The sequence below is a fragment of the Saccopteryx leptura genome, chromosome 12, assembly GCF_036850995.1.
Source record: "Saccopteryx leptura isolate mSacLep1 chromosome 12, mSacLep1_pri_phased_curated, whole genome shotgun sequence".
In the NCBI taxonomy this organism is placed as follows: Eukaryota; Metazoa; Chordata; class Mammalia; order Chiroptera; family Emballonuridae; genus Saccopteryx; species Saccopteryx leptura.
In genome coordinates, this window is record NC_089514.1 from 18,046,653 (window position 1) to 18,190,831 (window position 144,179).

General features: G+C 41.8%; 1 protein-coding gene and 1 non-coding gene across 3 annotated transcripts; one reads left to right on the forward strand and one right to left on the reverse strand.

Moving 5' to 3' along the window:
* Positions 1-13,919: 13,919 nt before the first annotated feature.
* Positions 13,920-90,325, reverse strand: SP4 (Sp4 transcription factor). Of its 2 annotated transcripts, none has more exons than XM_066353822.1 (6): positions 89,609-90,325; positions 89,077-89,181; positions 87,024-88,578; positions 44,480-44,708; positions 32,992-33,191; positions 13,920-17,328 (listed from the first exon to the last, which is right to left on the reverse strand). In XM_066353822.1, exons 2-6 carry the CDS (start codon positions 89,146-89,148, stop codon positions 17,081-17,083), a joined length of 2,304 nt encoding a protein of 767 aa, XP_066209919.1. In that variant the 5' UTR covers positions 89,149-89,181; positions 89,609-90,325; the 3' UTR covers positions 13,920-17,080. The 2 variants fall into 2 exon arrangements, with proteins under 2 accessions (XP_066209919.1, XP_066209918.1); XM_066353821.1 differs by having other exon boundaries at positions 89,077-89,186.
* TRNAS-GGA (transfer RNA serine (anticodon GGA)) lies at positions 71,962-72,038 on the forward strand. Its single transcript has one exon. It is a non-coding gene; the product is annotated as a tRNA-Ser (tRNA).
* Positions 90,326-144,179: the final 53,854 nt, after the last annotated feature.

Here is a 144,179-nt window from a genome sequence, read left to right on the forward strand (position 1 = left end):
TGCCTTGACCAGGCAAGCCCAGGGTTTCAAACCGGCGACCTCAGCATTTCCAGGTCGACACTTTATCCACTGCACCACCACAGGTCAGGCCTCAATTATTTTTTAAGAAAAAAAAATACCCCACAAAAATAAATTCATCAACACCCCTTCCCTCCAAAAGATGGAGCCTAGAGCCCTTGAAGGTAAGGGTGGGTTCAGCGACTCTCCTAATGAACAACAGAATGTGGCAGAAGTGACATGAGTGACCATGTCATGAAGGACACAACAGCTGCCTTCTCTCCCTCTTGGATCACTCACAATGGAGAGGCCCTCCTTCCAGCAGCCAAGTGAATGATCCATTGTGGAAGCAATTCCTACTGCCCCAGTCAAACCTTCAGAGGACAGTCAGTCCCCGCCAAAATCCTAACTGCAATCACCCAAATGACCCTGAGCCGGAACCACCCACGAAGCAGCTCCAAAATTACTGACCCCCGTGAACTGTGACATAATGTTTGCTGCCTTAAACCACAGAGACAGGGCTTTAGAATAATTTGTAATGCAGATTTTGGTCCCTAAAAGCAGGGTGTTGCCATAACAAATACCTAAAAGGTGGGAGTGGGAAGACGCTGCAAAGTCTTTCAGGAATGCGTTGGTACAATCCTGATTAACCTGCAGGAACTGCTGTAGAAGACTTTGAGGAGGCTGTGGGTGGGGACTGAAAAGCGAGGAGAACCTTCCTGGAAACTGAAGGAAGGAGATTCTGGCTCTGTAATAGCAAATCCTGGCACAGCACTGTCACCTGAAGTCCTAGGAAGTAGAGAACATTCCTTGTGAACTATCCGGCTGAGAGTGGGCGCCCTGGGGCAGTGCTGGTTAAAGGATACAAACCCCCAGATAGAAGGCAAGTCCTGGGGATCTCATGTAGAGCGCGGTGACTGTGTTATCAATAATGCATTCTCGACTTGACAGTTGCTTAGAGAGCTGATCTTAAATGTCATCACCACACCAAACACAAACAAGGCAATTATGTGAGGTCATGGAGGTGATAACTAATCTTATTATGTTAATCATTTCATCTGACCAGGCGGTGGCGCAGTGGATAGAGCGTCAGACTGGGATGCAGAGGACCCAGGTTCGAGACCCCAATGTCGCCAGCTTGAGCGTGGGCTCATCTGGTTTGAACAAAGCTCACCAGCTTGGACCCAAGGTCACTGGCTCGAGCAAGGGATTATTCGGTCTGCTGTAGCCCCCCGGTCAAGGCACATATGAGAAAGCAATCAATAAACATAATGGATATATATATATATATCCATTATGATCTATATGAATCATTTCATCGTATATATGTGTATCCTATCATTACATTGTACATCTTTTTTTTTTTTTCTTTTTTTCTTTTACAACGACAGAGAGAGAGAGTCAGAGAGAGGGATAGACAGGCAGGAACGGAGAGATGAGAAGCATCAATCATTAGTTTTTCATTGCGCGTTGCAACACCTTAGTTGTTCATTGATTGCTTTCTCATATGTGCCTTGACCGCGGGCCTTCAGCAGACCGAGTAACCCCTTGCTTGAGCCAGCGACCTTGGGCTCAAGCTGGTGAGCTTTTTTGCTCAAACCAGATGAGCCCGCGCTCAAGCTGGCGACCTCAGGGTCTAGAACCTGGGTCTTCCTCATCCCAGTCCGACGCTTTACCCACTGTGCCACCGCCTGGTCAGGCTACATTGTACATCTTAAGTTTATACAATGTTACACATCAATATCTCCATAAAGCTGGAAAACATATTTTTCGGTGGTATTTATCCTGGGTAAGAAGATGAGCATGGGAGGGGGTTAAGGGGCAGTAGAACGGTGACAGAATCCATGGATTCTGACGCTGAGAGGCTAACTAACCTGCCTACAGTGAGGCAGACATTCAGCCTCTCCCCCGGGGAAAGCTGGACCCCTGCTGCGTCCCCCCGACGACAGGAGGGATTCAGACCCCGCCTTCAGGACCAACCCCAGCAGTCAGAGCAGGAGGTCACTTCCAGTCCCCATGAAGTTTCCTCCATGGTTTGCTAGGCCTAAGATCCCTCAGCCTTCTCCTCCACCAATCACACAATTACTCGGGGAGGGTAAAGGATCCAATCTCACAACTCTTTTCAAATTTAATGGGCAGAGTATTTATTTATTTATTTTTTTAACAGAGACAGAGAGAGTCAGAGAGAGGGATAGACAGGGACAGACAGACAGGAACGGAGAGAGATGAGAAGCATCAATTATTAGTTTTTCATTGCACATTGCGACACCTTAGTTGTTCATTGATTGCTTTCTCATATGTGCCTTGACCGTGGGCCTTCAGCAGACCGAGTAACCCCTTGCTCGAGCCAGCGACCTTGGGTCCAAGTTGGTGAGCTTTTTGCTCAAACCAGATGAGCCCATGTTCAAGCTGGCGACCTTGGGGTCTCGAACCTGGGTCTTTGGCATCCCAGTCCGACGCTCTATCCACTGCGCCACCGCCTGGTCAGGCTATGGGAGGTCCCCGACAATAAAGGAGAAAAGAGTGCCCTGAGGAGTCAAGGGCCACAGCAGAGGAGGCAGAAACACTGTGTGAACAGAAAACCCAACCAGTCGAAGCATATACTGAAGACACTGATAATCTCACCGACAAGTCTGGTTGTAGTGAAGACGTGGGTTGGTTAATTCAATGACTCAGGGATGAGATCTGTTCTTTTCTGTGCTCTCCGACAGTTCAGTGATTCTTTTATTCATGGTTACTAAGTGGCAGTTATGCTCGCTAGCACACCGGGTAGGTGACAATGTTCAAAGGCAAGAAAAAGGATCATCTTCATTTTTGAATGAAGAAAGCTTTCCAAAAACGTCCAGAAAGATTTCCCCTTACATCTGACCGGCTAGAATTACATCTCAGGCCCAAGCCTCAACCTTGTATGAGCAAGGGAAACGAGATCTCCTAGGTTAGCCTCATTTACCAAGACCCAGCTCCAGTTTTCCCTTAAGGGTACGGCCACTAGGGGGAGCCTGAGCAAAATCCGCTTTCTGATAGTGAGGGAAACCGGGGGAAAGTGTCCATTTAAAGGCATTGAAGGTGTTTTTTCCTCAGATAACCCCAATACATATAACATGATGGGAAATATCCCCTTAAACTAACATGCTTCCCCATGAATTATAAGACGTTACTACTTTTTTAAAAACACGTTTATTTCATTGATTTTAGAGAGAGGAAAGCAGAGATCAGGAAAGACAGGAACATCTGTTCTTGTATGTGCCCTGACCAGGGATCGAACCAGCAACCTCTGCACTTCGAAATGATGCTCTAACCAACTGAGCCATCCAGCCAGAGCCAAGACGTTACTACCTTTTTTTTTTTTTTTTTTTTAAGTGTGGCTAAATATTCAAGGGGCTTTATTCTTTGAGAAGCCCTTGACTAAGGTCAACCTAAGTTTCTTCCTTTTTTTTTTTCTTTTCAACCTAAGTTTCTTAAAGGAGAAAAAGGGAAACATAGCAGAGCTGAGAAAAACATTGATTTGGGGAATTTTAATATCTGGATTTTCGGAGATAGCAAGACACAGAAACACGTGGTTGAAGGGCAACTGTAACGGAGCTGCAGTTTAGGTCACCAATCTGTAACAAGGGTGGGCAGAGAAGGGGGACACGCAGGTGAGGACATTATGCAAATCACAGGAAGGAAGGTAAACTCATCCGGCCAAGACCATTCTAAGCAAACATAAAACCGTTAAGTTGTATTTCCTTTCCTCTGTTAGTTTGGATTTCTTTTTCTTTTCAAAACAATGGACCTAAAGCATCTTTGCAGAGAATAAATATGAATTGAAGAATTAAAGGGGGAAACGCAGTAGGAAAACCGATGGGTTTGCAGAAAAGCATATTCCTAGGGCAAAAGCAGGTTTCCAGTTGTGAGTACCTGCAACCCAATTTATTCTTGTATTATAATCACTGTGCTATTTTTCCTGCATTTAGGGAACAAATACTGACGTGCGCTGCAAATTACTGACAAAAGCAAGCCAGCCACCAAACAGCAACCACAAGACTCTCTGGAGAGGAAACCCTCACCGTCCTGATGTCATCTCTTCCTGTACAAGCAGAATGCATACTACTTCACTTTATAGTTATTTATGCAGCTTTCTTACTTTGCCTTAGTTATAACTAAGCTCTTTGAAGGCGGGCACTGTAATAGACCATGCCATTTAAAAAAATTTTTTTTTGCCCTGGCCTGTTGGCTCAGTGGTAGAGAGTCAGCCTGGCGTGTGGAAGTCCCAGGTTTGATTCCTGGTCAGGGCTCACAAGAGAAGCGCCCATCTACTTCTCCACCATTCTCCTTCTCTTTTCTCTCTGTCTCTCTCTTCCTCTCTCACAGCCAAGGCTCCATCAGAGCAAAGTTGGCCTGGGCGCTGGGGATGGCTCCATGGCCTCTGCCTCAGGTGCTAGAATGGCTCTGGTCACAATGGAGCAACACCCTAGATGGGCAGAGCATTGCCCCCTGGTGGGCTTGCTGGGTGTATCCCGGTTGGGCGCATCTGGGAGTCTGTCTGTCTGCCTCTCTGCTTCTAATTTTGGAAAAATACCAAAAAAAATAAATTCTTTTTTAAATTTTATTTATTGCCCTGACCAGATAGCTCAGTTGGTTAGAGCATCTCCTGAAGCACAGAGGTTGCCGGTTCGATCCCCGGTCAGGGCACATACAGGAACAGACTGATGTTCCTGTCTCTCTCTCTCTCTTCCTCTCTCCCTTCCTCTAAAATCAATAAAAAACTAACCTTAAAAAAAAAAAGATTTCATTTATTGATTTCTAGAGAGAGAGAAAGGTGGGTGGAGGGGGTGGTGAGGAACAGGAGGCATCAACTCCTGTTGCTTCTCACATGCGCCTGGGGCCTTGGTCCGGCAACCTCAGCATTCCAGGTTGAAGCTTTATTCACTGGGTCAGGTGCCATTTTATTTCTAATCCCCTGTGGCATCTAGCATAAACCTCTAGCAATGTTTTTGTTCAAATATTTGTTGAATTAAAAAAAAAAAAGCCCTTCTGATGGAAGGAGGTGGACTTGGAGTGGAAGAATGTACACTCCAGTCAGTATACAGATGTTATAGAATTGTGCACCTAAAACCTATATAATTTCATTAACCAATGTCGCCCCAATAAATTCAATTAAAAAAGGAAAAGAAAAACGCCCTTTTAGAAAAAAATGCCAGGAAGGGAAGGGCTTCCGTGTCCCAAAAAGTTTTAGTCAGAGAAAGCCCGGAGCCTCTGAGGGGATAAGGGAAAAAATAAATCTGTGAAACAAGACTAATGAAGTTACAGGAGATGAGAGCAAGCAGCTTTATTCTAGGAGTACTGGCTCCAGAGAAGAAAACTCAAGAGATTAAAGTCATTGGGAGACTGAAAGGGAGCTAAACTGTAGAGCAGGGGTCCCCAAACTTTTTACACAGGGGGCCAGTTCACTGTCCCTCAGACCGTTGGAGGGCCGGACTATAAAAAAAACTATGAACAAATCCCTATGCACACTGAACATATCTTATTTTAAAGTAAAAAAACAAAACGGGAACAAATACAATATTTAAAATAAAGAACAAGTAAATTTAAATGAACAAACTGACCAGTATTTCAATGGGAACTATGGGCCTGCTTTTGGCTAATGAGATGGTCAATGTCCGGTTCCATATTTGCCACTGCTAGCCCTAACAAGTGATATGACGCACTTCCGGAGCCGTGACGCGCGCATCCCCGCGTCACCGGAAGTAGTACTGTACCTGAGCGAGGCTGCACTTTGTGGCGCCACCACATACAGTGCTCCTCTCACTGACCACCAATGAAAGAGGTGCCCCTTCTGGAAGTGCGGCAGAGGCCGGATAAATGGCCTCAAGGGGCTGCATGCGGCCCACAGGCCATAGTTTGGGGACCCCTGTTGTAGAGGGTAAAAGCACAATCATTTCCGAATCATCCCCAAACCGTATTAAACCTTATTATTTCTATTCCTGTTCGTTAAACCTTTCCTGAATCAGAAGTGAGGAGCCAGCCCAGAGCAAGTGCTCGAAGTCGGGCGCAGGTGGAAACAAAGTGAGGATCAGCGGTCCCTCTCGGATGAAGGCATCGCCCAATGGAATCAAGCCTGACACCTGTCTGGTGCTCAACAGTAGAAAAGCCCTTTCCACGTGATAGCTTATATAGTGGAGAAAGAGACTTGAAGAGGAGCATGATGTACTTAAGCCACATAAATCTCCCCTTTTCTCTTTATATTTACATTGTTATATCTTTTAAAAAAAAAAAGATTTTATTTATTCATTTTAGAGAGGATAGAGAGAGAGAAGGGGTGAGGAGCAAGAATCCCACCTGTGCCTTGACCAAGGTTTCGAACCAGCAACCTCAGTGTTTCAGATGTTATATCTTTTATAGTTACATTATGACCCATTGTAGCATCACAAAAGTTTCTTCCTAAACCAGTAAGCACTATTTGCATTCTTGCTTTTCTTTCAAAATATGTATTTAGGATATATTTCTACTATGCTGGTAGTGAATTGTTCCAGGATATCAAATGTCACAGATAACTGGAATATCTCCAAGGATTAGCATGTCCTCTTTAATGCCCCAATCTGGCCAGCCCCAAGGGGCCCCCACGACTTTCGCAGCCCCGTAGAGAGAGGGCACGCCTCTCTGTGACACACTAAGGGGTGCCTGGGGCAGACAGCTCAGGGTCAATAAAACATTCCTTCCGATCACACTATCGGTCTTTTCCTACAGCCACTGAGCCCTTCACTGCCCCCCTCCCCCCCCCCCCCCCAGGATGCAAATATAGTAATCCCCTGTGAAAGTCCGGAGTTTTGTCCTGAAATGGTCAACAAAACTGCAACTGGCAAGATCAAGGTCTTAGTGAAGAAAGGGGCTGATGCAAGCAGAAGGGAAATATATAGTAAAGATAGCTGAGGTTGTGTTTCAAGTCTACACTGCATGTTTTCACATCTGTGAAACGGGGGTGTATCTTACGTCTGTGGTCTGCTGAAAGGCATGTCTGTTGTAGTTATCACTGCCCACATATCTGCAGCAAAACTTGGAGAACAGAATGTCACCAGCATGCAGGAGGAGGTAACAGTGGAGAATTCACTTAAGAAATGCTGCATCATTTACGCTTTTAATGGCACAGATGACACTGGTTGAAAATTGATGACTCTTGGTGTATTAGTCATCTCTTGCTGCATAACAAATAACTCCCAAAAGGTAGCAGCTTGAAACAACAAACACTTGTTAGCTCACAGAGTTCCTGTTGGTCAAAAATGTGGCAGGGGCTGAGCTGGATGCTCTGGCTCAGGGTCTCTCATGGGGTTGAAGTTACAACAGGGTCTGGGACTGGTCACCTGAACACTTGACTGGGCTGGAAGATCCACTTCAACCTCACTTAGGTGGGGGCTGTCCAGTGGTCTCAGTTCCTTACGACGTGGGCCTCTCCAGAGGGCTGCTCACAAGATGGCAGCTGATGTCTCCTGAAGCGAATAACCCAAGAGAACTAAGAGGGAAGCCTCAGAGACTTTTTGTGTCCTAGTCTCTGAAGCCACACTGTCACAACCACTCCACTTGATTCCACTCATTAGACGCAAGTCACTAAGTCCACACACGAGGGGAAGGGAGGCTACTCTGACTGAAGGGAGGAATATCAAAGAATTTATGGACAAAGTTTTAAAACCACCGCTCTTGGGCAGAAACATGATTGAAGAGTTAGTCACTGAATAGGAAGAAACTATTTCATTTACATTTCTAATGTACCATATGTACAAAAGTGAAACATGAGAAAATATCTAAGTCTAATAGAGCTGTATCATAAGTGGAAAACAAAACTTTTAAGTGATATTAAAGCTTTGCATATAGTGTAACTGGCAGAGCTTTTTGTTTGTTTTTTTTTTAGCGGCACATACATTTATATAAAAGAATTGCTCACGTCTTAGATTTGATAAATACAGTTACGAGGTTTTAAAAAAATCACTGAAAATGAATTTTAGAAAGCAATCACCTCTGTTGGTGTAGCAAACCAGCTGTAACAGCTAACCCTTTCTCTGACACACCTGGCACGGGAGGGACAGGGAGGGACTTGGGACCTTGCTCCATCCCTATGTCTAGCGTCCCTTCTGATTGATAGATGCTGTGCTGTGTTCATTATTAAATACTTTGTCACCCCTGTATCTATGAGAGAATCAATAATTACTTTAAAATTCTTTTGTTTAAGGGGAATGAACTGAACATGGACTAGATTAATGAACTCTTCCTTTGAAATCTGCCTAAACTTTGGTCATAGAACAAAGCAATGTCCTCTGGATTCACAAGCTGGATGTGTTTTAGGCCAAGTTATAGCTCAGCTAGAAAAAAAATTAAAGCAGGAGAGTTGATATTTTAAATATCATACTTATTTTGGAAGTAATCTAAACAATGCTAGCATTAAAAGACATCATACATTTTTCTTAGCAAGAGACATAAATACTTAAATCATAAATATGACCATTAATTTTCTTTTTAACATTTATTTATTGAGAGAGAGAGAGATCCTGACCAGGCAGTGGCACAGTGGATAGTGTGTCAGACTGGGATGTGGAGGACCCAGGTTCGAAACCCAAGGTCACCGGCTTGAGCGCGGACTCACCAGCTTGAGTATGGGGGTGCTGGCTTGAGCGTGGGCTCACCAGCTTGAGCACAGGCGTGCTGGCTTGAGCATGGGATCATAGACATGACCCCATGGTCGCTGGCTTGAGCCCAAAGGTCGCTGGTTTGAAGCCCAAGGTCGCTGGCTTGAGCCCAAGGTCACTGGCTTGAGCCCAAGGTCACTGGCTTGAGCAAGGGGTCACTCATTCTGCTGGAGTCCCTCAGTCAAGGCACATGTGAAAAAGCAATCAATAAACAACTAAGGTGCTGCAACAAAGAATTAGTGCTTCTCATCTCTCCCTTCCTGCTCGTCTGTCCCTATCTGTCTGTCTCTCTGTTCTTCTGTCTCTATCACAAAAAAATAAAAAATAAGAGAGAGAAAGAGAGAGGAACATTGATCTGTTCCTGTATGTGCCCTGAGTAGGGATTGAATCAGCAACCTCTGTGCTTCGAGATGATGCTCTAAGTCTAACCAACTAACCAAAACTGAAGACAAATATTTTATTTGAATATATTCTCTGATATTATCACCTTTTCTCATAGCATGAATTCTTTAGAGAATTTGTCAAGATCATAAACTCAAAGATATTGAAAAGAAAATTAATATTTTTAAAACCTTTTGTTTAACAAGGTAATACTTTTCCTGAAAATACAGAATATATTTTACATCTGCAAAGTGATCAATTTAATGAAATTCTTTCGGTATGTTCGCCCTTTTTTTTCATGTGAAGATCTATGTTTACAATTGGACACAAGAATAAAAGTACTCCCAGTTACTCAGGAAATTGGTGGACATACTTACACAAAAAAATTAGCATCCTCAGTATTCTGAAAAACAAAACAAACAAGAAAACAAATGAAGAACTGAGACTTTTTCCAAAGGACCCCAAACCCTGCTAATAGTCATGATTTATTCCATAAAAACGATAATTAAAATAAGATTACATATTATCATCAGAATAGGGCTTAATTTTCTAACAGTTATCTTTATATCCACATAATTATAGAAAGTGAGAGGAGGCAACTACAATACAAACCAGAGTAAGTTATAAATTTAATTCTGACTTATGAATTAGAAATGACATTTCACCAAACACATACCACCCATTTTTCACATACACATATATGAATTTCACAAATAAGTTAAAACAGAACATAAAGCTTCAAAGACATAAGTTAAAAGTTGTAATCATTTGCTATATTCCTGAATTGAGCTGGAATCTTTTTTTTTTTTTTTCCATGAGCTTATTGTTTGCCTTCAGATCATTTTCCTCACAGTTTTCAAAGTAGTCAGGTTGACCAACACCTGGAGATCATGCTGGCCTTTATATAGTACCATGAATTACTGGTGTATTTATTCCAACATAAAGTCATACAAGCTAGGAATGATTTTACCAGCAGAAAATATAACTTTATTATGGCTTCCACATCTCAAAAATAATACTACTATCAATAAAATATTTATTAAACCATATCTCATAGCAGGATAATATATATTACAATTTGAGCCAAGCCAACCGGCTAGAAAGGCATGATTCAAAGCCTAATGGGTGTTTGCAACAACTGCTCAAGTTTAATTTCCTCCTCTTCCCTGTAATTTATTTTTGTCTGATCTTCATTCACTCCCAGGGTCTGACTTCTTGGCTCTCTGACTCGGACTTGAAATCTCTTCATGAAATCTGTTCATCTCGACTGGGCCCAACACAATCCGAGCCGTGGCTCTTCCCTGTCGAAAGGCGCACAATGCACCCCCACCTCTGCAAGCACTGGCCAGTCCCAGAGTGGGGCCAGGGGATCTATCTCCAAGCGCTCTAGAAATCCAGGGAGGCAAGGAGGCAGGGTGAGTGCAGAAAAGAGGAGAAGCATCCCTTGTGCCAGAATCTGGCACACACAGGTGCTCAATAAATGTACGGACTGACTGACAACCAGGATCCTCAAAGGTAAGCCTGGGAACGCAAGGGGCCAGACTAAGAGGATCTGAAACCATGGAAGACACACGGCCAGGAAGGCTGGACGCGGAGAGCTAGATCTAGCCAGAGGTGCCTCCGAGTCTGGCAGGGCACTAAGCCAGACTGGCTGACTTGTTTGTTTATATCCCGGCTTCTTCCACAAAGACTCTTAAAAGCTAAGTACAAGTAGCTTGGAGCTCATAAATGTAGAGCATCCTAACCCTATTCTTCTTTTCTGAACCATGTCTAAGAGGAAGTTGTAGGATAAGAAAAACTTCGGACACCAAATTGGGCATTTTCTTTTTGTGGCCGCAATCTGGTAGGAAGTTGAAAACATAAGAGTATTTTTTGCCCTGTAACCTCAGGTCCATTTATATAATAACCATCTCTCTACACAGAAGGGGCGATTTTTAATTTAGAAAATTGTACATGTACACATCCGTAAATATGTTACTGAACACACAAGCAACTGTTTTCCACAAACTGATTTGCTTTGTTCACACGTTCGCTTGTCTGCTATCACTATGACATAGGCAAGTAGTAGCTGGAATCAACATTTCAAAATTAGACAATGAGATTTGAAATGTGAATTTTGCTTAGTGTTAGGAAAAGATAGCCATCATAGAGTTTTGAGATAGAGCACATACCAGTTCATAGACGGGCAGATAGTTTGAGAAAAACACAGCTGAATTAATAAATGCCCACTGAAATTTCTCCCTTCCTCCTTTATGCGATATTGAGAACTAACTTTTCAATGTATTCTTGCCTGTTTTCAAAGCATTTCAACATTGGGCCAGCTGGGAAATGTCCTATGCCCTCCATCTTTTGGGTTAACTTCTAATTAACAATAACTTCTATTAACTTTATTGTCAGGGGCTTGATAGAGTTATCTTATTTGATCCTCTTACAAGACCTATGAGGTATAATCCCCATTTTGCAAGTAGAAAAAGAGGTTGCAGAAAGCTTTATTTGCTCCAGGTTGTGTGACTAGCAAGTGACCAAACCACATTCCTCTTCCTCCCAGTTGGTGAGGTCACAGGGCTTTGCTATTCCCACTCTGCATTGTGAGTCAGCCTCGGCAACCCAACGGCAGGGCTTACTGGTCTACCAGATGCTGCCGAACCACCTCGCCTCACCTCTCTCCTGCTGACCGCCCTTCTGGCCTCTCTAGACTGTTGCCTTGCAGCCATGGTCCAACCTGGGGCTCAGCCCTTTTCCCGGATTCCTCCTCCCCCAGCTGGCCCTTGGGTACTGATCTGCCATGCTTGCTCCTCGCTTCAAGTTTTGCTCAGGTCTAGTATGCATGAACTCTATGACGGCAGGAATAGGGATGTTTGTCCTATTCCTGGTCTATCTCTGACATCTGGTTCAAAGTACACACTTAGTATTTGTTCAGCGGGTGGAGACTCAAACTACCAACCTACTAATCATTGTTATCATTAAGTTCTGTAACAAATTAATGCCCAGAAATAGGAGAGCATAAAAATGGAGCTTTATGGAGACTATTGACGCAAATCTTTATACAGAATTTATTATAGGCCGTGTGTGCACATTTACGCCTACCTGGAACTGCCTGTGGTTTTCTGTCAGCGGCCCTAAAACAAACGTTTTATTTTGAAGTCTGAACTTCCTAATCCAACCCAAATATTCTATTGATATAGATCTAAAATGTTACACATAGCATACATATTATCTTTATAAAAGTATTATACTTAACTCTATTAAAATATAGGCAAGAAAAAACCCTGTTATGTTGCCATTGAACAAAGTTAAACAGCATCTCAGTTACTGTTAATGGGGGGAACACAGCTGTTTTCCTTGAAAAAAAAAATAATTGTGGTAAAATATTTTGTTTCCATGTAACATTTCAAATATAAATTCATGTGAAAATTTTGTCACCCAGTTTTTCTGGTTGACTTCAACTGGGGAATGTACAATATTTTTTTTCTTTTTACACAAGAAAATTTGGAGTATTTATTAATATTCTGTAATCTAGTTAACCCTATTAATTGGAACACTTTTTATTCCAGGAAAAATTATCCTAACATTTGATAAACTATTACTTTAGACAAAAATAAGGTTTTACAAGGCTTCTCTCCTTATCTCCCTCTTTCTTTCTTAGACTCCTTGGCACCTAAGATTACTCTCAGGTGTCCAAAAGCAAATGATTTCACTGCCAATTGCTACTAAGAGGAACATAGCCTAAAGCCTATGCTAACTAGCAAATATTAAAAGAACAGAAATACACGCCTTAAACTCGTACACCATTAGTGTTGCTTTTAGCATGGATTCAACTTTCCTACACCGATGGTTTTATTATCAATAATCTATGATAAAACAAAAAAACATGACTTTTATGGTGTTCTCTCATTGAGTCAGTCTTCTTCATCGTTATGTGCTACCTAGAATTCCAAGATCAAAACTGGTTTTACTATATTAAAAACCAGTAACAAATTAACTTTCTATAATTACATTATCCCATTATCCCCTCCCCAATTTATGTATCATCCTGATGCTTCCAAGCACATTTTTAAAGTAACTGAAATACACATCTTTAGTTTTCACACATCTTTTGAAAAACTTACTCCTTCTTGGTCTTGACAGAGTAACAATGAACTGTTTCTTGAAGTCACAGTCATCTATGAATGCATAGTATTACACCAAGTTGTGACAACCATGTCTTTACCTTCCGGCTTTGCTGTGCAAAGCGACCCGCCCACACACTACGCAGCCCCTGATTACTACCAATTTAAACACTGGTGTGGGCCAGTGTACATCCCCTGCTGCCTGACACTCCCTACCCCTCACTTGGCTGTATCTAATCTGGCCCTGGGATTGCAAATCTGATTTAACCGAAGTTGTTACAATAATGTAGTTATTATGTCTGTAAGGTTCTTCAGGAGATCTGCAGGGCTCTCCCAAGAGGTAAAGACGACAGCTTTTGCTTACATAGACTTGTAGAATCTCTGTGGCATACCTTGCTTCTCAGTGTTTCTGTCATCTTAAATTATATTTTAATTAGTTTTCATTTTTAGCTCTTCCTACAACTTCCTAACATTTATTGCTTTAAAATATTTAAGTAAAAAAAAAAAAGTGCCTAAATCTTATTTTAATTTCCATAACTGCCTAGACAATGGCTACATATTAACATGAAATTTGGATTGGTGTTCTTTGGCAGTGTGTTCAGAGAAATGGTGACCAGATCTTAACACCAGGAATTAGGTCGAGTTGCCAATAAATTTTCTAATGAGAAGCATTTACTTTCCAGTGTTTGTCATGATAAGAAGGTTGATAGTTCAAACAATTTATTGCTGCTTTGTAGTATACATAATTAAATGAAGAAACATGTTAAACTCAAGGGAATTTTTATAGGTTACTTGCAATTGTTATTGCAGGCAACAACTTGTACATGATTTTATTTCCAAATCCACAAAAAACAAATTTTATACAAATCAGCACTGTAAAAATGTCAGTTACAGCCCCAGAGGCTTTGCTGGCAGAATAAGTGTCTAAATTCTAGGATATGGGAAACAGGATTTTTTTCTGAATTCTTTTTTTTTTCCATTTTCTTTTTTTTACAAAAAAAATTTACAAGTGAAATGTTACTACAAAACTTTTTATAAGGAATTTTTGCAAAACATTTACATTTTACCATCAACTATATCTGTTTTAAAATCATTACGTAGATTTAATACCCTATGCTGCACATCAATTTATGTGGGATGACAACTTAGTGACATGCATAAAAAAACACCACAAGGCATTAAAATGAAGACTTAAATACAAATATTGTTGCAATAAAACAGTTATAAAATTGAAAAACAGGACCTAAACATCATGCTTATCTAAGTTTGACAAATTAACTTTTTCTCCTAGATTACACACTTTTATTACTGCTCTCATGAGAGTGTGATAAATAATGACTTAACATCAAGTTCTAATGTAATCAGCAACACATACACAAACCTAACAAAAGAAAGGATACTGTAAGGAAAGACTAGCCTAACACTGGAGTTCTACCATGATAAATACATAGCTTCGCACTGATAATCACAATTAAAAAAATTTTTATAACAGTGGAAAGGGAATGAAAAGAGAAATGCCATTAAACCAGACTCTACTGCACATCTGTGCCCTATTACTTATAACAGCTATATCCCACTGAGTCAAACGAAGGGCACTGAAATTTACGATTCTTATAAGACAGAAAAGTGGCTTCAGAATGGTATGCAGAACAGACTGTCAAAAATATTTCTAATTTCAGTGGTGAAATGTGTACCTGCTAACACAAATTAATATATTTTATATGCTATCAAGCTACCCAGGTTCAATTTGTTAAATTTATAATAGGCCTCATTGTTGCTTAAAAATTAACTTCCATTTCTGAAGAGCATACATACATGGGTATGCATTAAAAGTGGATCATGGAATAATGGTGCAGAGAGCTCATACTTGGTATTATCAACAAAAAGTGTCACTCTGAGAAAACATGATTCAAACATTAAGAAAGTTTCTTTGCATAAAAAAATTTATAGCACTGATTGTGTAGCATAATGATAGATAAAATATATATTTGATGTTTCAGCTCCTATATAATAAAATTAAAATTAACACTACCAAATGCTCCTCTGTACCAAACAAAACAAACTGATTCTGATGTTTTAAAGCCAGATACATCAGTTGTTAAGAGTACATTAAATAAAATATACAAAACAATTTACAAAATCCAACTAAAATTTAAAGACTTTGTTACAAGTCTACAAAAGCTTTAAGAAACTTGAAATTTATAACCACAGTGTAAAAATTTTTTCCTTTAATCTCAAAGCTTTTTTATACAAACTGAAAGCACAAAAGACCTTCAGTTTTATATAACGCTACAAAGGGCTGGCCTAAAGTGTACATAGTGTAAACAGTGATCATTACAGTATTTCTCCTTCATCAAAAATACAAGAAATATCACAATTTTGGAAGAGAATTCGCATGAGTAGTACTTTTCCTGAAATAATAGAGAACGCACGAGAAAACATGTCAAAACAGTTCCCAAACTAATGATGTTAATAAATCAAGAAGTTAAAAACTTCAGTTTCCAAATGGTCAATTCCAATTCCGTTATGATTCTGTGTAAATACATTTTTAAAATAGGAAATATCTTACTAATAATATTTAAGCTACTGATATAGTCCAAACATTTTTCATATGAAACTTTTGGCCATCTTTCCTATAAGACCCTTGCATAAACAATGAAATAAATTTTTTTTAGTCATTTATTTAACTAACATTATTCTGATTTTTTAAAAAATAACTTTTGCTTCATAATATCATACCTGTTACATATCTGTTAGGCTGTCTTTTTAGGGGAAATTCAGTAACTAACATAACATAAAGACATTACTGTGTCATAAATTCTCATTAGCCTTCTAACACAGTACTAAATATAAAATGGGATTGACTAATTTTTATTAGAGAGGAAAATGGAAATTATAATGTACTTACAAGATAATTTTCTGCTGGCCTTAAATAAAGTGTGATAATTCTTTCTTTGGCTACCAAGTCAAAGCATAAAGAATTTTGCACATTGTCAACATAACTCATATTTACAGAATATGAAACTACAGATTGATTTATACTCTATGCAAACATTTCCAATATAAAACCTTAAAATGAATTTTGTGGTACAACCTAGGGTTAGGAATATCATCAATCCTAACTTCAAAACTTAACATATAAGTTAAGTTGTCTCGCTTAATTTTTCTGAAGCTATTATGAGTTTTGTTTTAACCATTTCCCCCACCCAGTATTTTCCTAAGGTTTCAATCTAAAATTTAACCTAAGGTTTAGCTCTAAGTTCCTCTTGTCTCTCCAAATGGAGAAAGTAATTAAACTTCACTGATTGTCTGCATACACACTACTATAATGTAGTGGTAATAAAGATCTGAGATGCATCTCAGATTACTTTTTTGGAACTTACCTAATTCAACTGTTGAAGAATGTCTAACATTTAGAAAAGACGGCCAAAACTATTTTCAGTTGATTTTCCAAAAATCAAGCTAAGGAAATAAAATATCATCCCTATCATCAGTTAACTATCTTGTTTTCTGTGCTATAGAAAAAGAAATCCATAAATTATTACTGACTGAATTTAAAACAAAGTATTTCAACGACAACAAGTCCAATTAAGGTCCAGCCTGCAAACTACTGAGTCTGTCTTTCTAAACATGCTAACACATGGCGGGAAGAGAGGGGAAGGTTCAGTTTCAACATTATATGACAATTTCCAAAAAACTACAACTTAGAGTATGGAGGAAATACTTTTCTATCTGTTTCTAGTATATCAATTTGCTTTTTGTATTTTTAAAAATTAAACACTTTACATGTTGACCCAAAATCTTGGAATACGTAAAGAAGCCAAGAATGAAAACATGATTTCCTACTCTGTAATCCACTTGACCAGCCCACTTCCAGATTTTCAAAGGTGTGTAAACTTAAGTGCAGCACTAGAGGTCTCTTTTATAAATAACTTTTCAGAATTCTTCCATGTTGGCTGAAACATTGGGAGTTGCTGGGTTTGAATCTTGAGAAATGGCCGCAACTGTGACGATTCTGGGGGAGCCAAGCACCTCTGTGACAGACGAGTCCAGTTCTCCCGAGGTAACAATGGCAAGAGCTGTCCCACCACCTTTCTTATTCTGGTGCGTTTTGACGTGTTTGGAGAGATGGTCACTCCGCATAAACCTTTTAGAACATTCTGGGCATTCAAATCTCTTTTCACCTAAACAGAAAAATAGTAAACAATAGTAATTCATTCCATTTGAACAAAATTATTTTAAATAATTTCTCTTCTGGTCATACTACACTTTTAACTTTTGACTAGGTGCAAACTACTTTGTTTTTATTTTTAAATGCTATCAAACAAACAGTGCAATGCAGGAGACACAACAGCACGTGACTGGGAATAAAAGACGCACGTTAAAGTCTTGGTTTTGCTAAGAACCAAGTAAAAGCTGAAGCAAGTAAAATAACCCTTCTGGGCTTCCGTTTTCCCATCTCCAGAATAAGAGGGTTTCCAACAGATGACCCTTACAGCCTCTCGCAGGTGTACTAATACACAGTGTGGGAGGCTCACACACTCTGCCTTGAGAACTGCTGTCTGGGTTTTTGTTATAATGCCTAAAGGCATAAAAGTATCTTAGAACAATTTCAAATAAAATCAGTTAATAATTTAGTAGTGTATTGAGTCCTCACAAGGCAAAAATGAGAATCGGGCAAACACTGCATTTCAACTAACAGAGTTGTTAGGTCTCAAGGAATAAAGCTGTCAGGTTCTGGTATAAAGTGACCTTATCTATGGTCTCTTTAACACAGAAGAAGTTCTACTGAAACTCTCCACTTCTACATTCTGGAATAAAAACTAACTAACTGGTAACAAAAGAAAAAGGCCATTTCAATTTTGTGTATAACAGATTGAGCAGGTAAAAAAATATTGGTTAAGTGGTATATTGTGACATCCACGATGGAACAGCTGGTATCTTCAGTCCTTGCTTCTGAGACTGGAACTTAAGGGAAGGAAAGGTCTTCTCAGCCTGACAGGAGGACTTGGATAATAAAGTTCATTCAGTTCAGCTGACTTCTTTGCTTGGCCTACTTTACTTTGACTTACCAATAGAAAATCTATCTGTTCAAGTTTGTCCATGTCAGATATTTTCCCCTCTTCTTTATGTGTTTGCTTTTATTTTTTTTTAATTGTATTTGCAGTATCTCATTGAACTTTTCTTTCTCTTTCAGTCTTGAAAAATTAAAGGATAAATAAATGGTTTATACAAAATTCTCAAAGACATTAAAAATAAAAGCAGCTAAGGTTTAAGATAAAAGTGATTTGCATTTATGAATGCTAATACCTAGACAAGGATGAAAAATAATTAAATGAGGGTTTAATTTTAGGACCAATTTTGAAGTACAAATTTAGGACCAATTTGAAGGACCAAATTTGAAATGGGACCAAGTTTCCCATTTGCTTTCAAAAGAAAAATTCTCTTTACGTATTTTAAACCTGAAAAATATCTTAAAGATCTTATTTTACATTCTCACTGTATCCATGTGTAAGTTGAGGCTCCAGAAACTAATGTGCTTGAGAATCACACAACTTATTAATAGCAAAGCAGAATTCAAGGCACCCAGTTTCAGTGTGGGCTCTTTATGCTGCATCACCAGAGTGCAACCAGAGACCGCTGTTCTTCGGCAGTAACGCGGCAAGGACACCCAGACAGAACTCAGGAGGCGCCGGCCTGACAACACGGTATGGTCCAGGAAGCGCTGGACCAACTGGGTGCTCAGCCTACACAGTGGCTGTTCAACGAGCACTTGTCAGCTGGGGTGTTCATGAACTCAGTCACTTTTCAACAAATATTTGTAGAACGCTTGCAATGTGCCAGGCACCAGCAATACAAAAGTGAACAAGTGAGAATCTCTGACTTGAAGAAACTTTCATGATCTTGAGACCTTATTAGCAACCACGTGGGGCTCTGGTTAAGCTTCAGTAAGAAAGAAATCCCTGCCTGCCGCATGGAAAATGCAAGATAAATGGGAAATGATGTGACACGGTTTGTTTGCGGTCTACCAAGTCTGTCTCCTGATAAGAAGTGTGGCTGTTCAACTGATTTCAAGAAATATGGCCAGAATCTCAAAATAATTATGTTGTACAATTAAACTATCATTAGGGAAATGATACTTCAGTTTATTATCCTTTTCCACAGAAGTGTGTGTTCTGTGATGTCAGAATTTCTAAATCTCTTACTCTTAGCACACATTATCTCCAGGAGGAACGGAATTCTTGTACTAATTACACATGCTATATTTTAAATTAGTTTATAGTTATTCTTAGTAGGGTAATACTTTTGGTAATTAGTACAATTACTTATCAAAATGGTTAATATTAGTTTATTGACAGTAGGCAGAATGGCTCCCCCCAAATACATCCATTCCCTTAATCCCTAGAACTTGTGAATATGTTTTACTACATGGCAAAAGAAATGTTAGCTACAGTTACAGGTAATACAGGGAGACTATTTAGACATGTCTAAGTGGGCCTAACCCTAGCACAGGAGTCTCCGGAGCAGAGAGCTCTCTGTAGCTGCAGGCAGAGATGGAGCAGGGAAATCAGGTCAGAAGTTGAGAGGGACCTGACCTGCTGCTGGAGGAGGGCCACAGGGGAAGAGGGAGAAAAAACATCAGCAGCCTCCAAAGCAAAAACACCAGCCCCAGCTGACAGCCAGCAAGGACACAGAGGCTCCCGTCCTACAACAAATAAAGGCTGAATTTGGTTGCCAGAGTCAAAGATGTAGGAAGCAAATTCTTGGGCAAGGAGCACAGCCCCAGCTGACACCGATTTAGACTACAAAATGTTAAGCAGACCGAGGCTGAGCTTCCTCAAATGCGGACTAAAGAAACTGTGATATAATAAATGCATGTGGTTTAGGCTGCTCAATTTGCGGTGGTTTATTATGACAGCAATAGAAAACAGTTACATAAGATACACCCTTAAAAAAATTAAAGCCTAGTAAGAAAATAAATTATAGCTGTTATACTGTATAGTTCAAGATCTGTGAAATACCTTCATTACAAGTACCCAAAGCATGTCAAGGACAAATTCAAAATTTTTCTGTAAGACAGGTATTTTCAAATGGTGTGCCTTGAGAATTTTAAAACATGCAATACTGTTGTAAGGTAACTAAATCTACAAATCCGCAGGTGTTAGTAGTGAGGAGCCCTGAGGAGCCGCTGCGCCACCTCACCCGCAGGTGTTGTAAAGTACCAAAAGCTACAGAATCGATATTAATATTTTAAGAGGCTTAAAGAACATTTTATTAATTTGGGTTAAGGTGTGCAGAGAAATTTTGTGAATAATCTCTGTACTGTGTGACTGGCATACAAGCAGGATGGCCCTTGGCATTGCATTGTAAATGCAAAGGGGAGGAAAACATGGATTCCCTGACAATCCACCACACCTGTGGGGAAAGGGGTGAATGGCTAGCCAGGTGCAGGAAGAGAAAAGCCAAAATAAACCTTTTCTTATAGTAATGAGCCATTTGCGGGCATTTGCCCCCACGGAAACTACCTCTCCCATATGAATGCATATAGTTAATGTGTGTGACTCTGGACAAAGAGATAGCGGATAAACATTAGAAAATATACGAATGTCTCTTAATACGTAAAGAAACATCTTTCTATCATTGTATTGACTTGTAAATTTTGTTTTCTCCAAAATGATGTATGGCTTGCAAATTGAACATGGTCCTATCATGTTAAAGGACATATGACTATAACCAATAGTGGTAAGGGGCTCCTAATTGCAATTTTTGCTTCTATACTTCCTGCTTGCAAAACTATAAAAACTAGGTAGAACAAAGGGCCGGTGCGCTCTCCCTCAGATTTCTGTCCGAGTTGCCGCCGCTTAACCAAGCTAGACAATAAAGCTTTGGTGTATAATCGATGGATTTTGTTTGTGTCTTCAGTGTTTCGAGTCCCTCCGGATTAGGCTTAACAGTAGAGGCCTATAAATCCAAATAAGTTTTTGTAAAGTTTTATTTTTAATTTTTTTTTTTTTGTATTTTTCTGAAGCTGGAAATGGGGAGAAACAGTCAGACAGATTCCCGCATGCACCTAACCGGGATCCACCCGGCACGCCCACCAGGGGCGAAGCTCTGCTGCGACCAGAGCCACTCTAGCGCCTGGGGCAGAGGCCAAGGAGCCATCCCCAGCGCCCGGGCCATATTTGCTCCAATGGAGCCTTGGCTGCGGGAGGGGAAGAGAGAGACATGGAGGAAGGGGGAGGTGAAGAAGCAAATGGGTGCTTCTCCTATGTGCCCTGGCCGGGAATCAAACCCAGGTCCCCCGCACGCCAGGCCGATGCTCTACCGCTGAGCCAACTGGCCAGGGCCTGTAAAGTTTTATTAAAGGAGGAAATTTATTAAATATGCCGGCCGCATATGGCTGACACAGGGCAACTGACCCAAATTGTGCAGCCCCCCAAAACAGTTCAGGGGCTGTTTATATACTCCTAATTATACATGGGAGGGGAGAAAACCTGACATCACGGCATAAGTTTATACCTTTTGTTTAGAGATACATACATTAATTTCATGATTTCAGAGGGGAGGGGTGGTTTCCATGGGAACAAAATGCCTGCAAACGATCCATCAGCCTAAGAAAAGATTTAATTCCTTTCTCCCTACACCTGGCGAGCATTGACCCTTCCCCCATAGGAATGGGGGAAGGTCAGGGAATCCAAACCTCCTTTCTCTTCCTGCATTTACAACACAATGCCATCTTGGTCTTATGCTAATCACACAAGCATAGAAATCACACTCACAAAATCTTTCTGCATGCCTAGCCCAAATTGAAAAAATGTTCTTTAAATTTCCTAAAATATTAATATTAATTCTGTAGCTTTTGGCATTTTACAACAATACCTGACTATTTAGTCAGGGGCACTGACCTCTTTTTTCCTTAGACTGTCAAATATTTTAAAAAACACAACAGTAACTGTCCAGTGTAAATGAGTCAAAATTATTCTTATTTTTTGTGTCAGATCAGGAAAAAATAGTTTTTGGTGTGCCACAGAATTTTAGGTTTAGGTGTGCTATGAGCTGAAAAAGATTGAAAATGGCTGCTCTAGGCCTGACCTGTGGTGGCGCAGTGGGATAAAGCGTTGACTTGGAAATGCTGGGGTCGCCGGTTCAAAACCCTGGGCTTGCCTGGTCAAGGCACATATGGGAGTTGATGCTTCCAGCTCCTCCCCCCTTCTCTCTCTCTCTCTCTCTCTCTCTCTCTCTCTCTCTCCCTCTCTCCTCTCTAAAAAAATAAAAAATAAAAAAATAAAAAAATAAAAATAAAAAAAAAAGAAAATGGCTGCTCTAAGGAAATCCCAATAACATAACTCAATTCTGGCTTAATAAATTGACTATGGAAAAAATTTTTTTGCTTCTTTGCCTAGATTACTAAGAAAACGCCATGCTGTACTACATGGCTATTAACATACAGTAGACTCTTTTCAAATAACTGAAGTAGAAAATTCATATTTAGAAACATTGGATGACTTCCTACCATGATATTCTCTTTTTTTTTTGTATTTTTCCAAAGTGAGAAGCAGAGGGGAGGCAGGCAGACAGACTCCTGCATGCATCCGACCAGGAGCCACTCGGCATGCCCACCAGGGGGCGATGCTCGGCCCCTCTGGAGCATTGCTCCATTGCAACCAGAGCCATTCTAGCGCCTGAGGCAGAGGCCATGGAGGCATCCTCAGTGCCCAGGCCAACCTTGCTCCAATGGACCGTTGGCTGCGGGAGGGTTGGTCAAATAATTTGTAAGTATGATGTATATTAGGGGTCCCCAAACTACGGCCCACGGGCCACATGCGGCCCCCTGAGGCCATTTATCCGGCCCCCGCCGCACTTCTGGAAGGGGCACCTCTTTCATTGGTGGTCAGTGAGAGGAGCATAGTTCCCATTGAAATACTGGTCAGTTTGTTGATTTAAATTTACTTGTTCTTTATTTTAAATATTGTATTTGTTCCCGTTTTGTTTTTTTACTTTAAAATAAGATATCTGCAGTGTGCATAGGAATTTGTTCATAGCTTTTTTTTATAGTCTGGCCCTCCAACGGTCTGAAGGACAGTGAACTGGCCCCCTGTGTAAAAAGTTTGGGGACCCCTGATGTATATGTTTGCTTGCTTATAGTTTGCATTGGGTGTGGGAGACAGGCTGTAAACCAGCAAAGTCATTATAGCCTAAGGCCTAGTGTTTTTTTTTGTTTTGTTTTGTTTTTGTATTTTTCTGAAGCTGGAAACGGGGAGAGACAGTCAGACAGACTCCCGCATGCGCCCAACCGGGATCCACCCGGCAAGCCCACCAGGGGGCAATGCTCTGCCCACCAGGGGGCAATGCTCTGCCCCTCCAGGGCGTCGCTCTGTTGCGACCAGAGCCACTCCAGCGCCTGGGGCAGAGGCCAAGGAGCCATCCCCAGCGCCCGGGCCATCTTTGCTCCAATGGAGCCTTGCTGCGGGAGGGGAAGAGAGAGACAGAGAGGAAGGAGAGGGGGAGGGGTGGAGAAGCAGATGGGCGCTTCTCCTATGTGCCCTGGCTGGGAATCGAACTCGGGACTTCTGCACGCCAGGCCGACGCTCTACCACTGAGCCAACCGGCCAGGGCTAAGGCCTAGTTTTAAGACTAAGCCTTTCCCGTCTTTTAAATTACTAAGATCTTCTCAAAACTAAGCTTCTCCCTACAATCTTGACTGTTGCATGATGTGGGTTGGTGCACTTTTATGAGGAATCCCATTTATGCCTCAGATAAGGGACTCTGTATCAGAGACTCCCTTGGATTCTATGTATGTATTTTGTGTGACCCTGGGCTTATCTGTAGGGCAGTGTTCCCACCAGGGGCTCTGGAGAATCCTTCACTGGCCCATTCTCGCCTTCTGATAACTTCTGGGACCCCTTGGCACTCACTGACTTGAAGCTGCATCTCTCTAATCTCTACCTCTAACTTCACATTGCCTTTTCCCCTGTGTTTTTCCCTTTTTTAAATGGTCGTCTTCATTGGATTTAGGGCCCACTAGAAAACCTGGCATAGTATGCCCCATTTTACTTCATCTAATATGCAAAGAACAGGTTTCTGAATAAGGTTTCGTTCACAGATACCAGGGATTAGAATTTGAACATATTTTTCTGGGAGACACAATTCAACCCATTATCTGGGAACTTTTTAATGTCTGGAATTTATAATAGACAAGTGAAAGCACACTATTTGCTCAATAATTAACTTTCATCAAATGTCAGTATGTGGCATATATATAATTTCTCAGTAAAAATAACCAGACTTTTATATATAACTCACAGAAATCATTTTGTGATTTTTTCCCTAAGAAATCTAGCTATTCACACTTAGAGCCCAGCAGTCCGTGGGTCCCTCCACTGCTCCCCCTTAAGTCCTCAGCCCTCATTCCCTAATGGGCACTCTCACCTACCCAGCCTAAGCACATCTTTCCACAAGTACACTCAATTCTCCTCTGTCCTTACCTGTGGGGAAAAGTAAAAGGGGAAGGGATGATAATTTGAGGGAAGTAATATGGCTTCAATTTTCTTGAAGTGAAAGATTAGGAGTAGATGAGGCTCAGTGGAAGTCACAAGGAAAATAAGACTTAAAAAGGTTTGTGTAATTATGAAAGTACTTAGAAAGCTGACACCACAGAAAAGGACTGATAGACTCTTCTGAGAGACTGGCTGAGATACGAGTCCATGAATTTACAGGGACATCAGTTTGCACGAGTAGTTTTTTGTTTCCTCCTTCAGAATTTAGTCAAATATAGAAGCCCTTTGGTCATTTCACTATAAATGCATTCTTAAAAAAGCTATTTTAGCCTGACCAGGCAGTGGCGCAGTGGATAAAGCGTCGGACTGGGATGTGGAAGGACCCAGGTTCGAGACCCCGAGGTCGCCAGTTTGAGTGCGGGCTCATCTGGCTGAGCAAAAAGCTCACCAGCTCGGACCCAAGGTCGCTGGCTTGAGCAAGGGGTTACTCAGTCTGCTGAAAGCCCATGGTCAAGGCACATATGAGAAAGCAATCAATGAACAACTAAGGTATCACAACGAAAAACTGATGATTGATGCTTCTCATCTCTCTCCGTTCCTGTCTGTCCCTATCTATCCCTCTCTCTGATTCTGTAAAAAAATTAATAAAATCTTTAAAAAAAAAAAAGCTATTTTATCTTCTCCAATCATCTATAAATGGATGACTACATCAAGATCTAGATTTCTCAACTGTGAATCTGACATCTCCTAGATGTGCTCTGGGCAGCCTCATTTAACATGTCATAAACAGAATTTATCAATTCTCTCTAATCCTTGTAATTCTTCAGAAATAAAGAAGAAAGACCCAAAACCATAAAAGAGGTCATGTCAATAAAGATGACAACCTCCAAAAATTCACTCCTCTATGAAAAGAATCAGAAAACTGAACAAAAACGATCAGTTGACCTTTTCTGACTCTGGGAATTAAACAAGGTTTACAGGAACTCTGGGAGTGTTTTCTTTCCTTTTTTTTTTTTTTTTTAAAAAAATGGCTGAATCTTGACAAGAACAGAAAGCTTTGTGTTGTTTTAAACATTTTTCTTTCTTTCTTTCTTTCTTTTTTACAGAGACAGAGTCAGAGAGAGGGATAGACAGGGACAGACAGGAACGGAGAGAGATGAGAAGCATCAATCATTAGTTTTTTGTTGTAACACCGCACTCAAGCTGGTGACCTCGAGGTCTTGGACCTGGGTCCTCCGCATCCCAGTCCGACGCTCTATCCACTGCGCTACCGGCTGGTCAGGCCAGCTTTGTGGTGTTTTAATTTGCCTAACTCCATGTTCTGCTACTCCCCAGCCACCTGGCAGCCAGCAGAGGAAGCAGAACAGAACTGGAGGTTTTTCAAATTCTCATTCCCAAAGAATTAACATCGTCTGATCTGTCTAGTTCTTCGGACTTGTGGTCCTTTGGAAGACCGCATGTAAGACTTGTATTTAACAAGCTACTTGGAGGGTAGCCCAATGTGAAAACCTTCTTTGAGGAGAGAGAAGGCTCTGTGTTTGTCTAAATCAATTATGGGGAAGTGTTTTAACTTCATGGAAGGAAGAGGCAATGAATAATACTTAAGACAAGTAATAGATAAACTAAACAACAAGTTTAAAAGGAAAAGCTGGGAATAAGATGTCCATAGGGGTTTTGAAAAGTTCTGACATACTCCTTGGAATCTAGAAGGCTACCTACATGCTCAGGACTGTTAGCCTGCTCAGTGAAGGCCTGAGAAGGCCAAACTCTCGCCTGTGCCTACCCTTGGAGGCTCTGCGTAAGCAGGGAGTGAGATGGGGCATGTCAAAAGGGCAGCAGAGGTAACCTAAAACAATTTCCATTGGCCAAAGGTAGAATGATTTGAGTAAGAAAAAATAACAGTATTGGGTTATGACTCTCCAAATAAAATATATGCTCATGAGTCCACAGTGATATAAATAAATGACTGAATAAACATACAACTGGGGAAGAAGGTATTATATAAATCTTCCTTACACAAGAATTACAACTAAAAACTGTACAAGCAATGAAGGGGAAAAAATGACCTTTAGCATACCATAGTAATAATTACTGCAGGCAAGATAAAATGAGAAATGCTAAAAGTGAAATATTTGTATGTTCTTTAAAGAGAAACAGGACGCCTGGCCCGTGGTGGCGCAGTGAATAAAGTGTTGGCCAGGAATGCTGAGGTTGCTGTTCAAAACCCCGGGCTTGCTCGGTCAAGGCATTTAAAAGAAGCAACGAGCAAGCAATGAACAACTAAAGTGAAGCAACTATGAGTTGATACTTCTTGCCTGGTCAAGGCACATATGGGAGTTGATGCTTCCTGCTCCTCCCCTTTTCTCTGTCTCTCTTACTCTCTTTTCTTCTTTAAAATGAATGAATAAATAAATAATATATTTAAAGATACTTCTTGCTCCCCTCCCTATTCTCTCTGTAAAATCAATAAACAAAATCTTTAAAAAATAAACAGGATATTTGAGTAAACTCAAAGAATCACCTCCAAAATACAAAAGTAACAAAAATGTTAAAATAACAATGAAAGGGGAAAAACAGCAATTAGAAATTTCACCAAAAATATGTAATCACTGTACATTATATAGTTGTAATGTAATTATTATTTACTAATTTTTAACTTTAAGAACTAAGTTATGAAAAAAGGAGACATTGCTTATTGAAATGTAAGCATTTTAACATCAAATGAAAGGAGAGAGAGAGTAAAAGTTTAGGTGAGAGAAGGTAAGAGGTGAAAGAGATGGGAAATGAACACAGTGGGTCAAGAGATAATGTTCAGCATGCTTACAGTTAAAAAAGAAATAGTGTCATCAGATGGTGCAAACTGAGATAAATTCTTAACTCTCAAAGCAAGAAGTCAATAGTTTCTAATACTATTAAAAGATCAATAAATAATACTTTAGGCATAATAGTTAGCTATATACTAGCCATCACAGGAAGAATTAAAATGTAAAAATAGTTAAAAGATTAAATATAATTTTCTCTTGGGAGAACAGGGGTGGGGCAAAGACTGCACGATCCTTCTATATGATTTTGATTTTAATACCATATGCATGTATCATTTGGAAGTTTTTTTAAAATTTATTTTATATAAAGCAAAAAAATATCTATTATTTTCAGCAGTGAATAAAAATAACTCGTTCAGCCCTAGCCGGATAGCTCAGCTGGTTAACAGTATGATCCTGAAGCACAGAGACTGCTGGTTCGATCACTGGTCAGGACACATACAGGAACACAGATTGATGTTCCTGTCTGTCTGTCTGTCTCTCTCTCTATACATATCTCTACCCCACCTTCCTTTCTCAAAAATGAAAAAACAAAAACAAAAAACTTCATTCATGGCAAAGTACTGAGAGTTTCTACTTAGCATAATGGTTGGACATAATATAAAACATGGCTCTTGCGATAAATGGCCAAAGCTTTCAACATGACATATTAAATGTTTAAATAATATTTACTGGTCTCAAAAGATGTTTCATTCATATTCTTTTCAACAATTTTAAATACTTAGAAGTTACTATATTAAGTATTTATAAGTAAATACGGATTCTAGAATGGTACATCTGAAACCCATAAAATTTTATTAACCAGTGTCACTCTAATAAATTCATTTAAAAATAAATAAGTAAAAGTAAAATAAATACAGTGATATTCAGTTTAGTATTTCTCAGAATAACATTTACTTAAAACAATTTTGTATATAATGTATTAAGATGTTTGAAACACTAGAAGTGAGCTTAAAGTACATTCAATTCTGAATTATTTAAGCTAGTAGAAAATGATAATGGTATGAGTCATTAAAATACACACACACACACACACACACACACACACACACACACATCCAAATCATTAATCTTTAGTTTTAAAGTATTTGTGTATATAAACGCTTGGATAAATCTGTTTTGTGTGTTTATGTGACTGTGGATATGAGGTAGAGAGGGACTCTAGAAATTCATTGTTTGGTTTTTTTAGCTTTTTTTTTTGTTTGTTTTTTGTTTTTTAGAGAGTCAGAGAGAGGGATAGACAGACAGGAACGAAGAGAGATGAGAACCATGAGTCATTCGTTTTTCGTTGTGCATTGCGACACCTTAGTTGTTCATTGATTGCTTTCTCATATGTGCTTTGACCGCGGGCCTTCAGCAGACCGAGTAACCCCTTGCTTGAGCCAGCAACCTTGGGTCCAAGCTGGTGAGCTTTTGCTCAAACTAGATGAGCCCGCACTCAAGCTGGTGACCTCGGGGTCTCGAACCTGGGTCCTCCGCATCCAGTTCGATGCTCTATCCACTGCACCACCGCCTGGTCAGGCTAGAAATTCATTGTTTCTCACACAAAATTATAAAATCATGTGGGTTCCAAGTTAAAAAAAAAAGGCAGAAACTTTTCAACTGACCTCTGATGGCATAATAGATAGTTGACCTGGGATGCTGAGGTAGGTCCCGGGTTCAAAACCCCTAAAGTCGCCAGCTTGAGTGCAGGGTCACTGGCTTGAGCACAAAGGTTGCTGACTTGAAGCCCAAGGTCACCAGCTCGAGCAAAGTGTTACTGACTCAGTTTGAGCTCTGCCCCACCCCAAGTCAACGCACATATGAGAAGCAATCAATGAGCAACTAAAGTGACGCACCTACAGCCTGACCAGGTAGTGGCACAATGGATAAAGCATCAGACTGGGATGCGGAGGACCCAGTTTCGAGGCCCTGAGGTCACCAGCTTGAGCGTGGGCTCATTTGGCTTGAGCACAGGCTTACCAACTTGAATGTGGGGTCACTCACTCTGTTGTAACCCCCCGCCCCAGTCAAGGTACATATGAGAAAGCAATCAATAAACAACTAAGGAGACTAAGGAGCCCCAAGGAAGAATTGATGCTTCTAATCTCTCTCCCTTCCTGCCTGTCTGACCCTATCTGTCCCTCTCTCTGTCTGCCACTAAATAAATAAATAAATAAATAAATAAATAAATAAATAAATAAATAAATAAATAGTGATGCACCTATGGGTTGATGCTTCTCATCTCCCTCTTGTCCTCTCAATCCCTTCCTGTCTCTCTCTCTCTCTCTCTCTCTCAAAAGTGGGGGTGGGGGAGCCTGACCAGGCGGTGGCACAGTGGATAAAGCATCAGACTGAAATGCAGAGGAACCAGGTTTGAGACCTCGAGGTCGCCGGCTTGAGCGCAGGCTCATCTGGCCTGAGCAAAAAGCTCACCAGCTTGGACCCAAGGTGGCTGGCTCGAGCAGGGGGTTACTCAGTCTGCTGAAGGCCCGCGGTCAAGGCACATATGAGAAAGCAATCAATGAACAACCAAGGTGTCACAATGAAAAACTGATGATTGATGTTTTCTCATTTCTCTCCATTCCTGTCTGTCTGTCCCTCCTCTCTCTGACTCTCTGTCTCTGGGAAGAAAAAAAAAAAGTAGTGGTGGGAGATGGGGAAGGAAAGAAAGCAGCAATTAATCATTTTTCTTGGCTTTCCTAATCTCTCCCATTGCTAAGCCAGGGTGGAAATACTGCATGCTCTCAATTTTTCTAAAACATAAACCAATCTTTTTATGGGATTAATTTTTATTCATACCATCTCTGCCAATATGAATGGTGAGGTGGCCTCAGAAACCCCAATGCAATGCTATACAACTTTTAAAAACCTTTTTAAAAATTAAAATTCTTAGTTTCAGCATAATGCTTATTAACAAACTGGCCAATACACAAAGATTTACCTGTGTTACTTAGGGCAACATCAAACTTTAACAACTATTTTTTCTTCTTCGAGACTATTTTCTAAATCTGTGAAAAGAAGCTATATTATATCTCAGTGTTGCTGCTAGAATCAAATGAGATAATATATTTGAAACATCTGATCAATCAATAAATGTCAGTTCTATTTCTCCCTTTGTCCTACATGTATCTTGGTACAAGGTAAAGTTTAAGTAAAACATTTACCCAAATTATTAATTTATTCAAAATTGACATATCAAGTCCCCAATATATACTAGACATGTTCTAAATAATCAGTGTTCTATGCAAAAAACTGCTCTACCAGATCAAGACTTAAGCCTTTAAGTGATTAAAATAGTACAGAATTGATGTAGAAACTGACGGATAAAAGCCACACAGAGGACCTACCCCATTAAATTTAATTTCTAAGAAATAATTTTTAAAAAGGAGGATCCAGAAGTTGAGCCATTCTAAAGAGGACTTTAATATATGAGAGAAACCTTTATATACTCTTATATTTGCCTCAATAAAAATGTTAAACTTCCACATGACAAAAGAGCACAAAGATAAAAGACTAGCGATATACGATATACGGGGGTGCAACATATAAATCAGTAATAAAAAGGAACAACTGAAAAGAAAGATGACCAAATAATCCAAGAGAAAAAGAAATATATATGACTTATAAATTCATGAAAAGAGGCTAATCTCAGTATAACAACAACAACAACAAAAAACCCTGCTCATTTTGTTTTAAGATCAATAAGTAGCTGTCTTATATATTTTGGTGCTCCTTGGTTTGGTGCATATATATTAAGAATTGTTATGTCTTCTTGATTCAGTGTCCCCTTAGCCATTATGAAATGGCCATTTTTGTCTCTGAGTACTTTTCCTGTCTTGTAGTCAGCATTATCCGATATGAGTATTGCTACACCTGCTTTTTTTTGGATGTTATTTGCTTGGAGTATTGTTTTCCAGCCTTTCACTTTGAATTTGTTTTTATCCTTGTTACTTAGATGAGTTTCCTGTAGGCAGCATACAGTTGGATTTTCTTTTTTAATTCATTCTGCTACTCTGTGCCTTTTTATTGGTGAGTTTAATCCGTTTACATTTAGTGTAATTATTGATACTTGTGAGTTCCCTATTGCCATTTTATATCTTGCTTTCTGTTAGTTTTGTGTCTTGTTTGATCCTTCTCTTTCGTTTTTCTATCTTTTGTTTTTATTTGGTTGTATTCCATACATCTTTCCTCTGTTGCTATCTTTTTTATCTCATGTGCTTCTGTGGTGGTTTTTTCAATGGTGGTTACCTTTGAAAGGGTCCCTACCCTGTTCATTGTAGCGAACTATTTTGTGAGTACTTTTGCACTCCATCGTCCTTTGCTACTGTTAATCTCCATCTTCTCCCCCTCTTTCTTTTTGTTGTTGTCACAGTTTAAATTTGGTTTTATTGTGTTCTTCTTGGAGCTTTTACTTGTGGCTCTGTTTTTTTTTTGTCATACCTTTGGGTGTATTGCCAAGCATCTGGAGGCTCCAAGTATAGGTTTTTCTGTTTCTGGTTGAAGATCTTGTTGAGTTTTGGGGGAGATTTATCGGTATTGCTTCCTACCCCGCCATTACTCTGACGTCATCCTCTGAAAAACCCTGCTCATTTTAAAAAATGTGAAATCATCTTAGATTCACAAAAACTTTCAAAGCCTGACATTTGTGAGTTCTGGTGAGCACAGCAAAGTGGAAAATTCACTCTGCTAGTGAAGCAGAGATGATAACAGCCACGTTAGAGACTTTAGCAGTTACCGAACATATACTTCTCTACGCTCCAATACTGCTACTTATACTTGTTCACTGTATATGTACAGCAGCAAAGTCTGTGACAACAAAAGCTAACGATAATCTCAACAGTATGGAAACTGGATTAACACAGTGGACTACGGTCTCACGATAGATACAGTACAGCAGTTAAAGAAACAGACACATGGATACATATTTATATGCATACATAAGAACTTGGATAGGTCTCAAAACATAGTAAATGAAGTTAGGATACTGTAATATATCATTTATGTAATATTTCATAGTACACACAAAACAATATTTACTATACCCATAAACAATAAATGTAATATATAGTATTAAAACTGTACAAAACACTTTGAATTCATGGTAGCTTCTGTCCTTGAAAACTAGAAGGACAATGATGATGTCAACTTTATATAATTTATTTTATTAAAAAATAACAGATAATGTAACATTAACATTTGTCACTTCTAAATTAGGTGGGTATTTATCCTATTATTCCAGATATTTTAGTCAAAACAAAAACTAATAAAAAATTACTAATAATCTTAATTCAACTCTTTTCATCTTATTTTAAATATTGGGGGGGGAAACATACTAGAATTCACCTTGCTAATACAAGATAAGCAAATGAAATAAATTCCAGGTCACGTAATTATGCTGATAAAGCTTACAAAACGTAGAATAAAATATAAGGTAAAGAGTTTGTTTTAATTTCCACATTTCCAGTTTGACAGCTACCACTAAAATTTTCATCTAAGCACTGAAAAAATAAGTAGAAAGTACAAGTCCAAAAATAAACCAACTAACCTGTATGAGTTCTTCTATGTCTCTGAAGCTCATCACTTCTTGTGAATCTTTTGCCACAAAACATCCAGTTGCACACAAAAGGTCTTTCTCCAGTATGCCAGCGAAGATGTGCTCGTAAGTGAGATGTTTTGCCATAAACTTTTCCACATCCTTCAATATGACAGATATGCTGTTTCTTTTTTCCTGGTTCATTACTGCCTCTAACAAAACAAAAACCAAACATTTAGTACACTCCAGACACCTTATAATTATGGAAAAGTAAAAGGAAATCTGAGTAGGATTTCTAAATCATGATGCATTAACTGTAGTTAAAAACCAGGAAAATTCTGCCTGAGAGTGGCAGAGCAGTGGAGAGAGCATCGGGCTGGGAGAGGTCCCAGGTTGGAGACCCCGAGTCACCGGCGTGCGCACAGGTTTGCCAGCTTAAGCACAGGGTCGTTGGCTTGAAGCCCTAGGTTGCTGGCTTGGGTTGAGCCATTGGTCAAGACATGTATGAGAAGCAATCAATGAACAATTAAATGATGCAACTACGAGTTGATGTTTCTCATCTCCTTTCCTTTCTGTCCTTCTCTTGCTTAAGGGAGAAAAAAACCCAGGGTTGTACACAAAATTGAAAAATGCTATAAAAATATGTCACTGTCAGAAAGTTTACGTTCATGTTTATTTCTTTTTTTTTTTTTGTATTTTTCCAAAGTGAGAAGTGGGGAGGCAGTCACACACTCTCCCACATGTGCCTGACCGGGATCCATCTGGCATGCCCACCAGGGGGCGATGCTCTGTCCATCTGGGGCATGGAGCTATTCTAGCACCTGAGGCAGAGGCCATGGAGCCGTCCTCAGTGCCTGGGCCAACTTTGCTCCAGTGGAGCCTTGGCTGCAGGAGGGGAAGAGAGAGACAGAGAGGAAGGAGAAGGGGGAAGGGTGGAGAAGCAGATGGCACTTCTCCTGTGTGCCCTGGCTGGGAATCAAACCCAGGACTTCCACACGCCAGGTCGACGCTCTACCGCTGAGCCAACCAGCCAGGGCTCATGTTTATTTCTTAGCAGGCTCTTCCCTGTGGAAAGAAAATTTCTTTAAGCTTTCAAGACACCTGAGAATTCTCTGATATACCCAAGGATAGTATTCCCCATTTAATAGTATAAGGTACAGAGTTTCAATTCTAGCAGGACAGTGATGAACTCCATACACCCACTCCCCTGTGAAACTGGTGAAAATTATAAAAAAACAAAACAAAATAAATACCACTTTCAGTCTGGAACTGGCCCTAGGAGTATACAGCAAATAAAGAAACCTGAATCCATGAAAATCACAGAATTTAACTGAACAGCGAGAGAATGTGGTATCTGAGCCAAGACACTTCCACTCCCTCCCCCACCCCTCCCTCCCCTTCCCCCTCCCTTGACACAGAAACTCGATTGGTGCAGCCAAGAACACAGTTCCCTCTCCTCCCATCTTCTAGTTGAAAGGTATCTACTACAAGGGGCAGGACATCAGCATTTCTTACTCTACCCCCAACTACCTGCAGCTGAGGCTAAATTCCAGGTGAGTGTGGCCCACAGCCAGGGAACTCCATTTCACCCAACCCCACCTCCTTAGACATAGGCTCCACCTTGGATAGGGCAAGGTGAAAACGCCAGCGTCCAGATCACCCTTGACCCAGCTCATTTGTAATTCATAAATCAGAGGTTCCCAAGCCAGGAGAAGCAAGCCAAGAAAACCTGAGGCTACTGATGCCCCTGCCAACGAGCATGCACCTGCTACAGCAGGGATGCCACTGAGAGAGAAAGATGCCTCTCATGTCTCAACCCCCAGTTCAAGATTATGACAGATTCCGGCTAGAGGATGAGCATACCATATAAACAGAGTTCTAAATCTCTCCTCTCTCTGCCAAAATGGACTTTATTTGCAACAAAGTGTGGAGAAGTTTGACACTCAGAGGTTCTTAAAAAATACTGGAGATTAGCCTGACCACGTGGTGGCACAATGGATAGAGCATCAGCCTGGGATACGGAGGACCCATGTTCAAAACCCCAATGTTGCCGGCTTGAGTGTGGGCTCACCACCTTGAGTGCAGGATCATAGTAATGATCCCATGGATGCTGGCTTGAAGCCCAAGATCACTGGCGTAAAGCCCAAGGTTGCTGGCTTGAGCAAGAGGTTACTGGCTCGGCTATAGCCCCATCACCCAGGTTAGGGCACATGTGAGAGAGCAATCAATGAACAATTAAGATGCCGCAATGAAGAACTGATGCTTCTCATTTCTCTCCTTTCCTGTCTGTCTGTCCCTATCTGTGTGGTCTCTCTCACCAAAACAAACAAAAAAAACCCACACACACACAAAAAAAAACACTGGAGATTAATGCAAAAGTCAACTGGGAAAAAGTCTAATACAATCATTGGAAAAAAAGGTTAAACCAGGGGTAGTCAACCTTTTTATACCTACCGCCCACTTTTGTATCTCTGTTAGTAGTAACATTTTCTAACTGCCCACCGGTTCCACAGTAATGGTGATTTATAAAGTAGGGAAGTAACTTTACTTTATAAAATTTATAAAGCAGAGTTACAGCAAGTTAAAGCATTATAATAATAATTACTTACCAAGTACTTTATGTCGGATTTTCGCTGTTTGGCAGAATAAATCTTTATAAAACAACTTACTATAGTTAAATCTATCTTTTTATTTATACTTTGGTTGCTCCGTTACCGCCCACCATGAAAGCTGGAACGCCCCCTAGTGGGCAGTAGGGACCAAGTTGACTACCACTGGGTTAAACTGTAGGCTAGATTAGGCTGCCAGACAGAAGCCAGAAAAGAGGCAGTTGGGAGGAGCCCTCCAGAGTTAGAATAAATCTCAAGCACAGACCGAGTAATCTAGTACATGAAGGAAACTGATTGGATCAGATTGTGAAAAAATGTATGCTCCAGGGTATTGTTGAAAACAATAGAGCAATCAGCTGGCAATTAGTGAAGCATAATAGCTGGGTGTGGTCAGGGAAGAAGACAATCAAAACCAAGGTCATCCCAGAGTCATACTCAAGTCTGCATCCACTGAGGAGCAACAGGCTTCATGGTGTGCCAAGGAGTGTCTCTAAAATATACAGCCAGTCACTAAATAAATAAGCAAACAACAATAACAAGCTGTGAGTATGGAGAGGGGAGGGAAAGTGCTAAGAGTTGCTGTAAGATATTATCTGAACTGTCCAGTTTCCAACAAAAGATTATGAGGCATGCCAAAAACAAAACAAAAAGGTATGACCCATATATTAGGGGGGAAAAACAGGAAAGAGAAGCTGCCTGTGAGAGCAACCATTTTTAATAAGACTTCAAAGTAGCCATTATAAATATGTTGGAAAAACTAAAGGACATCATGATTAAAGAAGCAAAATGACAATGTCACATCAAATAGAGAATATCAATAAAGAGGAATAATTTTTTTTTTTTTTTTCATTTTTCTGAAGCTGGAAACAGGGAGAGACAGTCAGACAGACTCCCGCATGCGCCCGACCGGGATCCACCCGGCACGCCCACCAGGGGCGACGCTCTGCCCACCAGGGGGCGATGCTCTGCCCATCCTGGGCGTCGCCATATTGCGACCAGAGCCACTCCAGCGCCTGGGGCAGAGGCCAAGGAGCCATCCCCAGCGCCCGGGCCATCTTTGCTCCAATGGAGCCTTGGCTGCGGGAGGGGAAGAGAGAGACAGAGAGGAAAGCGCGGTGGAGGGGTGGAGAAGCAAATGGGTGCTTCTCCTGTGTGCCCTGGCCGGGAATCGAACCTGGGTCCTCCGCACGCTAGGCCGACGCTCTACCGCTGAGCCAACCGGCCAGGGCTAAGAGGAATAATTTTTAAAAACCAATTGGAGCCTGACCAGGCGGTGGCGCAGTGGGTAGAGAGTCCTACTGGGATGCCGAGGACCCAGGTTCAAGACCCCGAGGTCTCCAGCTTGAGCATGGGCTCATCTGGCTTGAGCAAAAAGCTGACCAGCTTGGACCCAAGGTCGCTGGCTCAAGCAAGGGGTTACTCGGTCTGCTGAAGGCCCGAGGTCAAGGCATATGAGAAAGCAATCAATGAACAACTACTAAGGTGTCGCAACAACAACAAAAAAAACTAATGATTGATGCTTCTCATCTCTCTCCATTCCTGTCTGTCTGTCCCTATCTATCCCTCTCTCCGACTCTCTCTCTCTGTCCCTGTAAAAACAAACAAACAAAAAAACAATTGGAGGCCATGGCTGGTTGGCTCAGAGGTAGGGTGTCAGCCTGGCGTTTAAAAGTCCCGGGTTCGATTCCTGGTCAGGGCACACAGGAGAAGTGACCATCTGTTTCTCTACCCCTTCTCCCCACCCTCTCTTCTCCTCCCACAGCCATGGCTCAAATGAGCAAGTTAGCCCCAGGTGCTGAGGATGGCTCCATAGCTCTGCCTCAGGTGCTAAAGTAGCTAGGTTGCCAAGCAACAGAACAGCAGCTCCAGATGGACAGAACATCAGCCCCAGATGGGTAGCTGGGTGGATCCTGGTCGAGATGCATACAGGAGTCTGTCTCTGCGCCTCCCTGCCTTTCACTTGCGGCTGTGATGGTGGCCATGGCTACTGGCCATACAACTCTGAAAGCAAACGACCCTAAAAAGCAATTCTACCGCACATAGCGATGGTAATTATACAATTATAACAAACAGGATAACTGCATATGTCTTCTCTTAACTAATTTTAAAAAGCAATTTTATAAACAATATGTATAAAACGTATTATCAAGCCTATAACATTTAAAAATGTAATATATGTTAACTATTTGCCAAAAATAGCACCAAGTAGGTGGATTAAAGCAAAGCTATACTGGGCTGAGGAAACCACTTGAAGTGGGAACTCAAGCTCACAGGAACAAATAAAGAGAACCAGAAATGATACAGTTAACACAGCAAAAGCTAAACATACCTGTTTGCTTTCTCTCCACTTCTTATTTTTAATTGACTTTATTGGCACCCTGAATGTGCCCAATCTCATCTGATCTTGGAAGCTAAGCAGGGTTGGGCCTGGTTGGTACTTGGATGGGAGACTTTATTGGGGTGTGTTGGGCAGATAAAATATATTATGCTCACTTTGTTAAAGACAGCGCTGCTTGCTGCCCACATGGAAGCTCGTTGCCCACGTGATTGCTTGGGATGGGCGTGATTATGTTAATATGTGTTGGGGGAGGGCTTTCACACCAAAAGGTTTTAAAAGGAAGAGAGATCACATTGTTCCTGGGGAAGACTGATTACATTCTAGGAGGAGCCCATGCTGTAGGAGAGTAGAGAAAGGCTACGTGGAGGAGGCCAGGAGAATCCGCCAACATGGCGGAGTGCTGAAGGAGAAACCAGTTTGTGCAGAGTTTGTGCAGAGAGAAGGAGATGGGGAACAGAGGTGAATAAAGCTGGTGAGCTAGAAACCTTTGATTCTAGGAAACTCGAATAAGCCAGTAGCTTTGTGAGCACTAAATGAGTGGGTTTTGGAGCCCAGTGTATGTTTTTACTTGCCCACTGGGTGCAAGCTAGGATTAAAGCTAATGGCCCACCAGCTCTTGCCTCCGTTGTTTCATTACTGTCTGTCTGGATCTAATGGGAACCTGCATGGGCCAGGCAGCTGTGATGGTGGCCTTGGCTACTGCCTTGACAGGGTGACACTGGTTAATAAAATTACATAGGTTTTGATAAAATGGCTACTCAGCCACCACCTTACGAACAATGCAGGCCTAAAGGAAGAAGGACTTGCCTGTTCAGTCCTCTGGCTCAGACCACCCTTGTAGCTGGATGCTGGTAAGGGACTACTGGATTAGGGTGCAGGCAACTTTGAAGAACTGTGGTGCCACTCCCAACCACAAACAGAAGTTATCTTGCCCTGCCTTTGTCCAAGGCCCTTTGACAATCCACATGACACCCTTTGCTGGTCTCAGCCCGCCTGCACCCAGGCGTTTTTAAAATCAGCTTTCTTTATGGAACATACTGGCCTTGTGTTTTTGGGTCGGCCTGCTGTTTCTGCCTTTCAGGTTTCAGGTGCATCATTCCTCTTCACTTGTGTAAAATAAGTAAAATTATATAAACTAGTAATTATAACAAGGTATTCTTGGGTTTGTAATATTTATACTATGGGTAACAATACCACAAAAGAGAATAGAACTACATAGGGGTAACCTTTCCATAACTCACTGGAATTCTGTTACTATAAATCTTAAACTGATTATGATAAGATATATATGTTAAGTCCAAGAGCAACCACTAAGGAAGTAACTCAAAATGATACAGGGGGTCCATGACAGCCTCGACATAAGACATTTTGAGTTTATGATGCTCACTTCCATAAAAACTTTTAAAAATTGAGAAAGGAGTGTTTTGCCTTATGCCACTGGCATCATTTGTCATTTTTTCTGTTACTACAGCACAGTATACAGTACAGTATATTTATGTCCTTTTCCTTTCTCTGTGGCTTAGTTGTGTTTTTATGTTCTAGATTATGATTTTACAACTATGTTAGGATAAGTAAGTGACTTAGCTAGAGTGTGTTTCAACATATCAAAATTCAGGTTATGTCACTGTTGTAAGAACAGGGACTGTGTCATAACAGGACCTCTGTATAATGAAAAAAATCATTAATGAAATTAAAGTGCAAAATTACAAGTTTAAAATGCTATATTTACTTAATGCAAAGAAAGGAATAGAGTACAAAAAAGAATGAGATATTGGAAACAAAAAGTAAAATGGCAGTTGTGAATTCAAGTAAGTCAGCAGCATCAATGCAAACACGGATCACATAATCCAATCAAAAGGCAGATTTTTTTTTTAGGGTGGGTCTGATTGAATTTTAAAAATCCAGCTATATGCTGTATACAAGTGACACACTTTACATTCAAAGATACAAAAAAACTGAAAGTAAAATGATGCAAATAGACATGCCAACAAGACTCCAAGAAAGCTGGAATGGCTATACTGACATTGACAAACCAAACTTTAAAACAAGACACTATCAGAGATGATGAGGAAGATTTCTTCAGGATAACCTAGTCAATCCATCAGGAAGGTATAACAATTATGAACATAAAGAGTAACAAGAGTACACCAAAACAGATGGAGAGCCAATTCAACAATAGTTGGAGATCTCCATCTCTATTTTCAATATTTTCATAAAACAACAATTACATGCCAATTGCTTAAATAATTTAGATGAGATGGACAAATTCCTAGAAAGACAGAGAGTACGAAATCTGACTCAAGAATAAATAATCAGTCAGGAAAAAACCCGTACCAAGTAAAGAGACTGAATCAGCAGTCAAAAAAATACCAATGACCAGAATGCTTCACTGTGAACTCCACAAAACATTTAAAAAGTTAACACCAGTTCTTCAACAAACTCTGACAAAAATAAAACTGGGAAGAGTACTTCCCAAATCATTCTATGAAAGCAAAGACATTCATAATAAGAAAACTACAGACCAATATCTCTGATGAACACAGATGCAAAAATCATCAACAAAATATTAACAAAATAAATCCAGCAACGTAAAAATAATTGTAAACCACAACCAAGTTGGATTTAATCCTATGAACATTAAAGTACTTTAACATCCAACAATCAATTAATGTATACCATGTTGAGAGAATAAAAAACAAAAACTATATAACTGCCTCAACAGATGCAGAAATGCATTGGACAATAACCCAATACCCTTTCAAGACAAAAACACTCAATATAGTAGAAATAGTGTACTTCTACGATTTTTTTTATTGACTGATTTTAGAGAGAGAGAAGTGTGGGGGGTAGGGGGTGGGGAAGGAGCAGGAGGCATGAACTCATTGTAGTTGCGCTCATATGTGCCTTCACTGAGCATGCCTGGAATTTCAAACCGGCAACCTCAGTGTTCCAGATCGCATCACCATAGGTCAGGCGAATGGACTTAAGGGTATATTTGAAAAATCCAGAGTTAATATCATACTTTATGGTAAAAGACCAAATGCTTTTTCCCCTAAGATAGGGATCAAAACAGTGATGTCCACTTCCACCACTTCTATTCAACACTAAATAGAAGTGTTCTTTCTGTAGGTTCTAGACAGAACAGTTAGGTAAGAAAAAGAAAAGTCATCAAGAGTGGAAAGAATGAAATAAAACTATCTCTATTTGCAGGTGACATGACTTTACATATAGAAAACCCTAAGGAATCCACTATAACATTATTAGAACTAGTGAAGGAGTTCAGCAAGGTTGCAGGATTCAAGACCAATATGCAAAATATGATTGTATTTCTATACATTTGCAATAAACAATCAAGAAAACAATTGATTTACAACAGCATCAAAAAGAATAAAAGACTTAAGAATAAATTTAACAAAAAAAGTGAAAAACTATACTCTGAAAACTACAAAACAATATTGAAAATTAGAGAAGATCTAAAGAAACAGAAAAACACACACCATGGTATTTGGATCGGAAGACTTAATGCTGTTAAGTTGGCAATATTCCCCAAATCGATCTAAACAGATTCAATGCCACTCCTGTCAGAGTCCCACCTGCCTTCTTTACAGAAACTGAGAAGCTGATACTAAAATTCACATATTGCAAGTGTCCCAATAGAGTCAAAACAGTATTAGAAACAAATAATAAAGTCAGGACTCATACTTCCCAATTTCAAGTTACTACAAAGCCAAAGTAATCAATCAACACAGGGCGGTACCGGCGTAGACAGACATACAGATCAATGAAACAGAACTGAAAGTCCAGAAATAACCCTGTATGTCTTTGGTCAACTGTTTTTTGACAAGGATGCCATGAGCATTCAGTTCACGGGAAAAGGATAGCTTTTTCTTTTCTTTTTTAGTTTTTATTAATTTTAGAGGAAGAGGAGGAAAAGAGAGAGCAACAGAAACATCAATCTGTTTCTGTATGTGTCCTGACCGGGGATTAAACCAGCAACCTTTGCATATCGGGATCATGCTCTAACCAACCTGACCAGGGCAGGAGAGTATTTTCAACAAATGGTTTTGAATGAACCCTTGCCTCAAATCATATTCAAAAATTAACCCCAAATTGATCAAAGACTGAAATGTGCAAAAGCTATAAAATTCTCACAAGAAAACTAGGAATCTTTATGACCTCAGATTCCGTAAAGAATTCTTAGAAACAACAGCAAAACCAAAAGTCACCGAAGAAAAGACTGAACTTCATCAAGATAGAAACTTTGTGTCTTAAAGGACATTATCAATGAAGTGAAAGGAAAACTCGTAAGCTGGAAGAAAATATTTGCAAATCCTTTATCTGATAAGGGACTTGTACCTAGAATATATAAAGAACCATTACAACTCAATAATAAAAAAATAAAATAGACAAAAGATATTAATAGATATTTCTCCAAAAAGATACACAAACTACCACCAAGCACATGAAAACATACTCTATGTCATTCGTCACCACGGAAATAAAAATCAAAATCACACTGAGATGCCATTTCATACCTACCAGGGTAGCTACAATCAAAAAGTCAAATTCTGCCTGACATGTGATGGCGCAGTAGATAAAGCATCAACCTGGAATGCTAAGGTCGCCAGTTTAAGAGCCCAGGCTTGCCTGGTCAAGTCATATACCAGAAGCAACTATGAGTTGATGCTTCCCATTCCTCCCTACCCCTTCTCTCTTTCTCCCTCTTCTCTCTCTAAAATCAGTAAATAAAATCTTTTTTTTTTAAAAGTCAGATTATAAAAAAAAAAAGGTCAGATTATAACAACTGTTGACAACAATGTGGAGAAATTACAACCCTCATACATTGCTGGTAGGAATGAAAATGATACAGCCATACTGAGAAACATTCTGGCAGCTCCTCAAATTGTGAGAGTTAGCACCCAAACCAGGAATTCCATTCCTAGGTATATACCAGGGGTCCCCAAACTACGGCCCGCGGGCCACATGTGGCTCCCTGAGGCCATTTATCCAGCCCCCGCCGCACTTCTGGAAGGGGCACCTGTTTCATTGGTGGTCAGTGAGAGGAGCATAGTTCCCATTGAAATACTGGTCAGTTTGTTGATTTAAATTTACTTGTTCTTTTATTTTAAATATTGTATTTGTTCCCGTTTTGTTTTTTTACTTTAAAATAAGATATGTGCAGTGTGCATAAGGATTTGTTCATAGTTTTTTTTATAGTCCGGCCCTCCAACGGTCTGAGGGACAGTGAACTGGCCCCCCTGGTATATACCTAAGGCAGCAGTTCTCAACCTGTGGGTCGTGACCCCGGCGGGGGTCGAACGACCAAAACACAGGGGTGGATGGCTTTAGGCGACCCCTGTGTTTTGGTCGTTCGACCCCCGCCGGGGTCGCGACCCACAGGTTGAGAACCGCTGACCTAAGGGAAATGAAAACATATGTCTAAACAAAGAGTTGTATAAGAATGTTCATAGCAGTATAATTGCCAACAGGTGGAAAATGCCAAATATCCATCAACCGATGATTGGAAAAGTAAAATACTGTGTGTGTGTGTTGTATGTGTGTGTGTTGTATGTGTGTGTGTGTGTACAACAAAATATTATTTATTCATTAAAAAAATAAAGTGCGATGAATGCTTTAATAGAAAAACTTTGAAAACATTATGCTAAATGAATAAAACAAGTCACAAAGACCTCATATTATATGATTCCATTACATGATGTTCAGAATAGGCAAATCTAGAAAGACAGAAACACTGTTAGTGGTTGCCTAGAGGTGAGAGGGTTGGGAATGAAGGGGTGATGGCTCAAGAACACAAGGTTTCCTGTGGGGATTACAAATATGTGCTAAAATTAATTGTGGTGACGGATGTACAATTCTGTGAATATATTAAAAACTACTGAAATGTACACTTTGACTGAATTGTATGGCATGTGAGTTTTATATCAATAGAGCTGTTTAAAATTTTTAAATGGGTCCTGGCCAGTCAGTTCAGTGGTAGTGTTGGCGCAACATGTGGATGTTCCGGGTTCAATTCCTGGTCAGGGAACACAAAGGAAGTGACCACCTGCTTCTCCACCCCTCCATTTTTTTCCCTCTCTTCTCCTCCCACAGCCATGGCTTGATGGTTCCAGTGAGTTGGCCCCAGGTACTGTGAATGGCTCTGTGGCCTTTGCCTCAGGTGATAAAAATAGCTTGGTTGCTAAGCAATGGAGCAACAGCCCAAATGGGAAGAGCATCACCTTTAGGGGGTTTTCCAGTTGGATCCTAGTAGGGATACATGCAGGAGTCTGTCTCTCTGCCTCCCCTTCTCTCATTTAATTAAAAAAAAAAATTTTATATGATAAATGAAAAAAGTAAAAAAATTTCAAAAAAGTATAAGGTGGAGAACTATTCCTAGAATAGCTCAATTTAATGCCCTTCATAACAATATTATATCTCAACTTCTGCACTACAAAGCTAGCAAATGTTCTAATTATCAAAATACCCAATCAATGGCTTGGTTTTAACTATTTTATGCCTTCCAAAGAGACAGAGTTGGCAACGGAGCATTTACCTTCCTTCTCCTTCCCTACAGTTAGGACAGGAACAGGCAACTCTTCGAAGCCTCTTGCCAGGCTGTACCTCTTGATCAGAAGCGGGCTGGCCTTGCTGCAAATGCACTTGTGTGAGTTGGTCAGGACTAACAGCACCTATCGTTGCATTAGCAATTCCTCCAACTGCCACAGTTACAGGAGCTATTGTAGCTTGTTGGACTTTTACTCCATCTTGTCCTTGCTGCTGACCTAAAAACAGAGAGGAAAAAAGTATTATAATGTTTTCTACTCAATAAAGGAAAACAGTAATTCCAATGTGAACATTATAAAGCTACCATATTTGTTCTAATAATTCAAGTACAAAGCAAAAGGGTTAATGACTTATACTATGCCAATCCTCCTAAAATATAGTATTTTTACTTTTGTAGCTCAGGCTGCCTCTGTCTGGTTGGTGGGTCTACATACATAAATCGTTTAACCCTCCTGTGGCTTAATTTCTCCATCTGTAAAATGAAGATAATAATACTTGCCACCTACCTACCTCACTAAAGTGCTGTGAGAATTCATGAGACATTATTCGAAAAGCACTTTGAAATCCTCAGATGAAAGATGCTTTATAAATACAAAGCATTATTATTACCATTTCCACAGTAAGGAACATATTCATTCTAAGAAAATGAATGAAAACTAACTAAAATGATTAAGTTTTATGGACACTTCTCATTTCTAAATACTTCAAATTCAGCAAACATCTCTTTATTGATGACTGTTTTAAATTATGCACACCGAGTTAGTTTTTTAAAATGCAAAAGCACCCATGTTTATTTCATACTGTTACTATAAGCATAAAACACAACATTTAGGATAGGTATTACTACTTTGTTCACTCATTTTAGATAGCTTAGACTTCACCTCTCAGGTCAGCACATACACCAACTTGGCTTCTTCACTTAGGAAAAATATGATAAATAATACATAAAATGACAAAAATAGCTATTTAGATGGCTTAAATTGATCCTTATGTGCACGTGAGTATCCCTTATAATTATCCTTTCTTTCAACACAGCCTACTTTCTCCCCAACTGCTGAGGGAATAGAAAGTATATGAATAGGCAGGAAAGAAAAAACCTGTTTATATAAGAATGCTCCCACCTCAGAGAATTGATATAAGGATTTAAAAAGTTAATTTTAACAAACCCCTTATCACACCCCTGGGCACATAACTGTTCGTTACATGTTAGCCATTGTTACTGCTGAAGAAAATCCAGCTGCAGAAACAAACACGTGAGTGCTGGGTATAAAATAAAAGGGCTTATTTTGAAGCTGTATATGAAGTACTTTATGCATAGCAACCAAGAAAAGACAATGGAAATTAGCAAGTGAGAAAACAGCACACATTTTCTAAACAAAATTAAACCTCTCGCTCTGCCAGCCAAAGTAAATCTCACACTCCCCTGTGTATTCACAGCACTTGATACCTCTGGTAGCACTGAACGACAATACAAATAAAAATATGTATTTTGTCACTCTAGTAAGGATACACACTGTAGTTCTTCTACTAACGTTTAAATTTTTGTTCACCTCTGAAGTAAAATGGTATGATAGGTAAAGCAATGCCAGTCAAGTCAGAAGTTGTAAATTCACGTCCCCTTCAATGACTGTACCTGGAGGTTCAACACACCTCAGAGGACTTTTATTTCTACTGCTACCAGCCAAATCCGGTATAAGCCACAACCCCTTACCAAAGCCCTGTTCAAGTGTGCCTCCACCCCCCCAGGCCTCAGCATAGAGGTCTCTCCCTGCACACTCGGAGACTACCCGTTTCCTCGACTCTTAACAATGCTGACCTCCCTAAAATACCTGTCCCCTACCTAAAGAGTTACTTATGAAGATCAAGTTGATTTCCCAATTGGTAAAGGCTTTGTAAATTGTAAAGCAATACATACTGTATTTCCCCATGTATAAGACGCACCTTAATTTGGGGGCCAGTAATTTTTTGGGGAAAAAGTATTACTTAAAGTTATTGAACTCAAGTTTTATTCATCATAAAATTCATACAACTCCTCAAGCGGAAAATGCAAGTAAAAAAATCTACAACCACTATATAAGATACACCCAGTTTTTAGACTCCAAATTTGGGGGGACATCTTATACATGAGAAAATACTGGTAAATGTAAAGTATAATTATATATACTATGCTTCATTGTAGCTTTTGAGCACATATAAGTTTTATATATTGACTAAAACCAGATCCCTTAAGGATAACCTGGACCATGCAAACTATTCAGACTACTTGTGTATCCAGAAGCCCAGTGATACATATACTCCCTGCTTACCGCAAACCCTGCACTGCTAGAAACAGGAGTTCTATCTGAACCAGCACCATACACAGTCTTTACAGCCTGGTCCCTATGGAGGCACAGGTATTGTAAGTGGGAGAGTCTTCTTTACATCTCCTGAAGTCATGAGATATTTCTGATCATAATTTTTCCAGCTACTGGTCATACAACAGTTGATCATTCCTTTCCCATTGCAATGATACTTAAGAAACCCTTCATTATATCAAAAAACTGCACAAGAGCCCTGGCCGGATAGTGTGGCTGGCTGAAGCATCAGCCTGAGGCAGAGATGTTGCCGGTTTGATCCCCGGTCAGGGCACATACAGGAGCAGGGTGATGTTCATGTGTGTGTGTGTGTGTGTGTGTGTGTGTGTGTGTGTGTCCCTTAAATCACTAAATAAAAATTAAAATATAAAAAAATAAAAATAAAACTGCTAGAGATCCCTGGCTGTTCACTGTCCTCAGCTCCCATGACCATCTCCTCAAGCTCCCATACCATAAGCATTTATTTAACACCTAGACCACTGGGAAATTATTTGAATGAATAATATAAAGCAAATCTATTTGAGTTTATATAGTGAAGCCTGACAATTCTCTTGACTTCTTCACCTAGATGTCACAAACAATTCAAGTTCAACATACCTAAGTACGACTGTGTTTCCACTGCTACCAACCAAGTACAGGCCACCAACCTCCTTACCAAAGCCTCCAAGGCCCTGCTCAAGTTGAACTCCACCACCCTGAATACAGGGTTCCTGAAACAGATGCGTGGGTAACGCAAAAAGAGAGGGGAAAGTAGGAAATAAATATTCTGGTCTGGGACTACGGCTATCTGGGTGTGCATGGGTGAGGGTGGGGCAAAACAATTTAGATAATCTCATACCATACACAGAAATAAACTGCAAACACATTTCTATTTTTAAAAGAAACTAAACATAAAAAACCCCACCAAACTATAAAACAAAACAGAACAAAAAAGTATTAGAAGAAAATACAGAAGCAGCACAAGGCCTTTTAGCACAAAACCCCAAAGACAAAACAAAACAGTGATATATTTGACTATGATCATAATTTCCAATTTCTTCAGACAAGCATACAACCACACCTACTCACTGCTTAGGTCAAACCCTGGAGTAATCTGATTCCCATCTTTCTGTAACAGTCTAGTACCTACCCTGCTGACCGCTCCTTCCAAATCAATCTACCATTAAAGCCTTCTCCCCCCACCTTCCCTGCTTATACCAGGGGTCCCCAAACTACGGGCCCGTGGGCCACATGCGGCCCCCTGAGGCCATTTATCCAGCCCCCCGCTGCACTTCGGGAAGGGGCACCTCTTTCATTGGTGGTCAATTAAAGGAGCACATTGTCCATCTCATTAGCCAAAAGCAGGCCCATAGTTCCCATTGAAATACTGGTCAGTTTGTTGATTTAAATTTACTTGTTTTTTATTTTAAATATTGTATTTGTTCCCGTTTTGTTTTTTTACTTTAAAATAAGATATGTGCAGTGTGCATAGGGATTTGTTCATACTTTTTTTATTTTTTAATTTTTATTTATTCATTTTAGAAAGGAGAGAGAGAGGAGAGAGATAGAGAGAGAAGGGGGGAGGAGCAGGAAGCATCAACTCCCATATGTGCCTTGACCAGGCAAGCCCAGGGTTTTGAACCGGCGACCTCAGCATTCCAGGTCGACACTTTATCCACTGCGCCACCACAGGTCAGGCCATAGTTTTTTTTATAGTCCGGCCCTCCCACGGTCTGAGGGACAGTGAACTGGCCCCCCGTGTAAAAAGTTTGGGGACCCCTGGCTTATACCTTCCAAGCCTCCACTTCCTCTCACTTGATCATCACAACCGTTTCCTAGCTGGTCTCCCTGCCATCACTGCCCTGCTTTATAAATTGATTCTTAACACAGCTCCCAGATGACTCATTCTAAAACCTAAGTCAGATTGTGTCATTTCCCTGCTTAAAATCCAGCAGGTTCTAAATAGGTTCATGTGCTTTATAACTGTGCTTTTTACACATAGGTAGGAAATAAGGCTATCTACTAGAATTGATCAGGAAAAACAAAAACTGTTCATTTCTATAACATAATACCTGCCATGGAGGGCTAGCGGAACTTCTTACTGTTCTGAATAATTGTGAAATAATTCTTAACTCAGCCTATTTAGGTTTATTTCCTTTACAGATTAAACTTGGGAGTCTGTCTAAACAAATGTCTAAGGGCCTCTGAAAATATATACAGGAAAGAATATATGTCTCTCTACATTGCCAATAAATTTCAGCAAATAGTCTGTAGCAGACTTTGGTTTGCTTTAGAATCTGACTTAAACAAGGAAGCTGTACATTCCTAGACATAAAAAGATAAGCAGTTATGTCTACGGCTGGGGCGGGGCGGGCGGGGCGGGGGGGGGGGCCAAGAAAAAACCAAGGAGAGACGGTTAATGCGTCTGGGATTTCTTTATGAGGTTACAAAAATGCCCTAAAATTAGACCAGGGTGATACCCTGCACACTCTGTCAATATACTAAAAGCCACTGCAATGTAAATTTTAAATGGCTGAACTGTATGGTATATTAATCATACTTCAATAAAGCTTTTCAAAAAAAAGGTAACTAGAAAAAGAATCCTACTTTTGTTGGTTCTAAATCTCAACTAGTGGTTCTCAATAAAGGTAATTTTGTCTTCAGGGGGTATGTGGAAATATCTGGATATATTTCTGGTTGTCACAACTTGGGGAACTACTATTGGTATCCATCCAGTGGGCAGAGACCGGGACACTGCTACACATTTTACACAGTACAGATACAGAATATCTGGCCTAAAATGTCAATATTGCTGACAATTACAAACCCTGCTTAAACTGAATTTCCAACTAACTAATGATCATGGCCCTTAATTATTCATATCATTATAAACAACCATAACTAATTTTGAAATTTTTGAAAAATCATAATATGGTACATTTGTATGTTATCTAGAAAAACTATAAACTACGTAAGTCTCCATAAATAACAGAAACTACACAACTGAATTAACATCTTTAAAAGGACGTAATATAAATTTGGAAATAGGCTTTGACAGACATATGACTTGCATAGACTCCATAGTACAGTGGTAATAAAAAGAATAATATCGCAAGTTTAGAAATTATATTTATTAATTATAAAATATTGCTTTATCTTATTTAAGAGCCATAACTATGTGTTTTCTACAGATGAATTGTAAACTGAAAATATTAAGAAACAACTGAATGCTCTCTGCACTTCCTAAATGAAGGTGAACCATATTAGCCAATAACTTCCAGGACTATTTACATACCATGGGTCATGTTAATTTGTAAACCAATACCAAGCTACTGAGGAGGCACAACAGTTTAGCAATCTACAGATTAAACAGAGTTTTGGGGTCAGGCAGATCTTTCTTTGAGTTCTAATTCTCTCTGCAGTTTCTTCTTTGAGGACCTGAAAATGATGGGGATTAACTGAGACAATGTATATAATACACTTAGCACAATATCTGGAATATTATAAACAGGTAAGAGGAATATCAGTTAACTCCAATCTATAAGAAATTATACAATTTATTAAGTACAAATACTTAACAACAGCCATTCAGATTTCCACAAATCTTAGATTTCTGGATGAGAATCTAAGTATACAAGTGAAATTTATTCATTCAACAAGCATTTCCTGAGTACCTCCTATGTACTCAACACTGCTTAGCTCACAGCTAAGTTTGTTCAAAATCTACCTCACTGATACGGTTTGAGATGGTTGTAACTTGACTTGAGATCTATCTATCTATCTATCTATCTTTCTTTCTAAAATGTTTTTTAAAAAGCAGAGCAGTCATCACAAGGATAATAAATTTCCCAGAAGAGTCATACCAAGATTTGAGGACTGCTAAAAAAAATCAGCATATAAAACTGTTTCTGATAAGAACATTAAATAGGCCCTGGCCGGTTGGCTCAGCGGTAGAGCGTCGGCCTGGTGTGCGGGGGACCCGGGTTCGGTTCCCGGCCAGGGCACACAGGAGAAGCGCCCATCTGCTTCTCCACCCCTCCCCCTCTCCTTCCTCTCTGTCTCTCTCTTCCCCTCCCGCAGCCAAGGCTCCATTGGAGCAAAGATGGCCTGGGCGCTGGGGATGGCTCCTTGGCCTCTGCTCCAGGCGCTAGAGTGGCTCTGGTCACGGCAGAGCGTCGCCCCCTGGTGGGCAGAGCGTCGCCCCTGGTGGGCGTGCCGGGTGGATCCCGGTCGGGCGCATGCAGGAGTCTGTCTGACTGTCTCTCCCCGTTTCCAGCTTCAGAAAAATACAAAAAAAAAAAAAAAGAACATTAAATACATTAACATATTCACTGCAAAAATAATTTTCTCTATAGAATTTTAGATGTAAAAGTACAACTGAAGTTTAATTTTAAGATGCTCTTCTTGCCTGAGTAGTGGTGCTCAGTGGATAGATCACTGACCCAGAACACTGAGATCGCTAGCTTGAGCGTGGGGTTGCTGGCTGGAGCACGGCAATCATGAACATGATCCCAAGGTCACTGGCTTGAGCCCAGGGTCACTGGCTCTGTTTGGCCTTTGCCCGTCAAGGCACATATGAGAATCAATCAATGCACAACTAAAGTAGAACTACAAATTGATGCCTCTCACTTTCTCTCTCCTTTCCTGTTTCTCTCTCTCTCCCACCCTCTCTTTAAAAATCAGTTTTTAAAAAATGCTATTCTTGAAGAAACCCAGTGACATTTTTAATGTTCAATATAGAATATGGAAAAAAGTGAATAGTAAGAATTTATCACTATCTATCTAGAACTACCATATTTTTTAAAACCACTAGAAAGTGACAATACTCTATTTATAAGAAAGATAAACTCTACGGTAGTAGAGGCAGCTTCAATCCCACAGAGAATACAATCCACCATCAGGTAGCACATTAGGTCCTTCCACTTCACACGTAGCCTGCTGAGACAGATCATTACTCCAAAAGACTGCCTGTCTCCTACTGCACTGACTCCATGCTCAAAAACTAATTTTGATTATTATTGGGTTTCTCAAGAACTTTGACACCAGGAATAGAAACTTAAGAATACTCCAGTGCCTGACCAGGCAGCGGTACAGTGGATAGAGCATCAGACTGGAACACAAAGGACTCTGGTTCAAAACCCCGAGGTTGCTGGCTTGAGCGCGGGCTCATCCAGCTTGAGTGCAGGGTCACTGGCTTGAGCTAGGGGTCACTTGCTCTGCTGTAGCTCCCCCTTCAAGGAACATGAGAAAGCAATTAAATGAACAACTAAGGTGCCGTAACAAAGAATTGATGCTTCTCATCTCCCTTCCTGTCTGTCTGTCCTTATTTCTCTCTCTGACTCTCTCTCTGTCTCTGTCACAAAAAGAAAAGAAAAAAACATTCCAGTAATTGCAAAGATTTCACTCTTAGCTTATACTACAAACAAAAACAAAAATAGTATTCTAGTTTATAAATCGGCCTCTTGTAAAACATGACTTTATAAATCAATTTGTCTAAAATTTGAACTTGAAGGCCCTGGCCAGTTGGCTCAGTGGTAGAGTGTCGGCCTGGCGTGCAGGAGTCCCGGGTTCGATTTCCGGCCAGGGCACACAGGAGACGCGCCCATCTGCTTCTCCACCCCTCCCCCTCTCCTTCCTCTCTGTCTCTCTCTTCCCCTCCTGCAGCTGAGGCTCCATTGGAGCAGGGTTGGCCCGGGTGCTGGGGATGGCTCTGTGGCCTCTGCCTCAGGCGCTAGAGTGGCTCTGGTTGCGGCACAGCATCGCCCCCTGGTGGGCATGCCGGGTGGATCCCAGTCGGGCGCATGCGGGAGTCTGTCTGACTGCCTCCTCGTTTCCAACTTCAGAAAAATACAATAAAAATAAAAATAAAATTTGAACTTGAAAACCAGTTTCTAAATCATAGCTTTATTTTGACACTATCAAAGAACATCTGAGGGAAGCCTTACTCTAAAACATGAAAACTATCTCCCCATAGTAAATACAAATATTCTACACACAAACACTTCAGTAATGCAGTAAAATATAAGTAATTTAACTTAAAAGCAGGTTGACAACTTTTAGAGTTTTCTTAAGCAAATATAGTTTGCAAATTTATGCAAAAACATACAAAATATGCACTGAGTCATTACAATTAATTGTGCCTGTATAAGAAATCTGAAAAGGCAGTGGTAGCAACTCCCAAACTAACACCACAGACACTGGCAATTCCCTACCATTTCATGGGGAAGTTAACAGACCTTCATAAATGCCTACTTTTAAAAATGCATGGCCTGACCTGTGGTGGCTCAGTGGATAAAGCGTCAACCTGGAAACGCTGAGGTTGCCGGTTCAAAACCCTGGGCTTGCCCGGTCAAGGCACATACAGGAGTTGATGCTTCCTGCTCCTCCCCCCTTCTCTCTCTCTCTCTCTCTCTCTCCTCTCTATAATGAATAAATAAAATCTTAAAAAAAAGAAGTCGAACAAAGAGAAAAAAAAATGCATGGCACTGACTGGCTCTTAAATAAGTTTAAGTATTTAAGTGTGGCCAAGTCATTTTCTAGAGCCCATATTCCAAAGAAAATCTTATTTCTTAACTTGCACCAATATTGTTTCTACAATATTACCACTGGAATGATGATGTTTTCAATGATAAAAATATCTGTTAGTGTATAATAAAAGTTCACATTTCCCTTCAAAATGATTGGTTTATAGAACATTACTATGCAATTCTCAGGGTTACAAATTAGCCATGGGCACACAAAATTACTTAACTCGTATATATTTTTCCTCCTCATAATTTAGGAAGGACTGACACACAATTAAACGTATAGTATAAAGCAATCCCAGTGCAAGTACTCAGTTCAGTTAACTGCCACACGCGTTCAGTGAGTGCCTCCCCAGGTTAGGAACACACAGATAACTCAGTCAAAGCAAAGGCATACACTTCTCTCTGACTTCCAGTCATTTCTATTTATTCTGGCCTTTATCTGAATTAAGGGTCACTTTTCTCAATTCTTTGTCCATATAGGGAAAAGTTTATGTTGTAGAAATCCTTCCCAGTAGGCAAACGACAAGCCCCAGAAGAATCTGGGTATTTCTTTGAAACAAAATTGGGAAAATTTTTTTCTAATTTCCTCACATTCCATTCATTATTTAATGAAGGGTGGTAAAAAATATCAAAGGAAAATCTGATTACTTGTAGGTGGGATTTTAAGACCTACGTAGTTTTAAAACTGTAATGCTGTTCCAGTCCTTCAGAACACCACAGGCAGTCCGAGACTGATGTGGTCTCTACTGCAGACTTCGCCCTATCGTCGGGGCTTTCACTGTTGGAAAATGACATGTATTAAAGTTGTAATCACTGAGCCCTGGCCGGGTGCTCAGGTGGCTAGAGCACTGTCCCACTGGCCAAGGGTGCACGTTTGATCCCCAGTCAGGCACGTACAAGAGTCAACCAATGAATGCATACATAGGTGAACAGCAAGTCGTCTCTTTTCTCTCTCCCTTCCTCTCTCTTTCTCTCTCTCAAATCAATAAATCTACTGATTTTTTAGAGAGCAGAGAGATGGGGGGAAGGAGAGAGACAGAGAGAGAGAAATGGTTGGGGGCGGGAAGCACCAACTCGCACAGCTGCTTCTCACATGTGCTTTCATCAGGCAAGCCCAGGGCTCCGAACTGGCGACCCAGCGTTCCAGGTCATTGCTTTATCTACTGCGCCACCACAGGTCAGGCTTAAAGTCAATAAATTAAAAAAAATTTTTTTAAGACATTAAAAAATGTTTCAGTAACTTGAAATGTCTACAACTGGAAATCTATGGTTTTGAGGAAGGGAAATGAGTGCATAATCAAAGCTGGATTTTAGGAAAACCCTGGAATGTCAGCTATGTGACAGAAAAGCTACAGGCAGAGAAGCCAATTTTTACCTTCTAGAAGATGACGAGGCCCAGAAAAAGAATACTAGTAATCGAAAGGAAAAACTGGATACAATAACAACTATGCCTGACCTGTGGGGGCGCACTATCAGATAAAGCGCCAACCTGGAACGCTGGGGCTGCCAGTTTGAAACCCAGGGCTTGGTCGAGAAGCAACTATAGCAATTAAAAGCTACCAGGATTGATACTTCCCACTTGCCCCCGCCCCTTTCTCTCTCTCTCTCTCTCTTTCTCTCTCTCTCTCAAATCAATCAATAAAGTATTTTAAAACAAGATTATAATAAGTAGCTGCTAGCACTTAGTGAGAACTTTTCTGTATTCTAAGCACTGTGCAAAGCATGTTACATTATTAGTCCACTTAAGTAATGTTGATTATTGTGATTGTACAGTTGAGGACACTCATATCTAAAGAAACACTTGATCAAGATTTAAGTGACAAAACCAAAAACTGCATCAAGGTCTAATTCCAAGGTTTGGGTATAAAACTACAAACAGTTAAAAGCTGTTATCAAGTCAGATAAGAAGGCTGGTCTGGGTCACAAGGAGAACCCAGCAGGGAAGTAGGTTTGGAAACAAAAATCAGTCATGTTTCCTATAAAACAGGACCCTGGCTCAAACTGTCATCAATTAGAACTGCTCCACCTCCCAGATGGCAAGCTTTGCTGGCACTGCCTCTTCTCTGACCCCTCGTTCAACCTTCTGCCATTCCTCCCCCCAGTGCTTGTGACCATCACCTTCATCCTGTCCTTGCTCTCTAGTCCCTGATTGGACCCACACTCTCAAGCCAGCACTGCTCTGGCTTCATTGGCATTCTTTACTAATCCTTTGTTTGCCTCTTTGAACTTCTGACATACCTGGTGGTGATTCTCTTCAAAAAACAATTTGACTTCATCTCCTACTACTGCTTCGGAAACATGCTCAGTTTGCTCCTTAACCTCCACCCTGTCTCCACAGTACCTCCCTCTCCACCACCACCTTCCTTCCAACCAGATTGGCGCTCGTCCTCCATGTCCTCACTGTGCAATCTAAAACCTAAATTTCACCAGGACACTCCACTTCTTAAAGTCCCGGACAGGCTCCCACAGCTTTCAGGATGGCACTAATCTCCTTACACTGGCAGGCAAGGAAAGAACCTCCACTTCTTGGCCCCTTATCATCTGACCACAGCACATGAACTCCTGGTCTGAAAGCATGAAACTCGCTGTCGTTCCCTGATCGCGTTCACATTTTGCTATTACACGACTGACCTTTTGCCCAGAATATCCTTTCTACCTGAGCTATCTCCTATCATCTCCTCCAGAAACCTTCCTCACAAATTCTCTCCTATGACTATGTAGTACACTTCTATGTTCCCACAGAAGACAGGTCCTTCTATTTAAAGCACCATCACACTATAGCATACCTAGTCTGTTCTCTAATCCCCAACATCCTTGTTCCAATCATATATACATGTTTTTTAAGTGAAAGCGGGAGATATAGAGACAGACCCCACATGCCCCCCGACCAGGATCCACCCAGCAACCCCATCTGGGGCCGAAGCTCTGCCTACCAGGGGCCACTCCCAACCTAGCTATTTTTAGCAGCGCCTGAGGCAGAGGCTCCATGGAGCCATCCTCAGCACCCAGGGCCAATGTGATTGAATCAGCTGAGTCAAGGCTGCAAGAAGGGAAAAGAGAGAGAGAGAGAGAGAAAGAGAGAGAAGGGGGAGGCGGGGGAGAAGCAGATGGTCACCTCTCTTGTGTGTCCTGACCAGGAATCAAACCTCAGACTCCCACATACTGGGTCAACGCTCTAACGCTGAACCAGCCAGCCAAGGCCTATATATATTCTTTAATACCTTCTTCAGTATTGGGTGTAGATATGAAGCACAGTACTTGGCAAATAAAGGCCCTCGGTACACATTTACCAAATGAACATAACCACAGTCTTAAAGAGCCTTTCTCAGATCCCAAGATACTGTCTTTCTCTTGTTTCTATCAAAGTTTTCCAAAATGTATCCTATATATGCTCGGTCAATATTTTCAGCACTCGTCAATTTAAATGCTTTCAGTTTTGCTGTAGTATTTCTCCACCCCTCCCCCTCTCTTTCCTCTCTGTCTCTCTCTTCCTCTCCTGGCCAAGGCTCCACTGGAGCAAAGTCGGCCCAGGGGGCTGAGTACAGCTCCAAGGCCTCTGCCTCAGGCGCTGGAATGGTTCCAGACGCAGAGGAGCAACTCCCCAGATCGGCAGAGCATCGCCCCCTGGTGGGTGTGCCAGGTGGATCCCAGTTGGACGCATGCAGGAGTCTGTCTGACTGCCTCCCCGCTTCTAACTTCGAAAAAATACAGGGAAAAAATAAATAAATAACACACACACACACACACACACACACACACACACACACACTTTATTAGGGCTGTTCAATACTCAGCCTCTAGCCACATGTGGCTGTTAGCGATTGAGGTGTGGTTAGAACACGAGGAAATAAATTTTTAATATTAATTAATTTTACCTTAAATAGTCATATGTTGCTGGTAGCCTTCATATTGAACAGCACAGTTCTCACATCTTATCAAATGATTCAAACACTACATCCAATGAACTTTTCTCAACTATCACTCTCTAAGTCAGGGGTAGTCAACCTTTTTATACCTACTGCCCACTTTTGTATCACTGTTAGTAGTAAAATTTTCTAGTCGCCCACCAGTTTACTTTATAAAATTTATAAAGCAGAGTTACAGCAAGTTAAAGCATATAATAATAATTACTTACCAAGTACTTTATGTCGGATTTTCGCTAAGTTTGGCAGAATAAATCTTTATAAAACAACTTACTATAGTTAAATCTATCTTTTTATTTATACTTTGGTAGCTCCGCTACCGCCTACCATGAAAGCTGGAACGTCCACGAGTGGGCAGTAGGGACCAGGGTGACTACCACTGCTCTAAGTCATCTTCTTAACATTCAACACTCTTGAGATTCCTCTTAGCTATTGACATACCACCCTGATTCATCTTCTCTCTCTGATGCTCTCACTTTCCTTGACTTAACTTTCTTCTTTTGTCTCCAAAACAGAGTGTAACCCTAAGGCTAGTTCTCATTCTTGCACTTCAAATTCAAAACTGTTTCCCTCATCAATTTCACATACTGTGATCATTTCAACCATCATCTCTATGTAGAAGACTTCCACATCTAGAATGTCAACTCTGATCCCTCCTTTCAGAATCAATCTCCAAACACAGAATGGATTATCCCCAATGAAATGTTATACTATTAACTCAAACTTAACAAATATTCAAATTTAGGTTCATCATCTTCTTTTTCTCAATGTCATTTCTTCTAATGGTACAATTTCTCTCATGGTCACCTAGGTTCATACTCTAAAGAATTAATCTTAAGTCCTGGCTGACTACGTCAGTTGGTTAGAGCATCGTCCTCATACACCAAGGTTGAGGGTTTGATCCCCAGTCATGGCACATACAAGAATCAACCAATGAATGCATAAGTGGAACAACAAAGCTCCTTAAAATAAATTTTTTGCCCTGGCCGGTTGGCTCAGCGGTAGAGCGTTGGCCTAGCGTGCGGAGGACCCGGGTTCGATTCCCGGCCAGGGCACACAGGAGAAGCGCCCATTTGCTTCTCCACCCCTCCGCCACGCTTTCCTCTCTGTCTCTCTCTTCCCCTCCCGCAGCCAAGGCTCCATTGGAGCAAAGATGGCCCGGGCGCTGGGGATGGCTCTGTGGCCTCTGCCTCAGGCGCTAGAGTGGCTCTGGTTACAACATGGCGACGCCCAGGATGGGCAGAGCATCGCCCCCTGGTGGGCAGAGCGTCGCCCCTGGTGGGCGTGCCGGGTGGATCCCGGTCGGGCGCATGCGGGAGTCTGTCTGACTGTCTCTCCCTGTTTCCAGCTTCAGAAAAATGAAAAAAAAAAAAAATAAATTTTTTAAAATTACCTTTGTTATTTTTCTTCTCTATAGTCATGCACTGAATCCTGTGAATTGTTTTTGTTTTATTTTTGTTTTTTTACAGAGACAGAGAGAGGGTCAGAGAGAGGGATAGATAGGGACAGACAGACAGAAATGGAGAGAGATGAGAAACATCAATCATCAGTTTTTCGTTGCGACACCTTAGTTGTTCATTGATTGCTTTCTCATATGTGCTTTGACCGTGGGCCTTCAGCAGATTGAGTAACCCCTTGCTCAAGCCAGCGACCTTGGGTCCAAGGTAGTGAGCTTTGCTCAAACCAGGTGAGCCCACATTCAGGCTGGTGACCTCGGGGTCTCGAACCTGGGTCTTCCGCATCCCAGTTCTATGCTCTATCCACTGTGCCACTGCCTGGTCAGGCGAATTGTTTTCTTAAAGTATTCTGAATCAAACACTTCATACCCAAATTCATATTTCCCATTATATCTCAACTGACTTTCTGGTCCCAAATTGATTTCCCTGTTGCTCCTATGTCTGCTAAAAAATAAAACTAAAATAGCACTTTATAAATTAAAAGTTTCCTTCCCCTAACCCTCCAATAACATGTTCACTCTCCCTCAATGCCCTGTCACCTGTCCCTGGTCTGACACTGTCATTCTAGAACAAGACTCCTACTAACCCTGCCAACCTCATCTTCCAACATTTCTCTCCAAGTCTCCACTAACTTAAATCATCTACCATTTCTTTTTAACTATGTAAAGCATATTCCAGCCCCCTGTTTTGCACCTGCTGTTTCTTTACCTATACCGCCTTCTTTCTCCATGCAAGGTTTTTGGACTTCCCTTCAACAATCAGTTCAAGCCTCCTAGGCTTCATGAAGCCTTTCATTTCTGCCCTGCTTCTGAGTGACTTCTTCCTGTTCTCAATTTCAGTATCACTACCTTTTACCATTCAGTTTGCTTTTGGTATATGCTACTCTATTATTACTAATATATACTATCTTTAATATTAAGGAACTTTCTGGCTCCTCGACTAAAACAGAAGCTTTAAGAAGGTAAGGACTGTGTCTTATATCATCTTTATGTTCTAGGAACTTGGCTTGTTTCTACACTTAATAGGAACTTAAGGAATAATCACACACAAAAAACAGATATGTAGCTGAGAGGGTGCAAGTAATACAAAAAAGAGAAAATCAGCAACCAGGGACACCAACAACTAAATGGGTAAAATAGGAACTAAGAAGGGAAAAAGCAATCTGACGTGAGAGCAGAGAATACGGGCAAAGGCAATCACTGAATCAGGCACTAGTGTACTAACCATCTAAAAATAGCAACTCTTATAACAATAATAATCAATGACTCTCGGGATTTTTCTGTTTTACACATAGTTGATCCAAACAAGCAATGTTGAAAATAAATAGGTGAAATACAGGGTTTGTGTTTTATCTTTTTTTCACCTACAATGGTATTTATTTCATGAAATCTTATCTATCAAGACAAGCTTGCCTGACCAGGCGGTGGCGCAGTGGAGAGAGCGTCGGACTGGGATGCCGAGGACCCAGGTTCGAGACCCCGAGGTCGCCAGCTAGAGCACGGGCTCATCTGGTTTGAGCAAAGCTCACCAGTTTGAACCCAAGGTCACTGGTTCCAGCAAGGGGTTACTCGGTCTGCTGAAGGCCTGCGGTCAAGGAACATACGAGAGAGCAATCAATGAACTAAGGTTTTGCACCACGCAATGAAACACTAATGATTGATGCTTCTCATTTCTCTCAGTTCCTGCCTATCCCTCTCTCTGACTCACTCTCTCTGTAAAAAATAAAATAATTTTTTAAAAAAAATTAAAAAAAAAAAAGCTAGTAGGTGATTGTGAGGATTCCCAAAATGTCCGAATGACAGTGTTAACTGGAGAGAAGTTCAGAGCTATCTGTCCAGCCCTGAAAATACAGAACTGGAGTTCAGTGCTACGCGGGTACAGTATGCCCTGTCAGTTCTTAGGGTCACAGCTTAAAATAGTTGCATAGTTCAGGGCCAGGAGAGGCTGGGCCAACACTGTTGGGCTGTCATGGATCAGTTTAACTCCATAGATGACTATTTTAAGCTACATCTTTAAACAGCAAATGGAGCAACCAGGAAATACTAGCTTTCTACTTTCAGGTGTAGATGGACTAGCCACAGATTTGCTCTAAAACCATGGAGGGGATCATTCTAACCATATAAGAACCATCCAACACCTGCTACCATGCAATTCAGACCCATCTTCAGTTACAAAGAATTCCGTTTTTCAGTTTTAGTCCTATCTTTTCACTTTCAATTAGCATGAAGAGAGTATGAGCAAGCACACCTTTGAGGGGAAGGAGAATTTTTTAAAAGTTATATTGACTTTCTTGAACACAAATAACATCTGGCATATTTAGGGGCAGAAGATTAGAACATAAACAAAGAAACAATTTTATTCAATTACATGAATTTACAATCTGATTTAACTTTTTTAAAACCTCATTTATTAAAGTGCAGTAAAGGAAATATAGCCAATATTGTAATAACTATGTATGGTGCCAGGTGGCCACTGGAAATATCAGTACTTTGTGAAGTACATGATTGTCTAACCACTACGCTATACACCTGAAACTAATCCAAAATATCAATAATACTGAATGTAAACTTGAATTGAAAAAAAAATTTTTACACCTCATTTATAGAAATAAACTTTAAGAGATAGGAGAATTGCAGTGTATTTGATGGAAGAGACTAGCATAAATGATTTAAAGATGTGTACAGGCAATAAAAGGAATAAATGTCACTCTAAAATTAAAATCAAACCCTTATTCTTTAAAAAAATGAACTCTACATTTCCTCTTCAAAATAGTTTTAAGAGCTCTTAAGTTTAACTATTTTGTCCTTTTAATTTCTTCATCACAATAAAGTGCCAAAAGGCCATGAATTTACAATACCTTTATTATTTTACAAACTAGTGATTTTTTTCATTAATTGCTCACAGCTAAGATATCTCAATATTATTTCCACATACGTGCCTTTAACCATGATCTATGGTACCATATGGGAAATAAAAGTTATAAAATAAAAGAAACTAACAGATCCTGACTGACGTTGGTGCAGTGGATAGAGCGCTGACCTGGGATGCTGAGGTCCCAGCTTTGAAACCCCGAGGTCACTGGCTTGAGCATGGGTTTATCTGGCTTGAGAGCACGCTCACCAGTTTGAGTGTGGGGTCACTGGCTTGAGCATGGGTTTATCTGGCTTGAGAGCACGCTCACCAGTTTGAGTGTGGGGTCACTGGCTTGAGCATGGGATTATCTCAGTTCACAATATGACTATTTGATCCAGTCACATTTAAGTTAAAAATTCAAATACTGGAAAATGGCTAAAACAAAGCACTTAACTTAAAGGCTGTAACAAGTTTCTAAATTTGTAACACCAAAAACAAAAGAAAGATTAAGAAGAGCTGAGATTAGGCCTGACCTGTGGTGGCGCAGTGCATAAAGCGTCGATCTGGAACGCTGAGGTCGCCAGTTCAAAACCCTGCACTTGTCTGGTCAAGGCACATATGGGAGTTGATGCTTCCTGCTCCTCCCCCATTTCTCTCTCTCTCTCTCTCACTCTCTCTCCTCTCTAAAATGAATAAATTTTAAAAATTTTTTTAAAAAGCTGAAATTAAAAAACCAGGTAAATTTTGGACATAAAAATATATGAATTCTACTATTATAAATAAGTTTATAAAAAATTAAATAATATTAAATTTTAGTTTTGCTAGATGAAAAAACTGTATCAATTAATTGGAACAGTTACTTAGCAACCAAACCAACTGCCACTTGGGATAGGAGAAAACAAAATTAACTTTATGACCTTATTCCCTTGAGAGAGGGAGGAAACAAGAAAAAACTGCCTACAGTTTCCTTCCTAATACAGAGAAGCTTATGACACTTGCATGTCTATGTAAGCCTCAAGGAGTTAGACCTGGGTTATCCTGGCTTTGCCAAGAACTACAGGTGTGAATTACATAAACACTTTGTTTATAAGTTTTTTCACTTATAAACAAAAAGAGCTGAACCAAAGATGATCTGTAAAGGCAGCTTAGAGATAAGACTTGTCATTTGCTGATGAAGTTAAGTAAAAAATTTTATGCACATACATCTCATTTCTACTGGATATTCACTGAACACTAACTCACCGTACACCAGCATTGCACTATATGCTGTAGATACAAAAATGGCCACGTAATAGAAAAATGAGACTGCAAAATGCTAAACACATACACATATTAATTTAGAAAAAAAAGAGTATACTTATAAAAATGAATAATAGTTGACATTTACTTAGTGTTCTGCATTTTACAAATCACGTTACTCCACTTAATCCTTAGAAAACCCCTGTGCAGCAGGCAGTTTGCCCTTGTCATTTCACAGGCGATTATGACTGAGGCTCGAGAAAGCTAAAGGACATCCCCACACTGTGGGCAGTAACTTGCAGACCTGGGAACGGAAGCCCAGTTGCGATTCTTGTCCACTGCTACTCTCAACAGCACCAAAAGCTCCTTCATTTTAAGTTCAACCTATAGTATTACTACTATGTAGGAACAAATTAGCTCCTCCTAACCACTGAGAATTGATTACTCAATGGCCTTTATTGGAACCATTGGGCTAACATATGGAAAGGAATATAAGATTCTTAATAACTAATGAAACATATTTTTAATTTTTTTTAAAAATGTTTTTACTGACTGTAGTGAGAGGAAGGGCGAGAGAGACAGAAACATCCATCTGTTCTTGTATGTGCCCTGACCAGGAATCAAACTGACAACCTCCATGCTTCAGGACAATGCTCTAACCAACCAAACTATATGGCCAGGGCTACTAATGTACTTGTGCTATTTAAAGGCACAATTGTTTGGTTTTGGGTTGTTTTTTTCAACCCATGTATAACAACAGAATGCTAGACCTGACAAAACCTTTTGAAGACATAATTTCCAAAACAGCTCCATGGTACTTTCACAGTACTCATGGTTATTAAACACATACTTTTAAAGGGGTTTTGATAAATTTAAGTTAACCTACCAAATGAAATCCAAGCAAATATTATATGAAAAATTCTTTTGAAATCCCTGTTTAAAAAAATTTGTTTAATTATTTAAATTCTTCACAGAATAGTCATTCTGTAAGTGCATCTTAACCTTAGTGCAACCCTGCATCTAAAGAAGTACTTACTTCCCAAAGTAGCAGATAGAATTTGATATTGAATTCTATTTGTACCAACAGTTATAAGGCTGAAAATGGTGTTCTCTCTGCTTTAAAATCTCTAGCAGAAAATTCTAAAATTCCAGCAGATGAAGAAAGATACTACTGCTCTTAAGGGACCTCTCTAGGCTAAAAATCAGCTGCCATATTCTTCATCTTCTAAAATAAGAAGAAAGTTTTCTCTTTTGAAACCGAGACACAAAGATCCATCTAACTCTTCCAATTCTAAATTTCTAGATTTTACACTATTTTCCCTTGGACAGGCTGACCAGAAGTCTGTCATGACATGCTAAGATAATAAAACTGATAAGTAAGTTGGCATGGTTCTTGTAAAGTTGGAGAGCAAGAAGGCAAAAACTATGGCAAAACTCTTTGGTGTGAAGATCAGAAACTAGCTTTCGGAAAGGTTAGGAGGCAATGCTGGGTGAGAGAGCTCTCTGCAAAGTGAACTCTGCAGTCGTCTTCTCACTGGGCGGGCTGTGCTGCTCGTCAGCTGGAGCGGCTCTGGCTACACAAGCATTCTCCCAGGACTGCAGGGCAGCTGCTCTCTGACCAGGCGTCCTCCCTGTCTATATCCACTGGCAAGGGCGTTCTGAGTGGCCAGATGAGGTCCCAGATGGCAATCTGAATGCCCCAAGGTCTAGGGCCCTGGCCTCATCTGTGCTGCTGCTGAAGGCTGGGCATGTGCTTAGTCAAAAGGATGGTGGCAAATCAATTTCTTAAAAAATGTGAGTCCTTACTAATAACTCAAATCTAGATGACTGATCATCTTTAAAGGACAACAGCATTACATTCATTATTAGTTTTGGCTGCAAAGATTTTTCAAAACAAAAACAAAACCTTATATTTTTAAAATCCTGACATATCTCATTTGTAGTTTCACTACAAAAAATAATCTGACTTAAAAACTAGAAATATTGTTAAAAGATATTTTTACCCAAGTTTTCCTCTTGGCTCACTGAAATAAAATTTAAGCTTAATTTGGCTTTGCACACATTTGTGCTTAAAATTATAGAATTTTAACACAGGACAGTAATATCTCAAAGATCTAATTTTACAAATACACACATACACAAATATTTTATTGTAATAAGAGGAAAAAGCCAAGACCTCCATTCCCAAGGGTGACACACTACGTACACTACGTAATGGTCAAGATAACCTGCACAGAGAGGAGCACAGAGCTCTTCCTTGTATGATAGATGTCACGATGACTTCTGTTCCTCCAAACTGCTTATGGAATGAAACATGTTCGCCTTCCAGTCTGAAAAGCAGACATGGTTAGCACTACCAGTTCAGATAGTTACCAAAGAATGCTTTTTAAAGAAATTTTTTTAACTGTTTGATTTTTAGAGAAAGAGAAGAAGAAAGGAAGAGAAGGAGAGAGAGGAGCATCGATCTGTTGTTTCACTTATCCATGCACTCATGAGTTCATTCCTGCATGTGCCCTAACCTGGGATCCAACCCACAACGTTGGTGCTCCAACCAACAAAGCTACCCAGCCAGGGCCAAAGAGTCCTTTTAAAAGCACTGAACGTTGTCTGCATTCTTTGATTTCAACAATCAAGTTTTCTTTGTGACTTGGGGTAAGAGTGGGAGTGTGAAGAGTTATGTTACCCTTTTAGAATTACAACAAAATGAATTGATATTCTTAATTACAGGGTTGGTTGGAAGAACAAGAAAAGTGACAGGTCCAAAGATATAGAATAAAATCCCCTTATTCTTTTACTCAGTATGTTTATATAATGAGTAAAAGTATTTATGTAAATATACACACATATATAAACTTACAAACACACAAAATGAACTCAATCACCTCTTTTGCAAATATAGACTAAACTAAATGTACCCTATTCTTAAATACTACAAATTTATTCTGGTGTATCAATCTCTTTGTAAAATGTGAATTGGGCTTTAATTTTCTTTGGTAGTTACTGTAAAAATGAGGGGGAAAAAAGTCTTTCAAAACTTCATAAAGCCCTGACCGGTTGGCTCAGCGGTAGAGCGTCAGCCTGGCGTGCAGGAGTCCCGGGTTCGATTCCCAGCCAGGGCACACAGGAGAAGCGCCCATCTGCTTCTCCACCCCTCCCCCTCTCCTTCCTCTCTGTCTCTCTCCTCCCCTCCCACAGCCAACGCTCCATTGGAGCAAAGATGGCCCGGGCACTGAGGATGGCTCTGTAGCCTCTGCCTCAGGTGCTAGAATGGCTCCGGATGCAACAGAGTGATGCCCCAGAGGGACAGAGCATCGCCCCTGGTGGGCATGCCAGGCGGATCCTGGTCGGGAGCATGCGGGAGTCTGTCTGACTGCCTCCCCGTTTCCAGCTTCGGAAAAATGAAAAAAAAAAAACAAAAAAAAAAACCTCACTTCATAAAAACTGATTTCCTTGGCTCCAAGGGTTTGTGATGAAACATAGTTGTGAAGCCAGATGGAAACTGAATTCTCTTCCCAACTACCCATGTGTGGTGGCGCAGTGGATAAAGCGTCGACCTGAAACACTGAGGTTGCCGGTTCAAAACCCTGGGCTTACCCAGTCAAGGCACATATAGGAGTTGATGCTTCCTGTTCCTCCCCCCCCCCCCCTTCTCTCTGTTTCTCTTCTCTAAAGTGAATAAATAAATTTAAAAAATAAAATAAAACAGCAATAATCTAAGACTTGGATAAAACAAAACTCACCTAGAACAAAACAGAGGCCCCAGGAGTAGAGGACATGTCTGTTTTGCTTCTCCAGGACCTACAACAGTGTGCTATGCAGTGGTAGTGGCAGGTATTTATTATTTATTCACTAGACAACAAAAATAAAATCATAACACCATCCCTGTCAACTGAGTTAATACTACATAAAAGTGACATGCAGGGCTATCTGAAGAACATAAATTCTCTATAATCATTACAGTTTTTGGTTTCTCAATTTTTTTTAATTTTTATTCATCTATTCATTTGAGAGAGGAGAGAGAGAGAGAGAAGAGGGGAGGAGCAGGAAGCATCAACTTCCATATGTGCCTTGACCAGGCAAGCCCAGGGTTTTGAACCGGCGACCTGAACATTCCAGGTTGATGCTTGATCCACTGCGCCACCACAGGTCAGGCCACAGTCTTTGCTTTTTCTTGGTCATTCTTTTTTTTTTTTTTTTTTTTTTCTTTTCATTTTTCTGAAGCTGGAAACAGGGAGAGACAGTCAGACAGACTCCCGCATGCACCCGACCGGGATCCACCCGGCACGCCCACCAGGGGGCGATGCTCTGCCCATCCTGGGCGTCGCCATGTTGCGACCAGAGCCACTCTAGCGCCTGAGGCAGAGGCCACAGAGCCATCCCCAGCGCCCGGGCCATCTTTGCTCCAATGGAGCCTTGGCTGCGGAAGGGGAAGAGAGAGACAGAGAGGAAAGCGCGGCGGAGGGGTGGAGAAGCACATGGGCGCTTCTCCTGTGTGCCCTGGCCGGGAATCGAACCCGGGTTCTTAGTCATTCTTAATGATATAACACCTTCAGAAAGTAAATAAATTCATATCCACTGACATGTCACATACTGATTAAGAGGCAAGTCATGCCAGACCTGTGGTGGCGCAGTGGATAAAGCGTCAACCTGGAAACTCTGAGGTTGCCGGTTCAAAACCCCGGGCTTGCCTGGTCAAGGCACATAGGGGAGTTGATGCTTCCTGCTCCTCCCCCCTTTTCTCTCTCTCTCTCTCTCTCCCCCCCTCTCTATAATGAATAAAATCTTAAAAAAAAAAAAAAGAGGCAAGTCATGAAATAAAGACCTCATAAATGTGACAATTTTTATTAATTTTATATTAACATAATGCAAATATTAATGTATCACTACATGTTTATCATATTTCATAATACTGCTTAATATATAGTAATTAAATGTTAATGTTATCAACATTTTACAAATGTTAATGAAAATGTAATATAAGACTCTTCTATGGCTTATATTCCTAGAATCTGTTTTAAAAACTCATTCAAGATTGGTTTATAATATACATATAGTTAGTAAAGGAAATGTTCTTACTAACCTCAAATTCCCACTCAACACAGGATACCACAAATAAAAGCTTTTTTATTTCTAACTCTCTCTGTGTCATATACCGCCCATGCCCAAAGAGACAGTGTTCAGCTAAAATACAGGAATCAATGTCTATTAAATGTACTAAAGGAGTTCACAGTAAGATAGTTAGTGTTGCTCAGCTGTTAAGGTAGGTGCTAGTCCTGCTCACCTAAACCAAACTTAAAAAGTATTCTCACTTACTAGCTGCCTAACATCCTATATGACCTTGGCCAAGATATTAACCTCTGACAGCCTTGGTTTCCTGTCCTATAAACTGCAGTCAACATCATTACCTTTATACAATTGCAAAAAATTAAATGAGTTAATATAAATAAAATGCTCAAACACAATGTCTGACACATAAGAGACAAACAATAAATTAATTCCATAAATGATCACAGAAAACACAAATATAGGAAGTATATACAGAGTGACAGTCGGTGGAATAAAATACAGGGTTCTAGAAAAAGATGTGTTTGATGATGTGGCCTTGAGCAAGTTCTTTACCTCTCTAGGTCTCAGTTTTTGCACCTGATAAGAACTACTGTACAGTGTATTCTGAAAAGTAAGTGAACTTATTTACCAACTGCTGCCTACAGTATCTGGCATGCTCTAAATATGCAGTAAATGTGAGCCAAATATAAAACATAAGGTTAAAGAAGAATCCTTTTACTTCTAGTTTCATTCATGAAAAAAAATTAATAATTTCTTTTCCTATTAGAATATTATGGAAGTGGGAATTCAATCCTATGTCATTCAGCCTGATAAAGAATACAATATGTCTCACAATACAGAAACGGATTACCTATTTACTAAATTTAATGCATGCAGTCTGCCTGCAGGGAGTACATGAAAGGGGTGAAAGTCTATCAGGAGGTTACTAAAACCATCTACCTACCCTACTATTAAATTCAATATAGGTAACAACATCCTACCAATGAGGACAAAAGGTGATAGAAATTCTAGAAATAAAAATACAATGTGCTTAACTTTATAAAACTATATTAAAATTATAAATAATCAAATTACTGCTTCAATAAGCATATTAGAGGTTTTAGTATTTATGACAAATATTCATTTAGTATTAGACAACTTGTAAGTTGGTTCATATGGAAACTTAAATACATGGAAAGCACGTAGGATTTACATAGCACTTTAAGTATAATGATTTCTCCTATAGAAATCCAGTTAGTACTCATCATTATATGCCTCAGTCTTTCCCTCTTCCCACTTCTCCCTCAGCTCCCTGGCCTAGCCACCCTCAACTACAGCCAAGTGAGCATTTTACACCCCTCCCCCAACCCCACACCAAGCACAGGCACCCACTTACCACAGCACAGATCACTATCTGGTTCCTATATTCCTGTGCAAAAGCAGCTCCGCTTCTGTGAACAAAAAGCTATGGTAACTTGACTCATTATTTACAATACTGTACTAAACCCTCTCTGACTGGCCACATTAAGAACAGAAACAACTTGGACACTTTACCTTCAATTTCCCTTATGAAAGCTCCTCTCAGTGCTAAGATTCTCACTTGTAACTGTCTCCAAAACATAGGAAACAATCACATGTAAGTTCCTTTTATTTCATTTTACCAATCACTTCTTTTATGATCATAACCTCTCTCATTCTTTTTTCAAGTATGCATCTCAAATCTATCACAAGGATCTACCCATCTGTCTCCTATGAAATCAAAGTTCTCTACCTATGTCCTCTCCCTTTGTTCAATATCAAATATGTACTAAACTATGTTCATCAGTGTGAGGAAAAGAAATATACCTATGTCATATATATAGACTATGACACAGCCCCTGCCTACAGGAGGTTCACAATTCAATTTTAATGTATACTAATATTTCTTGTCCAAGCCTGAATTTTGCTATGCTTATAGACGACTCCTTACAGAATTTCCAAACTGCATGCAAAATCCAACATAACTTAAAATGACCTTTCTCATCCTGACCTGGCCAACTTTTAGTTATTCTTTATGACCAAGATGTTATCACCCTTTCCATGAAAACATTCCCAGAATCCTATAAGCAGAACTAGTTTTTTTCTCTGGGCTTCTATAACACTTCATAGCCTCTATAAACCAAATGCCACATTGTAATTTAATTAACTCTATAGTTATCATATTCCACAGAGTCTAAGATGCAAGTGATCATAAGGAAGAAAAACTTCTGCTAATTAAAGTGTGACATGCCTATAATTATAGGGTGCATTTCAATTTCAAAGATGTTAAAACAAAAAAATATGTATGTCTTAGAAGCAAAGAAGGCATTTTCCAGACAACATGGCAGCATAGGTCAATGTGGTACTCAGAACCTCTCACAACATCAAACTTACAACTAAACTACAGAAAACCCATCACTCAGAACCACCTGAAATCTGGCTGAATAAGTCCTACAACTAGGGAATCAAATAAGAAGCCATATCAAGACTGGTTGGAGGTGTGAAGACACGGACTGGACTGTCCTGGCACGAGTGGTAGCTGGCCTTGGTTCGCAGCTTGGGCACCTCCAAGCCCAGCACAAGTAGCAGTTACCTGCAGATCTCTTTGTAGCTCATGCTGGGAGGCCCAGACCGAATACAGGCAATGGTTCGGTCTAACCCTAGTCTGTCCCTCCGGAGAGACTCCAGAGCCAATGCACCAGGTAGACAGCTTCAAACCATGGTGAAGCGTCACCACCCACGCACCTCCACAAGCGACACACTCAAAGGGCAGACTCCAGAGTCCCACTGAGAGGAAGTGCTCTTACAGGGGATGGGGCCCTGCACAGCTGGTCCTCCATGGTGGTTCCAGACATTTCTCCCAGCCAATCAGCCTGGTGTAAATCCCTCCTGCTGACATGCCAACAACAAACAAAGCCCAACTGCAACAGGAGGGTGCACAGAGCCCGCTGCAGTGGTGCACGCGGAGTGTCCACCTTGGGTGAGCGAGGAAACCACGCCACTGGATCTGATAGGACACCTACCACATTAGGCTACTCCACCAAGCCTGGGAAATGGAGCAGCTCTACCTAATTCATAGAAACAAACACAGAGAAGCAGCCAAAACGAGGCGACAAACAGGCCAGGCCCTAAGTGAAAGAACAATGAAAAGAACTAAATGAAACAGGAGAGCAAAATAACAGATACAGAGTTCAAAATAATGGTTATAAGGGTGCTCAAGGAATTAGTAAGAATTTCAACAGCATATAAAAAGAACATGAAACCATAAAAAAAGAACCAGTCAGAAATGACGGATACATGCCTGACCAGGCAGTGGCACAGTGGATAGAGCATCGGATTGGGATACGGAGGACTCAGGTTCAAGACCCTGAGGTTACCAGCTTGAGCGCAGGCTCATCTGGCTTGAGCAAAAAAGCTCACCAGCTTGGACCCAAGGTCGCTGGCTCGAGCAAGGAGTTACTCGGTCTGCTGAAGGCCCATGGTCAAGGCACATATGAGAAAGCAATCAATGAACTAAGGGATCGCAATGAAAAACTAATGATTGATGCTTCTCATCTCTCTCCGTTCCTGTCTGTCCCTATCTATCCCTCTCTCTGACTCTCTCTCTGTAAAAAAAAAGAAAAGAAATAAATAAAAAGAAATGACAGATACACTAACTAAAATGAAAAATAATTTACAGGGACTCAACTGTAGAGACAAGGCTAAGAATCAAATCAGCACTTTGGAAAATAAGGGAGAAAAAACAATCAGAACAGCAAAAAGAAAAAAAAAATGAGGATAGTGTAAGGAGCCTCTGGAAAAACTTCGAGAGAACCAACACTTGCATCATGGAGGTGCTAGAAGAAGAGAGAGCAAGAAATGAAAAGATAGTGACAGAATACTTCCCTAACCTGGTGAAAGAACTTGACCAGGGGTCCCCAAACTATGGCCAGCGGGCCGCATGCGACCCCGAGGCCATTTATCCGGCCCCCATCGCACTTCCGGAAGGGGCATCTCTTTCATTGGTGGTCAATGGGAGGAGCATAGTTCCCATTGAAATACTGGTCAGTTTGTTGATTTAAATTTACTTGTTCTTGCCCTGGCCGGTTGGCTCAGCGGTAGAGCGTCGGCCTGGAGTGCGGGGGGACCCGGGTTCGATTCCCGGCCAGGGCACATAGGAGAAGCGCCCATTTGTTTCTCCACCCCCCACCACCCCCTCCTTCCTCTCTGTCTCTCTCTTCCCCTCCCGCAGCCAAGGCTCCATTGGAGCAAGGATGGCCCGGGCACTGGGGATGGCTCCTTGGCCTCTGCCCCAGGTGCTAGAGTGGCTCTGGTCGCGGCAGAGCGACACCCCGGAGGGGCAGAGCATCGCCCCCTAGTGGGCAGAGCGTCGCCCCCTGGCGGGCGTGCCGGGTGGATCCCGGTCGGGCGCATGCGGGAGTCTGTCTGACTGTCTCTCCCCGTTTCCAGCTTCAGAAAAATACAAAAAATAAAATAAAATAAAATAAAATAAAACATTTACTTGTTCTTTATTTTAAATATTGTATTTGTTCCCATTTTGTTTTTTTACTTTAAAATAAGATATGTTCAGTGTGCATAGGGATTTGTTCATAGTTTTTTTTATAGTCCGGCCCTCCAACGGTCTGAGGGACAGTGAACTGGCCCCCTGTGTAAAAAGTTTGGGGACCCCTGAACTAGACATACAAGTCTAGAAAGTGCAGAGTCCCAAACAAGATGAACCCAAAGAGGCCTATACAAAGACATACCATAATTAAAATGCAAAAGACAAAGAGAGAATCTTTAAAACAGAAAGAGAAACGCAGTTAGTTTCATACAAGGAGATCACACACTTTCAGGTGATTTCTCAACAGAAACTTTGCATGAAGGAAATATTCAAAGTGATGAAAAGCAAGGATTACAACCAAGATTACTCTACCCAGCAAAGTTATCATTCAGAATAGAAGGACAGATAAAAAGTTTCTCAGATAAGAAAAAGTTAAAGGACATCAGTACCAAACCAGTATTACATAGAATGTTAAAGGATCTTCTTTAAGAAGAAGAAAAAAGATAAAAATGTGAACAATGAAATGGCAATAAATACATATCTACCAACAACTGAATCTAAAAAACTAAATAAACAAACAAGCAGAACAGAAACAGACTCATAGATACAGGGAACATTTTGATGGTTGCCAGGTGGCAGAAGGTTTCGGGTAATGGGTGAAAAAAGGTGAAAGGATTAAGAAACACAAATTGATAATAGTCATGGGGATGTAAAGTACAACATTGGGGATATAGTCAATAATAGTCTAAAACCTACACATGGTGTCAGATGTGTACAAGATTTGGGCTGATCACTTAGTAAGTGTATAATGTCACTGGGATGCAAACCTGAAACTAATACTGTATGTCAACTGTAAATAAAAAAATTTTAAATGATTTTAAAAGAAATCTTCTAAGTTTATAAAGTTAGGACCAATCAATCATTGGATTATGGAACTATAGTTTGAATAGGAAAATAAATTAAAATGTATATTGTACTAAAATGAATATAAATATATTTTTCAGAAACACAATTGATTTTAAATTCATCCAGTTTTTCATTTTATGCCTTGTTTCCTGCTGTATTTTCATCAGAAAATATAAGACTATATGCTGTATTGTGGCATATTATAGCGCTACAAAGAATTATTAGATTTTGTTTATATAAAGACATCATAACACATATTAGCATCAATATCTACATATTATTACTCAGGTTTCAGGTTCTTCAACTAGTAGCAGCTTACACAGAAATGTCTCAACTAACCTTATCTTTCATGCGAATCTATGATGCTTTATATTTTTGAAACAGATTCTTCCAAACCAGAAAATAATCCCTGATTAAAAATTAAGCCCCTTTCAAATTTGCATGATTTTTTTCAGACAAAGATGGCTCTATTTAAGAAGCAGTTTGGATTGTGTGACTAAGAATGTAACCCCCACTTTTATGAGATCAATACAAGGTTTTCTTATGTATTCATCCAAAAAAAAAAAGCAAAGAAATGCAGTATGTCTCCCATGACAGACAGTATCTTCTGTCAGAGCAGCAGACATGTCTCGTTCATCTTCTGTTTCTCAATGCTACACCATGCTTGATACACAGAAGAGAGTATGAACCAGCAGAGCTAATTATTTTTACCTAATCCCTTACCATTTCTCTCATGGCACCATTCTGTGTACTAAAGAGGTTTTTTCCCCCTTTTTATTGAATTTATTGGAGTGGCAATGATTAATCTAAAGCAGGGGTCCCCAAACTTTTTACACAGGGGCACAGGGGGCCAGTTCACTGTTCCTCAGACTGTTGGAGGGCCGGACTATAAAAAAAACTATGAACAAATCCCTATGCACACTGCACATATCTTATTTTAAAGTAAAAAAACAAAACGAGAACAAATACAATATTTAAAATAAAGAATAAGTAAATTTAAATCAACAAACTGACCAGTATTTCCATGGGAACTATGGGCCTGCTTTTGGCTAATGAGATGGTCAATGTCCGGTTTCATATTTGTCACTGCTAGGTGTAACAAGTGATATGATGCGCTTCGGGAGCTGTGACACGTGCGTCCAGCGTCACCAGAAGTAGTACTGTACGTGAGCACTGCCACACTTTGCGGGGCCGCCACATATAATACTCCAGGAGCAGGATGTGGATGCATTCTGTGCTCCTCTCACTGACCACCAATGAAAGAGGTGCCCTTTCCGGAAGTGCAGCGGGGGGGCCGGATAAATGGCCTCAGGGGGCCGCATGTAGTTTGGGGACCCTTGATCTAAAGAGAAGTTTGACAACCTGCTTTTTATAGTAAGCAACTTCACTGCCATAACAGTTCTAGAGCCCATGTTGAATTCATACCTAAATTTCTCCACAACCTTCTTTTTACTTGTTTCCTGGTCTATAAACTTTTCCAAACTTTTTTTTTTTAATTTATTCATTGTAGAGAGGAGAGGGAGAGACAGAGAGAGGAGAGGGAGAGGGAGAGAAGGGGGGAAGGAGCTGGAAGCATCAACTCCCATATGTGCCTTGACCAGGCAAGCCCAGGGTTTCGAACCGGCAACCTCAGCATTTCCAGGTCGACACTTTATCCACTGCGCCACCACAGGTCAGGCTTTTCCACACTTTTATCTGTAGAGAAATACTCTGATAATAACATTTGCACCTCAAATCTTTCCATTCAGCTGCTTCCATTGACTAGGTTCATGTTTTTCAAAGTTATTTTATTTTGGCAGAATCTCTTCCTCAAACTGTTAGGAAATAATCCAATAAACACAACTTCTCTGGCTGAAGCAGGGGTGGCAGGCTGTTCAAGTGGCGTGCCCTGAGGTACTCCGGGGACCACGGGCCTCTCTGGAGCACACAGAGGACCACTCCCTGTGTCCGCCATCCGCTTCCACATGTGACTTCAGGCTCTTCACTCCATGTTGGGCCACTTGGCTCAAGACATTCTCTCCCTTCACCTCTCTATCTTTAAATCTCAAATGTCCACTTCCCAATCCAATCTTAAAGGCCTGTTTCAAGTCCTATCTCCATCACAGAAAGCCTTTCTTCCTTATTTACTCCAACCCACTGATCTCACTCATCTTTGAGCTTGCATATTCATTTTCCATACCTCGAAACCTAGTACTTAACTGAAAACTCTCATACGCAATTGCAGCTGCCATATAATTGTTTCACACGTGGAAGCCTTATTTCCCCCAACAGAAGCATTCCTTTAAGATAGTACATTCAGAGCCTCACAGACTGAGCACACAGCAGACCCTTAGTGCTCACCACACTGCTTCTTTTCCACCTGTACACACTCTCCCATAGCCTTGCTTGTACTTCAACTCTCTTGCTTAGCTCACGCTAATATCTGTATTGAAAACTACTCATTCTCCCACTTCACTATTTCATATTTCACATTGTTCTAGTGGGTGTCGCTACATAGAGATTTTTACCAAGTTACCAACTTCCATATATAGTTTTCTTTTTAATAATCAAAGGCTTTTTATACATATTATCTCATTTGATCTTTGCAACTCTATGAGGTAAATAAAGAAGGAATCAATACCACTAATTTACAAATAAAAAAAGGAATCAAGCTCCAATTATACCATGTTTGCCCAGGACAGAACAGCTAAATGGGAGTAGCACCCAGGCAAAAATGCAAGAGTTGTAATACTTAGTTCTGTATTATAAATTTGATTTTAACATCATTTTTCCCAACTGCCTCAACATCCTCACAAGCAGGCTGTGAATGCCCCGGCCAGGAATCAGGAGCTCCAGTGTGTCAAGTGTGTCCAGTGCCGAGTGTCTCTTCCCAGCTCTCCCTGACTGGGACTACTGACATTTACACATTTCAGTGAAACCCCTCACACGCTTTCTTGTGTACTCCACCCTGACCTCCCATAAAGGCACTGAACCATGGGCTTTGCTCTCTTCTCTGCTCCCCACCTATTTGGCTGAGTCGCCCCCTGATGCTCCCTTTCTTGCATGTGACCCCTCCGGGCACACAGTGACTGTTTCTCCAGAATCAGTGATATGAAACATTTTTGCTCTGCTCTCTTCTTGTGGCCACAACTGACTGACCAACACAAAACAGAAAATCCCTGTGCTCTAAGAAACCTCTGCATACACACATCTGCTGTAATAATAAACCCACTCCAATCACAGCACCACACCTCCAATCAAACACCGACAGTTCCTGCACCTAGCTTTATCATACACAAGGAAAGGCGAATCTTCATATATCGGAATTATCACTTTTTCTATGCAAGCGTCTCAGATCTCAAATATTGTTTTAAAAACACCAAAAGCTAGATAGTCTGAGCCAAAAAGACAGGCTTACTGGATGTGATTACTCCATGGGGTCAAATTAATAAATCTGAAGCTGTGAGTGCTTCCCAGAGTTTAAAATCCTAGATTTTCCAACTGCTCTCCAATTCCACTCAAAAAAAGTAATAATACTGTTCATACTAAAATGACAATATAAGAAATATGACTATAAAGAGTTACTGACATAAAATATCCTAACTACAAATTCAATGTTGAACACCGAAGTATATGTTTAAAATACTAATGCTTTGGCCTGACCAGGAGGTGGCACAGTGGATAGGGCACTGGACTCGGACACAGAGGACCAGGTTCGAAACCCCGAGGTCACAGGCTTGAGTGTGGGCTCATCTGGTTTGAGCAAGGCTCACCAGCTTGGATCCAAGGTCACTGGCTTGAGCAAGGGGTCACTCAGTTGGCTGTAGCCTCCCAATCAAGGCACATATGAGAAAGCAATCAATGAACAACTAGGGTGTCGCAATGAAGAACTGATGCTTCTCATCTCTTCCCCTTCTGGTCTGTCTGTCCCTATCTGTCTCTGTCTTTGTGTCTGTCACACACACACACACACAAAAAAAAAAAACAACTAATGCTTTGGTAGTCAACAAATAAAAGTGCTAATGACTCAGAAAAATAGCATCTAAGAGTATAATGAAAGCCAAAAAAAAATCTATTAATACGTGAATTAAAGTACTGCATTTATTATTAGAATTTATCTTAATTATACTGTCTTCGTAATAAGAAAAATGGTAAATGTGATCCTTAAAAAAATCCCTAAATACTTAAGCAATCATTAAATTTAACTAAAACTTATAAAGCACTCTCACCACATGCTAGAATTACCCAGAACAAGACCATGTTCTCAAATATTCACAGAACCTCAAATTCTAGAATTAGATGAAGACCCATACTTCACCTAATAAAATTTTCCATACAGTATAAAAAATTCCATAGAGTCTCTGTGGGACAGAGCTCTCGCCTCTGATGGTAGGAAGATCACTACTTCATGAACCAAACCATTCTATTATTGTACAGCTCTAGTCCATGTGTATACTCAAATACATACTCCATTTTTCCCCCAAGGTCAAACAGAAGAATTTCAATTACAAAAAGCCTAGCCCTTCATATATCTGAAGACAACTTTTATAATTTCTCATTTTGTTTGAACAATAAAAATAGCCCTGGCCGGTTGGCTCAGTGGTAGAGCGAAGGCGCGGCATATGGAAGTCCCAGGTTCGATTCTTGGTCAGGGCACACAGAAGCGCCCATCTGCTTCTCCACCCTTCCCCCTCTCCTTCTTCTGTCTCTCTCTTCCTCTCCCGCAGCCAAGGCTCCACCGGAGCAAAGTCGGCCTGGGCACTAGGGATGGCTCCATGGCCTCCGCCTCAGGCGCTAGAATGCTTCCTGCTGCAATGGAGCAATGTCCCAGATGGGCAGAGCATTGCCCCCGTGGGGCGCATGCCAGTGGATCCCAGTGGGGCACATGCGGGAATCTGTCTGACTGCCTCCCCACATCTAACTTCGGAAAATAAATAAATAAATAAATAACCGCTCTTTGACTACTGCCCCTATGAAATGTTCTCCACACTCTTCCTTCTGAGAATCCTTGATGTGCCAGTTTGTCAATGTTCTATTTAAAATGTGCCACCAGCCCTGGCCGGTTGGCTCAGTGGTAGAGCGTCGGCCTGGCGTGCAGGGGTCCTGGGTTCGATTCCTGGCCAGGGCACACAGGAGAAGCGCCCATTTGCTTCTCCACCCCCGCCCCCCCTCCTTCCTCTCTGTCTCTCTCTTCTCCTCCCGCAGCCAAGGCTCCATTGGAGCAGAGATGGCCCGGGCACTGGGGATGGTTCCTTGGCCTCTGCCCCAGGCGCTAGAGTGGCTCTGGTCTCGACAGAGCAACGCCCCGGAGGGGCAGAGCATCGCACCCTGGTGGGCAGAGCTTCGCCCCTGGTGGGCGTGCCAGGTGGATCCCGGTCGGGCGCATGTGGGAGTCTGTCTGACTGTCTCTCCCTGTTTCCAGCTTCAGAAAAATACAAAAAAAAATAAAATAAAATAAAATAAAATGTGCCACCTAGTACTGTACACAATATTGCAGAAATGGTCTGACAAGCGAAAACCAGAGCTTTACTCTAGTCTTAGTTCCCATTAAGTCCAATAAATCCCAAGTCATCCTCACAAACCCTGCTGTCAAGCCAGGTTTTTCATCTCGTAGGTATGCAGTGCCCCACTCCACCCTGTCAATAGAGGATCTTACCTGTTGCATTTACCTTGCTAATTCTGGCCCAGCATTCTAGCCTGTTGGGATCATTCAAAACCTCAATTCTATTTATTGCCTGCCCTAATTATTAGCAATATCTCCCAGCTTTGTCTCACCTTCAAATTCTGTAAATATAGCATCCTTCAATCCGATGTTTGAAACTGTTAAACAGGACTGTATCGAGACAGAATCCTACACTACAATACCAGAGGCCTCCACTGAGGTGGACAATCAACATTTTTCATATAATTGAGCAACCAAGTATGAGCCTTTATAAAAACCATGATTATCAATACTGAAATCAAGATACATTGGACTGATGTTATTTCCTTTGTATACTCATCTGGAAACCCTAAAGAAATAGATAAGAACAGTTTCTTGGTGAACCCAATGATCCCTGAATTTTTTAAAAATACTCCAAGACCAACCACTCAATAATTCATTCAAAAGACTTTAAGGATGGTTATCAAACTAGTTTGTCTGCAGTTTAGGATTTTTTTATAAAGTGAAGTGCTTATTTGTGCTAAATTTTTCCACAATGCATAATTTTTAAGTTACTGATACTGGCCTGACACTAAATCTGTAAGTTCCTCTGACCCTTAGGATAGCATTCATCCAGACCATCCTGATACACAAAAAGCAACTCAACATCCTCCATCTCCTCACTTAGCTTGAGCAAGTATCTCTGAGTGACAGCTCTTAGTCATTTCAGGCGGAAGTGCATTTTCCTCACTGGTTAACAAGCAGAATGGAGACACTATGCCTTTCTTCTATCCTCTCCATTTTACACCGTTTTGCTCAAGCAATGAGTCTCTTGCTTTGATGTAAAACCTTAACAAGTTGTTTAAAATAATTTTAAAAGCCTGGCTTTATTAGGGCTTTCTGCTTTCCTGACATTCTTAAAATATCAAGCTGCTTTCTATTTTCATGCTTAATCCTAAGCATCCCCCCATCTTCTACATTACTGCATGTAACTCGGAGTTTAACATCGAAGTCTCCATGCAGCCACACCAGTTTCTGGTCACCATTTTTTTTCAGCTACATTTGGTCATACTTGTCTGTCAGTGCCACACCATGTTAGGCCTAGAAGAAACCTTAACAGCACAGTCAGAACTTCGATTTTCAAAACTGCTCACCCTTTAAAGGGTTTCAGTATGCATCAGACACAAAGGGTGAAAAACAGCCTTTATTTGTGGACTGACCCTTTTACCTTACGTCACACAAACAAAAGTCTCGGAACACCGTGAATTTGGAGAATGGCTCTAACCACGTAGTGGAGGGGCAGATTTGCTTACAGAAGTTAGAGCTCAGTGAGGCTGCCTGTAAAATGGACCCAATAATACCAATCTTACAAAAGTATTGTGAGTTTTAATAAATTAATATAAATATCCAGCCCAGAATTTAACACATAGGTAAACAAATATTTTTTCTTCTTCTTCTAATTTTTTTTAACCATTTCTACCTATAGTTTGGGAAAAGATACAAATATCTCAAATGCCTGAGAATTTGCCTCCCTACACGTGTAAGTTTACTAATCTCTTTAGTTCTGAATTTGTTTTCAAGAAAGAATAGTATCGCCTGATCTGTGGTGGCGTAGTGGATAAAGCGTCAACCTGGAAATGCTGAGGTTGCCCGGTTCGAAACCCTGGGCTTGCCTGGTCAAGGCACATATGGAGTTGATGCTTCCTGCTCCTCCCCCCCCCCTTCTCTCTCTCTCTCTCTCTCTCTCTCTCTCTCTCTCTCTCTCTCTCTCAATCCTTTCTAAAAATTAATAAATAAAATAAAAACAAAAATTTAAAAAAAAATGTTTATAAAAAAAAGAAAGAATAGTATCACTTAGGTTCCACCATTAAATTCGATTAACATCGAGACTTCGAGAACTGCATTTTTCATCAATATCATATTCAACATACTAAGGCTGAATTGAATACCCAGTGAAAATAAACAGGCAGTCTATTAGGAAGAGGATAGACTAAAGTTGGATACTCTCCCCCTCTGATTCCTACACTAAACCCACATACATTTCCTCATTTACTAACAAAAGATTTGGATAACAAAGCTATAAGCAGAAAGACAACTGGAGAATAAGTCAAGTTTCCAGCCCTCACTTTGCCAGGAAGTACCATGAAGTTATTCAAACTTTCTGGGCTTCAGTTTCCTTATTTCTAAAATACCACTAAGGAATGAGGGAGGGAAAGAAACAGTCAATTATCTTTCATTAAGCCTTTATCTCACAGCATACTCATAAAGGCAATTTGTGGTTCAGCAGGTTACCTTTGCCACAATCTGCTTATTCATTAGGTAGCAAAATACAAGCATTACAAACAATCACATGTCATACCTCGATCAGAAGATTACAGAGGAGCCCACATAAACGTATGATCTGGTATCAGGCCATGTTCCCCCTTCTACTAGCAACCCTTACTATGTCATCCCTACGGCACTTCACTTAGTTCTGCAGAATCTCTCAGCCATATTTCTGCTTTTGCTTGTAACAGTAAAATACAACATTCCTTTAGAGACTTTAGTAGCAATACCAAAATGCTACAACTAGTGAGCAATAATCTTGAAGATTCTTTCAAAATAAATTTATAATTTTGTACAGGTCATTTCTACAAAATACATGTATAGCAAGTTCTCCCCATCTTCCTTCTTTATCAAGCTTCCTTTCCTTTTTTCTCTTCAACTTGCTCTTCCACCTGCTTCAATATTCCTTTAAGTATTACTTGTTATACTACATATTCCCTCACTTGGGTTTGGAAAACAGATGATTAAAACTATTTTCCATTGCTTCTCTAACCTGAAATCCCAATCAGAGATGCCCTTCTAAATAATTAATGCAGCTCTACACTGAGTACCTTTTCATCTTCTATGAGAAGCTTAAAAATAGGCAACAATACTGTTTCGGCATCATCAACAAATTTAAAGGTCATCTAATGGGTAAAACCAACTTGGCAGTTCAGAACCTACATCACTTGTACAGTATAAATTCCTCATAATGAATGCTAATCTATACTGAGCAAATCTATTTTAGAGAAGTAAGATTAAACGAGTAAACCTGACTTCTCTGAAAGGAAATAACAACTAGACACAGGAGCACATGTCTATGTATACAAACAGATGTATGTGCAGATGTAAATGTGTGTGTATTTGTTTACATATGTGCACATGCTCTATTAAGATGCCTCCTAGGGAAATCCAAAGTAATAGAATATATGTGGCAAAAGAAAACTATACTTGCACTAAACTTAAGTCCATGTTCTACTTTTCATAGCTCTGGAAAAATGATGTAGTAAGAGGCTGATTCTACTAGATTGTTAGGTTTTGAAATTAAATATAATGTCGATTATTCTCTTCGGTCCCATTTTCAGCGGTAAATGAAAACTGGCCCTCCTACTCCTGGTTCTGCTACATGCGCAGGTTTCAAAATTTAAATCCCCCAAAAAGTAAAGGAAGGTAAGAAAGTCAAGTGTTTGAAGGCCTAATAACATCTTATCCTCAAGTATGAACTTCCTGTGAAAATTAGCATAAAAATGTTAACTGTCATTAAGATTGTTCAATATCCATCCATCAAGCAGGAACAGGATCTGCTACTCTATGTAATGATTAGGGCCAAAATTAAATCAAATACAGGCCAATAACAAGTTAATTACAGATTTAAATATTAACGGTTCCTGCATATTCTAAATCCTTTTTTTTTTTTTAATTTATTTTAGAGAAAGACAGAAACATCAGTTGTCTGATGTTTTTAGAGAAAGACAGAAACATCAGTCCCTGTATATGCCCTGACCTGGGATTAAACCTGCAATCTTTGCGCATCAGGATGATGTCTCAACCAACCATGCCAGCTGGCCAGGGCTACTCTAGATTCTTTAAGGAGATCTAACTCCTAAAGTCTGCTTTACCTAGGGATCTATGGGTACCACAGCAAAACATCTTCCATTTCACTCACTTAGTTAAACACATGGATGTTCGTAAACCAACAGTACTTGGTTGTTACCTTAGCTCTTAACTTAAAATGGGATTTCTGCTTTTCCTTTAATCAAAGCCAAATTCAAAATCCCAACAAAGAAACAAACTATATAGAGGGTACACGTATTGAGTTCCTGTTAAAAGTCTATCTAATTAAATGCTGGACGCTCAGCCTGGAACTCAGGATTTCAAGCTGAGACCAGACCAAACCATAGCAACACATTAGGCTGAATAAATTATCAAGGAAAGAGGATCCCTCTAGGTTGTCATTAACAGTGTCATTTCATAAAATCAAGTATGAAGCTCTCCAGCTCCATGAACCGGTTTTCTCCAATTTACCTTGTACAATTTTTTCCCTTTTTCTGCCCATATCATCCAGACACTTCCCCTACTTCCTGAAGAGTACCATGAGGATGGGCAGTGGAAAACTTTAGTCCCCTGTACTTGAGCTAGCCATTACATTCTGTGAAAGCTTACTACTAGCCCTGGCCGGTTGGTTCAGTGGTAGAGCGTCAGCCTGGAGTATGGGAAGTGCTGGGTTTGATTCCCGGCCAGGGCACGCAGGAAAAGCACCCATCTGCTTCTCCACCCCTACTCCTCTCTTTTCTCCCTATCTCTCTCTTCCTCTTTCCCCTCCTGCAGCCAAGGCTCCACTGGAGCAAAGTTGGCCCGGGCACTGAGGATGACTCCATGGACACCGTCTCAGGCACTAGAATGGCTCCAGCTGCAACAGAGCAATGCCCCAGATGGGCAGATCATCGCCCCTGGCGGGCATGCAGAAGTCTGTGTTTCGGCTTCTCACTTCAGAAAAATACAAAAAAAAAAAAAAAAAAAAAAAAAAAGCTTACTACTAATAATTTTTTCCAGTCCTGCTAATAGGTGAGCATTTAGATCAAATTTTCCCGCCATAAAATAAACAAAATTAAATAATACCATTTTCCTGGGGTGGGGGGAAAGGAAGGGGGACATGAAATAATCAAAAAGTACTAAAACATGACTGGGGACACAAAGTAAAAGGTCTGAACATCCAGGGCTCACTTATGAAAGGAAAATGCAGGCACTTATTGCCCATCCCCCTCCCAGAGACAGTCAAGTGCCCCGTGTCCCACTCTTAATGTCTTTAATACTCAAAGCCAAAAGAAATGAATGAAATCAGAATGATCTCATTAGCTCCAGTAAAACTATTCCAGGGCATTGCTCCCAATCCCACATTGGTATCTTCTCCGTTATTTTCTAGACTTGGATTCAGTAAACATTTGTCTAGCCCTACTATGCTAAGTAGTAAGGTAAATCTGTGAACAACTAGGCCCAGATTAACTGCAATGACCTGCAGAAATCAGGGTACATTTCTGGTCTTTGTAACATGGCTATGATCTTAAAATGAATGAGCATATCTAGGACATAGACTCCTCAACATCAACAAAATTTAAGATCTTTGATTTCAGGAGAAAAAAAATCCAACCATGAAAAATTCTTATCTCCTTATACATTTAAATCCCCCCCCCCCCCCCACATCATGTAAACTCTTTAAATAAACAAACTATCCCCCAAAATGACAGACAAAACACAACTACTGGAAGTGCTCAGCGGGCAGCCAGTCCATAGATGTCTGTGGAGTAGAACTATGAGTTGTAGTTGCCGTCAAATTTCATTCTCTGAGATACATAGGAATTCACTCAACACTCACCTGCTTCCACACTTTGCCATTTGGTTCACTGCTGAAAACTAGACCCTCGGTTCTCAAATTTCACTGAGATTTACAATCATCTGGAAAGTTTGCTTGAAAAGCAAATCCCTTGACCACAGCCCCCCAAAATTACAGTGCCAGAAGCTGGATCCTGCATTTATAATAATGTACCACTCAAGTGAATCTCAGGCAGTCACCATCACACTCTCAGTTAACACTGGCTTACCCCAACATTTGGCAAGGGAAAAACTCTGAGTTGTAATTGATAAAAGAGCACAAAATTGCCCTGGCCGGTTGGCTCAGCGGTAGAGCGTCGGCCTAGCGTGCGGAGGACCCGGGTTCGATTCCCGGCCAGGGCACACAGGAGAAGCGCCCATTTGCTTCTCCACCCCTCCGCAGCGCTTTCCTCTCTGTCTCTCTCTTCCCCTCCCGCAGCCAAGGCTCCATTGGAGCAAAGATGGCCCAGGCGCTGGAGATGGCTCTGTGGCCTCTGCCTCAGGCGCTAGAGTGGCTCTGGTCGCAACATGGCGATGCCCAGGATGGGCAGAGCATCGCCCCCTGGTGGGCAGAGCGTCGCCCCTGGTGGGCAGAGCATCGCCCCTGGTGGGCGTGCCGGGTGGATCCCGGTCGGGCGTATGCGGGAGTCTGTCTGACTGTCTCTCCCTGTTTCCAGCTTCAGAAAAATGAAAGAAAAAAAAAAAAAGAGCACAAAATTGACTATATCTAAGGTAAATTATAAATTACTCGAGTCTCTTAGTAATTCACTAATGCTCAATAGACAAGACAAAATATAAGTGAAATAATTTTTTGCTCTGACAATGCTATCATTCAATCCACCAAAAACATGTTTTTCTTAAATATCTGTTGTCAATATTCAGAAAAAGAGTAGGAACAAAGCGAGCTAAGGCCTGCAATCAAGAGAAGCACTTGTATAATTGTGCAGTAATTGTTTTAGGGGGAAAAAACACCACACTCCTTGGCTAGATTACTCTGCTGTCAACACAGGAGCCATTAGCCATACGTGGTTATTTAAATTAAAAGTTAATAAAATTTAAAATTCAGTTCCTCAGCTGCACCAGTCACGTTTTAAGTGCTCAAAAGCCACTCGTGGCTAGTGGTCAACATATTGAATAAAACAGATACAGGACATTTCCATCATCACAGGAAATTCTACTGGATAGCTCTGGTTTAGAGGTAATGGTAGCTAAATAAAACATGTAGTCTCTGTTCCCCTAATCAGAGAACTCAATCCAGCAATTTCCAATTTTAAATGTATACATCCCCTTTAGGTATTAACTATAAAAAAAAACCCTAATATAATTTTTCTGAAACTTGTTTCAAGAAAGGTCACTCAAAAGTGCTATGCTTATTCATTTCAGATTATCAAAACCCAAATATTTACAAAAAGAGTTCTAAAAGTATCAAAGGCACTAAAATTGACAACCAGGTTTTCACCAAATCAGAACCAATGAAAAGTGTTTAATTACTAGAAAACCAAAGGTAGTAGGTAAAATAAGACTGGTCCAGAAAGAGTAAGACTAGTTTTCCAAATACTTAAGAAGTATTATTTATATGCATAATAACTGCTTATAACTGGTTTTAAAATGACCTGACAGCAATTAATTCTAAATAATGACATTTTACTACCTTCATTTTTAATTTCTTTCCACCAACTTCACATTAAAGACAACTATAAATAACAGAACTACTATATAAGATATACTTAAAATATAACTTTGTAAGTAAAGACTACTAACTTAAAAGCCTGAGCAAGTTCTGGTTTTAGCAAAAAAGTAAATAAAAGTTAAACAACTTGTAAAATTGTTTCTCACAACTGGATCAATATCTAGTTTAAAACAATGCTGTAGAATAAAACGCAAACGCATGGATAAGATGCTGAAGCATGAGAAGGAACTTCCAATTTAAGAAAAAGTAAGCCTTGTTACAAAGTAAAATAACAACTTCAGGCTCAGAACAGTATACTAATTCAGATTTAAACCTACTTTCCCTTAAGGAAGATATAAACGTCATTTTGACTAGCGTTCTTTCAGAAGCGTTGAAGTGTACTCAAATATGATCTCTAAGTTACAGAAAACTGTTATGATTCTAAACAGCAAGTTTTGCTCCGAGGAAGAATTTTATTAAACTATCTAACAAATTTAACACACGCAACCTAACACTAAATAAAATGTACAAATGTGAACAGGTCACACTGAGGATTACAGAGCTGGGAGAGTATAGCATTTGTATGTATTTTTCATTCCTTAAGATTATGTTTACTTCAGAGGTCTACGTCGAATCTAAGCATTAGCAAAGAAAAGCAATAAAACTGATGGTTATTTTAAAAATGTATAAAAGATCCTTAAAGAGAAAAAAGCTGCGGTCACTTACCTGCAACACTAGTGATTGTAACCGGAACTCCTTGCACTTGAACGCCTGCAGCACCCAGGTTGGCAACGCTCACAGTCTGAAGGTTAGGCACTGATGCAAGCTGGGCAGTGTTCAAAGTTATTGGGGCGCCAGCAACAGCCACGGGAGCAATCTGAGCAAGGGTCGTGCCACCACTTGAAGACACTGGGGTGATGGTTAACTGTTGGGATAACCCAGCGTTCTGAACTTGCAAATTGGAAAGACTCTGAATATTCTGAACCTGTACAGTTTGCCAACTGATTTGCCCTGAAGGTGTTAAAGTTGGAGCCCTGATAAGCACCTGAGTCGGATTCACTGCTTGCAGTTGAACGTTCTGCAAAGGCTGTTGCTGGATGGTCTGAATGGTTTGCCCTGACTGGAGCTGAAAGGACTGTGGTGGGATGGCCTGCAGGAGCTGCTGCTGAGGCTGTTGGATCTGGATCTGCTGTAGGAGAGGCTGGCCTACAATCTGTACCTGCTGGAGAGAGCTGGGCTGATCCTGTGCATTCTGTATTCCATTCGACTGAAGCTGACTGGAGCTCTGGGCTTCAGACTCAGTAGTAGCAGGTGCTTGAGATTCTTCAACCGTGCGTTCTGAATTACTGGCCGATGTGCTTGCGTACTGGCCGGAATCTGCTGAGCTCACTAACGTGTCAGTGCTGGTCAGGGATGCTGAAGTGGTGGTTGTGCAGGCGGTGGAGGAGGAGGGAGATTCCGGCATAGTGCTGGCAGCAGCAGTAGTGGTTGTGGGTGTGGAAACTAACTGACTCCCATTAGAGGTCCCACTTTCAGTAGTTGCAGCCGGCTGGCCAACCTGTCCAGTGCCCCCTCCTGCAGCCACGTTGTTTATCACTGGCAAAGCTAAAGTCACTCCTCCGATGTTAATTGGCAGGGTTGTTACCACTTGAGCCTGCGTACCAGGAAGGGTCTGTAATTGCAGTGGTATTGAAACACCGGGTCTAATTTGGACTGGAACCGTCTGATTTGCCAGGTTTTGAGCAAGAATATTCCCAGAAGCTGTCCTGTTAGCAGCCGTGAGGATAGCTTGATTATTACCTGCAGATATAAGCTGAATTTGACCCTGCAAGTCCTGTAGAGACGAACTACTGGTTGGATTGATTTGCATTTGCTGACCTTCCACCGTCTGAAGTTGTGGAATCACTTGGTACTGGACACTACCACTCGGATTTTGTACCTGTATGACTTGAAACTGACCGGGGGTGGAAGAATTACCTGATTTAGTTTTGGTAGGAGATGCACTCCCGTTATTACTGCTGGAAGAACTTGATGAACTAGAAGCTGATTGAGAAACGTTATTTTCTTTTGAAGCAGGAGGAGTGGAGGCAACAAGTTGCCAAGCGTTTCCAGCAAGTTGTGTTGTTACCAGTTCTAGCTGTTGTGGTTGATTTTGAAGTTGCACCAATCCTTGGCTTGGATCTATAATAATCTGTTGTTGTCCAGTTGCTTGATTTTCACCAGGAGTCCCTATCTTGCTGCAAGTAGCTGCCAGTAAAGCCAGAGGAGAAGGCTGAGAGTCCTACCCAACACGGATGGCAAAGGAGAGGGAGGGAAAAAAGTGGGCGGGTTTAGTAGAGGCCAGTAGTTGGGAGGGGCTTATTTATTTTGACAGCTCTACATTTCAGAACTTACTCAGAAAGTAGCAGAAATCGAAAAGAAGTATTAACAAAAACAGTTAAGATATAGGAATAAGGAAGCTGATCCTGTAATATCAAGTTTTAAAAGGAAATTTCTAACAAACTTTTTTAATGTGTTATTTTCCTAAACTCAAAATGCCCTTAAGGAAAAAATACACACCCGTTTCATATAGTCTCAGTTTCTGGTGTAGTTTTAACCAACGTTACTCTCAAACACGTGAAATCTTTATAAATTTACAATTTAACTTCCTCACTCTCAGAAAGATGCTTTGAGTGAATCAACATTTTTATTCTGATCTTCACTTCTGGGCATTTAAAGAGCATAACTCCCTTTTCCCCCTTACGTTCATAATGAATTATTCTTATATGTTTCCTTTTACCTGGGAGCCTGAGGTTTTGGGTTTTTTATTGTTATTCTCTGGCTCAGAGGTTTTCCCTCCTTCTGTAGCCATCGCCGCCGCCGTCTCCTCCTCCTCCTCCTTCTTCTGATCTGCAACAAACCCCCCCATACACACACACACACGACAACAGGTTATTAGGATTATTATTATTCGTCTTCCTCTTCTCCTCTCCTCTCCCTCCCCCCGGCACATTAATCTCCATAAACCCGCGATCCACGCACACCGGCAGGGGGTGGGGGAGAAGGAGGGAAGGGAGGAGGGGGATATCACAAAACGTGGTTTGAAACCCGACCCATCGGCTCGAGAGCAACACCCAAAAGGAGGTTGTTCTCTCTCAGACATTAAGACAAAACACAGCCCTCCTTCCCTCCCCCTGGTTCCCTCCCGCCCTCTCCTCCTCCCCTTCCAGCATCTCCGCGGCCCCGGGGGAGGGGGGAGACCGAGCAGGGTCTGGAGAAGCAGGGAGGGCGGGAGGCGGTGAAGGAGACCGAGGGGGGTGGAGAATACGTACCGCTCATCCCGCATTAACAGGACAAACCCTCAGACGGAGACACTGGGATAGAGGTGGGTGGGGGTGGGGGCGAGGCGGGCGGAGAGGCCGGTCCCGCCCGCCCGCGGTGCTCGGAGGAGGCTGTAGCTGGCACAGGCTCTGCCTCTTTTTCCGCGAATGGCCGCCGCTGGGCTGTGGCGTAGCAGCTCCTCTCTCCGCCCGAGCCCGGCTGACTCGCCCTTGATTGACAGCGGCGGCGCGCGGCGCGGGCGGCGGCGCGGGCCAGGGGCGGGGCCAGGGCGGTGCGAGCCCGGCCGACTCCCCACCCCCCTCGGCCTCTCTCCGCCGGAGCCGCCGACTCTCCACCCCTTCCCCCAGCGGATTGGCCGCCGACCTGCCGGGGGCCGGGGCGCTGGGGCCGCCTCCTCTCCACCCCTTTTCTCGGGGTTCTTCTCGCTGCAGCTTTTCTCTTCCTCTCGTGGCTCCTCCGGTGCTCCTTCTCTCGGCGTTCTAGCTCAGACGCGCTGCTGGTAGGCTCTCCATACAGCCAAACTTGTCGTCTCAGGATATCCCGCCCCCTCCTCATTCCCCGGCGCCCTCCCCTCAAAAGCCCGCTCCGGCATCCCTCGGAATTGCCACTAGAGGAAAAAACAGGGCTATCGCTTACGGGGAGCGAGAGGGGCAGATGAGGGTGCGCAGCGGCCACCGACGGCTCGGTGCGCCGAGCGAGCCGGCCACTGCCCCCACGCAGGGAGCATGCCTTTCCTGAGGCGCATCCGGACCCGGGCGCCCTTTTTCCCTGGCTTAGCCCCTATTGGCTGAGCCCCTGGTGACGCACGCTGAGTGGTGGGAGAAAGGCAGCGGGGCGGGGCCGCAAAGGCTGTCGGTCCTTGTAGTTTCCTGCGGCCGCTGCGGTCCTATCCTGGCACCGCCTTCCCTCCCGCCCCCGACCGAGACCGCGCTGCCAAGCGGAAAGCTGCCCGAGGGGGCGGTGGCGGCAGGGCGTGGCCGGGGCCGAGTGGGAGTTGAACTAAGCGAGGAGGAGGGGGAATGGGTGTTGTTTGCCTGGGCCTATCCGCCGCGCGGGACTGCCCAAACCACCTCTGCCACCGCCTCCTCGGCTGCAAGCCGCTCCCCGCGGGGCGAGCTCACACCCGGAGCGCTCGGCGATTGAGCGGGCGGCAGCATGGGGAGGCGGGGTTTGCTGTCCTCCGGGTTTGAATGAACCCGGCTTCTTGGAGAAGCGCCTTCGCCCTTCCTTTCTTTGCTCACCTCCCTCCTCGAGCCCCCCCACTTCAAACCCGAGGCCTGCTTTCCCACGGAGAAGCATCTTCCATTTTATTTGTTGCCTCCAGCTCGCTGCTGGAGCAAAGCACTGACCCGCCTTCTAAGGTGGCATCGTGTTTTGCCCAATATGCGCGTGGTTGGTGGACTTAACTGCCTCACAAGATTCTCGAGGTGGAAAAAAACCCGGCTCCGTTTGGGTCAGCACCGGTCACTGTTCAGCCTAAGCTTCTGGGCAGGCGGAATTTACATCTGCTGCACAAAGCATTTTATTGTCAAATGAACTTGAGCTGTGTCCTGACCCCAGCTTTCCTCCAGAGTCCTGAAGTCTGGATGATGCCATGGGATATAATAAGCGCCTGGTTAAGTGTAGCAAAGATGGAAGTGAATCGCTAATTGGAAACATTGGCCTTGGGGGCCAGGCGCCCTTACACACCACCACTCCCCCTCACTGCCACCCACTTCCTTTTCACCTGGGCTCCACACACAGCCTCGAGCGGTTTTTGACTCCAGCCTGAGGCCCGACAAGTTGCAAGGGTGGGGAGGTCCCAGGTGCTACACTTGACTGGCACTTCCTTTGCTTGTTAAAGTAATGGCAACATCCGTTGATGACAAAGCCAGCAGTGCAGCAAGACAAAGCAATTCGAATAAAGAATTGCATACTATTGTCTAGGTTTTCGTAAAGAAATGAGCCTAAGATCCTTTAAAAAGCTGCTCCCCACCACCACAATACAAAAAGCTCAAAAGTACTTTTTGCATTTGCAGATATACTATCTATCCTCTGGTCCTGCCCCCCCCCCCCACCCCCAGTTCACTATGATGATGGAAGGAAGACATTTTGCAGTCTTATGAATTGAGGCGTTCCCTATAGTTGTATTACCTTACAAAACCTGCTTCCGAGAGGCAATGTCATTAGCTCTGAACCACAGGTTAGAAAAGAATGCTTATCCATTCAGTGTTGCGGGGCCATTCCCATGCAGGTTCTCATTGGATTTGGGCAGATGGTAAAGAAACAGTGGAGCCAAAAAATGGTGGGCCATTCCTTTATTAAAGTGTCACACTGGCCAAGGAGCAAACACACAGGGAAAACGCTTCCCTTTCACTCAGGGCTCCCATGACACATTCTCCAGTTCCTCCTGGAATCAAAGGCCCCACCAGTCTCAGCAGAGCTCGCAAAGTCCCTCGCCTCTGGTTCCCATCTGCACACCTTCTCTCTCTCTCTCTCTCTCCCCGCCCCCCAAACTGGCTTCTTCCTCAGCACTCTGCATTCTAACTCTGCTCTCTCCTTTTCAAAACTTTCTGGTGCTAAAACCTCTCCTCCAGCAACATTGGCAAAACTTAATGGCCCTTCCCAAGCAGGAAGGTAATTTGCAATTTCACAGACCACATATACCTGGTGCTGCCCAGCCCCCAATGCAAACTATAAGCGAGCAAACATAAAAATCATATTTTACAAACTTATTTGACCAACAAGTGTGGCTCTATAGTGTCTTAAATATTCTGTGCCCTATAAGCCCTGGCCGGTTGGCTCAGCGGTAGAGTGTCGGCCTGGCGTGCGGGGGACCCGGGTTCGATTCCCGGCCAGGGCACATAGGAGAAGCGCCCATTTGCTTCTCTACCCCCACCCCCCCTCCTTCCTCTCTGTCTCTCTCTTCCCCTCCCACAGCCAGGGCTCCATTGGAGCAAAGATGGCCCGGGTGCTGGGGATGGCTCCTTGGCCTCTGCCCCAGGCGCTAGAGTGGCTCTGGTTGTGGCAGAGCGACGCCCCGGAGGGGCAGAGCATCGCCCCTGGTGGGCGTGCTGGGTGGATCCCGGTCGGGCGCATGCAGGAGTCTGACTGTCTCTCCCCGTTTCCAACTTCAGAAAAATACAAAATATATATATATATATATATATATATATATATATATATATATATATATATATATTCTGTGCCCTATATTTAACAGGTAATACTGGTATTCGTGAAACACAGTGTAAGGAAAGAAAAATAATTTTTTCTCTATCCTTTTTCATGGAGACCCCTGTAATAAAAGATTAACAAGAGAAAAAAATAGAATAATTTATGGGCATGTAAACCTCATGTATACATGTGAGATAACCAAGGAAAAATGAATAACTCCCCACGGTGGTTTAGAATTAGGGTTTAAATATCTTGATAGGAAAAGTGGAGAAGGAATGTATGCCTCATGGGCGGGGTGGGGGTCGGGGGTGGAGAAAAAAATTTTAGGAAAGATGAATGGGCCTGTCGCAAAGTAGATGGGAGTTATGATTGTGGCAAAGTTGTCTGGATGTGGTATACACTTCTAGTCTCCTCTCCTGTGATAAGAGTCCGTCTCCTCTGGGTGAAACTCCCAAGAGGGGATTTATGACAACTGAGTTCTTTAGGCAGATAAGGAGAGTTGAGAGCAAGTCTGCATGTGCTGTTTTTCAGCATCCCAGTCCAGTGCTCTATCTACTGAGCCACCGCCTGCTCAGGCCAGAAAGTTCATATTTCTAATGATACTGCGGGGACCCTGGCCAGGTAGCTCAGTTAATTAGAGTATCATCCTGATCCACCAGGGCTGCCAGTTCAGTCCCAATCAGGGCACATACAGCAGAAAAGAATCAGTGTGCCAAAGTGTCTTATTCTGCTGCCCTTCAGTAGTTAGCAAGCCCTGCTTTTTGTGATGGGTCAAAGCTTCTGATCCCTGTCTGACCCGTGAGACCTGGGGCAGGTGCCCAATCACCCAAAATTAATCATTTTTCAGGCATCATCATTTTATCTATATAAAATTTTTTTTTTTTGAGAACCTGCCTGGCCTCAACCACCAGCATTACTCTTCTCAATTCAAAGAAAAAAAATGAGGCTGTTCCACAACTGGGGAGAAGCCCTCTGGTTTTATTGTAAGGAAAGTGGGAGAAGGCTCTGGGCCGGACTTGTGTCAGAAGCCCCATCAGTGACTGCAGCCCAGAAAGCTGTTCACTCTCTGGGGCTGGGGGAGGGTATTGGCTGCACTCAGTTTCTCCACATCACTGTAGCAGTACAAATTTTGGCCATGGATGAGGTATAAGCCAGAGCCATTGGCAGAACATGAATTGGGGCCAAGAGACTTTTCTGTGCACAAGGCCCCATCAACCTTGTCATGAGGCCAAGAAAGCTCCGTCCATGTGGCTTGAGCTCCTAACTTCAGGTCCAGCGACCACAGCTGCCGTCCTGCGAAGAAAGCACCAGATATAACATGGCTTCCACATCATGGGGATTCTGACTTCATTTTATCTATATAATAGAAGGTTTAGCTAGATGAGAGGGCTCCAAAATTACAATCATATACCACCTTCCTGATTTAAGCTATGTACCACCTGTATTATGATTGACTTACTGTTATTCTTTAAACCAATTTACTTTTATTCCTGATGCAGTTAATTTAAGAAGTTGCCCTCACCATGGTAAAGGGAAAGTCAGTATCATAGCTATAAGAGTAAGGACAAATATAAATTCAACAAAATTCTCAGCCTCAGGCCAGGGAAGGTGATTTCATTCCAGAGGGAATAGTTCTTTGAAAAAGATTTCTTCCTACATTCATATTTCCCAGAGAACAGTACCTTCAACTTTTTAAAATTATGATCTCCAAGAATATATTTGATATCATAACTCAATGTACGTACATATACAGAAGAAACACACATTTTTGATCAAAATATTTAACGACATTGAGCACTGACCACTAAGATCCAGCACTGCCTCAAAGCTCCACAGGTTCCCAGAGGCCCCTCGATGCATTCCCCTTGCACGTAGTTGCTGGGTGGAGGCTCCAGAACGTGGGGAAATCGTGTTGGCCATGGGGATGGGGGACCTGGGCACTAGTTATTTATTCAGGTGTAACAACTTTTAGAGCAGTATCAACATGTATTAGTTGATTATCAACCAATTAGGTTAACTGAAACAAAGCTTCAAGAAAAAATTATTAGCCTCCCTACTCTCTCCTTCTTTCTCCCTTTTAAAAAAGAAACTGTAGTAGCAACCCGGAGTTTGAAAAAAAGCCGTGTCTCCTGTGGTATTTTATAAATCTCCTTCCCACCTTTGTGGAGCAGAAAGTTCATATTTCTTTTTTTTTCAGAGGAGAGAGGGATAGATAAGGACAGACAGACAGGAATGGAGAGAGATGAGAAGCATCAATCATCAGTTATTCGTTGTGACACCTTAGTTGTTCATTGATTGCTTTCTCATACGTGCCTTGACCCCGGGCCTTCAGCAGACCAAGTAACCCCTTGCTTGAGCCAGCGACCTTGGGTCCAAGCTGGTGAGCTTTTGCTCAAACCAGATGAGCCCACGCTCAAGCTGGCGACCTCAGGGTCTCGAACCTGGGTCCTCCACATCCAGTCCAGTGCTCTATCTACTGAGCCACCGCCTGCTCAGGCCAGAAAGTTCATATTTCTAATGATACTGCGAGGACCCTGGCCAGGTAGCTCAGTTAATTAGAGTATCATCCTGATCCACCAGGGCTGCCAGTTCAGTCTCAATCAGGGCACATACAGGAATGGATCGATGTTCCTGTCTCTCTCTCTCTTCTTCTCTCACTAAAATCAATAAATAAATGTTAAAAATAATAACTGGGACAAACCAATGTTTCTCTCTCTCATCTTCTTGTCTCTAAAATTAGTAAATTTTTAAAAATTATACTACAAAACAAGTCCAGAATCAAGGTAGATTTCTTGTCCATAGCTCTACCTACCTAAATCAACTCTCAGTCTACATTTGGAAAAATGCTGCTGAAATTTTCCACGGGTCTCTCTCAAGTGTAAGATATCTCATGGTCACCACTTTCTAGGGCCTGGCATTTTTCAATAGACCATTCATTAATTCAATCAACAAGTCATATACTCATACTGAAACCACTACTCCTCCCCTCAGTGTAAGCCCTTAGCTCTTTGAGGGCAAAGGTCAGAGATTTTAATCCCCCACAATGATGAGGATACATTTAGTAAGATTTTAATAAATATGCTTATGGATGAATGTTATAGAGGCAGCTCCAGAGAATACTATCATAGGAGAAGAAACAGAGGCCCAGATATGACCAGTGACCTGAATTTTGAATATGAAAGGGATTTTTTTGAGGGTCTCCATCAGGAAGCTACTTATTCAAATAATTGTTAAACTGCTTCATTTTGTCTTTGGGAAACAGAAAGCAAAAGTTTAAAGAGGCCATAAACCAAAGAAAGGTCAAAGTTTAATATCCACCTCTGCTCCAAAATGTTATTAACCAAGAGTGTAGCCAACACAGGAATTCAACACAGGCTCAGTATACAGTTACAGCGCACAGTTCCTATAATAATAAATCCCTGGTAGTGTTTAAAATTACATTAAAAAATAAATCCCTTAGATATCAACAATAATTGTTTTCAGGAAGCAGAGAAAGTTTTCAAACTTTAATTGTAACATAATTAGGACCCAAATATAGAACATTCATGTGGAAAGAGAGACAGCTGTACACATGCAAGCCTTTTCAGAGCTACAAGTAATGTTTGTAACTGACACTGTCAAATAGTGAGTAATAGTGAGAGAGAGGGTTTTGGTCAGTGTGTAAGTTGAGACATAGATAAATTAATTTTCATAAGACTGTATATATAGCCTGACCAGGCGGTGGCGCAGTGGATAGAGCGTCAAACTGGGATGCAGAGGACCCAGGTTCGAGACCCCGAGTTCGCCAGCTTGAGCGCAAGCTCATCTGGTTTGAGCAAAAGCTCACCAGCTTGAACCCAAGATCGCTGGCTCCAGCAAGGGGTTACTCAGTCTGTTGGAGGCCTGCAGTCAAGGCACGTTTGAGAAGGCAATCAATAAACAACTAAGGTGTTACAACGCGCAATGAAAAACTAATGATTGATGCTTCTCATCTCTCTCTGTTCCTGTCTGTCTGTCCCTGTCTATCCCTCTCTCTGACTCTCTGTCTCTGTAAAAAATTAAAAAATTAAAAAAAAAAAGACTGTATATACAAAATTCATGATTAAACATCATGAAAATTTAGAGCAAAACTTCCTGGTGTGTTTGCAATTGTGACTTTGCAAAGAATGCCAAGTCCATGTGCTCAATTTATTCTATTTTTATAAAGGAATCTTCATTGAATTTTTGTCTAAAGAAAATAAGCACGGGAATCAAAGTACTTGGATTTAAATTCTGGTTTGCTTGTCACTAAAAGTGTAATCTTGAACAAGTGACTTGAACCTCTCTGAGTTTCATTACCTTCATTGATAACATGGTGAAGATGTCACTACTTACTGGATTACTATCTCGTGGCGTTGTGTCAGAACCAAATGCAAGTAAAACCTGTTAGGATACTCTCTGGTACACGGTAAACTCTCACTAAATATAACCTATCATTTTTATCATTGTTATTACTAAGAAACATTAGTTTCAACAAGCCAAACACAGAAATAGATAAATAAAAATCCTCTCTTTCCATCCACCTCTATCCCAAACACCGAATTCATCAATAATAATTGGTTGGCAAATTCTATCACTTTTATCTGACTTACACAAATTATACATATAATATGTGTGCGTGATTTCTTGATGTAAAGTTGCATGCACACATGTCTGTGAACATACAGACATATATATATACAGTGTGTCCGTAAAGTCATGATGCACTTTTGACCGGTCACAGGAAAGCAACAAAAGACAATAGAAATGTGAAATCTGCACCAAATAAAAGGAAAACCCTCCCAGTTTCTGTAGGATGATGTGGCAGCATGTGCGCATGCGCAGATGATGACATAACACCGTGTATACAGCGAAGCAGCCCACAGCCATGCCAGTAGAGATGTGGACGGTACAGAGGAAAGTTCAGTGTGTTCTGTGGCTCGCTAAATTCGAATCCGTGACCAAAGTGCAACGTGAATATCGACGCGTTTATAACGAAGCGCCACCACATAGGAATAACATTACTGGGTGGGATAAGCAGTTGAAGGAAACCGGCAGTTTGGTGGAGAAACCCTGTTCTGGTAGGCCATCAGTCAGTGATGAGTCTGTAGAGGCTATACGGGATAGCTACCTAAGGAGCCCTAAAAAATCTGTGCGTGAGCCCACATCGAACTGCACTGAATAGGTATGAAACTGGGAGCGTTTTCCTTTTATTTGGTGCAGATTTCACATTTCTATCATCTTTTGTTGCTTTCCTGTGACCTGTCAAAAGTGCACCATGACTTTACGGACACACCGTATATGAAAACTTGCTTTTTTTTTTTACCCTAATACACAGTGGCCATATCTCCAGCACAAAAAGTATAAATCAAAATCACTCTCTTCTTAGAATTTGCTACTCCATGGTATGAATGTTTTTTATTCAACTGAAATACCCCTATTGATAGACACTCAAATTGTTTACTGTTTTCACTTTACCATAAATAATTTGCAATAAACTTGCTTATACTGGTGCTTGCAAAGATGTTCTTCTTTGTTAGTATTTTATTTTGGTAGAAAGATTACCAACAAGTGGGATGCTATCACAAAGTATATGCATTTTTAAATTTTAATACATACAGTAAGATTACTGTACAAAAAAGTTATTTTATTTCACATATTCACCTGGTATGAGAGTGCTCATTTCTGTATAATTTCACCAGCACTGATTATATTCAGCCTCATAAATTATTGCAAATCTGATGGGTGAAGAGTGTATTTTCCTGCCTACTAGCAAGGTGGACCCTCTGCAATTGCTCAGTGGGCACGCACATTTCCCACTGCAGCAAACTGCCCATTCCTACCCTTGCCCCTTTAATTTCCTATAGGACTGTGTGTCCCTCTCTTATAAATTTCTAGGAGCTGAGTGCATTGATAATATTAAGCCTTTGTTTGTCATATGCATTGCTAATATATTTTCTCTAATGTATTGTCTTTGGTCTTTTGCTATATAATCTGTATAATATATTTTGAACCCCAGTTTCGAAGAGGACAATACCAACCTAAATGATACCTTTTTTTTACTATATAGGTAGAATTGTTTTCTCCACTAGAATAGAAGCGGATTATTATCTCTCCACCCACACTCTACCCTTCCCTGACTCACCCCTCCCCTGCCCATTATACCGTACATAGAATCCTAAATGCCTAGGTGCCTGAACCATCATAGGCACTCAATACATACTTCCTGAGTCAATGAATTTTATTTATTTATTTACTTTTTACAGAGACAGAGAGTGAGTCAGAGAGAAGGATAGACAGGGATAGACAGACAGGAATGGAGAGAGATGAGAAGCATCAATCATTAGTTTTTCATTGCGCGTTGCAACACCTTAGTTGTTCATTGATTGCTTTCTCATATGTGCCTTGACCGCGGGCCTTCAGCAGACCGAGTAACCCCTTGCTGGAGCCAGTGACCTTAGGTTCAAGCTGGTGGGCTTTTCCTCAAACCAGATGAGCCTGCACTCAAGCTGGCGACCTTGGGGTCTCGAACCCAGGTCCTCTGCATCCCAGTCTGACGCTCTAGCCACTGCGCCACCGCCTGGTCAGGTCTGAGTCAATGAATTTTAAAGTTTTAAAGTTTCAATAAGTGATCTATAAAAATAAAGCTCCCCTGTCACATCAAAATGGAATTATTCTTTATCAAATTTGCAAGATATTTGGCATGGTTTGAATTGAAACATAGACTATCAAATTCACCAGGGGTGGAGTAGAGAGGTGCATATGCCCAAGGGAGCACCCCAAATAATAAGCTGTTACTCTCCCCAGCAGCTGCAGGCATTCATTTTCATGATGGTTATGGATTCTCCCAATTATTTTGAGGGTCACTAGTAATAGTATTACTCAGGCCTACTTATTTTCTTTTTCCTTTTTCTTTTTCAATTACAGGTGACATCCAATATCACTGTATATTAGTTTCAGGTGTACAGGATGGTGGTCAGACATTTAGGTAATTTACGAAGTGGTCCCCTGATAAATCTAGTACCTAACGGGCACCATACATAGTTATTACAATGTTATTGGCTGTATTCCCTCTGCTGTGCTGTACATCTCGAAGACTATTTCATAACTGCCAATTAGAACTTCTTAATCCCTCCATCTTTTTCTTATTTATTTTCATTGGTAACATTTTTCTTTTCACAAGGACCTGAGTCGTATGTAATAAAATAGTGAAATAATAAGTTGAAATAAAAAATTCAGGGCCAATAAAAAAGAAAACAAATATAAACAACATAATGTCAATAATATGTTCTATCTGAGCTTTAATTTTGACTCTAAGCTTCCTAGTGACCAGAGCAAATAAAGGGACATGATTGGTTGTACAGCTGTCATTATCAGAAGGATCAAGTGCCAGTTTATCAGAGAAAGCAAAGCTCTTCCTAGCTCCAGAGACTGCTTACAATTTTGTAATGCTACTTGCGTGTTAGGGCTGTGAATTGTCCATGTCAGGCATTTAAAATGCTTGGAAAAATTAGTTAAGTTTTAAAATGTGGTTTGAAATATATAATGAATTTAAATTAATTTCTCATATGAAATTAATTAGAAAATGTGTTTATTTTGTGATTAATATAGTATTAATCTGGCTCTGGCCAATTGGCTCAGCATTAGAGTGTCAGCCCAGTGTGTAGAAGTCCCAGGTTTGATTCCCAGTCAAGGCACACAGAGGAGATCTGCTTTTCCACCTCTCTCCCTCCCCCCCTCTCTTTCTCACTCTTCCTCTCCCACAGCCATGGCTCATGTGGTTTGAACAGGTTGGCCCTGGGCACTGAGTATGGCTCCATGGCCTCGCCTAAGGTACTAAAATAGTTTGGTTGCCAAGCAATGGAGCAGTGACCACAGATGGGCAAAGCATACCCAGTAAGTGGCTTGCTGGGTAGATCCAGTTGGGGTGCATGTGAGAGTCTGTTTGCCTGCCTGCTTCTCACTTAATATTTATATATATTTATATTTATATATATATATAAATATATATATGCACACACACATATATATGTATATGGCACCTGACCAGGCGGTGGCGCAGTGAATAGAGCATCGGACTGGGATGCAGAAGGACCCAGGTTCGAGACCCTGAGGTCGCCAGCTTGAGCGCGGGCTCAACTGGCTTGAGAAAAAAAAAAAAGCTCACCAGTTTGGACCCAAAGTCACTGGCTCCAGCACGGGGTTACTCAGTCTGCTGAAGGCCTGTGGTCAAGGCATATATGAGAAAGCAATCAATGAATAACTAAGGCGCTGCAACGAAAAACTGATAATTGATGCTTCTCGTCTCTCTCCGTTCCTGTCTGTCTGACCCTATCTATCACTCTCTCTGACTCTCTCTCTGTTCCTGTAAAAAAAAAAAAAAAAATATATATATATGTATATGGCATTAATCAAAGGTCAGATCAAAGTAATTTTCTCATTTTAGTCAAATACTTCTAGACTTTTGCAAGATTTGCAAATTAGACTTGAAGGCTTTAAAAAATAATTGTGACTTTAAAAAAATTGAATGTTAATATAAAACCTCAAACTCTGGCCTGGCCAGGCAGTGGTTGCGCAGTGGATAGAGCATCAAACTGGGATGCAGAAAACCCAGGTTCGAAACCCCAAGGTCACCAGCTTGAGCACAGGCTCATCCAGTTTGAGCTCAGACTCACCAGCTTGAGCACGGAGTCGCTGGCTTGAGCAAAGGGTCACTCTCTCTGCTGTGGCCTCACCCCCCACCTCGGTCAAGGCTTTTGGGCAAATGAGTTCGTAAAATATGTTTTTTTTTAGTTTGCTAACTTTTATTTTTAAAAATGGCACTGGTCTGTGAAATTGCTAATTATCTTCCTGCTTGGGAAGGGCCATTGTTATGCTAATGTTGCTGGAGGAGAGGGGTTTGGTGCCAAAGAAGTTTTAAAAGGAGAGAAGGAGGAAGGAAGGCAGCCATCTTCTGCAGAGTGAGAGCAGAGGGAGAAGGAAGCCAGGATGGCGGGGTGCTGAAGGAGAGGCCAGTTTGTGCAGAGAGGAGAAGGGAGAAGGTGTGCAGATGGGGAACCAGAGGTGACTGAGACTGGTAGGGGCCTTTGATTCTAGGAAAAACCGGAGAAGATTCTCCTGGTTGTGGAATTGGAGAATGTGTCAGGGTTTTGGAGACCTGTGTGTTTGCTTGTTGACCAGTACAAGAATAGAATAAAGGAATGGCCCACCATTTTTTGGCTCCACTGTTTCTTTACCATTTGCCCGAGTCTCATCTGAACCTCCACCTGCCTGTCAGCAACACCGGCCACGACTACCGGGCCTACAAAGGCACAGATGAGAAAGCAATCAATGAACAACTAAGGTGTCGCAACAAAGAACTGATGATTGATGCTTCCATCTCTCTCCCTTCCTGTCTGTCTGTCCCTAGCTGTCCCTCTCTCTCTGTCTCTGTCAAAAGTAAATAAAATCTGAAACTCTGTAAATGTACTGTTTAAAACTGTCCAACTGTCTCTCTTGAACATTTAAAATATTCACTGTAACACCCACTAGATAACTAAAGGAATCAACTCAAAACTAGATATCTAAGAATTTTTATGAGGGCTAAAGATTTTAGTTGTTTGATTTTAGTTTCAGTCCTCCTTTCTGATAACAGAAATAATGATCATCTGAGGCTACTTTATTTTGTGATACAGCAAATCCTTAGTCTAAGTATATTAGCCAAAGAGGACTCAGAGGAACAAGTGGCCAGTTCATCTAAGAGTATATTCAAAGTTTAAAGATATGGTATAAAAAAGAGGGGAGAAATCTGAAACCCAGCATTTGTTTTAAATTGTTCAGGATTGTTTTCCAGCTTGTCAAGGCACTCTTCCTGCCTACTCAGATTCTTGTGGGGCTATGAAATGCAAATTTATTAAGAACATTAATAATAGAGTTCATGCAGCTTGGCTAATAGCTGAGTTGAGGTCAAGTAGACACTCTGAGTTTCCTTATCTGTATAGTGAAATCTTCATCATAACTCCTACCACATTAGGTTAGTAAGGTAGATTATGTGAGGTAATCTCCATAGCAGGCACTTACTAATTAATTTGAATTTCTTTCTTTTCTGGTTCACAGTGATTTTACTATAGTTTATGGAAAGTAAGTCTTTAATTCTGCTACTCCCCTAGTTCTACAATGTAGTGAACAATGTAAGCAACTGAAAGGTTCTTTCCATGAGTAAACAAGAGCTTCTGGGGTCATCAGTGGCCTTTTTGGGTCTCAGCATCTCAATGTATTTAATTATTTTAACAATTTGCTATAAAGCTTACAGAAATTAATTTAATACAATTTTAATGGAAGGAAAAAAAGTCTCCACTTATCTCCAAAAGAATCTAAACTCTGAAGTTCACTAACTTTTCTACCTAAAAGACTAAGTTTCTGTCCAACAGTGGGGGTGGGGGGTAGGGGGGAGGAGAGGGGCAAGGCCGAAACCCTGCTTGGCTTCCCTGCCAACGGGCGTGTCACCTGAGTGTGATGTGGTCATGTCACCTGAGTGTGATGTGGTCCCGAGGATGCTGGGCGTGGGGGGTGCTTCTATATCCCTGCCTGCCCAGAGAAGATGTCTAGCTTCTGGACAGCATAAAGGGGATACTGAGAAAAAGAAACAACAAAAAAACAATAATTAACAGAAGGCAAAGGGTTGAGAGAAATTCATGTAAAAAATAATGTAAATGGCAAAGATGACAAAAAAAAAAAAAAAAAAAAAAGGAAATCGTAATTAGCCTGTTCAATGATCTCTTCCTATAAAGATTTTTTTCCAAATGTGATGAGCGGCTTGAGAAAAGCTAGATGAAGAGCGTCATCACGGAGGGGTAATGCCCTCCACGGGTACAGAGATGGTGCAGTCATGTTAGATGCAAGGGCAGCTGTAGGAGCACCGTCTTCTGGTAGCGTGTGTCTGAAACGTGCCAGGAAGCCTTCTTGCTAAGTCCTGCCGAACCCAGCTCCTGACAGATCATGTGATGTGAATGACATCACCACAACAAAAGTAGGCAGCATCTCCCAACACTAGGAAGTCTGGGCTAGGAAACAAATATCGGCACAACATGATTGGGCAAGCTGCAACAGAGAGTCAGATATAACAGCAACAAGAAGCCTCCACAGTGATACATGCAAAGGCTTCAGTAAATAAGTTTAGCAAGGGGGTGACTTTGTTCTTTGTCAGTCAAGCCACACCTGAAATGCTCTTGAAGAAGGTCATCAACAACAGGAAGGAAGGTGTGCCAGGAATGGCTGTAAGCCTTGAAGATGATTTGGGAAACGATGCTTACGAAAACCACCTTCAAATACTTTCAGACCTATTAGCTGGAGAGGGATTACATTATGTAGTTTCAGAAGGCTGAACAAAGCCAGTAAATGGATATTGTCAGGAGGTAGATTTTGGCACAGTATAAAAAGAACTTCTGAAGAATGAGAACTATATGAAATGAAACAAAACCCCTGTGGGGTGGTGAGCTCCTCCTAATTGGAAACAGTCAAACACAGGCTGAATTACTAGGACTTATTAGGAATGTTGTCAAGGAGGATATATGTGTCTGAGAATAACAGAAGCATGTCCAGATTTTATGGGGCCTGAAGTTTTTAAATTTGCGGAGTCCCCTTGTTAAGAACAAAGAATACAAAAATCATGAATAAAAATTAGAGACTGTTGGAAGGAACCTCTCCGAAGTGAGGAAGCCTGGAAACTTCCGCTTCGTTAGCTTTGTCGTCAGTTCACATCCAGGGTGTCAGTTGATAATCAAACACGGAAGATTTGAATTTGTTTTATCTGCGGGACAGTATAGAGGTAGTAGAAAGAGAAGTCAAAATTAGATTCACCTGAGTTCCTAGTTTGCCTCTGTACTTTCTTTTTTTAATTAAAAAAGTTTTATTGATTGATTTGGGAGAGAAAGAGGTAGAAACATCGATCTGCTCCCGTACGTGCCCTGACTGGGGATCGAACCAGCATATCCGGACAGTGCTTTAACCACTGAGCTGGGTAGCCTTGGGAAAATTACTTAATCTCCCTGAGCCTCTGTTCCCTCATCTGTAAAATGCAGGTAATGATCTCTATTGTGAAATATTATTTGGGAAAAGTTAAATAAAGGTGTGTATGTAAAGCACTGGTACATAGGAGTTGTATAATTAATGACAGCTAAGCTGAAGGACTAGGAAGATTTGAGTAGTCATAGGAGAGGGTTACTTAAAATGCCCTTTGGAACGATCATCTGTCACCCTGAAAATAAGGAATGACTTCACTCCACATCCCCCAATATAAGGTATAAGCCAAGAGTTTATGAAATGTCACCGAGCTACAATCTTCACATTAGGCTTATTTCAGACAACGAGCCTGTGAACAGACTAGAAAAGTCACTCACAGAGCTGATTGGCCAAGATAAACACCTTTGTGCTCCTTGCCCTCTCTTCACTCCTTCAAAGTTTGGGGTCAGAATCAAGGACTAGGACATTTCTTCTTGTTCCATCCCCCAAAAGCAGCTTGATCAAGTTCAGGTATATACAGATGGGCCACATTACCTGGAAAACAGGAACTCAGCGGGGATTCCTGTGCAACACACAACTCTAGCACCATTCACCTAGAAGACTTGTTACTCCAAGTGAGGTCCGCAGCCAGCGGCAATGGCTTCAGCTGGGACTTGTTAGAAATACAGAATCCGCCTGATCAGGCGGTGGTGCAGTGGATAGAGCATAGGACTGGGATGCAGAGGACCCAGGTTCGAGACCCTGAGGTCGCCAGCTTGAGCGAGGGCTCATCTGGTTTGAGCAAAAAGCCCACCAGCTTGGACCCAAGGTCGCTGGCTTGAACAAGGGGTTACTTGGTCTGCTGAAGGCACACGGTCAAGGCACATGTGAGAAAGCAATCAATGAACAACTACGGTGTTGCAACGAAAAACTAATGATTGATGCTTCTCATCTCTCTGTTCCTGTCTGTCTGTCCCTGTCTATCCCTCTCTCTGACTCACTCTCTGTCTCTGTAAAAAATAAATAAATTAAAAAAAAAAAAGAAAGAAAGAAAGAGGCCCTGGCCGGTTGGCTCAGCGGTAGAGCGTCGGCCTGGCGTGCGGGGGACCCGGGTTCGATTCCCGGCCAGGGCACACAGGAGAGGCACCCATCTGTTTCTCCACCCCTCCCCCTCTCCTTCCTCTCTGTCTCTCTCTTCCCCTCCTGCAGCCAAGGCTCCATTGGAGCAAAGATGGCCCGGGCGCTTGGGATGGCTCCTTGGCCTCTGCCCCAGGCGCTAGAGTGGCTCTGGTCGCAACAGAGCGACGCCCTGGATGGGCAGAGCATCGCCCCCTGGTGGGCGTGCCGGGTGGATCCCCGTCGGGCACATGCGGGAGTCTGTCTGACTGTCTCTCCCCGTTTCCAGCTTCAGAAAAAAAGAAAAAAAAGAAAAAAAAAAAAAGAAATACAGAATCCCACACATACCCTAGTATTTTCTCAAGATCACCAGGTCATTTGAAGAACAGCCAAGTTTAAGAAGCACTAATCTAGGCGGCGGTGTAAACGGCCCCCTCCCCCCACCCCTGGCACTGTGCCGCTGAGGTCCCCTTCTTTGGGCTCCTAGAATGTATTTTCTTCTCTGAGGTCAGAGAGGTGAGAAGGAGCAGTGAGCCTGCTATTTCTATGGAGAAGGCCTGGTCTGCCTGATTCTCACTGACCTTTCATTCTTTGGATTCTTTTCCTTGCCTGCAACTCATGAGGTAGGTCGGTTCAAACTTGAGATGGTCAGATAAACTTGGCAGAAGGGCCGGCGGTCTCTAGCTCCCACGTTTCTTTCTAAGAGGTGGAAGAGAAAAGGTGGGATCCGGGGTTGGCTCCCACTCCAGAGGCCCAGTCTCTCTAAACTACTTCTCCCTCTCCTCCTTCCCTTCACCCACCTCCTCCACCTCCCTCTCCTCTATGTGCTGAGCAAGATAAGCCAAGGGACAAAATATTTGGGGAAGACGCCTCCAGCACTGGAAAGGCCAAGGTGACAGGCCCAACTAGCACTGGGACTATCTTTTCTCACAAAACTGGTGTGTGTTTTGGATCCACCTTTCCTGGCCTTGGCTGTGGGCTTACAGGAGAGGGGCAAGGGGAAGAGAAACCTATTTGGCTGAAATTACTTCCAAACCTCCAGTCTAGACAAAAATCAGTCCTCCTTCTCTCCCTGCACAGCCTCCCAGGAGTACACGGGCATCTGGGAAGCTTTCTCTAGTACCGGAAGGCATGCCCTTGCTGGCATTGACTCTGCGCATTTATTAAGAGTAAATACTGCCTGACCTGTGGTGGCACAGTGGATAAAGCGTCGACCTGGAAATGCTGAGGTTGCCCGGTTCGAAACCCTGGGCTTGCCTGGTCAAGGCACATATAGGAGTTGATGCTTCCAGCTCCTCCCTACCTTCTCTCTCTGTCTCTCTCTCCTCTCTCTCTCCCTCTGTCTCTCTCTCCCTTTCTCTCTCCTCTCTAAAGTGAATAAAATTAAAAAAAAAAAGAGTAAATACTTATTTAACATTCACTATGCTCTCTATAAGCACTTACCATATATTAACCCATTTAATCATCCAGAAAGGTAAGTACTATATAGTAGTCTCCATTTCACAGATGTGGACTCAGAGGCACTCAAAGTTTAAAGAATTGGCTAGGTGGCCAAGAAAGTAAACAGCGGAGCTGGGATTCAAACCCAGGCAACTCTACCCAAGCCGGAGACCTTGCTTCTCTAACCCGCCTCTGACACCTTTCTCCCAGGAATCCTGTAGGGGGTGTAGCCTGGTTGGGGTAGTCCCACTTCCCCAGCAGTTACTATCCTAATCGCATTACCGCCCCCTCCAGAGCTCCTTTGTCAAAGCACAGCCACAGGTTTTAAACCGCAAAGATGCGAATGACTAGTGTTTGTTTAGCTGGCCAACTAGATTCACAAAGGAGAAAAGGAGGCACGTCCTGGGCTGAGATAGACATCCCACAGCACCGGTAGTCTCAAAAAAAGAAAAGAAAGATGAAGGCCACATGAAATGATCAGGGTAATCCAGTCAAAGGGAGACAAAGAGTTCCTCTTTTCCCAAAGGAAAATTTCCAAGGCTAAGATTTGCAAAACAGAACCAAGTAAATTTGTTTCCTGTCCTCAATCACAGTTCTTGCTTGGGGTGAAGCAAGTATGCTGTGTACAAAGTACTTCCACAGAAGTCTACTCCCTGATCTTTCCGGCACACAGAAGAGGGTGGGTGTCTTCCCTCAAATGACACAGAAACGGCGTGGCAGGGTTTAGACTGCAGCCCAGTCTCCGGAGGTGGGGACTAGACACTCTGGATTCACCATCTGCTCTCCGCTACTTCGCGGTAAAGGAGGGTGGGAAGAGGTAGGAGAACCTCCTACTTCACATCTGGACGTTTCTAGTCACCCAGAAATAACAGCTAGCAAGTACAGAGGGCTTTATCATGTACCCAGTGATGACCTAAGGATGTCACATAGTAGAATTCATTTAGCCCTATAGACAAACAAAGGGGCCACGTGCTGAATTTGACAAGCTCAGGAAAAGCGTGCATGGTGGTGGTCTTACAGACTCAGAGACCAAAAGTAACCACACAGGATGGTCTGATATTAAAACTTTCTAACTAAAAGCAGTTCATGGTGGGTTCATGACTATGCCCTAGGGAGATCTTTTTTCTCTAACAAAGGTCAGTGCTTCCCTTAATCTAGCCTGTCTGTTGTCTTTTGCACCTATAACATACTTGATGACATACAGGTAATCTTCTTTTCCTGTCCCCCTCAGGGCAAGCATCCCACCAGAGCAGGAACCAACAAATATTCTCATGGTTGTTATAATGCTAAGTAGCCATTAACTCTCAGGCCTGCCTATGGAAAAGAAGTTTCAGTGTATACATTTTTATGTTTTATCCAATCCCAGAGATCTCCCCACTTGTTCTCTCTCCCACTCCTCAATCTACCTTAATGGATTTCATGTAACCCTCCTGATAGCTCTTCCTTTGATCTCAGTGTATAAAGTAAGCTGCAAAACTACCCTTCTCCAGAGCATTTTCTCGATTCATTGAGACTTTGCTTCCTGGCAACTGTCGTCAGTTTGGTTCAAATAAACTCATCAAAAATTCTTACGAGTTTGGAAATTTCTTACGCTGACAATCCCCACAACAAATCAATGAGGAGCATGTTGTTATAATTCCCCCCTATGCAGATGAAGAAAATGAGGTATGAGAAAGGTAAGTGACTCCGCTCAGCCAAACCTGGACGTCTGATTCGAGGAGCCGTTCTTGTCACCATCAAGCTCTCTGGCCTCTGCTGAAAAATTAAGATCCAACTGCTCAACAGAGGACCCAACAGCATCAGTGCTTGGAAGCATCTGTGAACAGAAAAGGGACACAACATGTTTCTGGTAAGAGAAAAGTATCATGGTACTTTCGTGTTCATAATCATTCGAAGGTAAACAGAACGATCATCTGAGTGTCGGCATGGAACAGTAATGATTAATAAATGAAAGGGTATCAATTTATGTTCTATGAACACCTTCTCTGTTGAAAGGGGCTGTGTCAGGTAATATGGGGACTGCAAAGACAATAAAGCTGCCCCTGCCTTCAGAAAACCACAGGGAAGAGAGAGAGAGGACAGCATAGTATCCTCACACAGCAAAAAAAAAAAAAAAAAAAAAGGTTGTTGACAGAAGAAACATCCAAATTTACAGAGAATTTTTGTAAGAATTTATTTGAACTTGGGGCCAACTAGCAGGGGATTGTCACCCCCTGCAAGGTTGCGGGTTTGATCTCCGATGAGGATGCATACAAGAATCTCTAAAACATTAATAAATAAATTTTTAAAAATTTTTTTTTTTTTTTTTTTTTTTTTTTTTTTTTCATTTTTCTGAAGCTGGAAACAGGGAGAGACAGTCAGACAGACTCCCGCATGCGCCCGACCGGGATCCACCCGGCACGCCCACCAGGGGCGACGCTCTGCCCACCAGGGGGCGATGCTCTGCCCATCCTGGGCGTCGCCATGTTGCGACCAGAGCCACTCTAGCGCCTGAGGCAGAGGCCACAGAGCCATGCCCAGCGCCCGGGCCATCTTTGCTCCAATGGAGCCTTGGCTGCAGGAGGGGAAGAGAGAGACAGAGAGGAAAGCGCGGCGGAGGGGTGGAGAAGCAAATGGGCGCTTCTCCTGTGTGCCCTGGCCGGGAATCGAACCCGGGTCCTCCGCACGCTAGGCCGACGCTCTACCGCTGAGCCAACCGGCCAGGGCTAAAAATTTTTTTTTAAGACTTTATTCACTTGTTGGTCAAATAAGTTTGTAAATATGATTTGAACTTGGGGCCAACTAGCAGGGGATTGTCACCCCCTGCAAGGTTGCGGGTTTGATCTCCGATGAGGATGCATACAAGAATCTCTAAAACGTTAATAAATAAATTTTTAAAAATTTTTTTTTAAGACTTTATTCACTTGTTGGTCAAATAAGTTTGTAAATATGATATATATGTTTGCTCGCTTGTGACTTATATTGGGTGTGGGGGACAGGCTATAAGCAGGCCAGGTCGTTGTAGCCTAAGGTTTGGTTTTAGGACTAAGCTTTTCCCCACACCCTTGACTGATTGTATGATCTGGGTGGTGCACTCTCATGAGGAATCCAGTTATGCCTTGGATAAGTGACTTTGTATCGGGGACTTCCTTGTTTGTATATTGGATTAAGGGATTTTGGTTTTCTACACTATAAAGTGGGACAGACCAGGAGCTGGCTCACTCAGTTCCTGCTATCACGATTGAAGGGGCTTCCCTGATCCCTTGCCCTTCATGGGAAAAGCTGGTTTTCTGCTTTTCCCTTGTCTTCTTTTGTGGTTTGCCTGTCTTGGTGAGACACCAATAAATAGGATGGCCCCCCATCCTCTGACTCCGCCATTTCTTTATCGTCTGCCCGAATCCAATGGGAACCTGCATGTGAATGGCCACGATGGCGGCTCCTGGCCCTACATCACTTTAGAGAGGGGAGAGAGAGAGAGAGAGAGAGAGAGAGGAGGGGGGAGGAGCAAGAAGCATCAACTCCCATATGTGCCTTGACCAGGCAAGCCCAGGGTTTTGAACCGGCAACCTCAGTGTTCTAGGTTGACGCTTTATCCACTGCGCCACCACAGGTCAGGCAATAAATAATTTTTTTAAAAAAAATATGATTTGAGCCAAACTGAGGACATATGCCAGAAAGCAAGATTTCCAATGCTCCGGAGAAGGACAGTTTTGCAGCCTCTTCTCTGATTTGAAATTGAGGTTGGAACATAAGGAAGGTTACATGGAGGTAGAAAAAAGCCAGGATTGGATTACAGGACAGTTGATGGGATTATACGCTCTCTGGAGGGCAGTTAGATTGATTTGAAAGGTGTGTTAACCTAGATGCAAAGAAACAACGGACAAAACTTGCTTAAGGCAAAGGTTAACCTTTTACTCAAAAGTTACATGAGTTACATGCCTGGAGTATGACTACCCACAATGACCTGCCCAGTGAGGAATTTATGATAAGATCAGCCTGTGAGGTTACTTTCCACAGGACCCCCCTTATTTTCCCCACACAAAGGTATACCACCCAGAAAGTATAAATAAGAGTTCAATGCAATCTTTGAAGAGAGAGATGTCACAGGGCTATAGGTGATTAACCAGTTCGATGAATTCTACAGTTAATAACTGCTAGGGGGTCCAAGGCACGGAGCGGTCCTCCAAGCTGAGGTTGTTAAGGAAAACTTGATCAGGGAGAGAGTATCTGAGTAGGACTTTTAAAGGATGCCAAAATATGTGACTACCTTTAGGGGACAGGAAGGGCGTTCCAGACTGAAAGAGCACTGTGAGCATAGATGTGGAAGCAATCCCATCCTATTCCCCTACCCCCAAAAAGTTGGAAGCACACATTTGAGGTGGGGATAGTAAACACTAAGCCTGATAGGTCCGGACACTATCTCAGTGCCCTGCCTACCAAGGAGCCTTTGGTAACATATTCATCCACAGGTGGGCAACCCCTTCCAACAAATGTTGTGTTCCTTCTCCTACACCCCAGTGTTTGCTGTCCTGTCTCATGTGGATTCCTTCAAAAGTGCAAACAATCCAAGGGCTGTTGGTTCTAAGTCATTTGGAAACTCTGAAGCAGGCCCTGGCCAGTGGCTCAGTGGATAGAGCATCAGCCTGGCATATGGATGAGCCAGGTTTGATTCCTGATCAGGAAACACAGTAGAAGTCACCATCTGCTTCTCTCCCCCTTCTCTCCCTCTTTCCCTCCCATAGCCAATTTTTTGATTGGTTTGAGAGTGGCCTCAGACACTGAGGATTGCTTGTTTGGTCCAAGTGCATCAGCCTCAGGTGCTAAAAATACCTTGGTATTTGATCATCAGCCCCAGATAGGGGTTGCCGGATAAATCCTGCTTTGGGCACACATAGGAGTCTGACTCACTATTTCCTCTTCTTCTCCTAAAAAGGAGAAGGAGAAGGAGAAGGAGGAGAAGGAGAAAGAGAATGAGAAGGAGAAGGAGAGGAAGAAGGAGGAGGAGGAGGAGGAGAAGAAGAAGAAGAAGAAGAAGAAGAAGAAGAAGAAGAAGAAGAAGAAGAAGAAAAGAAGAAGAAGAAGAAGAAGAAGAAGAAGAAGAAGAAGAAGAAAAAGAAGAAGAAGAAGAAGAAGAAGAAGAAGAAGAAGAAGAAGAAGAAGAAGAAGAAGAAGAAGAAGAAGAAGAAGAAGAAGAAGAAAAAAGGAAGAGGAGGAGGGAGGGAGGAGGACGAAGAGGAGGGAGGGTGGGAGGAGGAGGAGGAGGAGGAGAAAAGGAAAAGCAGGAGAAGGAAAGGAGGGAGGAAGGAGGGAGGGAGGGAAGGAAGGAGGGAGAGAGGGAGGGAGGGAGGGAGGGAGGAAGGAAGGAAGGAAGGAAGGAAGGAAGGAAGGAAGGAAGGAAGGAAGGAAGGAAGGAAGGAAGGAAAAGAAATTCTAAAGCCAGCAAATGTCACCACTCCTCCCATCCTTGTCATTATCTTTAGAGACTTCCTGAAAGGAAAGTTGTTCCAGTCATCCAGTCTTGCTGTCTTTGTGTCCCCATTCTGTTCCAGTCTTCCTAGCAACGACCCTTCCCAGAGTCTCCACAGAAACGCCACTGCATGGTGACAACTGCCCGGTACACTCATACTCTCCCCTCTGCACCTTTCCCTGATGTCCTCTCACATGCTTCACACAGTGAGGGGCAAGGTTTTCCTCACAACCACTGCCACTGCCTTCATTAAAAAAATATTTATGACTGCCTCCTATGGGATAGAACTATGAGCAGAATGGAAAAAAAATCCCACAGAAAACAAATCCTGCCTTTGTGTAGTTTCTATTCTTGGGAGAGGGTTGTTAGGGAATAAAGTCAATGCATGTAAAGTCAGATGGTGATGAGCGCTACGCAGGAGAACGAAGCAGGAGTGTGGAATGGGAACCTGCTGTAGGAGTTGCTCAGCAGATAAGCAGGCCTTGCTGAGCAGGTGACAGTTAAGTGGAGATCTGAAGGAGATGGGTGTGTGTGTGTGGCAGGCCACTGGGGGAAGAGAGAAATGCTTTCCAGGCATAGCCAAGAGCAGATGCAAAGGCCCTGAGGTGGGGACAAGTTTTATCATGTTTGGGATAGCAAAGAAGCCCGTGCGGCTAGAGCAGAATGGGTAGTAAAGTGGCAAGAAACAAAGTCAGAGAGGAAAGGTAGGCAGACCAGATAGGGAGGGTCATGGCGAAGATATTGGAGTTACTCAGATGGAGGTGGAAGCCATGGGGAGGCCTAGGGTTGATGAATAGTATGATCAGAAATATAATTTTAAAAAAATTAACCCACCTGACTAGGCAGTGGCACAGTGGATAGAGCGTCGGACTGGGATGCAAGGACCCAGGTTTGAAACTCCGAGGTTGCCAGCTTGAGTGTGGGCTCATCTGGTTTGAGCAGAGCTCACCAGCTTGGACCCAGGTTGCTGGCTAGAGCAAGGGGTCAATCGGTCTGCTGTAGCCCCTGGTCAAGGCACATATGAGAAAGCAATCAATGAACAACTAAGGTGCTGAAACAAAGAATTGATGCTTCTCATCTCTCTCCCTTCCAGTCTGTCTGTTCCTCTCTTTCTGTCACAAATAATAAAATAAAATAAAATAAAATAAAATAAAATATAACCCAATTGCTATGTGGAAATTAGACAATGGAACCAGAGACATAGGTTCTGGGTCTTTCTTCCATTCTTTTGTAGGAATTCTGGATTGTTGAGGGTCCTGTTATTCAGTTGTAGCATCCTCTTCCCCTACGACCACACTCTTCCTCCCTGTCATTCCCTGGGGACTTTAGCTCTCCGTTCACAGCTTCTTCTCCCTGAAACCTGCCACCCATCGGGACAATTCTGTGCACACTTGGATGTTCCATTCAACTCATTGGCTTCTCCGTTCCTTGACTTCCTTGATTCTCATTATCTTCAGGCCTTTTTCCCAATTAGCCACTCCATCCCACTGCTAGGCCAAGATCTTCACATGACTGGAATTGATCTCTTCCTGAGATCATAAAATAGCACAATTTCATTCTCAAATCCCATTCTGTTGTCTTTGAAGTTTTCTTACTTATTTACTCCTAGTTTAGCTGGTCCCCAGATTCACAGAAAACATCATTTGCTGTTCAGTCGATCCTTCCTACTCACTCCTTCGACAGTCATCGTGGCTATTTCTAACATTCTTCATACTCCGCAAACCATCTACCCTCCTATTTGTCCCCTAACTTTGAAAATGAAATCCATCACGTTCTTGCCACCCTCTCTGCCACCCATCTTGCTAATTATTCTCAATTTATTTCATAATTGAGAAGTCTGAGCAGGGCTTCCTGTCCTTCCTATAGAGGGGACAACTCCTCCCTTCTCTATCTGCATCACAAGTAAGACTTCCCTGACTTTCTGCCATGGCTCTAATCTTTCTCATAGCATCAGATGAAGGTCTGTGAAGAAGAGCCACGAGTGGGTGTGGATTTCCCTGTTCCTGCAACTTCCATGGGTGTTATAGTATCGTGCAAGTCAATGCTCAGACTTGACTGTTTTGTTAAATACATAAATTCTTCTTATCCACTTATGTGACAGCCAGAAATAGCAAACAAATATTCTAAGAAACCTATTGTCCCTAGTCATCAAAGCAGCCTTTTAGCAGCATTTAACATCTATTAATTTTCTCATATTGAAGAACATCCAAACAAAACAAGTAAATGCAATACTGACACAGTTGTAACCAAACAAGCTTTTAGGAAAGCATTAACGGTGGGACCCATCAATATCCAAAACTAAGTGTCCATCTGCTTACTGAGTAATACTACTATTGGGAATTTTTTCTACAGAAATAATACAACAAGACTGTGCTCATGACTAAATACATGTTTATTGCAATTTTTTATATAATATTAAAAATTAAAAACCTCCATGATCATAATAGGCAATAGTGATTTAAATATTGTTATGCTAATTTCATGGATGATTATCATTTCTATGATACATCTAATTTAGACAGTTTAGGCTTTCTGAAAACAATGATAAACATAAGGTTAATTAGGTACGCTGCAGTGGGTTTACAACCGTCCTACATTATTATGAATAATACTTCATGCTTATGGGGAAGATTGTTACTAGATAACTAATTTGGGTGGGTTATGGCTAACCTTAGGGGTTGGTGGTTGAATGAACTAGCTGCCCTTAAACTGTGACCTAAATATAATTTTGATAAATTAACATGGAAACAATGTTTTTCTGTGCTGGAGTACATAACTAAAATAATTTATAAACATTTTGCATATATCGACATAATCTATAAGTAACCTATTACGCTATTAATAGAATGACTACCAAATAGTTGGCAAGGAGGTAGCTAATGTGTATCATATAAAAAGGGTTCTATAATCATGAAAGGGGTATAAAATTCAATTACCTCTAATTTGGAGGCAAATTGTTAGATTCCATGTGGGTGGTGCAGGATTTTATTTATCTAAATCAGTCAATAAAAAGTTGAAAAAACTGCGTAAAGGTGAAATTTGAAATAAACCCAGGGACTACATCTTAGGGGGTGTTAAAGTAGATGGCTGCTGCCTGACTGGTGGTGGCGCAGTGGATAGAGTGTTGACCTGGGATACTGAGTTCCCAGGTTCAAAACTCCAAGGTCGCCAGCTTGAGTGCAGTATCACTGGCTTGAATGTGGGATCATTGACATGATCCAAATTGAAGCCCAAGGTCGCTGGCTTGAGCCCAAGTTCACTGGCTTGAATAAGGGGTCACTGGCTCAGCTTGAGCCCCCAGGTAAAGGCATATATAATAAGCAATCAATGGGCCCTGGCCGGTTGGCTCAGTGGTAGAGCATCGGCCTGGTGTGCAGGAGTCCCAGGTTCGATTCCTGGCCAGGGCACACAGGAGAAGCGCCCATCTGCTTCTCCACCCCTCCCCCTCTCCTTCCTCTCTCTCTCTGTCTTCCCCTCCTGCAGCCAAGGCTTCATTGGAGCAAAGTTGGCCTGGGCGCTGAGGATGGCTCTGTGGCCTCTGCCTCAGGCGCTAGAATGGCTCTGGTTGCAACAGAGCGATGCCCCAGATGGGCAGAGCATCGCCCCCTGGTGGGCATGCTGGGTGGATTCCGGTCGGACGCATGCGGGGGTCTGTCTGACTGCCTCCCCGTTTCCAACTTCAGAAAAATACAAAAAAAAAAAAAGTAATCAATGAACAACTAAAGTGATGCACTTAGACAAGTTGATGCTTCTCATCTCTTCCCTTTCCTGTCTGTCTCTCCCTCTCTATCTCTCTCTCGCTAAAAAAATGACACAAGGCAATTAACTAAAGTGAAGCTATGAGTTGATACCTCTCTCTCCCCACCCCCTCTCTCTGTAAAGTCAATAAATAAAATCTTAAAAAAAAAAAATAAGTACAGAGCAGCTGGAGCCTGTGGGTTTCCCTGTTCATACAGCAAGTGAGCACTGGATTAGCAAGAGAAGTGCAGATCTGGTCCCACATTCTAGTCCTCAGGTTCAGCGCAAATTCCAAGAACAGTATTTTAGTTTTCAATCTCTACCCATGGAACCTGGCAGTGCTGGAGACAGCAATTCTCACTTTCATTGGGCAAGTGACTCTGAAAATCCAGAGTGTTGTAGAAATAAGTACAGGGTGGGGCAAACGTCAGTTTACAGCTGTGAGTATGTGAAACACAGAGTTTATTATTGCATTATTATTTATTAATTATTGTATTTTTCTATATGAACAGTAAACCTACTTTTGCCCACCCTGTATAGAGATAATGAAATAGTTCTATAGAAAATATTAATATTGCAATAGTTAATGTGGAATATATTTTAAGTCACAAGGACAATTTGTTTCTTTTTTTTTTTTATAAATAAATTTTTATTTTAATGGGGTGACATCAATAAATCATATATTCAAAGAAAACATTTCCAGACAATTTGTTTCTTATATGTAGTTTTGAAATGTCCATGAGGTGCCATGTTAGAGAATGTCTGTTATGTTAAATAATTTAATTATTTGCCTTATTCTTTTAATTAGAAATGTTTGATTGATACTTGTGACAAATTTGATAGCATTACAGAATGAACTCACTAAAGCTTATAAACAGTGTTTCAATGCCTACTGAAGTTTTAAATTGAATCTGTTATATTTTTTTAAAGCTGTTTAAGAAGTTAGAAAGATTGCTTTCCTTTTTATAAACTGGGCTTATTAGGAATGTGATGCATCTGAGAAAAAAATATTAAATTTGTATATGTAAGTTAAAATATTTCAAGGCCTTTAATGAAATAAGTGTTTTGATTGGGTGTTAATGATATAAGATCACCTAATATATTATACTTATTAGTTAAAAATTAATAGAACATGTAAAGTGATTATACTTACATTTTTAATAAAATTATTTAATTTATAATCAACTAGTAAGAGTCATAAGTTGAATTTAGAGGTTTAAGAAAAATTCAGTCTTATAATTAACTACAGTTACAAATTGCAAATTTAGACAGCTCTAAGTGGTTCATTTTGCATATAAAAGCCCTCCCTTGGACACTAAAATGTTCACTGACATGCTAAGCCCAATAATTGTCAATTGAACCTGACAACATGAGAAATGTCTAAGTCACTTTGGAAAACCTAGTCCATTCTACCATTTGCATTTATATAGTGACATTTCTTGCATTTTAAATAAATATTAAATTAAAAAGTATTATTTTTATTATAGATATTTTATAAGATAAAGTGTAAGAAACAAATAAACATTTTCAATAATCTGCCAAAAAAAAACCATTGCTAATATTTTGGTGTATTAGCTCTCAGTCTTTTTACATATTCTAAGCGTTAATTTAAGTAAATTAGTGACCTACTAATTTGCCACATTAAAAAGCTATATTGCACATGTGAGGGGTATTTTTTGTTTTTGTTTTGTATGAGCTTTTAAAATTTTAACTTCTTTACCATGACAATGTTTGCAGATTTTACACATCAAGAAGAGAGATTCATAGCCCTGGCCAGTTAGCTCAGTGGTATAGTGTCCGCCTGGCCTGTGGAAGTCCCGGGTTTGATTCCTGGCCAGGGCACACAGGAGAAGTGCCCATCTGTTTCTCCACCCTTCCCCCTCTCCTTTCTCTCTGTCTCTCTCTTCCTGTCCTGTAGCCAAGGCTCCATTGGAGCAAAGTTGGCCCAAGCACTGAGGACGGCTCCATGGCCTCCACCTTAGGTGCTAAAATGGCTCCAGCTGAACTGGAGCAACACCCTAAATGGGCCAAGCATCACCCCCTAGTGGGCATGCCGAGTGGATCCCAGTTGGGCACATGTGAGATTCTGTCTGTCTGCCTTCCCCCGGCTTCTCACTTTTGAAAAATAAAAAATAATAAAAATAAAAAAGAAGAGAGAGTCATAAGGTATGGGTAACGTTTGCTGCCATGTGATGGAAGGACTATGGGATTTGGTGTTAGAAAGAAGGTAAGATCCTGATTTCACGGTTTATAGGTTTATTAGCTAGGAAGACCTTGGACAAGTTTCTAACATCTCCTAGCTTTAGTTTCTATACCTGTGAAGTAGAGATGACAATAACTGCCTTATTTGTTTGTTGGGGAAATGAAGCATCTATTATTTAAAGTACATAAAGGAACCTCTGATACTTAAAGTAATAGTGATTTTTATGCTTTGAGTCCTAGAGGTTGGTTTCAGTAGTTTTTTTTTGGCTAAATCTGTGATCTGAGGTACCTCTAAGGCCAGAGGCTGCCTAAGATATGGAAGAATTCTCTGTTCTTTCAATTCCACCTAATATAACGGGTGAGAGCGGTTCAGGTGATCGCCAGCAGACCTGGAGTGTGCTGTAACAGCCGCAGAAGGCGAGTACCTGCTGCTTCACGGGAAGAAATTCACAACCAACAAACAAACCAAAGAAAAAAAGGTTAGGTACAGTAATAACACCTGGATTTACAGAAAAGTATTTGTCCTTAACTACTTTTATGCATAGTTAGAGACAAATAATTAAAAAGGGCAAAAACGGTACTTTGGAACAGGTACTCTGGAGAGCTCAGCAAGGATCTGGGGCCCTGGGGAATAGCAGTTACCCAGGGAAATACTAACAGGGTGGCCCTCAACTTCCAATAGGCAAATTGGAGGCTGCATTTGTGTGAGTCCAATTAGCGCTACTAGTCAAATCTTGTCAAATTGCAGAATTATTAGGCAATTTTTATTTTATTATTATTATTTTTTTACAGAAAGTACTTCTGTACATTTATTTTTACATTATAAAGTTGCAACTTTAAAAATAATAGCATAGCCTGACCTGTGGTGGTGCAGTGGATAAAGTGTCAACCTGGAAAGCTGAGGTCGCCGGTTCAAAACCCTGGGTTTGCCTGGTCAAGGCACATATGGGAGTTGATGCTTCCTGATCCTCCTTCTCTCTCTCTCTCTCTCTCTCTCTCCTCTCTAAAATGAATTAAAAAAATGATCTTAATAAAATAAAAATTAAAAAAAAATAGTGTATGAATAAATAGTACATAAGCCTGCCAGAATGAAAGAATTAACAGGTATTTAATGAAAAGAATCATTTTCTACAGGATAATAAATACCTTTGCCCCACAATCTTTTGGACCAAATGGCAACTATATATAAATTCAAGGTAAGTAGTGGTACATCAGTGATATAAACACACTTTTGATGTGATCATCAGAAAATTTGTTTTAACTGGATGCTTACTAAAAGAGCTGGGAGGCCAAATTACAAGGGCACTCTGCCCTTTCCCTGTTTCCAAGATTCAGGAATCTAAAGTTATTCAAAAATTTCACATATATACTCCCAAACTTCTATCTCTTCTTCAGTCACTTCAGAATGGTAATTCTAACAACTTTAAAACTTGAGGTCCTTATGAATCTCCCGGAATGTTCCTGTACTCTTTTTTAGGGGCCAGCTTGACCTTTACAGCAGTAGTCCCCAACCCCTGGGCCATGGACAGGTACCGGTCTGTGGGCCATTTGGTACTGGTCTGCAGAGAAAGAATAACTTACATTATTTTCGTTTTATTTATATTTAAGTCTGAACAATGTTTTATTTTTTAAAAATGACCAGATTCCCTCTGTTACATCCGTCTAAGACTCACTCTTAACTCTTGTCTCTGTCACGTGATACATTTATCCGTCCCACCCTAAAGGCCGGTCTGTGAAAATATTTTCTGACATTAAACCGGTCCGTGGCCCAAAAAAGGTTGGGGACCACTGCTTTACAGGATCTGTACTGCCGTTCTTTCCCATAATACAAGGAACACTGAGGACTCTTCTTCATTTATTCCACAGACTCTTCATTATGGTGGAAACGGAGCACTCTCTTAAGATTCTTCACAATATTTTCAGCTGCAGGAACGCTTGGGTCTCCCTGCTCTCCAAGGGTCTCCCCGTGGCAGCTTTCAGTGTGGATACCAAACATCTGTCCAGCCACGACACAACAATGGGCAGTGTCCAGATGACGACCACTTCCACTAACCCAGTTTGGGGAATTTCACTCAACTTCTAGGCTACACAAGCTATCCACTGCATCAGCAACAACAATCAGCTTGCTGTGAGAGCTGTATTGGATAATATTAGAAATCAGGAAGTTAAAGATGCCCCATTTCTCTGACCGTTGATGAAGGCAAACTGAAGGACAAAACAATGGATCTTCAACAGAGTAATCCTTTCGTGAAAATGCCAACTATTGTGAACACCAGGGGTTATTTTGTCACTACTGACTGTAACCTTGTGATGTTCACAGCAGGTGCACTTTACCTGGGGCGGCACTCATTGCCAAACTTCTCTGACAAACATTTTGCTAATCATTGTACTGATTCCCAGCTTCAGAACATTATGGATTGTGCTGGAAGCACTACGTCAGTGATTTTCAACTGGTGCACGGCAAGAATTTTTAGAACATGCAATACCTGACTATTCAGTCGAGGGCACTAACCTCTTTTTCCTTAGCTTGTTAAAAAAAAAAAATGACAACAGCCAACACAATAGTTGTTCGTCGTGAATGAATCAAAATTTTACCTATTTCTTGGGTCAGATTGGCAAAAAATACATTTTTGCTGGTGTGCCACAGAATTTTAGTAATAAGATTATATGTGCCATGAGATGAAAAAGGTTGAAAATCACTGCACTATGTAGTTACATGGTGTAAAGCCAGTAGCCACTGCCAGCATCACAGCCGCCTGGCCAGAGCAGGTTCGCATTTGATTCGAACAGACGGTAATGAACCAACGGAGCCAAGAACTGGTGGGCCATTAGCTTTAATCCTAGCTTGCACCCGGCGGGCAAGTAAAAACACACACTGGGCTCCAAAACCCACTCATTTAGTGCTCACAAAGCTACTGACTTATCCGAGTTTCTTGAATCAAAGGTTTCTAGCTCACTAGCCTTATTCATTTCTGTTCCCCATCTCCTTCTCTCTGCACGAACTCTGCACAAACTGGCTTCTCTTTTTTTTTTTTAATTTTATTTATTCATTTTAGAGAGGAGAGAGAAAGACAGAGAGGGAGAGAGAGAGAGAGAAGTGGGGAGGAGCTGGAAGCATCAACTCCCTTATGTGCCTTGACCAGGCAAGCCCAGGGTTTCGAACCAGCGACCTCAGCATTTCCAGGTCAACGCTTTATCCACTGCGCCACCACAGGTCAGGCCAAACTGGCTTCTCCTTCAGCACTCCGCCATCTTGGCTGCTTCTCCTGGCCTCCTCCACGTGGACTTACTCTGCTTTCTCTTCTAATGCTAATCTCAGGAACCGAGAGAGAAAGCTCTCAGTCTGCCCACTTTATAGTGTAGAAATCCAAACCTTTAATCCAATATACAAACAAGGAAGTCTCTGATACAAAGTCACTTATCTGAGGCATAATGGGATTCCTCATGAGAGTGCACCACCCCACATCGTGTAATCAGTCAAGGGTGTGCGGAAAAGCTTAGTCTTAAAACTAACCTTAGGCTCTAATGACCCTGCCTGCTTACAGCCTGTCTCCCACACCCAATGCAAACTATAAGCGAGCAAATATATATATCAATTTACAAACTTATTTGACTAACACATGGGCTTTCTGTGCTCAAAGTTACCTCACCTATGTCATCATTATATTTTTCCAACAGGGGAAAAGAAACACAAGACATTAGTGGGAAATAGGCACTGTGGATATTGGAGAACCAGTGACACTGTATTAAACTTCAAAATGAAAGAAGAACACTGATGGCAAAATTCACTTGGTTCCACTTTCAAAGGTCAACAGGTAACCTCCCATAAAGTAAGTGATTTTTCAAGTGATCTGTAAATACTTCATGTGCTTAGAAATGAATGCTGTAACCTAATCATTCTGGTGGCCATAAATTTTCAGACATCATTGCTCTCCATCCTTCCCTACATCAGAGAATTTGCACAACGTGTAGACTACGATAGGTTTATAGCTCAAGTAGACTACTAAAGTGATGCTTCCGCATTTTTAACTTATTAAACATTTTAACACCATTTTTAACATATGCAGATTAAAAGTGTTTAAAGAAAATAAGAGTTTTTAATACAAATCTATGCCACTTTTTCATTTGAAAATACTTATTCTTACAAATTGTTCTCATTCCATTAGTGTTTAATTGGTAGCAGGGCTAAGTGTTGATAGGAAAAAAAGTGGAGAGGGCATTACAAATTTAAAACAATCTGTTTTTGGTATCAAAGGACATTGGTGAGGTTATCTTATTTCTGCACTTTTGAAACTTCTAAAATCAATGTCTTTTCTACATTGACATGCTAAAACTCAGATTAAAAATTTAACAAAAAATAAAAACACTAAGAAGTATTGAGCTGTGCAGATTATATGATTTTAGAGTCTTTTAAGTAGGTAAGCAGAGTGCTTAAACATTTTTGCATGATTAGGAACATAACAAAGGCGATAGATTCTTTTCCTTAAGAAAAGATCCTTTGAAATCAAAAGCTTTGTCTTCTCTCAAGTTCCGTAAAAAATAATTTTTACTGCCTGACCAGGCGGTGGCATAGTGGATGGAGCACCGGACTGGGATGCATAGGACCCAGGTTCGAGACCCCGAGGTCACCGGCTTGAGCGCGGGCTCATCTGGCTTGAGCAAAAAGCCCACCAGCTTGAACCCAAGGTCGCTGGCTCCAGCAAGGGGTCACTCGGTCTGCTGAAGGCCCGCGGTCAAGGCACATATGAGAAAGCAATCAATGAACAACTAAGGTGTTGCAACGCGCAATGAAAAACTAATGATTGATGCTTCTCATCTCTCTCCGTTCCTGTCTGTCTGTCCCTGTCTGTCCCTCTCTCTGACTCACTCTCTGTCTCTGTAAAAAATAAAAAAATTAAAAAAAATTAATTTTTACCTCATTAGTTAAAGATAAAAAATTTATTATCCTTAGTCTTGTGTCTTTGTGAAAGGCAGCTGACCCTGGGCAACTCTCAGGCCATCACTTTTGATAGGCAAAACTCTGAAGTAAATGAACTGTTAAGAGGTCATGTTTGACTGGGTTGGTCTACTTAATGGTATCTTCAATAATAATATGTCTATTTCCAAATATTCATTTTTAAATAGGTTCTCTTTTAAAACCTAAACATTCCTGTTTGCCTGGGTTTTTATTTTGAGAGACCTTGCTTGTCCTGAGAGGTGAAGCACTGATCTTTGTCTTCCAAAGATCATTAACTCAGTCAAGGTCAATTGACTTACTTGGTTAGAACAGAGTGCTGAGTAAAGATGAGTTGAGGGTTCAACCCATGCAAGAACTAAGATCCTTCATGAAGAGAAAAGCTTATGGACAGCTAGAGCCTGTATGCACCCCACACTAGGTCCCTAATCCATGCTGTTGGCCATCGAGAAACTAGGGGAAACAAAGTGAAGGCTTTGTAGATCCCACCAGAAAAAGTGGTAACCGGTCAAGTCTATCCCTGAATGTTTTCTGTTCACTGTGGCCATTTTTGTATAAATAGAACAGGACACTCGCATTTAGTAGTTTTAGATTGGCATTGGCTAAAGCTGTGGGCTTCAGGATGGACTACCTCTAGAAAGAACTATAATGCCCAAAGAATGTAAATAATTTTTTTTCCTTTGTACACAAGGCAATGCTGCGAACCAGCGTGGCTAGTAATTGTCCAGGTCCTGAGTGAGAATGGTGCAGAATGAAGAAATAAACTCAAAGAGTAAAAGGATGGGATTGGAGGTCTCTTTGCAACGCCAAGATAGCTAGCAAGAGCTGAGCAAAAGCTCCCGGCTATTTTATTATATACAGCTAGTGCTCGACTTACGGCCATGATTGGTTCCGTCAGACCGGTAGTAACACGATTTGGTTGTAAGTTGAGTAGGCTATATGTACAGTACTGTGAAATGATGTTATAAAAATCTTTAAGTCAAAGACAAAGACAATTTTCTCTTGGTAGATATCTTGGGAGGGGTTTGATGAAAAATATCCAAGACACAAAACACAAATTGCTGTATCGAGTTTGGGATAACAGTTGAAATGGTGCATACAGAGATGGTTGTGCTGCCAGAAGCTGGTCCGCACTGTCGTATGCCCAGCTGGGCAACACTTGCGCTGCCAGGCGTGGAGCAGTCGTGGCTAGCGATTGTGGTCGTAAAGTCAAATGGTAGTAAGCTGCATAGGTCATAAGTCGATCAATACTTGTAGTGCAGAACCATATACAAATAAGGAAGTCTCTGATACAAAGTCACACATCTGAGGCATAAACAGGAATCCATTTAAGGCTAAACAGGAATCCCCCCACCATGCATAACTGAAGTCAACCAACATCAGAACAAACAAAGGGTGAGAGGAAGGGCATGTGAATTGCCTCTAGCAACTTAATCAAGCAAGTGAGGTGGGGGGATGGGATGAGTGCAAATACTCAGCTTTATAGCCAATATGAATGTGTGAGGAAAGAGCTTAACCTTTGGATAAGCCTTAAACTGCAAAGGCTTTGCCAGCTTGCAGTCTCCCACGAGGCAACATTCTGGGTGCACAGGTTCATCAAGTTATCAGTGGAAGAGCAGTGGAAACAGCTGCAGTAGCAACAACAGCAAAGATGTACAACAAGGAGGGTGTCGTTGATAGGGCAAAGGCGAGGCCAGATTAGGATTTGACAAACTATGGCTGAAAGCCAACTGCCTGTTTTTGCATAATTTTTTAAAATTATGGTAGAATATAAACAACATAAAATTGACCATTTTAATCACTTTTAAGTGTACAACTCAGTGGCATTAAATTTATTCACAATGTTGTACAACTTTAGCACTGTCCATTTCCGAAACGTTTTCATCTTCCCAAACATTCTGCACCCATTAAATATCAACTCCCTTTTCCCTCCTTGCGGGAGCCCCTGGTAACATTTGTGAATGTGCCCATTCTACAATAGATAACTCATATAATGGGGATCAAACAATACCTGTTGTTTTGTGTCTGGTTTACGTAATTTAGCACGACGTCTTCAAGTGCCCATGTTGAAACGTGTATGAAGTTGTGCGGGAACGGAGCCAGGAACATTCCCTGCATATTGTCTACGGCCAGTTCAACGTTCCAACGGCAGAGTTGAGTAGCTGCCTCAGGGGCTTTATGGCCTGCAAGGCCTAAGATATTTATTTACTCTCTGACCCTTTACAGAAAAAGTGTGAACCTCTGGTTTAGATTAAAGAACCATAAACACCTCCTCATTTTATATTGTTACTCAACTGTGGCCATTTTGGCTTATTTCACAGTCCGATTAATAGGATTAATGAACCGTTTTATCACACTGTTATCATTAACAACCAGGCCCAAATGTCACGATTTAACATTCTTCTTTCCTTAGGCCTGGTTACAGTGAAGAGGGTTCCTTTTCACGTTTTGCCGATACACATTTTACGTGATGATACGTAATGAGGACGCGTCAGGGCCAGCTGACGGTGAATCTTGGTGCAGAAACTGCTAACGCCTATGGACAGTTGCTGAGTCTCAAATGTTCAATATTTCCTCGGCTTTGCCTTCTTTAATTGTGACTCGCACAATGTTTATGCACCATGTAATGACAAAAAGTCTAAAACACAATCTTCTACCTGAGCTATTTGGCATAAGTCATTATCTTATGGTATTATATTAAAAAAACTTTAGGACTCTCCTAATTAGTGCCACTAAATTATATGTTGACAAGTACAGACTAACTAACCTTAGAAGAATATTTTCTTCTCTGTTATCCAAGCAACCAGGAAGGGAATTTATAGTGCAGTTGTAAAATACAGATGAAATGAGAGATAATGCTATTTTCCACGGGGTCGGGTTTCGGTGATCTGTCCCAGCTTAACAAAATGGACTGTGGGCAGACACTGCCGATGAGACAGCTCCCAGCTCTATCACACATGGTAAAAATGAAGATCTGAGGGACACTTCATGGAAACCATCAAGGTAATAATGACAAAATAATATATGGCGTTGACTATGCCCAGCACTATTTCAAGGACTTTGCATATATTAACCCATTTGATCCTTAGGCAAACATATGAAACAGGAACTATTATGAGTACCCCCATTTCACAGATTAGGTGTTCGATGTACAGAAACAAATATTTCTATTTTCACTGCTCAGTTTGAGGTGGAGGAAGGTGAAGACCAACTGCTTTGTTTACTCCGTTCCACCAGTCACTCCGTCCATCCAGAAACCCAACGGACAACCTCCATACAGGGAGGGGCAGGGATGGGGGAAACTCCCCAGGAAAATACCTACTGATGCTATAAATAGTTCAGGTACACCTGCAGAGCAAATTTAAATAAAATGATGGGTTTTAAGTACCAATGGCTTATCATGCTAGGTATTCTTGAGGGCGTAAAGATTATAGGATAAGGTTTCTACTCTAAAGGAGTCTTCAATCTAGGTGGGATATAAAACTTACACATCAAAGGAGACATAATAATGTAAGAGAGTAAATGTTAGGTGTTTCGTGGATTAGACCGATGTGTATGAAGTAAGAAAAGGCAAGAGGAGGAAAAAAATGGCGAGAGAGAGGAAGACCAGTTAGATATTTATCCTTACCAAGGGCCCTTGACTGAAACACGCCTCCCTCGTTAGGGGCAGTGAGAAGAGGGTGCTTCAGCTGACAGGTACGCAGAATGCTGTCCATCTGGAAAGCCAGCGGGGTGGCCCATGGGGGCCTGATAACGTGATTGATTCAACATCTGGGATTCGTCCAGCGAAGGGTCTGGGCAACACCAAAGTCTGTGGATTAAAAAAAAAAAAAAAGTTGGTGGATTTTTCATTAGGTTGCTTGGGAACATCTTTGTGCTAATACTTACGTGACAGAAGTTGTTTTCTCCAAATTATATACAACTAGAAAGGTACCTCTTTATGTCAAAGGTAGGAGTACATGCAGACAAACAGATAATAGGATAGCTCCATAGATAGTCTCTGTAAGAGAGGAAGTTATCTTGGTGGAAGGGGGTATGCATGCAATATGAATATTCAAGATCAGTGGACCAAAATGCATTGTGACATGAGTGAGGGTTAAGGGAGACAGGAAGTGGCCAAAGATGTATTTATCTGTCAACAAAGGTCAAGTCAGCAAGAGAAGAGAACATGGTTTAAAAAAAAAAAAGATTAATCCAGGAAACAGCAAGGCTTTTAAATGCAAGGTTTCTATATGTTGGGCGGATAAAATGTGTTATGCTCACTTTGTTAAAGAGGCCGTTGCCCAGGTGATATTAATGTGTGTTGGGGTGGGCTAAAGGCAGGCAGAATCCTTGTAGCCTGGGGCTTGGTTTTGGGATTAAGCCTTTCCTACCCTTTTTGGTGTAAGGTGGTACAATCCTATCATGCCTCAGAGAAGTGACTTTGTATTAAGAGACTTCCCTATTATGTATATTGGATTAAGGGTTTGGATTTCTACACTATAAAATGGGAACGGAGCGGGAGTTTGGCTCTTGGTTCCTGAGGTTAGCATGAGAGAGCAGAGAAAGTAGAGCCAGCAGCGGAAGGAGGCCACGTGGAGTAGACCAGGAGAAGCAGCCAAGATGGCGGAGTATTGAGTGAGATGCCAGTCTGTGTAGAGTTTGTATCTGGGATAAGGAAGAAAATGGGGAACTGAGGAGAATAAGGTTGGTGAGCTAGAAACCTTTGATTCTAGGAAACTCGGATAAGTCAGTGGCTTTGTGAGCACTGAGTGTGACTGGGTTTTGGAGCCCAGTGTGTGTTTTTACTTGCCCGCCGGGTGCAAGGTAGGATTAAAGGTTATGGCCCACCAGTTTTTGGCTCCGCTGTTTCTTTACCGACTGTCCGAATCCAATGCGAACCTGCAAGGGCTGGGCTGCTCTGATGGTGGCCCTGGCCACGGCTACTGGCTTTACACTATATTTTAGAAGAAAACCATTTTGGCAGATGATAGAATGGGTCCAAAGCCTCCTGAGAAATTCCCAAGGATACCCAAGTTTCAGGGTTGGTAACAGTAAACAGGAGGAAGACACAAAGGAATACACTGTAAAAGAACGAGAGGTAAAGCTGTAAGCAAAGAGCAGGACAATGAGACTGCGCAGTTTTTGCCCCAAGTGGCTGGACACCAGCAATAAGAGAATCTGTGCTGTCTTGCGGACCAATGGATAAATGCTAACATAGAAAAATAAAGGGCAGCTTAAAAAGAAAAAATTTGTATTTCCATGGGGGTTCTCTAATGATAGGAAGTCTTCTCACTGGGGACACCTGCCTATCTATTAATTTAATTTGTGTATAAGTCAGTACCCAAATCTGGTCTTTCTCTTTGCTCCTATCATGATGGTTCCTACACTCTGAACTCTGTATGGAACTGGAGCCCATGTCTAGAAATTTCCTACCTCTGCCGTATAGCTCTGTGCAGTATATAGCTAAGATATACCCCAGATTGTTTCTCTGATGCCGGGAATTGTTGCATGATAGAGAGAACACAGGTTTTAGTATCACAGAGTAAGATTCGAAGAAAGCACCACCAATTACTAGCTGCAATGCTCTGGATACATTTCTGATCTTCACTGAGTAATAGTTTCCTTTTCTGTAAAACAAAAATAGTGATATAGTAATAATTATCAGTTAATGGTTATTATTAGTGACAATTTATAGAAAGTGTTTAGGGTAGTGCCTGATATATATATATATATATATATATATATATATATATATATATATATATATATATATATATGGTGCTCAATAAGCACCAGTGTGTTTAGGAGTTTCTGAGGACTTTCATCCTTACCCAAACCTCATTATTGTCTTGTTTCTTTAATGTACTGTTTTCTCTTTTCCTAAGAATCAGTGGGGAAAATATTCTGTCATTCTTCACATTTAGTTCTTCTTTGAGTACAAGGTGATATTTCCAAGACAGTTTATCATGAGTACATTTTACTGTTTTTACGGTATTTCCCCCCACCCTCTGGTAGCACGGAAGCTGGCAGGATTTTCTCATTTTTATTTTGAGGTTCTTTCTATGGGGCAGGTAGAAGCAAATTCTACTGCCTTTATCTGGAATAGAACAATAGACAACAGGTATTGTTCCATTAAGAACTGTTTTAAATTGTCCTTTAGGTTCATCTTGGTTATAAAATATAAAAGCAGTGAAAAAAAGTATCTAAGAATGACAATAGAAAAATTTCTCTTCTCTGTTCAAAGAGACATCCTGACTACCCAACTACCTAATCCTATTAAAATTTGTCAATCTCACTTGTCAAAGTAATATATGTCCATTGCTTCCATTTAACTGTCCCTCCTTTGATCAAGTTTTTCACTTTTAATATAGTGACTTGTGGCAGAATTTAATGATTTTATGAATCTTTTCTTGGCTTCCAGAAAGGGACAGCCACGTAATGCTGGTGTATTTCCTGGGACTCTTCCTCAGTGATGAAGTAATGGTTACTATGTAACAAAAGTTGTTACTTTGAGTGCCTCATGCAGATTGCAATAATTCACTTGTGAAGTAATCAAACAAGGCGGCTGATAAATCACAAAATCATTTCTTTTCCCCCAGGGATTAGCTCTTGAAACTCATGAGGAAACAGGAGATTACTTTCTGAGATCTCTTGGAATTATGTGGCATCATAAGGTGCTGCTCCTCATGGCAGAAAAACAAACAAAAATCAACATATTTTGTGGGGATAAGAGCAGTATGAACAGACTTCAATCTAGTCAAGAATACACCTTGATTTATCACCATATATACATATATATTTTTAAAATTTCATTGCACCCACACCCAGGTGCCTGACATTGAAGTTTTTCTAGGAGTTGATTTACTATACTTTGCAAGCTCCTATAACTCCACTTTGCTTCAAGCAGTCCCACAGAAATGCACAAAATGAATTTGACACTGAGTAACCGAGGTATTTCAGCCTTCTGCCAAAGAGCTGCTGAAGAGTTTCCACGTCAGGGCTGAGCCTGGTGGAACAGTGGTTAACAACTCTGCTCTAACTATGTAGATGTGGCCATGGGTCGCTGCCGCTCTGAGAGCGAGAGGAAACTGTAATTCATCTGATGTGGCTTTTGTGCTGAGGAGCGCGTTAGCATTAACAAAAGGCAAAGCATTGTGTAAAATTCTGAGTAAGTTGCATGTAACTAGAGGGCCATTACCTCCTCTGACACATGTCCCTCCTGCACTGTTGAAAGCGGAGCATGACAAACATGGAAAATTAGGGTCAGGTGATTGAGTTCTTTACAAATAGAGAAATGTCACTGCACAAACCCCATAATAAATAAACATGCACACACTTCAGTTGAATACGGTCAATTTGATCATATATTGTAGATTCAAATTACAGGTTTCAGCCTGACCAGGCGGTGGCGCAGTGGATAGAGCTTTGGACTGGGATGCAGAGGACCCAGGTTCGAGACCCCGAGGTTGCTAGCTTGAGCGCAGGCTCACCTGGTTTGAGCAAGGCTCACCAGCTTGAGCCCAAGGTCACTGGCTTGAGCAAGGGATTACTCGGTCTGCTGAAGGCCCGCAATCAAGGCACATATGAGAAAGCAATCAACGAACAACTAAGCTGCACAAAAAGAATTGATGTTTCTCATCTCTCTCCCTTCCTGTCTGTCTGTCCTTCTCTCTGACTCTGTCTCTGCTACAAAAAAAAAAAAAAAAAAAAAAAAAAAAAAATATATATATATATATATATATATATATATATATATATATATATATATATTTCATAACTCTTCAGTCTGAATGCGTCCTAGGGCATTCATGGGCTATGTATTAAATCCCCACTATGTGTAAATCACTGGACGAGAAACTTTGCAGGGTTTAAAGATGAATCAGATATAATCCTTGACCCCAAGAACTTGGGAAATGTTGAGACAAGGGCTAAAGCACATTTTCACCCCAAACCAGAATACTAAGAGTGTTTGTGGTGCTATGGGAGACCTTCTGAAGTTGTCAGGGATGAAGAGTTGTCAGGGATGAAGAGGTTGCTCCTGACCAGGGTGGTCTAGGGAAGCAGCTGGTGGTGGGGTGTGGACCTTGTAGCGTCAGAGATGATTTCAGCATAGAAAGCAACATGAAACAAACAAACAAACTATATGTGTGTGTGTGTGTGTGTGTGTGTGTGTGTGTGTATGTGTGTGTGTGTGTGTGTGTGTGTGTGTGTATATATATATATATGGTGATGAGCAACTAACTGCCTGTCATGCATCTGTGGGAACAGGCAGGAGACCAGCTTGGCTACAAAAAATCAAATCTATATAAAATGGAAGCTAGCTTGGTTCCAGAATGTGGAGATCTCCAACTGTTAGAAATTTATTTTTTAAACAATGGTAAACTCTGTAGGTTTCTGAACTGGAGAGTGACATGATTAAAGAAATGTGTTAGGAAAATAAAATCGGTGGTGGCATCTAGGGTGGATTGCACATCTTCATCTTTGAGATGAATGTGCCTGAAGAAGGCCACGAGGCAATTATCTGCTATTGTTTTTATTTTCCAATTTGATTTTTTTTTTTTTTTGACAGAGACAAAGAAAGTCAGAGACAGGGACAGACAGGACAAACAGGAAGGGAGAGAGATGAGATGCATCAATTCTTTGTTGATGCACCTTAGTTGTTCATTGATTGCTTTCTCATATGTGCCTTGCCCAGGGGGCTACAGCAGAGCAAGTGACCCCTTGCTCAAGCTAGTGACCTTGGGCTCAAGCCAGCGGCTTTGGGCTTCAAGCCAGAGACTGCTGTGGACCAGCGCGGCTAGTAAAGCGGCTAGTAACCATCTAGGTCCTGAGTGAGAATGGTGCAGAATGAAGAAATAAACTCAGAGAGAGGATGGGATGGGGGTGGGGGTGGGGGCTCTGCAAGCTGATGGAAACCAGAGCAAAAGCAAAGCCTGGGTCAGCTTTATTATATAGTGCAGAACCATATGCAAATATGGAAGTCTCTGATACAAAGTCACACATCTGAGGCAAAAACAGGAATCCCTCCACCATGCATAACTGATATCAGCCAACATCAGAACAAACAAAGGGTGAGAGGAAGGGCATGTGAATTGCCTCTAGCAACTTAAGCAACTGGGGATGGGACAAGCAGAAACATTCCAGCATCACAGCTAACAGGGAGGTGTGGGGGGAAACTTAGCCTTTAGCAACTTAAGCAAGTGAGGTGGGGGGGGGGGGTTGGGCAGACTGTCAGCTTGCTGCCAGTCCCCCACACCTCGGTCCCTCAAATATCTAAACTGCAAGGACCCTGTTAGCTTGTAGCCTCCAACAAGTGACCACAGGGTCGTGTCTATGATCCCACGCTCAAGCCAGCAACTCCGTGCTCAAGCTGGTGAGCCTGCGCTCAAGCTGGTGAGCCCGTGCTCAAGCCAATGATCTTGGGGTTTCTAACGTGGGTCCTCTGTGTCCCAGTCCAATGCTCTATGTACTGTGCCACCACCTGATCAGGCACCTTCTTTTTAGCTTGAAAGATCAGAGTTGACTGGACTACTCATAAAGAGCAATTCACATTTATCATTCATAGTTTTCATTCTTCACAATTTAATAAGGTTTCCTTCCTTTTAAAGGACTAACCTACCCTCCTTTCTTATTCTTGAGATAGACATCGGTGATTCTCAGAATTTCTTTCAGTTGAATACCTTAATATTCTTTGATTTTCTAATTTGCCTTCTGATACTCTAAGGAGATCTAGAATTAAATATCAAGTAATCTAAAAACTTTTACAATAACCCCTACAGATGTGATGTTCAGTGCTGGTGATCACTGTTCTGTCTGTAACCCTGAGGATGGTGAGTACAGTGATACTACTGCTATGGTCCTTCGCTAAGCTCAGACGACCTGGTCCCTCCTCCCACTCAGTCACTGCCTTCACGGAGGGAGCATGGAGCAGCACTCACTCACTGTGTGGGGGGCAGCCCTTTTAAGAGTTCTCCTGTGGGAGTTGTTATGTATTACAACTACTAGAGATTGGCACGTTCAACACCCTTGCCAGCCCCCTTCCACCTGCCCTCCTGTCCTATAAAGACTGGAAGGCTAAAAAAAAAACTACATTTCCCACACTCCTTTGCAATTAGGTTTCTGTTTGTGATTTAGGTTTTGCTGTGAAAAAAACAAACAAACCTTGAAAGCCTAAAAGAACAACAGGAGAAGACAGCCACATATGGGGGAATCAGATCTTCAGATGAGCACGGTGTCAGAGGAGTTTGGTCCTTCTGGGACAGCCCCTGGGAAGGGTTTTCTCTCCAGTTCCCAGCAGCAGAGGTGCTAAACATCTGTGGGTTTTGCAGCCTCATTGAAGGGTTGATCATTTCTTCCGCCTGCATTCAAACTTAGTTTTCCTTTTACAAGTTTTGTTCACTACCTAATACTCTGCAATAATTCTTTTTCTGCTTAAAGTAGGTAGAGTGATTCCTGTTGTTTGCAACTAAGAATGCTGAGTGATACAGTGTGAACTCTAGCTGGTCATGGAGCTTTTCTATGGGAGCGAAATGGCCCAGCCAACGAGAGATAGGCAAGCCGGCAAGTCAGAGCTGTGTGGTGTACTTGCTCTAGGTCTTTCAGGAGTTAGCTTGCCTTCTTTCTCTCTAAGATGCAAGGAATAAGGAATAAGTACAGGATTACTGTTTCGGTGATATTCTTTGGGTTACAAGAAACAGCTACTCAAATTATCCAAGTCACAGGAGGTAGATGGCACAGGGAAAGATATAGTAAGCATTATGTGTAACAATGGTAGCTGGGATGTCAGGGGATATAGTCAAATTCAGTCTTAAAAAGAATGAACACTTTAGTCAGAGCTGCTTTGGGGGCCCTCACAGAAAGATTTTGAGGAGTTTCACTTTGGTGCTGTTATTAACGTAACCTAGCTACTCTTAGATGTCAGCTAGTTATCCTCTTCCTGTTGAACTGCATATTCATTCAGGCTTCTGATTATTCATAGTTTCTGTTTTCTCATAAAATTGGTTTCTCGTAACTGTTCATGGACGTGACCCTACCTACTTATGGCTCTCTGAGTATATCCTTTCAGCCTTGGCTCCTCTCTTAAGTGCTGGATCTCTCTGAGGTTCTAATCTAAAACAAAGTTTCTAAGAATGAGAATCTGATTAATCAAGCCAATTTTTTAAAATGTCAAGCACGAGGTCAATGCTCAGACAGACCACACCAAGTGAGGTTGGAGGTCAGTGCCTCAGAAATGGCCAACTGTCCAGCCAAATATATGTTCCCTCTCCACAATATAGCATTGTCATTCAGAGGCACTTGTATCCACTCTTTTACATAGTGGAACCATGTAACCAGTTCCTGCCAAAGGAATGTGAGCATAAATTTGTGTCACTTTAGGCAATGAAAAAGTGGGGCTGTGTTCCAGACTCTCTCTTTCAACAGACAATAGTGGAGACTCAAGATTAAAGGAGCCTGGGTCCCTGAATCACCATGTGGAGGAAAGCCACCAATATACATGGAAAACTACAGAAGACTATAACTACTACAATTAATAAGTTAATTAATTACATAAAATGTTAATTCTTTTTTTTTTTTTGTATTTTTCTGAAGCTGGAAACGGGGGAGGCAGTCAGACAGACTCCCGCATGCGCCCAACGGGGATCCACTCGGCACGCTCACCAGGGGGCGATGCTCCACCCATCCGGGGCGTCGCTCTGTCACCACCAGAGCCACTCCAGCGCCTGGGGCAGAGGCCAAGGAGCCATCCCCAGCACCCCAGCCATCTTTTGCTCCAATGGAGCCTCGGCTGCGGGAGGGGAAGAGAGAGACAGAGAGGAAGGAGAGGGGGAGGGGTGGAGAAGCAGATGGGCACCTCTCCTGTGTGCCCTGGCTGGGAATCGAACCCGGGACTTCTGCAGGCCAGGCTGACACTCTACCACTGAGCCAACCAGCCAGGGCCGTTAATTCTTTTTAAGACTGAATTTGACTATATCCCCTGACATCCCAGCTACCATTGTTACACATAATGCTTACTATATCTTTCCCTGTGCCATCTACCTCCTGTGACTTGGATAATTTGAGTAGCTGTTTCTTGTAACCCAAAGAATATCACCGAAACAGTAATCTTGTACTTATTCCTTATTCCTTGCATCTTAGAAAGAAAGAAGGCAAGCTAACTCCTGAAAGACCTAGAGCAAGTACACCACACAACTGACTTGCCGGCTTGCCTATCCCTCGTTTGCTGGCCCATTTCGCTCCCATAGAAAAGCTCCATGACCAGCTAGAGTTCACACTGTATCACTCAGCATTCTTAGTTGCAAACAACAGGAATCACTCTACCTACTTTAAGCAGAAAAAGAATTATTGCAGTAATTATCCAGTAATCAGTTACTGAAAATTTGAGGTTTATTTGTTGTAGTACTTCACATTAACTTGACCCTAAAAAGTTATAGGAGAGATTATTATAAGAGTTCCCTAAAAGTAGAGTCTAGACGTCTGAATTAGAGGTGTCTGCAGGGCCCTTCTGCTTCCAGAGGCTACAGGGAGGATTCTTACCTTGCCTCTTCCTAGCTTCTAGTGGTGGTCAGCAATCTTTGGTCTTCCTTGACTTGCAAATGCATCAGTACCATCTTTGTCTCCATTGTCACAGGGCCTTCTTTTCTCCTATTTCTCCTCTGTCTCTTTGTCTGACTCTCTCTCTCTTTTCTCCTATAAAGACACTAGTCATTAAAATTTGGGGCATAACTTCAGTATAACCCCATTTTACCTAATCACAGCTGCAAAGACCTTATCCTCAAATAAAGTCACATTCTGAGGTTCCAAGTGGACCTGAAATTTTGGTGGGGTGAGGATTCTATTCAATCCACTATAGTCATCTAGTACAGAATGTGGCTCTGTGGAGGGGCCCCTAGCGGATAATATAGGCATGTCAAGCATTATGATCTACATATTTAGTAAAGTAACCATTAAGCCAAAACTTTAAGAGAGGTTTGCCCTTTGTGTTTGTACAAGTTAGGCAATGCACAAACCCAGGAGGCATCTGTTTTATTAAAAAAAAAAAATTTAGAAAAAAAAAAATTTAGGCCCTGGCCGGTTGGCTCAGTGGTAGAGCGTCAGCCTGGCGTGCGAAAGTCCTGGGTTCAATTCCCGGCCAGGGCATACAGGAGAAGCGCCCATCTGCTTCTCCACCTCTCCCCCTCTCCTTCCTCTCTGTCTCTCTCTTCCCCTCCCACAGCCGAGGCTCCATTGGAGCAAAGATGGCCCGGGCGCTGGGGATGGCTCCATGGCCTCTGCCTTAGGCGCTAGAGTGGCTCTGGTTGCAACAGGGCGACACCCCGGATGGGCAGAGCATCGCCCCCTGGTGGGCGTGCCGGGTGGATCCCGGTCGGGCGCATGCGGGAGTCTGTCTGACTGCCTCCCCGTTTCCAGCTTCAGAAAAATACAAAAAATAAAAAAATTTATTCATTGATTTGTAGAGGGAGTGGAGAGAGAGAGAGAAAGGTGGGTGTGAGGTGCAGGAAGCATCAACTTGTAGTAGTTGCTTTGCATATGTGCCTTGACTGGGCAAGCCGGAGTTTCGAACCAGTGACCTCAGCATTCCAGGTTGATGCTTTATGCGCTGCACCACTGCAGGGCAGACAGGAGGCATGTTTTGCAGAGCACAGTCTGTAAAGCTGAACACAGCTGCCCTGCTTAGTAATGGGTAGGAATTAGATGAACGTTAAGCAGGTGTGTGTGTGTGGGGGGGGGGGGGGGGCTGGCAGTGGTGACCGTGCTGAGCAAGACAGACATTCCAGGTAGAGGGAACAGCACATACAAGACCCTGAGGTAGGAAGGCACTGCACTTTCCCAGCGACCTGAGGTAGGGGAAATTATCTAAACTCCCTAAACCTCAATTATTTTATGGGTAAAACTGGGGACAACAGCACTCAGCTGGTCGAGTTCTTGTGAGACACCGAAGCTACGTGAGAAAGCACAGAGCCCAGCATAAAGTCCGGTCTCTGTGTTTCCTTATTTCTCTTGTTTCCTAGAAACGTAGTGAACTTGGGGTCACCCAGGTGACATTTAATGAACAGCAGCTAGGCAATTCACACCTCTACCACCAACACTCAAGGCTCTAGGATGACCAGTGATTACTAAATAAGGCTTGTTTTTCCAGGGAGCCTGTGTGAGAAAGGAAGGCCACTTCTGGACAAAATGATTGAGGGATTGTAAGCCTGTGATGACCAAAAAGAGAACTGAAATTGTGACACTACCCCTCCCAACCGCATAGGCCACACCCTCCTCCTCAGCCCGGGGCCTCTGATTTTATCTCCTGGCCGATCTGACACTTTGATCCTTCAGGAGGCTGTTTATACTGTTCTTTTTCTAGGCCCCCTTCCTGCTCTAGCTGGTTTCCAACATTTTAATTTTCTTTTACTGCGGCAAAATAAATATAACACAAAACTTGCCACTATGCCATTTTTAGATGTACAATTCAGTGTATTAAGCACACTCACCATGTGGTGCGGCTCCCACCACTGCGCCTTTCCAGAATGCTTTCTTCATCGCCAAGAGAAACCCTGGCCCACTAAACAATAACTTCCCCCTTCTCTGCCCCCAGTCCCTGGTAACCTCTATTCTACTTTGTCTCTACCACTTGGCCTATTCTAGTACCTCATGTAAGAGGAATCACACAGTATTTGTCCTTTTGCTTGTAAGTTGTAAAGCCAATATCCAGGGCTACCATCACAGCAGCCTGGCCCATGCAGGTTCGCATTGGATTCGGACAGTCGGTAAAGAAACAGCAGAGCCAAAAGCTGGTGGGCCATCATCTTTAATTCTAGCTTGCACCCGGCGGGCAAGTAAAAACACACACTGGGCTCCAAAACCCACTCACATTCAGTGCTCACAAAGCTACTGACTTATCCGAGTTTCCTAGAATCAAAGGTTTCTAGCTCACCAGACTTATTCACCTCTGTTCCCCATCTCCTTCCTTCACTCTGCACAAACTCTGCACAAACTGGCTTCTCACTCAACACTCCACCATCTTAGCTGCTTCTCCTGGCCTCCTCCACGTGGCCTTTCTCTGCTCTCTCCTCTAATGATAATCTCAGGAACTAAGAGAGCAAGCTCCCTTTCTGCCCCCATTTTAAAGTGTAGAAATCAAACCTTTAATCCAATATATGAAATAGGGAAGTTTCTAATACAAAGTCACTTATCTGGGGCATGATGGGATTGTACCACCCCACATCAAAAAGGGTGGGAAAGGCTTAATCCTAAAACCAAGCCTCAGGCTACAAGGATTCTGCCTGCCCACAGCCCACCCCCAACACACATTAATATCACCTGGGTGACGGGTCTCTACGTGGGCAGCGCCATCTTTAACAAAGTGAGCATAATATATTTTATCTGCCCAACATAAGTGTTTGGCTTATTTTACTTACGAAGTGTCTTTAAGGTTCATCTGTGGTGTAGCAGGTGTCAAACTTTCCTTCCTTTTTTCTGACTGAATAATATTCCATCGTGTGTACAGAGTATGTTTTATTCACCTCATTCTCTTTGTATATTTATTGGAATGTTGTTGTCTGCCTGTCCCCACTGGGTTGTGAGCACCTTGATGGCAGGTGTCATAGGTAGAATTTCTACAAGGACCCCCACAGTGATGCCCCAAGTCCTGGGGATCTGTGAATAGGATAAGCTACAGGATAAGCTACCACTCCCAAGATTTTGTTTTGTTATATAGGAAAATCACTCTGGATTAGCTGGGGAGGCCCAATATAATCATACAAGTCAACTATTTTTAACCTTTTTCATCTCGTGGCACACACTAACTTCTGAAATTCTGCGGCACACCAAAAAATATACTTTGTGCTGATCTGACAAAAAACAACAACAACAACACAACAGGTATAATTTTGATTCAGTCACACAGGATGGCTATTGTTATGTTGGCTGTTGGCAGCTTTATTTGACGATCCAAGGGAGAAGAGGTCAGTGTCTCCGGTTCAGTCGTCAGGTATCGCATTTTTATTTTTAATTTTTTAAAGATTTTATTTATTTATTTTAGACAGAGGGGGGAGAGAGAAGTGGGGAGGAGCAGGAAGCATTAATTCCCATATGTGCCTTGACCAGGCAAGCCCAGGGTATCAAATCAGCAACCTCAGCGTTCCAGGTTGATGCTTTATGCACTGCACCACCACAGGTCAGGCAGGTATCACATTTTTTTTTTTTTTTTTTTTTGTATTTTTCTGAAGCTGGAAACGGGGAGAGACAGTCAGACAGACTCCCGCATGCGCCCGACCAGGATCCACCTGGCACAACACTCTGCCCACCAGGGGGCGATGCTCTGCCCCTCTGGGGCGTAGCTCTGCCGCGACCAGAGCCACTCTAGCGCCTGGGGCAGAGGCCAAGGAGCCATCCCCAGCGCCCGGGCCATCTTTGCTCCAATGGAGCCTTGGCTGCGGGAGGGGAAGAGAGAGACAGAGAGGAAGGAGGAGGGGGTGGGGAAGCAAATGGGCGCTTCTCCTGTGTGCCCTGGCGGGGAATTGAACTCGGGTCCCCCGCACGCCAGGCCGACGCTCTACCGCTGAGCCAACTGGCCAGGGCCCGGTATCGCATTTTTAAATGTCCTTGTGACACACCGGAGTGCCTGTTGCGGCATGCCAGCTGAAAATCGCTGACATAAAACCTTAAAAGTGGCGCGTTTTCTAAGAGGAAGCAGAGAGATGCAAAGCACAAGGGCTTAGCCAACACACCGTTGCTGGCTGGGAGATGGAGGAGTCACGTGAGAAGGAACGAGTGTGGCTCTAAGAGCTGAGAGAGGCCTCAGATGACGGACAGCAGAGCAGCCGGAACCTCAGGACTGTAACTGCGAGGAACCGAATTCTGGCAATAGACACGAGTGCACTGGAAAGCAGATTTGTCCTCAGAACTTGGACCTGAAGTCCCAGCCTGGCTGACTCCTTGCTTTTGTCTGTGTGAGGTCCTGAGCAGACACTCTTGCCACGCCGTGCTGGACTTCCGACACACAGTTAAGCTACTAAATTGGGGGTAATTTGTTACTGAGCAATAGGAAACTACTAGAGCAGGCACTTTGCCTTTCACCGCTAGTCCTCGGTGTCTAGCCCAGTGCCTGGAACCAATTAGCTTCCCAGTAAACACAAACCAACTGATTGAAAGAGGAGGTGGAAAGAGGGGGTGATGGAAGGAAGAGAAAAAGAAGAAAAAATGAAAAAAAAAAAAAAAAAAACCCCAGCAGAAAATAGAAAGGGATGAAAAAAATAGAGATCAAGAATAGGGGTACTAAAAAAATAAAAAACAAAGAATAGAGGTACCAGGGGTCCTCAGGTTACTACAGAGTTCAGTTCCTACAACAGTGACGTACCCAAATTTTGGTGTAAGTTGAAACACACCCTAGCCTAAGTCACTTACCTATCCTAACACAGTTGTAACATCATAATCTAGAACATAAAAACACAGCTAAGCCACAGAAAGAGGAAAAGGACATAAAGATACTGTACTGTACACTGTACTGCGTATTCTTCCACCACGTGCAGCCAAACTAGTTTGCCCACGTAGTCTGTAAGGACGAAGCTAAGGGTGTAAGTCGAAACACTCAAGTCTTGGTTTTTAAAGTTTTTATGGGAGTGTCGTAAACTCAAAACATCGTATGTCCAGACTGTCTTAATTCGAGGACCCCCTGTATTTGGAAGGGGGTTTTCACTGAAAACTACATCATGGAAATGCATCCAAAAAATATCTAGATTATCTTTCACCTTCTCCAGAAATTCAGACTTGTCAATGACCTTTTTGTTTTTACTAGATGTTTTGATTATTTAATTGTGTAAATCAACCATATGCTTAGATTCCTGTTGGCATGCCTCGTGACTTGCATGAACCAAAATCATATACATGGTTTGACTTGAATTAAGCACAGTTCATAGTTAAAGCTTGAACATTCCTTTTCTGATCTCCTCTGTGCCCAGATAGTAAAGAGTAGCTTGCTGGTAAATGTCCCTCAGGGCAGTAAGTCAAGGGGAATTGGGACATTAATGTGTCTGGATTTTGAAGGAACTTGACAGAAATAATTGTAAATTATTTTTGTGAAATTATGTGCCTTGTTCTTTTCTACCAAACAAAGAATGAGTTGATCCCCTGCATGACCACATATCTGAATTTTTAATAACATAAAGAGAACACAACCTTCTGGAACACTTTTAGAACTCCTCATGTGAACAGGGGAATCATTTCCTTGACACAAAATATCTTCCTCATCAACGTACTGCAGTCCTTGTAATTTCACCATTAGGCACTCATTTGTTTAGATTAAGCACTGATGCTAACCCTGATGAAAAATAGCTATATTACTAGAAGGAGTAAAATATAACTTCATTATCCTTCAAATATTAATAAAGTATATCTGATGATTTTCTCTCCCTTGCACATAAGCAATAGGAACCTGTATGGCAGGGGTCCCCAAACTTTTTACACAGGGGGCCAGTTCACTGTCCCTCAGACCATTGGAGGGCCGGACTATAAAAAAAAACTATGAACAGATCCCTATGCACACTGCACATATCTTATTTTAAAGTAAAAAAACAAAACAGGAACAAATACAATATTTAAAATAAAGAACAAGTAAATTTAAATCAACAAACTGACCAGTATTTCAATGGGAACTATGGGCCTGCTTTTGGCTAATGAGATGGTCAATGTGCTCCTCTCAATGACCACCAATGAAAGAGGTGCTTCTTCCAGAAGTGCGGCGGGGGCCAGATAAATGGCCTCAGGGGGCCGCATGCAGCCCGCAAGCCATAGTTTGGGTACCCCTGCTGTATGGGAACACCCTGAGGAAAAATGATATCAAAGCCAACATTACTTTTCTGGAATTCTCTGTAGCACAAGCCCTGGATGGAAAGATTGTACCTGAGTTCCAATTTAGATTTCACAGCCTGATCTACTGCATGGTCAGAGGTATGTTCAAATGTCAATGCAAGTAAGGCTGCTATAGGGCTTACTTGCTTTCTTTATTTGATTATACAGATAAAGTAAGCATTCTTGTTAAGATGTTTATTTTTTTAAAATTTTGTCATCGGCTCTGGTGGGTTGGCTCAGCAGTAGAGCGTCGGCCCGACCTGTGGAAGTCCCAGGTTCGATTCCCTGTCAGGGCACACAGAAAAAGCGCCCATCTGCTTCTCCATCCTTACCCCTCTCCTTCCTCTCGCTCTCTCTCTCTTCCCCTCCTGCAGCCAAGGCTCCATTGGAGCAAAGTTGGCCCAGGTTCTGAGGATGGCTCCACTGCCTCTGCCTCAGGCACTAAAATGGCTCTGACTACAGTGGAGCAACACTCCAGATATCCCGAGCATTGCCCCCTGGTGGGCATACCAGGTGGATCCTGGTCGGGTGCATGTGGGAGTCTGTCTGTCAGCCTGCCTGTCCCCTGCTTCTCACTTCAGAAAAATTAAAAAAAAATATTGCCATCAATGCCATTCCTTATTGCCTCATTAAAAAATTGTAAATTGGCCCTGGCCTGTTGGTTCAGAGGTAGAGCGTCGGACTGGCGTGCGGGAGTCCCAGGTTCGATTCCCGGCCAGGGCACACAGGAGAAGCGCCCATCTGCTTCTCCATCCCTCCTCCTCTCCTTCCTCTCTGTCTCTCTCTTCCCCTCCTGCAGCCAAGGCTCTGGGCAAAGTTGGCCCGGGTGCTGAGGATGGCTCTGTGGCCTCTGCCTCAGGCGCTAGAATGGCTCTGGATGCAACAAAGCGATGCCTCAGAGGGGCAGAGCATCGCCCCCTGGTGGGCATGCCGGGTGGATCCCGGTCGGGCGCATGCAGGAGTCTATCTGACTGCCTCCCCGTTTCCAACTTCAGAAAAATACAAAAAAAAAATTGTAAATTATGTTTTCCTCAGCTTTATTGAGGTATAATGAACTACTAAGATGGTTCTTTTCCACAGTGACAGAATGATGACCTCATCTAGCTGAAGAAAATAGAAATATTTGGGTGTGTGACTGAAGAGTCCCGAAGAGTGCAGGCCTCAGAGATGGAGGGCTCATGTGTCAAATGTTCGTAGAAACCTTGGCTTCTCTGGTTCTCTCTTCCTCCCTGTCTCTAACTTTCTCTTCTCTCACCCTTTCTCTATTCCCTGCCCCCTCCAATCTCCTTCCTCTCCATGTCTCACATCTGCTTTTCCCTGTGTTGCCTTTATTTTCTAAAATTTTCTTTTCCCTAGTTAATTAAATGACTCTGTACAGTGCCCAGGTGTATATTCTGCTTTATAGCCTGTAACTCCAGAGAAAAGGATGTAGTCCTGGGAATGACCCTGATGGGCCAACGTTGGGTGTCTTGCCAATCCCCAAACAGGGAGATGGGTTCCCTGTTCTCCATATGAAAAAGAGGCTGTCTTACCAGAAGAGGAGGAGGAAAAATACCCTGTGCCTATGAATCTACAGTTTCCACAATCTAATTTCTGGGGTCTGTTTACAATGGTGAGATTAACCAACACCCTGCTTTATTTCTTCACAACAGAGCGCAAAGTTTCTATTTCACATTGAGGTTATATGCTTTCAATATTACTGCAGCAGAGGTGGAAG

Bases quoted from the DNA above. Each gene is read 5' to 3' on its own strand.
- SP4 (XM_066353821.1), bottom strand. The intron at 33,192-44,479 runs GTAAATGCTCCG...TTGTTTTGTTAG, and splicing joins TGTAGGGAAGGAGAAGGAAG to AGGCAGTAATGAACCAGGAA. The intron at 17,329-32,991 runs GTTAGTTGGTTT...TTTTCTGTTTAG, and splicing joins ACATAGAAGAACTCATACAG to GTGAAAAGAGATTTGAATGC.